General features: G+C 41.6%; 3 protein-coding genes, 1 non-coding gene and 1 pseudogene across 8 annotated transcripts in view; 4 read left to right on the plus strand and 1 right to left on the minus strand.

Moving 5' to 3' along the window:
- The first annotated feature begins 2,765 nt into the window (after positions 1-2,765).
- Positions 2,766-68,422, plus strand: LOC609557 (cryptic protein). 5 transcript variants are annotated; one of them, XM_038564792.1, is made up of 10 exons: positions 2,766-2,827; positions 31,301-31,409; positions 32,538-32,727; positions 58,715-58,804; positions 59,187-59,340; positions 59,667-59,719; positions 59,805-59,954; positions 60,699-60,816; positions 61,064-61,173; positions 68,096-68,422. In XM_038564792.1, exons 3-10 carry the CDS (start codon positions 32,715-32,717, stop codon positions 68,227-68,229), a joined length of 822 nt encoding a protein of 273 aa, XP_038420720.1. In that variant the 5' UTR covers positions 2,766-2,827; positions 31,301-31,409; positions 32,538-32,714; the 3' UTR covers positions 68,230-68,422. The 5 variants fall into 5 exon arrangements, with proteins under 5 accessions (XP_038420720.1, XP_038420719.1, XP_038420721.1 ...); XM_038564791.1 differs by having other exon boundaries at positions 32,552-32,727; XM_038564793.1 differs by having other exon boundaries at positions 32,628-32,727.
- Positions 68,423-101,061: 32,639 nt separating this feature from the next.
- Positions 101,062-120,439, plus strand: GPR148 (G protein-coupled receptor 148). Its single transcript, XM_038565233.1, is given in 5 exon segments — positions 101,062-101,098; positions 119,362-119,402; positions 119,404-119,776; positions 119,779-119,907; positions 119,910-120,439. Coding segments are annotated over 5 exon segments (1,110 nt in total).
- Positions 120,440-123,217: 2,778 nt separating this feature from the next.
- Positions 123,218-124,188, minus strand: LOC119864464 (annotated as a pseudogene).
- An 8,361-nt stretch (positions 124,189-132,549) lies between these two features.
- LOC119864548 lies at positions 132,550-132,653 on the plus strand. The gene has a single exon (XR_005374374.1). It is a non-coding gene; the product is annotated as a U6 spliceosomal RNA (small nuclear RNA).
- Positions 132,654-134,589: 1,936 nt separating this feature from the next.
- The window catches only part of AMER3 (APC membrane recruitment protein 3), an 11,139-nt gene continuing 1,549 nt past the window's right edge, over positions 134,590-144,179 (plus strand). Inside the window, exons 1-2 of the mRNA XM_038564796.1 lie at positions 134,590-134,715; positions 140,121-144,179. The exon at positions 140,121-144,179 is cut by the window's right edge and continues 1,549 nt beyond it. Of these exons, the coding sequence (XP_038420724.1) occupies positions 140,141-142,546 (2,406 nt within the window). The 5' untranslated portion in view covers positions 134,590-134,715; positions 140,121-140,140 and the 3' untranslated portion in view covers positions 142,547-144,179. The remainder of the gene's footprint in view (positions 134,716-140,120) is intronic.

A 144,179-nucleotide genomic window follows, 5' to 3' on the forward strand; every position in this document is an offset into this window, starting at 1 on the left:
TTTGAAGGAATATTCCTATAGTGATATTATGGAGGTCACTGATACATATCCAATTAATTTTGTAAATGTCTTAATTCCACACCAATGCTTCATTGCTATTTGTTGGAACTCCTTCAGTCAAAATTCCTGTAATCTTGCCACATAGATGGAAATGTGACTGGCCCAGGAAAACTGGTTTAAATATTTTATTTTTTTAATTATTTATTTTTAAACATTTTATAACCATTCATGAGACACACACACACGCACAGAGAAAGAGAGAGGCAGAGACACAGGCAGTGGGAGAAGCAGGCTCCATGCAGGGAGCCTGAAGTGGGACTCAACCCAGGTCCAGGATCATGCCCTGGGCTGAAGGCAGGCACCATTCTACTGATCCACCCAGGCATCCAATGTTTAAAAGATGTTAATTTTTTTATTTTTTTTTAAATTTTTATTTATTTATGATAATCACAGTCACACACACACACAGAGAGAGAGAGAGAGAGAGAGAGGCAGAGACACAGGCAGAGGGAGAAGCAGGTTTCATGCATCAACGTGGGATTCGATCCCGGGTTCCAGGATCATGCCCTGGGCCAAAGGCAGGCGCCAAACTGCTGCGCCACCCAGGGATCCCTGTTTAAAAGATTTTAGAAATGCCTTTGTGGGTTTTATTAAAATAACTTGATATTAGTGATATCTGTAAAGAATTTGAGTAAGAAGAATCATTTTCTAAATGTGAAAAGTATAACAGCAATAACTGTATTTTACATGATATGCAATGTAAATATATCATTGCATCTAAATGAATAAATATCATGGTACACATTTGATTTTACTAAAGGTTTATATTATTAAGACTAGCGACAAAATCTATACCTACTTGATGGAAAAGTATTTTTTGTTACAGCACTGGAAGCTGGACTTAGATTTGGGATTAGCATATATTGGGGTATTAAGAAGTCTGGAGTATATGGTACCAATCCTTTAATAATCTACTTTGTAAGCTTAGCATATTTTAATTATAGTACTGTTTATATCCACAAGATCCTTGAAGTGCACTGGAAGTGCTGTCAGAAAGGAATTTACATGAAAATGCGGATGCTCTTCTCTCACTGATGATGATCTGAAGATGCAGTACTTGCTTCTGCTTCTGGAATACCCCTTGTGTGTATGTACATATGCTTCATGCTTTCCACAACTCTCACTCACCCATCAGAACCTGGGGGTGGTGGTGTGCCTGAATCCCTGCCCTTGGTGGCAGTCAAGGACAGGGGAGAAAACTGGTTTGTTCTGGATTATTTCACCCAAAGGTGGAGGGGGTGGGGCTGTGCACAGGGGCACCAGGGAAGGCAGGACAATGGGGAAAGATGGAAGTGACAGTATGATGAGTATCCTGCAGAGCCAGAAACCCAAGGACCTGGAGTCAGGGGGACACAGGCCTAGCTGCGGATGAGTTGCCTGGAGCCTGGAGATGCCCTGGTTGTGTGTTGTATTGAGGCCACTACTTCATTGGTAACGTGATTGTGAAGACTTGGGGGCTGTGGTGGAGGCAGTGTCCTTAGCTGGACACAGCACAGATGGAGCAGAACATGAAGGATGGGCATCTGAGCCCATGGAGCAGGAGACCCAGCTTCAATGAGGCCAGAGAGGAGGGAGAATGTCACTCCTCCATTGGCACTGAGTCCTGGATCCCATCAAGGGGATCATGCCTGACCTCCCATGCACATATGGGTCACTTCCCTGACATCTCTGCCAACATTTGTCCCTGTGTTTAGAACTTTCTATACCAAATGTCCCTGTGACGCTGTCACTTATTCTTTCCTTCCACTAGATGCTGCTCTACAGCCACTGCAACAACCCGCATTTCTGATTCCTCAGTCCCAGTGTGGACAAGGAAGAGAGAAGATCTGGTGAGCCCTCCTCAATCTCCAGAAGGCAAATGGGGATCCGAGTGTTTACCTGGGCCCTTTGACATTGAGGTGACAGTATTAAGCAGCTATAGCTTGTGGAACACTCCGCGTGTGTCAGGCTCCTTTTGCCAAGTAGCTTTTCTCTCTCTTTTAAAAAGATTTTATTTATTTACTTCAGAGAGAAGATTGTGTGCACAAGTGTAGGCTCTGTGGGGAGGTAAAGGCAGAGATGGATGGAGGGGGAGAGGGAAAGAATTTCCAGCTGACTCCTTGGTGACCAGAGAGTCTGACTCAGGGTGCAATTTCAGTACCCTGAGATCCTGACCTAAGCTGAAACCAAGAGTTCAACAATCAACCAGCAGAGGCACCCAGGCACTCCTTCATGAATTAGTCTCTTAACTGACCCCAGGATTCTTGAAGTTTGTTCTCACCCTACATGCTGAGAAATAGAATCTCCGAGAGATGACGTGACCTCTCCAGAGTCACACAGCATATAGGTAGAGAAGCTGTGATTCGAATTGAGGTCCCCAGATTCCAAATGTCACAGGCTTAACAACTCTCCTGACCCACTGCCTAAGGCAGTTGCTAATTATTGTGTTTCTATGATGTGCTGGAGAATACAGAGATAAATAAGACAGACTCACACTCTAAATGGTTTGTGCTGTGTCCACTCTCCTGGGAAACCTGTCCTCATTTCTCTCCAGGATCTAACACACAGCTTGGAACAGAGTAAGGCCTCAGTTACTATGGAAAAAATGATTTGCACTTATGTCAGAGACTTTTTTATTTTTAATAAGATTTTATTTATTTATTCATGCAAGACACACAGAAAGAGACAGAGGGAGAAGCAGTCATCCTGAGGGAAGCCGGATGTGGGACTGGATCCCAAGACTCCCAGGATCATGACCTGAGCTGGAGCTAGATGCTCAACCAGTGAGGTACTCAGACAACCCTATCAGATTTTCTGTGGTTCATACCCGAGATTGTAGAACACAGAGGATGTCCTGGGACCTCATATTTCTCCTATCCAGGCATCTTTTTGAGTCCTTTCTTTTGGGCGGTTGGCTGAACCCCACTGTGCCATCCCAATGGTCCCTTCTGGTCCTGGAGTATTACTCTATATAAAATGGTGGTTTAGGATGATTTTTTCCAGTGGCACATGCTTATTCATTTTCTCCATGTTCCTAGGTTTATTTGGCACCTTAAACCTTGTGCAGAATATGTTAAGTTGTCTAGATGCCTTCCCCTGAAAAATACATTTACACCTACCTTTTGCATCCAGTTTCCAAGCCTTCCTAAACCTGAAATTAAGTGTCTGTGCTGCAGAGGATTCTTGGAGGCTGAAGACCTCTCAAACCAACAGAATCACTTCCTAATGGGAGGGGGAGGGTTATTCAATCAGAAAAGTCATAAATTGCTGCCATGTGCTATGCATCACACCAGGTGCTGGGGACCACAGGGGACAGCTGCAGCATCCAGGTGAGTTAGGAGGCCACTCAGGGAAGTAGGAGTAACCCCTGGGCTCTCAGACCACAGCTTCAGACTGGGCTATGGGGCTTCTGTAGATTCCCACCTCCCTGGGGGTGCCTGGGCTTTTCTCCCTCCTGGCGTCTCAATTAGAGTCTACTGTAACAGGCTTATCCAAGATAAGCAGGATGACTCCTAGTAAGGTTCCTTAGTGCTTCTGCTCCAGAGTATATCCTACAGCCATGCAAACTCAGCTGTTGTCTGTTACAAGTTCAAAGCAACCCTCATCCTAACTCCCTCAGCAGATTGTCAGAAACCTCTTCCTCTCCTTTTTGCTGCTAATAACAATAATAACAGCTAATAATAACAAAAAGTTTAGTCATTCATTGGGCACATATATATGGAGCACTGTGGGTCCCCTGGGCCTGCGGGGTGAACAAGATCACATGTTTGGCTGAGACATGGGGTGGCCCCCCCACGATGAGATAATGCCTGGCTGCCAAGTACCAATCCTCAATTTTTAGGGTCTGAATATTCCCCAATTTTTTAGACTGCTTTAAGGAAAAAATATAAACTTCAAAAACAAGTTTTGCTTCTAAAGTGGCAATCTGCAGAATTAAGAAAACTTTGAAATATTGATGGCATCACAAAACTCAGAAAATAACATTTTTGGTATTGACTTCCATCTGTGTACCACCTCTTCCTGAATTTCTTATTTACTTATTTTGCTGGCATGGTCTTTGATCACTTCTCCATAGGACATAAATGTTTCATTTAACAGAGAACGAGCAGTGTCTGGGAGGTGTTAGGGAGCAGAAGAGGGGGAGGGAGGGGAACAAGCAGACTCCCTCCTAACACAAAGCCTAACATAGGGCTTCAACAATGACCCTGAGATCATGACCTGAGCAGAAATCAAGAGTCAGATGTTTAACCTACCTAAGCACCCCACGGGAGTGCTTTTTCTAATATAATCCTTTTTCAAAAAGAAATATTTATTCATTTATTTATTTATTTATTTGTTTGTTTGTTTGTTTATTTATTTATTTATGAGAGACACACAGAGAGAGAGAGAGGCAGAGACACCGGCAGAGGGAGAAGGAGGCTCCTCGCAGGGCTCCTGATGTTGAATTTGATCCTGGATTTGGGATCATGCCCTTAACCCAAAAGCAGATGCCCAACCTCTGAGCCACCCAGGCATCTCTCTAATATGTTCTATTCAACAAGTAAAATAGACATCAGTCTTCCTTCTAACAGAAAAGAGTGAAATTGGTTCTTTCTTAGCCATAGTTTAGAAAGGGATGTGTCACATGTCCTCAGTGGTGACACTATCTAACTTTTTGAGATTGTTGTCATATGTGGGACAGATACTGAACTTCTGTCAGTAATATCCATAATCTGAATATTTTTAGTTTTCTTTGTGAACTGATTAAATTTTAATACTCTGTAGGAAGGTCAGTCATTAATTAGTTTTTCAATGGAGACAGAACGTAAAGACTGCTAACTCTGGGAAACGAACTAGGGGTGGTAGAAGGGGAGGAGGGCGGGGGGTGGGAGTGAATGGGTGACGGGCACTGGGGGTTATTCTGTATGTTAGTAAATTGAACACCAATAAAAAATAAATTAAAAAAAAAGAGTTTTGTAAAGAGTTTTCCATTGACTTGATTTTGTGTGAAACCAGGTGGAAACTCTTTCTATTGTTCAAGATCTTTAATATTTACTTCCTTTCTTAATTTTATTCATTTACAAATAAAGTTCAGTAAGTTTCAGAATGGATTTTATTTATTTATGTATTTATTTGTTTGTTTATTTATTATCTATTTATTTATTTGAGGGAGAGAATGGAAAGGGATGGAAAGAGAGAGAGAACATAGCTGGGGGGAGAGTTAGAAGGAGAAGTAGACTACCCATGAAGAGGGAGCACAACATGGAGCAAATCCTGAACATGGGATCATGCCCTGTCCCCAAGGAGTTCAATTAAGTGTTTCCACTAGTAACCTACAAATCAAATATGATCATCATTAATAGTACTTATTGTGAATTTATTATTTGGATGTAAACCTACTGTAAAACATCAATAGATGTTTTAATCAATTGATGATATTTTAATCAATAGATTTATTACCTAGAATAAAAGTGATCTTTACTACTATTAATGATTTTAGAAAGCCAGATGGAACATAGTGTTTGAGATAATGTCTCACAAAGTCAGTGAAAGGACATCTGGAGGAAATTGTTTGTCCCTAAGGATGTGTCTCTCCAGTCCACTCAGGATGGTTACTACAACATTCCTCAACAAAGCAGGAGTAAATGTTGTTGAGAGAAAGTACCCCATCACAATCTGTAACAAGCTTCGCTGTCTCCAATGGCAAACATCCTCTTAAATAAGGTTATTCTTGGTAAGAGACAACCACTCAGCACTCTTCCCAAATAGACATTGACTGATTTTCATCAGAATCTGTGTGCAAAGCAACCAAGAAAGCGACATTCATTCCTTGGTCAAAAATACTCAAGCTCACTTTGACAATATTTATCAAATCTTCTTCTGTGATGTTCTTGATAAACACTTTCTTTAAGAATGGATCATGGGAAGAAGCCTGGGTGACTCAGCGGTTGAGCCTCTTCCTTTGAATTGGGGCATGATTCAGGGTCTGGGGATCAAGTCCCATTTCGGGCTCCTTGCAGGGAGCCTGCTTCTCCCTCTCCCTGTGTCTCTGTTTCTCTGTGTGTCTGTTAAATAAATAAATAAATAAATAAATAAATAAATAAATAAGCAAGATGGCGGAAGAGTAGGGTCCCCAAATCACCTGTCTCCACCAAATAAACTAGAAAACTTTCAAATCATCCTGAAAAATCTACAAATTCGACCTGAGATTTAAAGATAGACCAGCTGGAACGCTACAGTGAGAAGAGTTCACGCTTCTATCAAGGTAGGAACACAGGGAAAAAGAAATAAAGAAACAAAAGGCATTCAAGGGGGAGGGGCCCTGCTAGGAGCTGGGCTAAGGCCGGGGTGAGTGTCCCCAGGACAGGAAAGCCCCATCCTGGAGAAGCAGGAGCTGCACCAGCCTTCTGGGGCAGAAAGGCGCCCGCAGGGAGTTAGAGCAGGAACGGGGAGGGCGGGGATGCCCTCGGGCTCCCTGGGACACTAACAGACACCTGTGCGCCCAGGAGGGTGCACCATACCCCAAGGCCGAGCTCCCTAAAAGACTGCAGCATGCACGGTGGGACCCGGGAGCAGCTCAGAGGGGCTCTGGCGGTGGCTCTGCGGAAAGGGGCTGTGAGGCCGGGAGCAGCTCGGAGGCGGCTCCTCCAAAGGAAGAGGCTCCATGCGGTGGGAGCTGCGCAGCTCCAGGAGCAGCTCGGAGGGGCAAGGGCGGCGGCTCTGCGCAGACGGGGCTGTGTGGCCTGGAGCAGCTCGGAGGCGTTCCGGCAGAGGAAGAGGCTCCATGAGGAGGGGCCTGCATCGCTCCAGGAGCAGCTCAGAGGGGCTCGGGTGGCAGTTCCGTGGAGGGGGCTGCATGGCCGGAGCACGAATCCAACAGCACAGGCCGGGGAGCCCAGGGCGCCGGGGACAAAAACTGGGATCCGTCATCCCCACAACAGGCAGAGGCTGGAAGGGCCCAGGACAGCAAGGACGCTTCTGCCCCAAGCTGAGCAGAGCAGAGGCCCCGCTCCCCGGAGCCTCCAGGTGCTGCAGGTGGAGTGCTTCAGAGTTCCTGTGGGGGCTGAATCCAGGTTTCCAGAGCTGCCGCTGCCACCATGGTTGTTTCTCCTGGGGCCTCACAGAGTAAACAACACCTACTGAGCCCTGCACCAGACAGAGGGAAGAGCAGCTCCCCCAAGTGCTGACACCTGAAAATCATCACAACAGGCCCCTACCTCAGAAGACCATCTAGACGGACAAGTTCCAGGGGAAGTCAAGGGACTTAAAGTGTACAGAATTAGAAGATACTCCCCCATGTTTTTTTTTCTCGCTTTTTGATTTCTGTTTGCTTCTCCCATGCTTTTATTCCTTTCATTCTTTTTCTTTCTCTTTTTCTTCTCTTATTTTCTTTTTTCTTTTTCCATTTTTCTTTTCTATCCTTTTTTCTCTTTTTCTCCTTTTCCCAATACAACTTGTTTTTTGGCCATTCTGCATTGAGCAAAATGACTAGAAGGAAAACCTCACCTCAAACGAAAGAATCAGAAACAGTCCTCTCTCACACTCAGTTACAAAATCTGGATTACAATTCAATGTCAGAAAGCCAATTCAGAAGCACTATCATACAGCTACTGGTGGCTCTAGAAAAAAGCATAAAGGACTCAAGACACTTCATGACTGAGGAATTTAGATCCAATCAGGCAGAAATTAAAAATCAATTGAATGAGATGCAATCCAAACTAGAAGTCCTAACGATGAGGGTTAACGAGGTGGAAAAATGAGTGAGTGACATAGAAGACAAGTTGATGGCAAAGAGGGAAACTGAGGGAAAAAGAGACAGACAATTAAAAGACCATAAGGTTAGATTAAGGGAAATAAACAACAGCCTGAGGAAGAAAAACCTACATTTAATTGGGGTTGCCGACAGCGCCAAAAGGGACAGAGGGCCGAAATAAGTATTTAAATAAATCATAGCTGAAAACTTTCCTAATCTGGGAAGGAAAACAGGCATTCAGATGCAGGAAATAGAGAGATCCCCCATAAAATCAATAAAAAACGTTCAACACCTCAACATCTAATAGTGAAGTTTGCAAATGCCAAAGATAAAGAGAAGATCCTTAAAGCAGCAAGACACAAAAAATCCCTCACTTTTATGGGGAGGAGTATTAGGGTAACAGCAGACCTATCCACAGAGACCTGGCAGGCCAGAAAGGGCTGGCAGGATATATTCAGGGTCCTAAATGAGAAGAACATGCAACCAAGAATCCTTTATCCAGCAAGGCTCTCATTCAAAATGGAAGGAGAGATAAAGAGCTTCCAAGACAGGCAGCAACTAAAAGAATATGTGACCTCCAAACCAGCTCTGCAAGAAATTTTAAGGGGGACTCTTAAAATTCCCCTTAAAGAAGAAGTTCAGTGGAACAATCCACAAAAACACGGACTGAATAGATATCATGATGACACTAAACTCATATCTGTCAATAGTAACTCTGAACGTGAATGGGCTTAATGACCCCATCAAAAGGCGCAGGCTTTCAGACTGGATAAAAAAGCAGGACCCATCTATTTGCTGTCTACAAGAGACTCATTTTAGACAGAAGGACACCTACAGCCTGAAAATAAAAGGTTGGAGAACCATTTACCATTCGAATGGTCCTCAAAAGAAAGCAGGGGTAGCCATCCTTATATCAGATAAACTAAAATTTACCCCAAAGACTGTAGTGACAGATGAAGAGGAACAGTATCTCATACTTAAAGGATCTATCCAACAAGAGGACTTATAATTCTCAACATATATGCGCCGAATGTGGGAGCTGCCAAATATTTAAACCAATTAATAACCAAAGTGAAGAAATACTGAGATAATAATACACTTATATTGGTGACTTCAATCTAGCTCTTTCTACCTTCTATAGGTCTTCTAAGCATAACATCTCCAAAGAAACGAGAGCTTTAAATGATACACTGGACCAGATGGATTTCACATATATCTACAGAACTTTACATCCAAACTCAACTGAATACACATTATTCTCCAGTGCACACGGAATATTTTCCAGAATAGAACACATAATGGGGAACAAATTGGGTCTGAACAGATACCAAAACATTGGGATCGTCCCCTGCATATTCTCAGACCATAATGCCTTGAAATTAGAACTAAATCACAACGGGATCCCTGGGTGACGCAGCGGTTTGGCGCCTGCCTTTGGCCCAGGGCGCGATCCTGGAGACCCGGGATCGAATCCCACATCGGCTCCCGGCGCATGGAGCCTGCTTCTCCCTCTGCCTGTGTCTCTGCCTCTCTCTCTCTCTCTCTGTAACTATCATAAATAAATAAAAATTTTAAAAAAAAATTTAAAAAAAAGAACTAAATCACAACAAGAAGTTTGGAAGGACCTCAAACACGTGGAGGTTAAGGACCATCCTGCTAAAAGATGAAATGGTCAACCAGGAAATTAAGGAAGAATTAAAAAGATTCATGGAAACTAATGAGAATGAAGATACAACCGTTCCAAATCTTTGGGATACAACCAAAGCAGTCCTAAGGCGGAAATAATCGCAATAAAAGCATCCATTCAAAAACTGGAAAAAACTCAAATACAAAAGCTAACCTTACACATAAAGGAGCTAGAGAAAAAACAGTAGATGGATCTTACATCCAGTAGAAGAAGAGAGTTAATTAAAATTCAAGCAGAACTCAATGAAATCAAGACCAGGAGAACTGTGGAACAGATCAACAGAACCAGGAGTTCGTTCTTTGAAAGAATTAACAAGACAGATAAACCATTAGCCAACCTTATTAAAAAGAAGAGAGAGAAGACTCATATTAATAAAATCATGAATGAGAAAGGAGAGATCACTACCAACACCAAGGATACAAAGGATTTTAAAAACCTATTATGAACAGCTATACGCCTGTAAATTAGGCAATCTAGAAGAAATGGAGGCATTCCTGGAAAGCCACAAACTACCAAAATTCGAACAGGAAGAAATAGAAAACATGAAGAGGCCAGTAACCAGGGAGGAAATTGAAGCAGTCATCAAAAACCTCCCAAGACACAAGAGTCCAGGGCCAGATGGCTTCCCAGGGGAATTCTATACAGTGTTTAAAGAAGAAATCATACCTATTCTACTAAAGCTGTTTGGAAAGATAGAAAGAGATGGAGTACTTCCAAATTCGTTCTATGAGACTAGCATCACCTTAATTCCAAAACCAGACAAAGACCCCACCAAAAAGGAGAATTACAGACCAATATCCCTGATGAACATGGACGCGAAAATTCTCAACAACATACTAGCCAATAGGATCCAACAGTACATTAAGAAAATTATTCACCAAGACCAGGTAGGATTTATCCCTGGGACACAAGGCTGGTTAAACACTCGTAAAACACTCAATGTGATTCATCATAAAAGCAAGAGAAAAACGAAGAACCATAGGATCCTCTCATTAGATGCAGAGAAAGCATTTGACAAAATACAGCATTCATTCTTGATCAAAGATAGAGGGAACGTTCCTCGACATCTTAAAAGCCATCTACATAAAGCCCACAGCAAATATCATTCTCAATGAGGAAGCACTGGGAGCCTTTCCCCTAAGATCAGGAACAAGACAGGGATGTCCACTCTCACCACTGCTGTTCAACATAGTATTGGAAGTCCTACCCTCAGCAATCAGGCAACAAAAAGATATTAAAAGCATTCAAATTGGCAAAGAAGAAGTCAAACTCACCCTCTTCGCCGATGACATAATACTCTACATAGAAAACCCAAAAGCCTCCACCCCAAGATTGATAGAACTCATAACAGCAATTTGGTAGTGTGGCAGGTTACAAAATCAATGCCCAGAAATCTGTGGCATTTCTGTACATTAACAATGAGAGTGAAGAAAGAGAAATTAAGGAGTCAATCCCATTTACAATTGCAACCAAAAGCATAAAATACCTAGCAATAAACCTAACCAAAGAGGTAAAGGATCTATACCCTAAAAACTATAAAACACTTCAGAAAGAAATTGAGGAAGACACAGAGATGGAAAAATATTCTATGCTCATGGATTGGCAGAATTAATATTGTGAAAATGTCAATGTTATCCAGGGCAATTTACACGGTTAATGCAATCCCTATCAAAATACCATGGACTTTCTTCAGAGAGTTAGAACAAATTATTTTAAGATTTGTGTGGAACCAAAAAAGACCCCGAATAGCTAGGGGAATTTTATTTTTGTATTTTTTTATTTTTTAACATATTATTTTATTTTATTTTTTATTTTTTATTTTTTTAAATTTATTTTTTATTGGTGTTCAATTTACTAACATACAGAATAACCCCCAGTGCCCGTCACCCATTCACTCCCACCCCCGCCCTCCTCCCCTTCTACCACCCCTAGTTCATTTCCCAGAGTTAGCAGTCTTTACGTTCTGTCTCCCTTTCTGATATTTCCCACACATTTCTTCTCCCTTCCCTTATATTCCCTTTCACTATTATTTATATTCCCCAAATGAATGAGAACATATAATGTTTGTCCTTCTCCGACTGACTTACTTCACTCAGCATAATACCCTCCAGTTCCATCCACGTTGAAGCAAATGGTGGGTATTTGTCATTTCTAATGGCTGAGTAATATTCCATTGTATACATAAACCACATCTTCTTTATCCATTCATCTTTCGTTGGACACCGAGGCTCCTTCCACAGTTTGGCTATTGTGGCCATTGCTGCTATAAACATCGGGGTGCAGGTGTCCCGGCGTTTCATTGCATTTGTATCTTTGGGGTAAATCCCCAACAGGGCAATTGCTGGGTCGTAGGGCAGGTATATTTTTAACTGTTTGAGGAACCTCCACACAGTTTTCCAGAGTGGCTGCGCCAGTTCACATTCCCACCAACAGTGTATGAGGGTTCCCTTTTCTCCGCATCCTCTCCAACATTTGTGGTTTCCTGCCTTGTTAATTTTCCCCATTCTCACTGGTGTGAGGTGGGATCTCATTGTGGTTTTGATTTGTATTTCCCTGATGGCAAGTGATGCAGAGCATTTTCTCATGTGCATGTTGGCCATGTCTATGTCTTCCTCTGTGAGATTTCTGTTCATGTCTTTTGCCCATTTCATGATTGGATTGTTTATTTCTTTGGTGTTGAGTTTAATAAGTTCTTTATAGATCTTGGAAACTAGCCCTTTATCTTATATGTCATTTGCAAATATCTTCTCCCATTCTGTAGGTTGTCTTTGAGTTTTGTTGACTGTATCCTTTGCTGTGCAAAAGCTTCTTATCTTGATGAAGTCCCAATAGTTCATTTTTGCTTTTGTTTCTTTTGCCTTCGTGGATGTATCTTGCAAGAAGTTACTGTGGCCGAGTTCAAAAAGGGTGTTGCCTGTGTTCTCCTCTAGGATTTTGATGGAATCTTGTCTCACATTTAGATCTTTCATCCATTTTGAGTTTGTCTTTGTGTATGGTGCAAGAGAGTGGTCTAGTTTCATTCTTCTGCATGTGGATGTCCAATTTTCCCAGCACCATTTATTGAAGAGACTGTCTTTCTTCCAATGGATAGTCTTTCCTCCTTTATCGAATATTAGTTGCCCATAAAGTTCAGGGTCCACTTCTGGATTCTCTATTCTGTTCCACTGATCTATGTGTCTGTTTTTGTGCCAGTACCACACTGTCTTGATGACCACAGCTTTGTAGTACAACCTGAAATCTGGCATCGTGATGCCCCCATCTATGGTTTTCTTTTTTAAAATTCCCCTGGCTATTCGGGGTCTTTTCTGATTCCACACAAATCTTAAAATAATTTGTTCTAACTCTCTAAGAAAGTCCATGGTATTTTGATAGGGATTGCATTAAACGTGTATATTGCCCTGGGTAACATTGACATTTTCACAATATTAATTCTGCCAATCCATGAGCATGGAATATTTTTCCATCTCCTTGTGTCTTCCTCAATTTCTTTCAGAAGTGTTCTATAGTTTTGAGGGTATAGATCCTTTACATCTTTGGTTAGGTTTATTCCTAGGTATCTTATGCTTTTGGGTGCAATTGTAAATGGGATTGACTCCTTAATTTCTATTTCTTCAGTCTCATTGTTAGTGTATAGAAATGCCACTGATTTCTGGGCATTGATTTTGTATCCTGCCACGCTACCGAATTGCTGTATGAGTTCTAGCAATCTTGGGGTGGAGACTTTTGGGTTTTCTATGTAGAGTATCATGTCATCAGCGAAGAGGGAGAGTTTGACTTCTTCTTTGCCAATTTGAATGCCTTTAATGTCTTTTTGTTGTCTGATTGCTGAGGCTAGGACTTCCAGTACTATGTTGAATAGCAGTGGTGAGAGTTGACATCCCTGTCTTGTTCCTGATCTTAGGGGAAAGGCTCCCAGTGCTTCCCCATTGAGAATGATATTTGCTGTGGGCTTTTCATAGATGGCTTTTAAGATGTCGAGGAATGTTCCCTCTATCCCTACACTCTGAAGAGTTTTGATCAGAAATGGATGCTGTATTTTGTCCGATGCTTTCTCTGCATCTAATGAGAGGATCATATGGTTCTTGGTTTTTCTCTTGCTGATATGATGAATCACGTTGATTGTTTTACGGGTGTTGAACCAGCCTTGTGTCCCAGGGATAAATCCTACTTGGTCATGGTGAATAATTTTCTTAATGTACTGTTGGATCCTATTGGCCAGTATCTTGTTGAGAATTTTTGCATCCATGTTCATCAGGGATATTGGTCTCTAATTCTCCTTTTTGGTGGGGTCTTTGTCTGGTTTTGGAATTAAGGTGATGCTGGCCTCATAGAATGAATTTGGAAGTACTCCATCTCTTTCTATCTTTCCAAACAGCTTTAGTAGAATAGGTATGGTTTCTTCTTTAAACGTTTGATAAAATTCCCCTGGGAAGCCATCTGGCCCTGGACTCTTGTGTCTTGGGAGGTTTTTGATGACTGCTTCAATTTCCTCCCTGGTTATTGGCCTGTTCAGGTTTTCTATTTCTTCCTGTTCCAGTTTTGGTAGTTTGTGGCTTTCCAGGAATGCGTCCATTTCTTCTATATTGTCTAATTTATTGGCATATAGCTATTCATAATATGTTTTTAAAATCGTTTGTATTTCCTTGGTGTTGGTAGTGATCTCTCCTTTCTCATTCATGATTTTATTAATTTGAGTCTTCTCTCTCTTCTTTTTAATAAGGCTGGCTAATGGTTTATCTATCTTATTAATTCTTTCAAAGAACCAACTCCTGTTTCTGTTGATCTGTTCCACAGTTCTTCTGGTCTCGATTTCATTGAGTTCTGCTCGAATCTTTATTAACTCCCTTCTTCTCTTGGGTGTAGGATCTATTTGCTGTTTTTTCTCTAGCACCTTTATGTGTAAGGTTAGCTTTTGTATTTGAGTTCTTTCCAGTTTTTGAATGGATGCTTTTATTGCGATGTATTTCCCCCTTAGGACTGCTTTTGCTGCATCCCAAAGATTTTGGATGGTTGTATCTTCATTCTCATTAGTTTCCATGAATCTTTTTAATTCTTCCTTAATTTCCTGGTTGACCCTTTCATCTTTTAGCAGGATGGTCCTTAACCTCCACGTGTTTGAGGTCCTTCCAAACTTCTTGTTGTGATTTAGTTCTAATTTCAAGGCATTATGGTCTGAGAATATGCAGGGGACGATCCCAATCTTTTGGTATGGGTTCAGACCCAATTTGTGACCCAATATGTGGTCTATTCTGGAGAAAGTTCCATGTGCACTTGAGAAGAATGTGTATTCAGTTGAGTTTGGATGTAAAGTTCTGTAGATATCTGTGAAATCCATCTGGTCCAGTGTATCATTTAAAGCTCTCGTTTCTTTGGAGATGTTGTGCTTAGAAGACCTATCGAGTATAGAAAGAGCTAGAAGAAGTCACCAAGTATAAGTGTATTATTATCTAAGTATTTCTTCACTTTGGTTAATAATTGATTGATATATTTGGCAGCTCCCACTTTCGGGGCATATATATTGAGGATTGTTAAGTCCTCTTGCTGAATAGATCCTTTAAGTATGATATAGTGTCCCTCTTCATCTCTCACTACAGTCTTTGGGGTAAATTTTAGTTTATCTGATATAAGGATACCTACCCCTGCTTTCTTTTGAGGACCATTCGAATGGTAAATGGTTCTCCAACCTTTTATTTTCAGGCTGTAGGTGTCCTTCTGTCTAAAATGAGTCTCTTGTAGACAGCAAATAGATGGGTCCTGCTTTTTTATCCAGTCTGAAAGCCTGCGCCTTTTGATGGGGTCATTAAGCCCATTCACGTTCAGAGTTACTATTGACAGATATGAGTTTAGTGTCATCATGATAACTATTCAGTCCTTGTTTTTGTGGAATGTTCCACTGAACTTCTTCTTAAAGGGGAATTTTAAGAGTCCCCCTTAAAATTTCTTGCAGAGCTGGTTTGGAGGTCACATATTCTTTTAGTTGCTGCCTGTCTTGGAAGCTCTTTATCTCTCCTTCTATTCTGAATGAGAGCCTTGCTGGAGAAAGTATTCTTGGTTGCATGTTCTTCTCATTTAGGACCCTGAATATATCCTGCCAGCCCTTTCTGGCCTGCCAGGTCTCTGTGGAGAGGTCTGCTGTTACCCTAATACTCCTCCCCATAAAAGTCAGGGATTTCTTGTCTCTTGCTGCTTTAAGGATCTTCTCTTTATCTTTGGAATTTGCAAGCTTCACTATTAAATGTCGAGGTGTTGAACGGTTTTTATTGATTTTAGGGGGGGATCTCTCTATTTCCTGGATCTGAATGCCTGTTTCCCTTCCCAGATTAGGAAAGTTTTCAGCTAGAATTTGTTCAAATACATATTCTGGCCCTCTGTCCCTTTCGGCACCCTCGGGAACCCCAATTAAACGTAGGTTTTTCTTCCTCAGGCTGTCGTTTATTTCCCTTAATCTATCTTCATGGTCTTTTAATTGTTTGTCTATTTTTTCCTCAGTTTCCCTCTTTGCTATCAACTTGTCTTCTATGTCACTCACTTGTTCTTCCACCTCGTTAACCCTCGTCGTTAGGACTTCTAGTTTGGATTGCATCTCATTCAATTGATTTTTAATTTCTGCCTGATTAGCTCTAAATTCTGCAGTCATGAAGTCTCTTGAGTCCTTTATGCTTTTTTCTAGAGCCACCAGTAGCTGTATAATAGTGCTTCTGAATTGGCTTTCTGACATTGAATTGTAATCCAGATTTTGTAACTCTGTGGGAGAGAGGACTGTTTCTGATTCTTTCTTTTGAGGTGAGGTTTTCCTTCTAGTCATTTTGCTCAGTGCAGAGTGGCCAAAAGCAAGTTGTATTGGGAAAAGGAGAAAAAGATAGGAGAGAAAGAAGGAAAGAAAAGAGAAAGAGAAAAAAAAGGAAGAAAAGAAAAACGAAAAAAAAAAGAAAAAGAGAAAGAAAAAGAAAGAAAGAAAGAAGAAAAAAGGGGGGGGGTGGGGGAAGGAAACAAATCAAAAAGCAAAAAAAAAAAAAAAAAAAAAAAAAAAAGAACCACGGGGGAGTATCTTCTGATTCTGCGTACTTTAAGTCCCTTGGCTTCCCCTGGAAGTTGTCAGTCCGTCTAGCTGGTCTTCTGGGGGAGGGGCCTGCTGTGCTGATTTTCAGGTGTTAGCAGTTGGGGGGGCTGCTGTGCCCCCTGCCTGGTGCAGGGCTCAGTGGGGGTTTTTTACCCCGTGAGGCCCCAGGGGCAACAGCCCTAGTGGCGGGGCCAGCTCTGGAAACCTGGATTCAGCCCCCACAGGAACTCCGGAGCTCTCGGTCTGCAGGGCCTGGAGGCTCCGGGGCGGGGCCGCTGCTCTGCTCAGCTCGGGGCAGGAGCGTCCTCGCTGTCCTGGGCCCTCCCGGCCTCTGCCTGTCCCGGGGGGAGGCCGGATCCTGGGCTGTGTCCGGGCGCCCACGCTGTTGGATTCGCGCTCCCGGCCGCGCAGCCCCCTCCGCGGAGCCGCCGCCCAAGTCCCTCCGAGCTGCTCCTGGAACCGCGCAGCCCCCTCCGCACGGAGCCTCTTCCTCTGTCCGAGCCCCTCCGAGCTGCTCCCGGGACCGCGCAGCCCCCTTTGTGGTGCAGCCGCCCGAGCCCCTCTGAGCTGCTCCCGCCCCGCAGCCCCCTCCGCGGAGCCGCCCCCAAGCCCCCCGAGCTGCTCCCGCCCCGCAGCCCCCTCCGCCGAGCCCCCCCCCCGAGCCCCCCCGAGCTGCTCGGGGTCCCGCCGTGCGTGCTGCAGCCCTTAGGGAGCTCGGCGCACCCTCCCGGGGCGCAGGTGCCTGTTAGTGTCCCCGGGAGCCCGAGGGCATCCCCGCCTCCTGGGTCCTGCTCCAACTCCCTGCGAGCCCCTTTCCGCCCGGGAAGGTTGGTGCAGCTCCTGCTTCTCCGGGACGGGGCTCTCCTGTCCTGGGGACACTCGCCCTGGCCTCAGCCCGGCTCCTCGTGGGGCCCCTCCCCCTTGGAGGCCTTTTGTTTCTTTATTTCTTTTTCCCCGTCTTCTTACCTTGATAGAAGCGCGAACTCTTCTCACTGTAGCATTCCAGGTGTTCTCTCTTTAATTCTCAGGCCGAATTCATAGATTTTTCAGGATAATTTGAAGGTTTTCTAGGTAATTTGGTGGAGACAGGTGATTTGGAGACCCTACTCTTCCGCCCTCTTGCCCCTCCCCCCTCATTCTTTGTTTTAAGCAAGGATTTGTAAGTAGTGGTCTATGAGAAATTATATCTCACAATACACATCCCTAAATCTGCTCCACAAAAAATACAAAAGGTAATTTCTCACACTGAAGGAAAATTTTCTACTTGAAGTACAGTCTGTATGTAGGAAATAAAAGTAAAAATGTTTGTGTGTATATGTGTGTGTAATATACATGCTAACTATTTATGCATTTTTGAATATAGATATATAAATGAATATAAATATATATAAACATTAAAAGGGTAAATGAAAATTGACTTTTAAAAATAAAAATTAGTGTGGTTGCAGACATGTAGAATTAAAACATATGAGGGTAATAATAATAAGGCAGAGTGACAAATCAATCTCGTGAGTCTTAAGACTGAGAGGTTAGAAGTATGAAAACTGCTATCAGCCACACAACTCTAAGTAGAGGGTATATGTATTGAATCTGTAGCTTGACTGCCAATTAAATTGAAAAAAATATGTATAATCTGTGTACACTAACCTAGAAATAGATATAAATTTCTACATATATGTGTAACTATATATGTTAGCACAGGAGAAGTAAAACATTAAAAATATTTCATCAAAAAAAAAGAAATAAAGCTAAATCTAAAAGGTATAGTCATCAAACAATATGATCTAGATATCACTAAAGACAACAGAGAAGAGAATGGAATAATTAAAAATAATTCATGAGAACAAAAGCACAAAGAGTGATAAAGTAACAAATAGAAGAATGCTGACACAAAACAGCAAGAGTTGAATTATGATTATGCACCAATGATTCATGAAATATAAGTAGACTAAAAAAAAAGCAAATTTCAGCAAATAAGGCAGACTGAAATAAAATGAAAGATGGAATTCCATGCTGTTGACAAGTAGCACATGCAGACTGAAAATAAAAAGTTGAAAATAAAAGGTTGGAAAAATGAACACCTTGCAGAGACAAACCAAAGAAAGCAGTGGTGCTCTATTACTATAAGACAAAGCTGACTCCAAGTGAAGAATTACTACCTGAGACAAAGTGGAATATTTATTAATTAAGAGGGTCAGGGCAGCGAGATAATACAAAAATCCTATATTTATATGCACATATAAACATGACCTCAAAATAAAAGGAAGAAACAGACAAATCCCATACTGGAGTTATACACATAACTCTTTAACTGCTAGAATAAGAAGGAAAACCCAGTCGCAATACGGAGACTAGAACAACATGACTACCAAACAGAACAAATATATCCAACAGTACACACAACTCAGAATATACATCCCATGGCATTTCAGACAAAATGATCACCAGAATAGACTGTATGGTGGATGAGGAACCAAGTGTCAACAAATAGTAAAGACTGAACTCACACTGACTGTGCCCTCTGAAAAGTGTGGATTTCAATGTGAAATCAATGACATGGAGAGAACTGAGATTCCCTTTCCTACTTGGACTGAAGCAACACACTTCTACATGAGCCATGGGTCAAAACACACATCACAGAAAATTTCAGAAAGAATTCTGGACTGACTAGTAATAAAAATAGAATTTTGCATGGGATGTAGGTTAGATGGATAAAGAAAGTTTCATGTGTCTATATTAGAAAAGAAGAAATGCTGAAAATCAATTAAGGAAGCTTCTCCTATAAGAAGCCAGAGAAGAATAGTAATTGGGCACCTGGGGGGCTCAGATAGTTGAGCATCTGCCTTTGGCTCAGGTCATGATCCTTGGGTCCTGGGATTGAGTTCTGCATCAGGGTCTCTGCTCAGCAGGGGGGCCTGCTTCTCCCTCTCTCTCTGCCTTTCCCTCAGCTTATGCTCTCTCTCTCTCTGTATCACACACACTCTCCCCCTCTTAAATAAATAAATAAATAAATAGTAAATAGAACAAAAGAAAGTAGAAGCAACTACAGTACAAATATTAAAGCAGAACTTCATTAAAAGAAAGCAGATGCATGCTAGAGAAAATCAGTAAAGCTAAAAGTTGGTGGTCTGATAAACTTAGATTAATGTGATAAAAAAAAATAAGATTCGGCAACAGAAATGGTAAGCACTGGAAATATAATGATAGAGACCTATGAAGTGCTGGGACAGGAAGCTCTGCCCAGATTGTCAGCATCACGTACAACTGCACGGTAGAAAGCAGCTACCTCACTCAGTGTGTCTGGTGTTGCTTCTTAGGGATTCCCCTGGCCTTTCCCTTTTGGCCACCAGATGGCAAAACATATCCAGACGTCACTGCCACTGCCACTCCAGCCTTGAACACTTCTGTCAGGAACCTGTTCTGGCCACTTTGATGCTTCCAAAACCCAGATGCATGCGCCCACTTTTACCAGAAAAGTGAGGAGCTTCCTTCCTTAAGTAGCTTATTCTCCACTGAAATTCCATCAGGCAGATCTGCCTGGTGGAGCTTGTGCCTCTGCTGTAATTCTGTATTCTTTAGAGTTCTCTTTTATCCTTGTGATAGCAAAGCACCTTTCTTTTTCAGGTAATAATTCATCCTAGTAAATTGGCCCTGTCTCTTACAGAAATGGTTCAATATTCACAAATCAAACAATATAATATATTACATTATTAAAAGAAAGGATAAGAAGCATATGACCCTCTCACAAAAAGCATTTAACAGAATATAGTAGCATTACTTGATTAAAAAAAACCTCAACAAAGAGGGATAGATGGAACATACCTCAACTTTAGAAAGGCCATATATAGAAGACCCACAACTAATATTGCCTTCAATGGGGAAAAATCGAGAGTCTTTCTCCTATGGTCAAGAAAAGTCAGGGATGTCCAGTCTCACAATTACTACTGAACACAGTATTGGAAGTCCCAGCCTCAGCAGTCAGACAACACAAAGAAATCAAAGGCATCTAAAATGTCGAGGAAGTAGTCAAAATCTCACTATTCGCAGAGAACTTGGTACTCCATATAAAACCTGAAAGACTCCACCAAAACCAGTTACTACTAATATATGAAACCAGTAAAGTTGCAGGATATAAAATCAATGTATTAAAATCTGTTGCATTTCTATCACCAATAATGAACATCAAAAAAGAAATCAAGGATTTGATCCCATTTGCAATTATATAAAAAAATAGGATTCGTAGGAATAAAACCAACCAAGTTGATAAAAGATCTGTACTCTGAAAACTATAGAACACTTTTGGAAGAGACAAGGAAGACACAAAGAAATGGAAGGATATTGCATGCTCATGGATTGGAAAAACAAACATCATTAAAATGCTTATACTACCCAAAGCAATCTATACATTCAATGCAATCCCTATCAAAATAGCACGGGCATTTTTACAGACCTGGTAAAAATAATCCTAAAATTTTTGTGGAACCAGAAGAGATCCTAAATGATGAACATAATGTTGAAAGAGAAAAGCAAAGCTGGAGGCATCACAATTATGAACTTCAAGCTGGATTACAGAGCTGTGACTATCAAGACAGTATGGTACTGGCACAAAATCAGACATGTAGATCAATGGAACAGAATACAGAACCCAGAAATGAACACTCAATGAAATGGTCAACTAATCTTGATAAAGCAGAAAAGAATATCCAATGGAAAGAAGACAGTCACTTCAACAAATGGTATTATAAAAATTGGACAGCCACATGGAAAAAAATTAACCTGGACTACTTTTTTATACCCTACACAATAATAAACTCAAAATAAATGAAAGACCTAAATTTGAGACAGGAAACCATCAGAATCCTAGAGGAGAACAGAGAAATATCTTTGTGCAAACTGCAGCAACTTCTTACTAGATACATTGTGGGAGGCAAGGTAATCAAAAGCAAAAATGAACTATTGGGACTTCATCAAGATAAAAATCTTCTGCACAGTGAAGGAAACAATCAAGAGAACTAACAGGCAGCATGTGGAATGGGAGAAGATAGTCGTAAATGATATATTGAATAAACATTTAGTATCCAAAATCTATAAAGAACTTAACAAACTCAACACTCAGAAGAACAATCCAGTCAGAAATGGGCAGAAGACATGAATAGATACTTTTGCAAAGACAACATCCAAAAAAGATGTCATGGAAAAAACACTCAACATCACTCATCATCAGGGGAATAAAATCAAAGCCACGAAGAGATACCACCTCGCACCTGTCAGAATGGTTCAAATGAAAAAAAAAAAAGAAAAGAATGGCTCAAATGAATAACACAGAAACAAGAGGTGTTGGAGAGATGTGGAGAAAGCAGAACCTCTTACACAATTGGTGGCAATGCAAACTGGTGCAGCCATTCTGGAAAACAGTATGGAGGTTCCTCAAAACGTTAAAAATAGAAGTACCCTAAGATCCAGCAGTTGCACAACTATGTAATTACACAAAGGATACAGAAATAGATTTAAAGTGGTCCATACACCTCAATATATATAGTAGCATTATCAACTATAGCCCATCTAAAGAGAGAACCCAAATGCCCATTGACTGATGGAGTGAGAAGGTATAATATACACACACATACACACACACAACAGATTACTTACTACTCAGCTATCAAAAAGAAAGAAATAATGCCATTTGCAACTACACGGATGGAGGTAGAGTATATAATGCTAAGTTAAATAAGTCAGAGAATATATAGTCAGAGAACAATACCTACTGATTTTACATATTTTTGGAATTTAAGAATCAAAATATATGAACATATGGGTGGGGGAGAAGGGGAGAGGGAAATAAAACACAAGAGGCTCTTAACCATAAAGAATAGAGGGCTGATGGACAGAGGTGGGTGGGGGGATAGGCTAGATGGGTGAAAGATGTTGAGGTGGACACTTATTGTGATAAACACTGGCTGTTGTATGTAAGTGATGAATCATTGAATTCTACTCCAGAAACCAGTTGTTTACTGTATACTCACTAGGTAAAATGTAAATTAAATAAACAAATAAATTAATCAAAAATAGGCCCTGTTCCAGTCACTGGTGGGGTCTGCATCCTGAGTAGACCCTGACTGATACACTTTGTCAACACATTTCATATTGAACTGCAGTCTGGGATTTGATCTTTCTGTCTTACGTAAAAGTAACAATTATCAATGCTCTACAAAAGTGGGTAAAAGTAATTGATTGTGAAGAAGCAAAAGGGATATTTCTGGAGTGATGGAAATGTTCTATGTCTTGATTAGGGCAGTTGTTACTGAAAAGGGAATTACAAAAGTCTCTAGAATTTTGGAATTTCTTTCCTGACAAAATAAAGAATCTCCATGAAACACACCACATCCCAACTTTAACTTAATGTTGGTCATACATCCAAATAGGAACAGAAAAATTGTAAACTTTTAGGAGGAAATTGGACATCATCTTATAATATATGTTATATACATTTGATATCTATTCTGTTTGCTGTATTCAATATCAAGTATATATTTGATGAATTTGTTTAATACATTACATAAAGGAGATATTATATATACTAGTATCTATTTATAAATCAAGTGTATGGGAATTTTCATATACATCAATAAAATGCATATCAATGTTTCATATTTAAATAATATACATATTTACATATCACTTATAGTATGTATATTTTTGTTAAATCTACTACAAATCAAAAGAGAGAGAGATTTCCTAAACCTCCCTAATTAAAACAAACATCCTGGTGGGACACCTGGCTGGCTTAGTAGAGCATGCCAATCTTGACCTTGGGGTCAAGAGTTCAAGATCCATGTTGGGCATTGAGCTTACTTAAAAATAAAAAAAAGTGGTGCCTAGGGGGCTCAGTCAGTTAGGCATCTGCCTTCAGCTCAGGTCATGATCCCAGTGATGTAAGAATGAGTTAGGGGCAGGTGTGGTTAGACAGGGAAAAATAAGGGAAAGGCCCAGAGTTGGGCTCCCATAAATCCCAAGGACACCAAATGGTCCAGAGTTAGGTTCCTACCCATCCCAAGGAAACAGAGATAAGACAGTAAAAACAGAGAAAGAAGTAAACATAGTTCTCTCACAGTGCTAAACTCCCTAACTTTGAAGTGTTACAGAGTATCTCCCTTTGATGGCTACCAGACAATCCCAGAGATTCACTAATCTCAATCACTGAGACAGCGTAAAGAAATCCCAAGGCCTTGGGCTCTCTGGTTAGGTTTCCAATAAAAGGCCAGCCAAAAAGCCCTCAGTGGCAACCCTGTCAGGACCCCTCTCACTTCTGAGAGCTTTCTCTGTATCCTTGCTTAATAAACTTCTACTGCTTTACTCATTTTCCTGTGTCCACGAGATTCATTCTTCAACTCTGTGAGACAAGAACCAAATTCTCTAGTATCACAAGGGTCCTGGGATTGAGCCCTTCATTGGGCTCCCTGTGCAGCAAGGAGCCTACTTCTCCTTTTGCCTCTGCTGCTCCCCTTCCCCCTACTCCTGCTCTCTCTCTCTCTCTCTCTCTCTCTCTCTCTGAAATAAATAAATAAAATATTTAAAACAACAAAAACAACGTGACATGAAAATGAGCAAGTGAGCCCTGCACTCTGTCTGTGGTCAGCAGGCCCAGCAGCATGGGCAGCTAAGAAGGCAAGACTGCTTATTTGCTCTAGGAGGGGAGGAACCTCCCAGACTCAGGATCAGCCCCCAGTAGTGGTAAAACCAGATGAGGTGCAGCAGTGGCTTGGTGGCTCTTTGGGGATGTGATCCAGTTCTTTGAGAGAAGCAGCTTGAAGCTGGTAAGGATGAAGATTCTGTAGGTGCTCAAAATTATGCTTGCTGCAAATCACCATGATTTGCAGAGGAAGTCCTTCTGCTCAGTCACCACCAGCAAAACAAGCTCCAGCCCCATGGTGGCCATGGCTGGGAAGGTCCCATTGTGGTCTGCACCTCACCAGCCAGGACAGGACATACCTGCTAGGCTGAGGTTATATCTCCAGCACTAGCCAAGGAGACATCAGCAGGAACGTAAGCAGTGCCACTGACTCCATGGAGGCACCTGAGGGAGACCCAGCTGTGGATCCAGAGCAGTGAGCTGGTGGACTGGACAGAGGAGGGACACCAGAACATCCAACCAGGCCAAACTATCTCTGACAGTGAGAACTTTAGCGCAAACACTTGCTCTGCCAATCTGCCCAGACCACCACCCTGTCTACCTTTTGCTCCAGCTCAGTACAAAAGGATTAAGCCACAAAGCTTATGTGCCTTTCAGTCTCCTAAGAAAGCAAGAAATGGCTTTCTATACCAAAGTGACAGACAACAATGGGGGTGTCTCTGAAAGTATGTAATGTGACCTCCTTTCCTAAAGGGCAGGCAGTCACTTAAATTCACCTTGCAGTGCAAAATAAAAAATAAAATAAGCAAAGAATATGCATTGTCCTTCATAGAAGAAAATGTACAAATGGTAGTAAATGGTGTGGGGAACACAAGCAAAAAGGAAATGTAGATAAAATTACATTTTCTTATGACCTACAGGCTATTGACAAATACTTGAGACAGGCTGACTGTAACATTCTTGAGAAAACTCCCAACTGTCTTAATGTTAATGCATTGCTTAAAGGTAGAACAACTTTAGCTTGAAAATAGCAAGGCTTCCAGGATTCTGAGAGTCTTCTTTAGTATATGACAGTCCTTTTGTAAGCTTCCCTTTGTCTTTACCTCCCCCAATTCCAAAGTCTATACCAGCCATTCCTCATAACCCCAGGGAAGTTCTTGCTGCCCAAGGGTCCTGTCCCCCTGCTTTAATAAAACCACCTTTTTGCAACAAAGACAGCTCCTTGGCCATAAGGTCAGAACCCCAGCACTCCAAACCACATCAGTAAACAGAGGCATAGCGCTCAACATGATTAGTTGTCAGGGAAACACAAAGCAAAACTACAATAAGGGGCAGATACACAAACCTAAAGGGCTGAAATTTGAAAAAGACATCCACAATGGGTCAGAAAGGATCTGACACAACCAAAAGACTCATAAGTTACTTGTGGGAGTGTAACATGGTACACTCGCTGACATTATCTCATAAAAGTAAATTAACACTGTCCTTTAAGCCAGTAACTCCACCCCTCAGTACTTACTCAAGAGAAATAAAACAAGTGTCCATAAGCAGAGTTTTATCAAAATGTTTTTAACTACTTTTTCATAGCAGTTTCATACTGGAAACAATTCAGATATCCATCAGGAGGAGAATGGCTAAGCATACACAAGTAGTTATCTTTAAGAAAGGATACTACTCAGCAGCAAAAGAATCAAAGTTTCATCAAAGTGATAAAATTGATAGATCTCAAGAATACCATGTTATTTGGAAAAAATGAGACACTGAATAGTAGCTAAAGTGTAATTTCCCCTCTTGCCGTTGGATTATCTTTGCGTTTGGTCAGGAAAACAGTGGGGTAAATTGTGGATCTATTTCTGGACTCTACTCTGTTCTTTGTATTAATTCTGAAGCCATTTCCACCACGCTACCTTGATTGCTATTGTTTTTTTACAGATCTTGAAATCAAGTTATGTGATTTTCCAACTTTGTTCTTTTAAACAGTGTTTGGACCTTTCTAGGTCATTCAGCAATGCAGTTATTTTTTGTTTTGTTTTGTTTGTTTGTTTTAAGATTTTGTTTATTTATTTGAGAGACATACAGAGCAACAGGCATTGTGAAGTTTGGACTTAGATCTGGCAAGATTTTCCACTAGATCACTGGAGACCTGGCCTCAGGAAAGAGGTGGCTGTTCTCTCTGGAGGCAGGATATAGATAGCCTTAAAGTATCAAAAGCCTTGGCAATCTCCCAGGAAAAATGCCTGTGAGTTCTCAGAATCCCAGACCTGGGCATTTTCTTCTCCCAACACATCCTGCCCTGCTGTTGGAGCAACTGATTATGTACTTTGTGGTTGAGGGAAGTAAAAATAAGGGAAGTTTCAAAAGGATTTTCATATGTTAAAGAAGACTCACAGGATCCTGGAGGCCTTGCTCGTTTCTTTCTTTTTTTTTTTTTTTTTAACTTCTTTTTATTTGCCAACATATAGCTTAACACCCTGTGCTCATCCCATCAAGTGCCCCCCTCAGTGCCTGTCACCCAGTACCCCACCCCCCCACCCACCTCCCTTTCCACCACCCTTGTTCGTTTCCCAGAGTTAGGAGTCTCATGTTCTGTCACCTTCTCTGATATTTCCCACTCATTTTCTCTCCTTTCCCCTTTATTCCCTTTCACTAGTTTCAAACTAAGGTTGTTTTTCCCTCTCTCAAAGCATTAACATTAAGATATTTGTGAGCTTCCTGGGGAAAGGCTATATACTTTGCCTCCCCCAAGTATTTGTCAATGGGCTACACATTATAAGAACATTAAATATTATCTACATTTACTTCTGCCTTTGTATCCCACATCCTTTCCCCTGAACAATTTTTTTTTCAATTTTCCCCTTAAATCTTTAAGGTTACTGAAGGTGGGAGGTCTCACCTTCTGTAACTTCTTCCTGCTGAATAGGGGGGTAGAGATGTCCCTATGTACTGGTCAACATTGGTCAGTTGAGGAATTTATATATATGAGTCACAAAAGGCAGAGGCATCCAATCCAAGGGAAACAACATATATGAATCTCTTTGAGTAAGAAAGGATCATCTATAACTAGAAGTTATGGCAGTGAGGAGTCTTGGTACCAGGTAGGGATGTGGAGGCTGAGAAAATTAAGGCCATTCCACCTCAAGTTCAGCGTTAGCACAAGTACAGCCATCTCAGACCCCTGTGCTTAATGCCCACGGCAGGAAGCCCCATATCAGAATGAGAACAGAGCTTAAGAAATTCCTCCACTCCTTCTGGAAATCCCCTAGACCAGCCCATAAAAACCCAACTGAAACCCACCTGGGGTCCAAGTCCCTGCTCCGCTGTGTCGGGTATACTTGGACCCAAGCTTGAGCTTGTTAATAAACCCTCATGTACTTGCATTGGTGTCAGCTCCTTGGTGGTTTCTCAGATTCACAATCTTGGGCACAACAGGGAGACACAAAAAAGACAACAAAAGAAGGTTAGTATTATGATAAGAAAGAGAAGACTACTTCAATAAATGGTGCTGGGAAAATTGGACATCCACATGCAGAAGAATGAAACTAGACCACTCTCTTGCACCATACACAAAGATAAACTCAAAATGGATGAAAGATCTAAATATGAGACAAGATTCCATCAAAATCCTAGAGGAGAACACAGTCAACACCCTTTTTGAACTCGGCCACAGTAACTTCTTGCAAGATACATCCACGAAGGCAAAAGAAACAAAAGCAAAAATGAACTATTGGGACTTCATCAAGATAAGAAGCTTTTGCACAGCAAAGGATACAGTCAACAAAACTCAAAGACAACCTACAGAATGGGAGAAGATATTTGCAAATGACATATCAGATAAAGGGCTAGTTTCCAAGATCTATAAAGAACTTATTAAACTCAACACCAAAGAGACAAACAATCTAATCATGAAATGGGCAAAAGACATGAACAGAAATCTCACAGAGGAAGACATAGACATGGCCAACATGCCATGAGAAAATGCTCCACATCCCCTGTCATTAGGGAAATACAAATCAAAACCACAATGAGATACCACCTCACACCAGTGAGAATGGGGAAAATTAACAAGGCAGGAAACCACACATGTTGGAGAGGATGCGGAGAAAAGGGAACCCTCTTACACTCTTGGTGGGAATGTGAACTGGTGCAGCCACTCTGGAAAACTGTGTGGAGGTTCCTCAAAGAGTTAAAAATAGACCTGCCCTACGACCCAGCAATTGCACTGTTGGGGATTTACCCCAAAGATTCAGATGCAATGAAACGCCGGGACACCTGCACCCCGATGTTTCTAGCAGCAATGTCCACAATAGCCAAACTGTGGAAGGAGCCTCGGTGTCCATCGAAAGATGAATGGATAAAGAAGATGTGGTCTATGTATACAATGGAATATTACTCAGCCATTAGAAACGACAAATACCCACCATTTGCTTCAACGTGGATGGAACTGGAGGGTATTATGCTGAGTGAAGTAAGTCAATCGGAGAAGGACAGTCTATGTTCTCATTCATTTGGGGAATATAAATAATAGTGAAAGGGAATATAAGGGAAGGGAGAAGAAAAAGACTCCTAACTCTGGGAAACGAACTAGGGGTGGTGGAAGGGGAGGAGGGCGGGGGGTGGGGGTGAATGGGTGATGGGCACTGAGGGGGGCACTTGACGGGATGAGCACTGGGTGTTATTCTGTATGTTGGTAAATTGAACACCAATAAAAAATTAATTTATTTAAAAAAAAAGAGAAGACTAAATAAAAAGATCTTTGATAGTTAACTAAAATTTTCCTTCAGTTCTTTATTGTCCTTTGAGGTGAAAGTTGAGGTCTTCCCACAGGTTCACAGGAATAGAAAGACATGTGAGTTTCCATATTGATTTCCTGTGAAGGAGATAACAGGTTTTCTTCTAGATATAAGAGCCCATGAAGAGTGCCCCTTTATATTTATTGCAGTGGGAGTACATAAAATGACCCGGTAGGGGCTGTTTCTGTTTTGGAGTTAAATTCCCTGGTGCATTAGACTTACCATCTTTTAAATAAACCATGTCTCTGGGGTTCATATAGGGTGGGTTGCTAGAGACCGTCAGATCAGGGTTAGGAGGGATATGGTTTGCATATTCATTTAGAGATTTGTTAATTAATATGGCCTCAAGTGATTAATTTAAAGAGCACTATAAGATGAGAATAAAAAATAAAAAATGAAAAAAATAAAGACCACTATAGTCTCCATCTATTGATAGGTCTACAATTTGAAAAAGGAGTTTAAACTTTTTCCATTTAGTAACTCAAAGGAGCTTAACCTTATTGGTTGTTTTGGGGCAATCCTCATTCTGAGAAGCCCTATTAGCAAAAGAGTAATCCAGTTTTCTTGAGTCTCAATCTCTAGTTTGGGCAGATGCCACTTTAAGGTGTGGTTAACGTTTTCCACCTTTCCAGAGGATTGTGGATACCAGACCTAATGTAAAGGGTAACTTTTAAGGCCCAACCTATTTGGTGAGTTATTTGTGCAATAAAAGAAGGTCTGTTATCATTTTGTAGAAACCAAGAGAGTCCAAATCTAGCGACAATTTCCCTTAGCAATGTTTTTGTCACCTCAGTAGCTTTTACTGTTTTACAAGGGAACCAGTAGAAGTGTTTTCATAAGTATTTACTTACATCCTTTACATGATTGCATTTGCATGAAATCTAATTGCCAGCCCTCCCTAGGATATGTCCCCTGCCTTTGGATTGCCCTTAAAAGAGCAAGAGGGGGGCCAAGAGGGAAGAGTGGGACGAGTAGCACCTTCTAGATTTGGTGTGCTCAATGAATAATAGCGCATGACTGACAGAACTGTTTTATGGTAGTGGTTAAGTTAATCCCATCATAGGTGTTTTTAGCCATTTGTTCCAGGGCCTTTTTAACCCAAATGAGTACCCTGATGTATCCCTGAACTAGTTTCCATTGGTTGACTCTGGGTATAAAGACTTTTCCTCTATCATTTATAAGCTAGTCCTGCACATTTCTTTTTGAAAATCACTGTTCCTGGATTACTCAGGTTTCTTGATCTGAATAAACTGGACATATATCTTTTCTTGGTGACAGGACTGCTATGAGACTCAGTATTTACAGGCTTTGAGCAGCCTCCTTGGCTGTTATTCCCTTTAGATTCCATGGTGTCATCCTTTGGATGTTCCCTGAGGTGAATTATAGCCAACTCTCTGGGTTTGTTAACAGCTTCTAAGAGAGCTATTATTTCAGGTCCATATTTAATGGGAGAGTTATGACTTGATAACAGCCCCCTCTCTTTCCAGATTGCCTCATGCATGTGTGGAACCTGGAAGGCATATGTAGAGTCAGTATAGATATTGATTCTGAAGCCCTCTGCCAACTAAAAAGCATGAATGAGTGTCATTAACTATGCTTTTTGGGTAGATGTATTTCCTGGAAGAACTTTGGCCTCAATAGTCTGAGTTAGACTGATTTGCATACCCAGCTTTTCTTTTTTTTTCTTATTTATTTATTTATGTATTTATTTGGGTGCAGAGAGAGAGGGACAAGCAGATTCCATGCTGAGCACAGAGCTCAATCTAAGGACCCTGAGATCATGACCTGAGCAGAAATCAAGGGTCAGACACTTAACTGAGGCACCCAAGCACCTCATGTACCAAGATTTTCTTATCGCCTTTCCTACAAAACTATTGCCACCAGCAAACCAACTGTTATCTGCATTATCAATAGGAGAATCTTTTCAGTCTGATCAGCTAGAAAAAACAAAACCAATAACCTCTGATCAGCTATGTTCTATTGAAGTACAATAGTCAGGTCCAGGCATATGAGTAGCTGAATTTAAAGTCTGACAGGTCTTAAGGACCACTTTAGGTATGCCTAAAAGCATAGCCTGGTATTTAGTAAGTCAGCCCTCTGTCATTCATTGATAAACTTTAGATGTTTGGTTTTTTTTGTTTTTTTTTTTTTTTAGATTTTATTTATTTATTCATGAAAGACACAGAGAGAGGCAGAGATGCAGGCAGAGGGAGAAGCAGGCTTCATTCAGGGAGCCTGATGTGGGACTTGATCTCAAGACCCTGGGCTCACACCATGAGCTGAAGGCAGATGCTCAACTACTGAGCCACTCAGGCATTCCTAACCTTTAGTTTCTTTTTTTTTTTTTATTTTTAACCTTTAGTTTCTGTAACACTTTGGACCTGGTATGAGGTCATCACAGTTCAGGACTGCTCCATAGTAAGTTTTGAAGCTTCCTCTAGCAGAAGGGCAATCACAGCCACTGATTGCAGGTAAGTGGTCACCGTTGTGCTACACTATCAATTGGCTTAGAAATATAGCCCACTGATCTTGTTTTATTTCCTAATTTTTGGGTAAGAAGTCCCAGCTCTTGGCCGTGTTCCTCTGCTACACATAAAGTAAAAGGTTTTCCAAAATTTGGTAGAGCCACATCTGGAACTGATAGGAACTTATATTTTAATGTTCTGGAGGTCTTCTGGGGGCTTAGTCCTGAGTAAAGGCTCTTCATTAAGAGGTTTAATTGAATCATACAGTAGCTTGGCTAAGAGCCCAATTCCTGGAATTCATAGAGGGCAGAAGCCTGCCATGACTAGGAAAGTGTGGAATTGTTTCTTAGTAGTTGGAGGCTCAAGATAGCCTTTTCCTATCAGTATATAGAGAATGGTGACCTTTTGTTAGTTAATATCCCAAATAGTGTACTTCCTGGTTAGATATTGGTGTCTTTTTAGGGAAGACATGATACCCTCTGTCTGCCAAGAAATTAAGCTAAGGTCTTAGAATTTTTATCAGATGTTTTCTTTGTAGGACTACAAATTAAAATATCATCCCCTTTTTGAATTATAGTTCCTTGAAGCAGTGATATCACAGAGGTCTTTGCTAAAAGCAGCCCCAGTAAGTGAGGACTTGCCCAGTTATTAGTAATGTGGAAAACAAGGCAAAGAAAGAATTAAATTTCCTTACTACTTACAACCCATTGGCAAGTCCTTGAAATAGGCAAGGTGACATTCCTCTAGGAACTAAGCTGCCTCAATGTTAATATGTTAAGGGCAAAAGGCAATCTTAGCTTTTTTTTTTTTTTTTTTTTTTAAGGCAATCTTAGCTTAACATTACCCCAGCCTCCAGGATCGTATAAGTCTTCTTTAACATAAAAATTCCTTTGGAAACTTCCTTTATCTCTACTCCCCACCTAGATATGTGTTAGCAATCACCCTCCAAGCATATGGCCCACTGATAAACATCTGAAAGTCTCATGACTGAGTTTTTACTAAACGGTAATAAATGACCTTTCCCTAAAAATAGCTAGGTCCCCGAGGATCCTGCAAACCTTGTTTCCAAAATACCTTAGAGGCTTGTACTGTTCCTAACTTCCTCCCAACTTGAAAGTCACAACCCCAATTCAGCTTTTTCTGCACAGGTGTCCTGTGCCTGTGCTTTAAAAAAACCAAATTTTTGCAATGAAGATATTTGAAGAATTATTTCCTGACCTTCAGCTCTGAACACCAACAACACCATTCCAAAAACTACATCATTTGGCATCCAGGGTGGAGCTTTAACTCTTTTCTTCTGGACTCTAAGCCATGGTGAAAACTGGTGAGTACTTTCTTACCTCTCCTCATTACTTTCATTCCAGGGGCTTTTCAAAGAGTAGTCTTATTGCATGCCAATTGCTCAGGCTGCCATCCTCTAGCCCATGACTACTCTTTGAGGAGAAAAATGCCTGTCTTCTGACTGGTAGTACTCTGGCTGGAATGGTAATAAGACCCAGAAACCTGAAACCCTCTCTTTATTCCTGTCCTTATACAAAGCTGTCTGTCTTGGGCATAAGACAGCTGCCTAACTACCATGGCTGCCAATCTTGAGACTGCTGTTTGAGATTTCCTCCTCATTTGTCTAATGTGATCCCCTCCACATCTCTGTTCTTGCTGCTTCTGGCCTTGAGACATCCAGTGGGAGCTGGCCAAAACCAGTACTCAGTTGAGTTAAAACCCAACCAGGGAACATTTCCTAAGGAATCTGGGTGTAAAGACCACAGATATTGGAATATCACTTAGATCACGATGGATTTTTATCTTTACTGTTGGTCAATGTCCTCTACTAAGGACATGTCCTCTTAAGTTACAAAATTGGGCACTTTCCTCTTGTAAAACTTTTCAAATGTTTTCCATGAGTTATAAACAGTGGGTTCTTCATGGCCTTCATGGTACAGCCTTCACTAGAAGGCAAGCCAAGGTGCAGTGGGGCCTTCACAGCAGGGTAAACTTGGTCCATATGTCGGCATGCATCATAGTATAGAATGCATTTGGGAAGTGAGAGGAGGGCAGACCTCCCTCCTATAGGGCCTTTACAGAAAGTGGTGATCATAGCAATTTCATTTGAGGGATGCCTCAGAGGTCACTGTGACACCACTCTGACATATCATGCACAAGGGATGGCACCTGGGAGTCAAGGGGTGGGGCTGATTTTCTTGGTAATGCATCAGAGCTTCTTTTTCAATCCCCAAGGATTGAAAGACATTCCCTTGGGATGTCTTTTAACCCATCAGAAACAATTTGCATTGCAAGGTTTACGGAAAAAGAAAATAATCTGTAATACTGCATGGCCTCAGTACTCTAGGAGATGAGAAAAACTGGCCCACTAATGAGACACTCACTTTCAATAGGACTTATAAGATCTCTATTGAAAGAAATAAGGTAATGGACAGAAACCCCATGTTCAGGCTTCTGGGTTCTAGATCCAGACCCTGACCTAAGGGCCTCTTGAGTTTGGCCACTAATCAGACCAACCAACCTCCTCCTGATATATTGGATAATGATCATCTAAACAGGTTTCATCCTAGTGAATCTAAGTTGTCAAAGGAATAACAAGCCTCTTCAAATGAAGAGGACACTTATTCTGTCACTTCTCCTTCTAAGCCTGAAGGCCCTTATATGCCCAGCTCAGCTGGGTACTCTAGGAGCAGGACTCCTTATATCCTTGGAACTCCTCCTATATTAGGATTATATTCTCTTAGAGAGGTGGCTAAGGGAGAAATGGGCACTATTCAAGTCCATGCCCTGTTCTCCATGTCAGACTTGGGTCAAATAAAACAACAATTAGGATTACATTCTGAAAACCCTTCTCAATTTATTGAGAGTTTTCAACAAATATCCATTAAGTTTGATGATGTTTGATCCATTGTGTTTGTTTGATATATATCATACTAACTCACTGCTGCACCTCTGAGGAAAGAAACTGTATCTGGGTCAGTGCCCAAACTCTTGGTGCCCAAGAGTTTGATGATGAATTGTCAACAAGGACATAGAACATTATGTGGAGGGGGGTGCTGTTGTCCCAAATACTGAACCACATTGTAACTATCAGGAGGATAGGGAAGAAAGAAACGAGATCATATGATTACCTGCCTGATACATGGAATGAAATAAGGCTTTACTAAACCTATACATTTTAACAAAATTCAGGAAAGAACTGATGAAAATCCTGCTCTATTTCAAAGTTGCTTTAGTAGAAATTGTCCACAAGTATACAAACCTGGACCCGAGTATGCCTTAGGGAATAACTATTTTTAAATATGCAGCACTGCTCCTAGCCCATAGGAGCATCTCTGAGAGGTATTTCCCATTAAAAACCACAGGTGTCCTCCCCCACCCAAAGGTACTGCCCAACTTCTTATCTTCCCTCTCTGCCAAGAGTAAATGGAGTGAGCACAAAAAGGCAAACAAAAGTGACTATACTTACTATTGGGGAAGGGAGAGGTTAGCAAAGTGGTTGTGACAAATAGGGGTGCCATGATTGCCAAAGGGCCAGGTGTGACCTTGCCCCAGAGGTACCCCATGTTGCCAGGGGGACCCTGCTCTGGGACATTAAAAAAAGGCAGGTCTTCAAGGCTGCTTCCTCCTTTAGAACTGCCCAAGGTTCAGATCAAAAGGGGATGGGGTCCAGGAAGGCTCTACAACCCCAGGAGGCAGTCACATCCACTACCAATGGAAATTTCTTAGTATAAGTAGCATCTGAAATTCAATTTTAACTGGCTGTCCTATATTTCATCTGGCCCCCTTGTCGTTCTTTTGGAGGCCGAGAAAATTAAGGCCATTCCACTTTAAGTTTATTGTTAGCAGAAGTACAGCCATCCCAGGCCTCTGTGAATAAGAGCTGAAATTTACATTACTTCAGTTACAGGAAAAAAAAACCCCAAAAAACAGTTTACAGCTTAATGCCCTAGAAAGCCCCATATTAGAATGAGAACAGAGCCCAAGCCAGTGGCAAGAAGCCCTATATTAGAATGAGAACAGAGCTTAACGCCCATGGCAGAAAGTCCCATATTAGAATGAGAACAGAGCTCAATGCCCTTGAAAGCCCCATATCAGAATCTAAACAGAACTTGAGAAATTCCTCCACCCCTTCTGGAGTTCCCCTAGACCAGCCCTTAAAACTAAGCTGAAACCCACCTCGGGGTCCAAGTCCCTGCTCCGCTGTGTCAGGTATTCTTGGACCCAAGCTCGAGCTTGTAAATAAACCCTTGTGTGTTTGCATCAGTGTCGGTTCCTTGGTGGTTTCTCGGTTACGTAATCTTGGGCACAACAATTCTGTATTCTTTTTCCCTAATTGAAATTGTTGGCAAACAGACAACAAAGAAAAGGTAGGTTCTCTGGCAGCATACTAATGAATTCCAGCTCTCTAATCACCAATACTAAAGTTATCATCAAAAAAACACAAAGGACTACTATACTGCAATCCTATGCATAAAAATTGAACCTTTTGGATCCCTGGGTGGCGCAGCGGTTTGGCGCCTGCCTTTGGCCCAGGGCGCGATCCTGGAGACCCAGGATCGAATCCCACATCGGGCTCCCGGTGCATGGAGCCTGCTTCTCCCTCTGCCTGTGTCTCTGCCTCTCTCTCTCTCTCTGTGACTATCATAAATAAATAAAAATTAAAAAAAAAAAAATTGAACCTTTTGAAAGCTCTCAGATGAATAATTTGTAATGTAAAATTCTTTCTTAAATCAGATTCTTTCATTTTACGCTAAAAATCACACTGTATATTTAATAATATACAATATTACAATATACAAGAGAACAAACAAATTACACTCTACTTAAAAAAGTGATGCAGGATGATTGAGCTAAATGGTTGGGGTTTTTTTTTTTTTTAAGATTTTATTTATTTATTCATTAGAGATACACACACACACACACACACACACAGAGGCAGAGACATAGGCAGAGGGAGAAGAAGGCTCCGTGCAGGGAACCCAATCTGGGACTCTATCCTGGAACTCCAGGATCACACCATGAGCTGAAGCAGACGCTCAAACACTGAGCTACCCAGATATCCCAAGCACAATCGTTAAGAAAGAATTCCTGAGATGTTTCATGGTGCAAAAGGTGCTTTTATTGTAGCAGGGTGGACAGGACCTGTGGACAGACAGACCTGCACTGTGATTGTGAGGTGTGACTGATTATATATTTTTAAGTTGAAGCAAGGTAGAGATAACAGAAGTCTCTAAAGGGGTTTCTGTTTGTCAAAGAAGACTTACAGGATGCTGGAGTTCTGGCTATTGTCAAGATGAGGTTGGTTTTTGTCTCTAGCAAAGCATTGCAACATTAAGGCAGCTGTGAGGTACATGAGGAAGGGTCACATTCTGCAAGTCTCAGGTGGGCTGCCGGTTATAAGGAAATTTAATTTTATCTACAGTTCTCTTGCCTTTGTTCTTTTCATCAGAAGGGAGATTACTCATTGCTAAAATTGTGGGAGTAGAAAGCACCCAGAGGCTATGTTTCAGCCACAAGCCCTAAAACTAATCTAATCTTAGCATTTACTACTAATGGGTGGTGTGAACAGAGCCAAACAATTTTCTTCCTTTGAGTTTCAATTTCATCCTCTCTAAAACAGGGGAACTATCACCTGTTCTGAATTCCTTAGGAGTGCAAGGTGCTGTTTTCAGCAGGGTTTAAAGTCAAGAATACCAAACTGGTAATCAGGAGCTAATTTTAGGTCCAGCTACAAGACTATACAGACATGATTCTGAACCCATTACAACTTCTCTGGAGTTCAAGCTTTTCAGTTGTAAAAAAAAAAAAAAAAAAAAAAAAAAAAAAAAAAAAAAAAGCCAGTTGAATGGATAGATCATCAAGCCCCCACTACTTTCTTCACAGGCCAGGTGATAGCAAATTCACTTAAGATCTGTGAATTCACTTAAGATCTGTTTGCCCCTCAGCTTCCTCTTTTGTTAAATAAGAGAAAGATCTCACTACACAGGACTGATATAAATCAAATTAGAAATTGCATGTGAAAGCATTTGAAAGCTCTAAGATTTTCTGATCTATATCCTTAATTTTCATTCCAACAGAGATGGAGATGTAGGTCTGGGGTAAGGAGCAATGACTTCATTTCTACATACAATTTTACAATGAGGACAGGGCAAGGATAAGGGGGGAAAGGTGCTCCCAGAGTACAAGCCCATAGGCTGATGAGTTAATGGGATCTGGAAAAAGGCTGGATACATGCACCCAGGACTCAAAGGCCTAGGCCAAAGCAGACACTGCAGAATGCTTCATGAAGTCCCCCTGATGCCCACAGGCCAGGTCCAAGGACGCCGAAGGAGTCTTGCAGAACCAGCCAAGAGAGTTATTTCTGGCTTCACACAGGATGGAAATCAAAAGTGAGCCAGCAGGAGGTGAAAGCAGTTTATTGAAAATAGAGAGCAGGTAATAGACAGCTGAATGACCAGGAGACTCAGAAAGGAAAAGACCAAGAGTGTCGTCTTTGTACAGGGTCTGGAGTTTTTATTGAGGACAGTAGTCTGAAATGTGTCTTCTCAGGCAAGCAAGAACCAATTAGAACAAAGGCATAGGCCCATGTGTTATTTCTTGGAGCCAAGGGGCCTTGGCCTCCAGATATCTAGCTCCTCTTTTCTGGAATATGTATATGATAGCTTCCTCTGGTCATTCTCACCTAGTACTTCCTTAGATGTTATTTATTCTACAGAATCATTAACTGCTTGTCCATTATTAGGAAAACACAGGCTACTTGCATTACAAGGCATATGTAAAGTGGGATGGTGGTGCAGGTCCTGGCAAGAACAGAAGCAGGAAAAGAAGCAAAGGCAAAATAATGCTTCTTTTCTCCCAGGGTTCATTTGATTTCCCTGTCTCATCTCCACTCAAAATAAGGGTAATGTCATAACTCTTGCATAAGTTACATCCCAGCCATCTAAGCAAAAGGAAAGAAAGGAACACAAGCTCCACAAAGGTGTTTCATCCTTTGCCACAAGCACAGAACTTAGTAACTGGGCTTTCATGTATAAGCTTGTCCTTGTAACTACTCTGCAATCTTTTTAGCAGCCCCAAGCAGAGCTCTCCTGAAGTCTTTGAGTTGATTTAACTATATAAGGCTGTTGAGAAAGCTAAGAGCTCCTAGACAGCACTTGAAATAAAACTATGGCCAAGAGAAATGCAGTGAAAATTGGTGCCGGCAGCTGCTTGGGTGGCTCAGTGGTTGAGCATCTGCCTTAGCTCAGGTCATGATCCTGGAGTTCTGGGATCCAGACCCACATTGGGCTCCCAGCAGGGAGCCTACTTCTCCCTCTGCCTGTGTCTCTGCCTATCTCCCTGTATCTCTCATGAATAAATAAATAAAATCTTAAAAAAAAGTGGTGCCAAGAATTTATAATGAATGACAAGACCATGATGTTTAACATCCCATCCAAATCGTTCCCTCTCTCCTTAACAAACTCTGTTTTATTATTTTCCAGTCACTGATTTCCTTCTGTATTTTATTACACAAAAAATATCTCACCTCATAAATTACTTGTATTATATACCTTTTTGAGTGGGTAATTTGAATATAATTTGTGCATGTGTATTTTTTTAGCTTTTATAATTTACCTTAAAATTGCTGGAGAAAACCTGGAGGGTTGAAACCAATGTTGGGTGTTATTCCTCTCAGTAAATACAAATGATAATGCCATCTGGGGTTTCAATCTCATATCATAGATGCTGCTCAGGCTCCCCTAAGGAACCTTTTCCCACGCTGAGCAAGCAGAGACCCCAAAAGACTGATATCAGTTAAACAGCAGGAAATAAAGCTAAATGGCAGTTGCCAAAATCTTGCCAGTTTGACATAAACGAGACACCAATATTCTATCTCAAATCATTTAGACAAATGAATTGAATCAGAAGTTTACCCTTTAAAAAAAAGTTTATCCTTTTAATATTCTACCTTAGGGAAGACTCTTGCAGCTCAAACTGATCATGCAATGAAGATTTGCTATAAAAATCAGTGTCGTGAAGAATAATGTTCAGCACATTTTTATTTCACCAGGCTTCTCTAATACCACCTGCACTGCACTCTTCAAAGCAGTGTTACAACATAGGTGGAGCGCTCTACAAATAAATGAGTTCAGGCATGCAAAAGCCCAGGCAGCCAGGTTCCAGCAGTAGATGCAGGAAAAGGCTGAGCTGGACATTTCCAGTGGTGGACATTTTGCATCTTTAGTAATATGCAGAAGGATGAATAGGTTCACTCCTGAATAGTAAAAAGGATAAAAGGAATTCTAAGGAGTAAGAAGCTTAGAAGATGAATTGTCAGTTTTTTTTTTTTACAACTATTGTAACAGAGTTTATTTCATCAAAATGACAAACATAGCAGGATCCTGCGTGCTCATATTCAAGTAAGATGAAGTATATCATTCTTAAAGTGATAGACTGATACATATTAAAATTTTTTAAATGACGGACTGAACCAAGTTAATGATTTAATTTTTTTTTTACAATTTCAAAATACTTTAATGTCTTTTATCCACATAACAGTTTTATGCTGTAGCAGCTATTGTTACCCTTGTTTTACACTTGAAAAGGAAAACACAAGAAGGTTAAGAGACTTGACTTGCATAATTAGCCAGTAACAGGCTCAGCTGAAATGAGGATCCAGACTTTCCTTAGTCTGACAGCTCAATACCTTTCTTTGAGCCTTTTCTTCCTTCTTTTTGAACTTCTTTTCTCAAGGCCAGTTGTTTAAGTAACAGCTGTCTTGATTAATGGTGCCAAGTTAGTAATATCTTTTCTATTGATATTTAAATAGGTTTAGGTTTTTTATATTGGGGGTACTTTATCTTCTACTTTGTAAAAATATCGATTAGTAAGATTGATTGAAAACATGAGATGTCACTGTATGGCACATGCTCTGTTAGAAATTGAAACTTCCACCTTTTCCAATTTCTTATTTGCATTCAAGATTATGATAAACCTGTCACAGGAAAAAATAACTAATTTATAGTCTGTGTTCTACAGATTTTCTACTAATTTAGACAAGTCACACCTTCATCCAAATGCCTACTATCTAGAAGTATTAAAAAGGATATGCAAAATGTATTGACATACAGAGGGATGTAAAAGCTCATATAATCCTTCAAATATGGTTAGTAAAAGACATGCACACACACACACACATGCCTCTGTCATAAGGGCTCCATGCAGCAGTAACTTTATTTTCTAACAGAGTTGAACTACTCAGTCATCAAAATGAATCTTGATAAAGATAGAAATGCCTTAATGTATATATTCAGCATTCCATTGAATATTCAATTTTCAGCTGGGAGTCTGCTTGAAAATTCTCTCCCTCTGCCCCTCTGCTCATGTGCTCTCATGTACTCTCTCTATATAAATAAATATATAAATCTTTTTTTAAAAAGGAAATATACTGGACTTAGGGCATTTGTGTTCTGATACTAAAAGTACAAATGCAATTGTCTAGCATCTAAATTTTCAGCCACTTTTATGTTAAAATGTCATTTGAAAGTTCTCAATTTTTGAACTCTAAAATTATACATGGAAACTAAACCCACGTGTGCACAGTATCTAGGCATATCACTTAGTAATGTGCTTGTACATGAAGAGGCCCTTGAAGGAAATTTCATCTCTTCCTGAGTTAGATTCCACATGACATTAAACCCCAGAACTTTTGCTTTGCTGCATTAATGCTAACACTGAAGTTCAGTAAAGCTTGGTAGATAAGGCTCTAGGTGGGACGGACTTAGGCTTCAACCCCAGAGATACTTCTTTCTAAGAATAAGACCTCAGGTATATTACTTACTTGCTCTATAAAATGGAGGTAAAAAAAAAAAGATAAAAAAAATTAAAATAAATAAAAAAATAAAATGGAGATAATAACATTAAACCTCCCAGGGTTTAAGGAAATAAAGGAAAATACAGATAAAGTGACAGCACAGCATCTATTATAATCAGATTCTAGTATGCCCAGACTCCATGAATAATACATGATAGGCACTGTTTGTAAGTTAGTTGAACATTATTAAATGGAGTATATTTTAAAAAGTGATTTTTTTGGTAAAAATAAAAATACTTGATTCAATGGGATTAAGTCATTAAGCATAACTTAAATGGTAGCTGCAGCTGCTTCTTAAGCTCTTAAATTAAAAGCACTAATTTTCCTATGAAAACACTTGTATAAAAAAAGAGTTGTTTTAATGTTAGCACTTAAATTACAACTGAAGGGATCCCTGGGTGGCGCAGCGGTTTAGCGCCTGCCTTTGGCCCAGGGCACAATCCTGGAGACCTGGGATCGAATCCCACATTGGGCTCCAGGTGCATGGAGCCTGCTTCTCCCTCTACCTATGTCTCTGCCTCTCTCTCTCTCTCTGTGTGACTATCATAAATAAATAAAAATTTAAAAAAAGAGGTCTAGAGTTTATTTTAAAAAAAATAAAAATAAAAAAAATAAATTACAACTGAAAAAACATCGACTCCCAAGACCAATACTACACTTCCGTATGACATCATTTTCTGAATAACATAAAGATTAAGAGCTGATCATTTGAATCAGAATTAAGATGGTGGAGGACTATGGGGTCCCTAATTTTGTCTGGTCCCTGGGTTTCAGCTAAATAGTTATCAAATCATTCTGAATACCTGAAAAATCTATCAGAGATCTGAGAAAAGAATTTCTGAAATTCCACAAGTAGAAAAGTGACCACTGTTTGCAAATTAGGAGGTACGGAGAGGAGAATCCAGGGCAATATATAAAAAAATAAGCTAAAAAGGTGAGGAGCTTCTTTAACCTGACTACAGGAAAGTATTATAAGCGGTGGAGCACAAAATCAAAACTTTTAGAACTTTGCTACAGGGCACCTGAGTGGCTCAGTCAATTAAGTGTCTGCCTTTGACTCAGGTCATGATCCCAGGGTCCTGGGATGAATTCTCACATGGGACTCCTTAATCAGTGGGGAGCCTGCTTCTCCTTCTCCCTCTGCCTGCTGCTCCCCCTGCTTGTGCACATTCTTTCAGTCAAATAAATAAATCTAAAAAAAGAAAAGTAAAAAAGAAGAAGAAGAAGGAGGAGGAGGAGGAGGAGGAGGAGGAGGAGAAGACTTCTACAGTTAGGGACATCCCTGGCATAAAGGTGCTCAGGTGGTGATGTGGGGAGGAATCCCACGTGGGACAACATTGTCTTAGGATCCTAGGGGTCACAGAAAGAACAGTGGTGCCTGAGTGTGGCAGAGTTCCCAAGCATCAGAGAAGAGAAGCTGGCTGAAAACAGTGAGTGTAGATATTAGCTTTCTGCTCAATGTTGCCATAAACCAGAAAACACTGCATGGTCATGCAGTGATTCACCAGGCTCAGCAAAATGCAGAAGTACAGCAAGAGCCACCTCCCTCCCCTAGGAGGAAGGGCTCTGGGCCACTAGGCAAGAGTCCATAAAGTTTGGAACCTTGAAACTAGGTCATGTGCCTGAGATAAAAATGCTTGGTCACAGGCTGGGTAAACACAGAGTTAGGATGGAAACCAAGGAGACAAGAGTGATTGATTGCTTTTCTGTGGCTCACTGAAGAGTAGAGGGTGCAAACTTTCAGCTCTGGGGCTAGAGATCTGGGTACCATCACTTTCATTCCCCTCTTCCCCTGTCACTGGTGTTGAAAGTATTCAGGTAGCAAAATAGCTCCACATAGTGTAAGCTGGAGCCACTGACACTAAGCCCTGGCAAGGGGGTGGGGGTGCAATGATAGCTGGGCAAGGCCTCATGAGAATCAGGGCAACAACCCCCACCCCCACCCCAGGAGACCAGCAGGAACAACCAGCTAGCATCAAGTTCACTGATTATAGAGAATTTAAAATTCCAGCTCTTGGGGAAAACAGTATGTAGTATTCTTTTTTTTTTTTTTTTTTTACTATTATTATTTAGTCTTTCAGGGTTTTTTCCCAGCTATTTTCTTATTTTTCATTCTTTTTTAATTTTAATTTTTATATTTTCATTATATATATTTAAAATTTTTGGTTTCCTTTCATTGTATATTATATATAGAATATGTATATATATAATATAATATAATAAATATATATTATGTGTATATATATAATACATATATGTGTGTGTTTTTCTTCCTTTCTTACTTTGGGATCTAATTTCCTTTAACAAACAGATCAAACTACACACAGGGCAGTAGGGTCAGAGGTGCAGGCAGAGGGGAGAAAACCATTTTTCAGTGTGAGCCACAACAGGATTAAACCTCTGTGAGTGTTCCAAGCAGCTACTTTTCTGGGACTGGCTGAGCCCAGCACAGAGACTCCAGTGTATCGCTGGTAACCTGACCCTGCTTTTTGCTCTGAGCCACAATAGGCTTGAATTCTGTGCATGTGTCAAGCAGTCACTTTTCTCAGCTGGCTAGGTCATTGCAAAGACTAGAGCATATCACTGATATGATTGATAGACACCACTTTTTGCTGTCTGTCACAAGATTCAAGCCTCTGTGATGACTTTTCTGGGACAAAGCAGATTAGGGGACTAAATCAACTGCAGATGGCTGATAGCCTCGCTCCAGCTTTTCAGTGAGCATTACAATAAACTCTAGCTTCTGTGCATGCACTGCAGAAAGGCTTTTTGGGGGATGAGATGGTGCTGGGCACACCTTGAGCCTCCCCGTCTGGGGACAAGAGGGTATGCACATTAGACTGTTCAAAATTAGAGTTTTCAGGGGTACCTAGGTCGCTCAGTCAGTAAAGCATCTGCCTTCCACTTGCATCATGATTTTATGGTCATAGAATCCAGCCCCACATCAGGCTCCCTGCTCAATGGTGAATCTGCTTCTCTTCCTCCCTCTGCCCCTTCTGCCCCTCTCGTAAACGAATGAATAATTTTTTTTGTTTAGAATTTGTTTCTTTTATTTTTGTTATTGGAGTTCAATTTGCCAAAATATAGCATAACACCCAGTGCTCATTCCGCCAAGTGCCCCCGTCAGGCCAATCACCCAGTCACCCCCACCCCACCCCCCCACCCACCTCCCCTACCACTACCCCTTGTTCATTTCCCAGAGTTAGGAGTCTCTCATGTTTTGTCACCCTCAGTGATATTTTCACTCATTATCTCTCCTTTCCCTTATTTCCCTTTCCCTAATTTTTATATTCCCCAAATGAATGAGACCATATAATGTTTGGCCTTTTCCAATTGACTTATTTCTCTCAGCATAATACCCTCCATTTCCATCCACATCGAAGCAAAAGGTGGGTATTTGTCATTTCTTTTTTTTTTTTTTTGTATTTGTCATTTCTAATGGCTGAGTAATATTCCATTGTATACATAGACCACATCTTTAACCATTCATCTTTCTTTCTTTTAGTTTTTAAAATTTTAAAATAAATTTATTTTTTATTGGTGTTCAATTTGCCAACATATAGAATAACACCCAGTACTCATCCCATCAAGTGCCCCCCTCAGTGCCCGTCACCCAGTCACCCACACCCCCTGCCCACATCCCCTTCCACCACCCCTAGTTCGTTTCCCAGAGTTAGGAGTCTCTCATGTTCTGTCTCCCTTTCTGGTATTTCCCACTCATTTTTTCTCCTTTCCCCTTTATTCCCTTTCACTATTTTTTATATCCCCCAAATGAATGAGATCAAATAATGTTTGCCCTTCTCCGATTGACTTATTTCACTCAGCATAATACCCTCCAGTTCCATCCACGTTGAAGCAAATGGTGGGTATTTGTCATTTCTAAAGACTGAGTAATATTCCATTGTATACATAAACCACATCTTCTTTATCCATTCATCTTTCGATGGATACCGAGGCTCCTAAAGTTGAGGGTCCACTTCTGGATTCTCTATTCTCTTCCATTTATCTATGTGTCTGTTTTTGTGCCAGTACCACACTGTCTTGATGACCACAGCTTTGTAGTACAACCTGAAATTTGGCACTGTGATGCCCCCAGCTATTGTTTCCTTTTTTAATATTCCCCTGGCTATTCGGCATCTTTTCTGATTCCACAAAAACCTAAAGATTATTTGTTCCAACTCTCTGAAGAAAGTTCATGGTATTTTGATAGGGATTGCATTAAATGTGTAAATTGCCCTAGGTAGCATTGACATTTTCACAATATTAATTCTTCCAGTCCATTAGCATGGAATATTTTTCCATCTCTTTGTGTCTTCCTCAATTTCTTTCAGAAGTGTTCTATAGTTTTTAGGGTATAGGTCCTTTACCTCTTTGGTTAGGTTTACTCCTAGGTATCTTATGCTTTTGGGTACAATTGTAAATGGGATTGACTCCTTAATTTCTCTTTCTTCAGTCTCATTGTTAATGTATAGAAATGCCACTGATTTCTGGGCATTGATTTTGTAGCCTGACACACTTCCCAATTGCTTTATGAGTTCTAGCAATCTTGGTGTGGAGGCTTTTGGGTTTTCTATGTACAGTGTCATGTCATCTGCAAACAGGGAGAGATTGACTTCTCCTTTGCCAATTTGAATACCTTTTATTTCTCTTTGTTGCCTGATTGCTGAGGCTCGGACTTCTAGTATTATGTTGAATAGCAGTGGTGAGAGTGGATATCCCTGTCTTGTTCCTGATCTTAGGGGAAAGGCTCCCAGTGTTTCCCCACTGAGAATGATATTTACTGTGGGCTTTTCATAGATGGCTTTTAGATGCTGAAGAATGTTCTCTCTGTCCCTACACTCTGAAGAGTTTTGATCAGGAATGGATGCTGTATTTTGTCAAATGCTTCTCTGCATCTATTGAGAGGATCATATGGTTCTTGTTTTTTCTCTTGCTGATATGATCAGTCACATTGATTGCTTTATGAGTGTTGAACCAGCCTTGCATCTCAGGGATAAATCCCACTTGGTCATGGTGAATAATCTTCTTAATGTATTGTTGGATCCTATTGGCTAGTATCTTGTTGAGAATTTTTGCATCTCTGTTCATCAGGAATATTGGTCTATAATTCTCCTTTTTGGTGGGGTCTTTGTCTGGTTTTGGAATCAAGGTGATGCTGGCCTCATAGAATGAGTTTGGAAGTACTCCATCTGTTTCTACCTTTCCAAACAGCTTTAGTAGAATAGGTATGGTTTCTTCTTTAAACGTTTGATAGAATTCCCCTGGGAAGCCATCTGGCCCTGGACTTTTGTGTCTTGGGAGGTTTTTGATGACTGCTTCAATTTCCTCCCTGGTTTTTGGCCTGTTCAGGTTTTCTATTTCATCCTGTTCCAGTTTTGGTAGTTTGTAGTTTTCCAGAAATGCGTCCATTTCTTCTAGATTGCCTAATTTATTGGTGTAAAGCTGCTCATAAGTTTTTAAGATCGTTTTTATTTCCTTGGCATTGGTGGTGATCTCTCCTTTCTCATTCATGATTTTATTAATTTGAGTCTTCTCTCCTTTTTCATAAGGCTGGCTAATGGTTTATCTATCTTATTAATTCTTTCAAAGAATCAACTCCTGGTTTTGTTGATCTGTTCCACAGTTCTTCTGGTCTCGATTTCGTTGAGTTTTGCTCGAATCTTTTACTTTTCTTCTTATTCTTGGTGTAGGATCTGTTTGCTGGTTTTTCTCCAGCTCCTTTAGGTGCAAGGTTAGCTTTTGTATTTGAGTTCTTTCCAGGTTTTGAATGGATGCTTGCATTGTGAAGTATTTCCCCCTCAGGACTGCTTTTGCTGTATCCCAAAGATTTTGAAGGGTTGTATCTTCATTCTCATTAGTTTCCATGAAACTTTTTAATTCTTCCCTAATTTCCTGGTTGACCCTTTCATCTTTTAGCAGGATGGTCCTTAACCTCCACGTGTTTGAGGTCCTTCCAAACTTCTTCTTGTGATTTACTTCTAGTTTCAAAGCATTATGGTCTGAAAATATGCAGGGGGCGATCCCAATCTTTTAGTATGGGCTAAGACCTGATTTGTGACCCAGTATGTGGTCTATTCTGGAGAAAGTTCCACGTGCACTTGAGAAGAATGTGTATTCAGTTGTGTTTGGATGTAAAGTTCTGTAGATATCTGTGAAATCCATCAGGTCCAGTGTATCATTTAAAGCTCTTGTTTATTTGGAGATATTGTGCTTAGAAAATCTGTCAATTGTAGAAAGTGCTACATTCAAGTATCCAAGTATAAGCGTATTATTATCTAAGTATGTCTTAACTTTGGTTATTAATTGATTGATACACTTGGCAGCTCCCACACTCAGGGCATAAATATTCATGATTGTTAGGTCCTCTTGTTGGATAGATCCTTTAAGTATGATATAGTGTCCCTCTTCATCTCTTACTACAGTCTTTGGGATAAACTTTCTGATATAAGGATGTCTACCCCTGCTTTCTTTTGAGGACCATTTGAATAGTAAATGGTTCTCCAACCTTTTATTTTCAGGCTGTAAGTGTCCTTACGTCTGAAATGAGTCTCTTGTAGACAGTAAATAGATGGGTCTTGATTTTTTATCCAGTCTGAAACTCTGCACCTTTTGATGGGGTCATTAAGCCCCTAAAGTTCAGAGTTACTATTGAAAGATATGAATTTAGTGTCATCATACCTATTTAGTCCCTGTTTTTGTAGATTGTTTTCTTGGACTTCCTCTTTCTTTTACAGAGTCTCCCTTAATATTTCTTGCAGAGCTGCCTTGGTGGTCATATATTCTTTCAGTTTCTGCCTATCTTGGAAGCTCTTCCTCTCTCCTTCTATTCTGAATGAGAACTTTGCTGGATATTCTTGGCTGCACGTTCTTCTCATTTAGGACCCTGAAAATATCCTTCCAGCCCTTCGGCCTGCCTGGTCTCATGAGAGGTCTGCTGTTAATTTAATATTTCTCCCCATATAAGTTAGGGATCTCTTGTCTCTTGCTGCTTTAAGGATTTTCTCTTCATCTTTAGAATTTGCAAGTTTCACTATTAAATGTTGAGACGTTGAATGTTTTTTATTGAATTTACGGGGGACTTCTCTGTCTCCTGGATCTGAATGCCTGTTTCCATCTCCAAATTAGGGAAGTTTTCAACTATGATTTCTTCAAATATTCTTTCTGGCCCTCTGTCCATCTTGGCATCCTCTGGAATGCCAATTGTATGTAGATTTTTCCTTCTGAGGCTGTCATTTATTTCCCTTAACCTTTCCTCTTGGTCTTTTCATTGTTTTTCTCTTTTTCCTCAGCTTCCTTCCTTGTCTCCAACTTGTCTTCTATGTCACTCACTCTTTCTTCTACCTCATTAACCCTCGTCGTTAGGACCTCCAGTTGGATTAAATCTCATTTAATTGATTTTTAATTTCAGCCAGAGTAGATCTAAATTCTGCAGTCATGAAGTCTCTTGAATCCTTTATGCTTTTTTTCCAGAGCCACCAGTAGCTTTATAATTGTGCTTCCAAATCTTAGCTTTCTTTTGATGTCCATTAGCATGATACATGGTTCTCCATCCCCACACGTTCAATCTGGAGGTGATTTGGATATAAAATGAGTCTCTTATAGATGAAAAATGGATGGGTCTTGCTTTTTTATCGAATATGATATCCTGTGCATTTTGATTTAGCCCATTTACATTCACAGTAAGTATTGAAATTTATGAATTCAGTGCCATTATATTACCTGTAAAGTAACTGTTTCTGTATATTTTCTTTTCCTTTATGATTTATGTTACTTTTGGGCTCTCTCTTTGCTTAAAGGATCCCTTTAATTTTTCTTGTAGGGCTGGTTGAGTGATCACAAATTCTTTTAGTGTCTGTTTGACCTGGAAGCTTTTTATCTCTTTTCATTTTTACAGTGTTGCTGGATAAAGTATTCTTTGCTGCATAGTTTTCCCTCCTGAGGCATTTGAAATCTTCTTGAACTTTACTCAAAATTTTCTGTTTTGGAATCCCTGTTTTTAATTCTACTAAAATGCATTCCTTTTTAAAAAGATTTATTTATTTAATTTTAAATAGCTAGCACTCATGTGAGAGCAAATGGGAGGCAGATCAGAGTGAGAGAATTCCCAAGTAGATTCCCCACCATGTGAGGAGCATATCTCAGGGCTTCAATCTCACAACACATGAGATCATTACCAGAGCTGAAACAAGTCAGATGTTTAACCAACTGAGTCAGGTGCCTGTAAAATGTATTCTTTTTTAAGATTTTATTTTTATCTAATCTCTACACCCAACATTGGGCTTGAAACAATCAAACCAAGATTAAGAGTTACATGCTTTACCGACTGAGCCAGCCAGACACCCCTAAAATGCATTCTTGGTAGGTCTGGAACCTAGGAAGCCCACTTTCATTAACATCTCATTTGGGGTTACATCTTGGTACCACTTTTAGGGTCTCCAGTCTGGCCTCCAGCAGGTGGAGGTTCCTCCCATGCTTCATTCAAAGCCATACAACATTCTTCTACTGTCAGAAGGACATTTAGTAAGGTTTGGATATCTGCCTGAGTGGGATGGTTAGTAGCAACTATCAAGGAAATAAGCCTTCCATGCTGAGTGGTTCATGAGACTTTTTTCCCATTAAATAGATCTCATGTGGTGAGTCGAGAATGGACTCAAACCATTCCTATAGATTTGCCATTAGCAGTTAATCCTCCAATAACGTATTGGCACAAAGGATATTGCAATATTGGCAAGCAAGGTTGCAAACCCACACCAAAAGGGGGACACTGATGAGTATGCAAAAGGGAGATCATTCCTGAGCTTTCTTCTGAGGGTCCCTGGTTAGAGTCCCTTGTTTCCTATACAGGATGGATTTGTTCCATCTTGGGTGGGGGGAGCAGGTGGAGGAGCTAGCAGTGGAGTATTAGCTTCTGCACTATTTTCTAGTTCCCTGGATGGGGGCGGTTATCATATCAATAATTATTTTTGCATTATCCCCTTTGTCAGAATCAGGGAGGATAGGTCGAATCTTTATGGACTGTTATACTATAAGCTTACATGATTTCTGGGCAGGTTCATTTTACACAAAATCTTGTACATAAAGTATTTCATCTCATTTTCTGTTCTTATAAAACAGGATTATAATTTCATGTTCCATTTGTCAGTCACTTTTCTGTCATTCAATGCATATTGCAGCTGACCCACATTACAAAAATATATCATATTTTTCTTTTTCATAGACTCATAACTAAAAGTAGACCAATTTTGGAGTAAGCAGCCCAACAGGCTACAATCTGGAATCAAATCAGCATTTCTCATGGCACAAACAAGACAAATGCACAGTAACACACAAAGACAATTAGGGCCCTGTGAGAGGAAAGAAATCAAATAAGGATAGTTGTACAACTTTATCCATTTCGTAAAATGTGAGAGTCCCTCTTACAAATAGTCTATCAGGAAAATTCCCTGAAAGGACTAAAAGCAAAATGAGAGGAAAACACAGTTGCTGGTATGCACACTAGAAGCTTACTCTTCAGCTGCAGAATTCCTCGCAGTGGCCAGAGGTTTCTCTGCCTAGTGGTGGCTTGACTTTGAAGGTGGCAAATCCTGGGCAGAGAGACAGCTGAGAGAACTCCCTTGGATTCAATCTGCAGCCCAAACAGCCACAGGGAACCCCCCAAGTCACACCATTGCTCAGGGCCTTTCTGCCATAGAATAAATCTTCCTGGCTGGCTCGCATGATTGCTACCAAACCCTAAAATCAGATTCATGTATGTGCAAGAAGTCAGTCTCTGAATCACTGGGTTTGAAGCAGAGAAAGCTTTATTATCAGAAGGGCAGCCCAATGAGAAGGCAGTGGGTTGGTTCTGAAATCTGCCTTGATTTCATTAGGTCTGACGTTAGGTGAGTTAGCTGTTTTGTTTGGGGGCTTTGATCATAGTAGCTGCCCCCTTGTGTCCTCCACAGGTCTCTGCTTTTGGCCCCAACCATCCCTACATGGTCTAGACTCTACAGTCAGACAGGCTAGCTTTAGTGTACTTTGCTTCCTACCAACCTCCAGCCCTCAGGTTTTCAGAACCTCTAGTCCCTTTGAAATAGGATTTTCCCCAGCTCAGCAGGATGTGTTTCTTTAGCTAGAGGCTACCAGCACTATTCTACTGATGCAGTGATGGGAAGATTATTTCAGTGAGAGCCCTTGCGACCTGGTGCCAGGTAATACTCAAAGCACCTGTAGGAGTGAAGTCCCCTAGGTGTCTCTCATTAGAAATTTCCTGGATGCTTTCAGGTTAGAAAGACTGACAATTTCCTATGAGATCTGGCTTCAGAGGAACAGGCAATTTCCTTTTACAGCGGGTTGCAATTTGGCATCCCTGTGAGATTCATAGAAGTCCTCATTAGAGGCCCTGTCTCCACAAAGCACTGGGAACAGATACTGAGTGATAGCATCTCAAGCATGCTTAGTTGGTTCCTGCCCACTTACCCCCAGGCATCAGGCCTAGTTGGCCTGTTACATAAGACTGGCAATTGCTTGCCACACCACCTTCCTGGGGCAGTGTTTCTCTACATTAATCCAGTGATTAAGAGGTTTGAATGCTATTTACAGTCATACCCTATAGGATGTCTTATCCTTATTGGACTGTTTGTTTAGCAATCAACCCCAAGCTGTCTCCCATCCCAGGAAACATGTTCAGACCCAGAATGGCTATTCAGATCCCATGAGATCTGCACCAGTTATTAACTATACTGTTTTGGGTGTATGGACCTTTGCCCTATGTGTACCCTGCTGGACCCTGTATCTGGCCCAAATTAACATACATGGCATTTACCTGGGGGTTGAGCCTGGAGAGCTTGACATTTCCTTTGGATTAGTCAATGCCTGTGCACTTTGTTACCTAAGTACTTTGGGCCTTTAGATGTTTCAGAATTCTCCATAAAGCAGGTATTCTTCCTGGATCTAGGGGTTCTGTGCACTGTGCTGCAGTGGGAGAATGGAAACTTTTTTTTATTTAGACCACTTGTAGCCTCGTGCCAGTGGGATAATCAGGGATTCTGGGGGAGGTCAGGTCTCACATGTGTCTCTTATGAGTGGTCAATATGGCCATACTTGAGATGGCAAAGCTAAGCAGTTCCATGAGACCTGACTTCAGGGAACAAGGAACTGTGTTTTGGAACAAAGCACACATTGCCACCACTGAGTCCCCCAGAAGTCCCTAATAGGGACTAGTCTCAGACCTGGGGACCCATCCCAGGGTGTCTGAACAAAGAATCAGTAAGGCTTAGGCATTCCCAGTCTGCTCCTGGGAATCTGCCACAAGCATTTTGCACAAATAGCCTATTAGAATAAGCCTGCCCTCATCTACCAGGACATCTTCCTGGTACAGGCTTTCCCTATACTGTGCCATTGATGAAAGAGTTCGAATGATGATTATTCACGTTAAACCCCCAATAGACCTTGCTGTCTTTACCCTGTCTGGGAGCCTATAATCATGATGTCTAGGTGTTTCCAATCCCACTGGGCTCTAGTGACCCTGGAAATTCATCTGAAATCTCAAGAGATCTGGCATCAAGGGAATTAGCTATCCTGTTTTAGAGTAGGATGACCTCTAGCAGCCTCATGTGTCCCCACAAGCTCAGGCTTGTAGGCTGGAATATCCCTACATATTTCTGATGGGGAACTGTATCAGGGAGCCTGGCTGCAGGTGAGAAGGGCCAGTGCATGCTCACTTTGTTCCCTGTGTACTTCCTGTCATCAGATTTCCAGGACCTCTAGTCCCAGAGAAATAGGCTCTATTTCATCTCAACTGGATATCTTCCTGTAGCTGGTGTTACCAGCACTGCACTCCTGATGCAGAAAGTGGAAAGATGTTTGAATGAGATCCCTGGCACTCAAGGGATACTCAAGGTGTCAGAGGATACTTAAGTCACATGAGAGTGAGGTCCCCCAGGTATCTCTCATCAGTGAACTTCCATTTGTCCTGTTAGAAAAGGCCTGGGCTTTCTCACCATGCCATCTTCCCAGGGCAGTGTTTCTCTGCATTGAGGAAGAGACTTGAATGGTGGTTACCCTCATAACCCATAGGGTCCCTTATTGGACTAAGGACTTACTTGTTTGGTTTTCATGATTCCAAGGTGTGTCCATCCCACATAGCCCTGGTCATGCCTGGCTATCAAGATCCCAGAAGATCTGGTTGTGTGATCCCAGGAGACCCTCAGACCTGCTTTGGAGCATGATGGACACTTTGGGCCTTTTTGTATCCCACCAGTCCCCACCCATTGCCCAAATTATGCCTGCATGGCTCTGACCTAGGGGCCAAGACCATGGAGGCTGTCTTCCATTTCTGATGGGCCTATGCATGGGCAAGTCCTGCCCTGTGCAACTTCTGCCCTTAGACTTCCTAGATTCTAGACCTAAGGGCCTTTCTGACAATCATGATTTCAAATTGTCTCCCATCTCTTGTAGCCCTGGTTAGGTGTGGAGTATTAATCAAGATCCCAAGAGATCTGGCATCAGAGGAATTAGCTACTCTGTTTTAGAGCCCTTTTAGATGGGCCCTTTTAGCCCTGTGTGTACCCAGCAGTCCCCACCTGTGGCCCAAATTATGCTTCCATGTCCTGATTCATGGACCAAACCCAGGAGCCTGGCTGCCCCTTCAGATTGCCCAACATATGCACATTGCTATGCATGCACTTCCTACCCTCAGGCACCGTGGACTTCTAAGCTGCTGTTTACAGAGGCTGCCCCAGCTCAGCAGGCATCTTTCTGGAGTGAGGGGTTACTTACTTGCACTGCACTTGTGGTGCAGTGAGGGAAAGTTCATCTACTGCTGTGGAGAGTGGTTTGGCAATTCCTCTAAAAGTTAAAAATAGAATTACCTACCACACATCCCAACAATTTCATTCATAGGTATATTCTTAGAAGAATTAAAAATAAGGACCAAAGTGAGATATTTATATACCAGTGTTCATTACTATAGTATTCACAGTAGCCAAAATCAACCCAAGTGTCCATCAACAGGAGAATGGTTAAGTAAAATGTGGCATATATGCAAACAATATGAAATAACTTTTCAGTTATGAAAAGAAGTGAAGTTCTGATACATGCTACAACATGGATGAACCTGAATATGTTAATTATCCAGAAATAAAGGGTCAAATATTGTGTGATTCTACTCATATGAAATATTTAGAATTTGCAAAATAATAGAGACAAGGTAGATTAGAGGTTATCTGGGGCTAGGTAGGCAATCAGTGGGGAGTTATTGCTTAATGGGTACAGAGTTTCTTCTGGGGTAATGAAAATGCTTTGAAGTAGTAGTGATTCAAAGACAGTATTGTTGCTAAAATTAATACCACTGAATCATACACTTAGGTATGGTAAAATGGCAATTTTTGCTATAGACTGAATTGTGCCCCCTCCATTCATATGTTGGAACTGTAACACCCCATGTGATGGTATTTGGGAGATAGCTTTTGGGAGGTTTAGATCAGAGAATGAGGGCTGGGCCCTCAAGATGGGATTAGTGCCCTAATCAAGGAAGAGACCTTGCTTCCAGACCAAAGAGCTTGCTTCCTGCCCCACTTTTCTGCCATGGGAGGACACGGTGAGATGGCAGCTGCTTGCAAGCCAGGAAGAGAAACATAACCAGGAACCAATTCTGCCAGCACCTTGATATTGGACCTCTCAGCCTCCAGAACTCTGAGAAATAAACGTCTGTTGTTTAAGCCACTCAGTCTGTTGTATTTTGTTATAGCAGCCTGAGCTAAGACATTTCATGTTATACACATTTTACCACAACAAAATCAATTGTATTCCTAAATACAAGCATCAAAGAGAGGAATTAAATAACAAAAAATACCATTTACAATGATATTAAAATATATAAACCACTTAAGATTAATCTTTAAAAATGGCAGTTATCCCATGCTCAGCAATCTTCATATACTGCACATGCACCCTGCAGCCTTCTTCCCATAATACCTGTATATTTTCCAAAGATTGAACTGCCACAAGCTGTAAAGCTCAGTTGCCTCATACATTACATGGGGATAATAAAAGACTTGAATGAAAAAGCTAATAGTCATTATTTCTGAACAATGACAATATGAGTGATTTTAATTTTCTTTCATGTTTTCTTGTAGTTCTTAAATTGACTGACTGAAAGAAATCTATTCGAAGCCACTCCCCCACCCCGACCCCAGCCACACTTAGACAAAACTCACAAGTGTCTGGACTTGGCCCTAACTTTTTTTTCTAGGTCACGGTGCCCTGCATTCTCAGAAAGTAGACCCAAACTACAAAACATATTCTTCTCTAGCCTGACCATAACCCACATCCAGGACAGAGTCCCTTGAAAAACCTGCCACTTCCTGCTCTATCTGGCCAAGAATCAACCCTCTCCCTTCACCCCATGGGTGCAGCTGCAACCCTCTCACATCCTTAAAAATCTCCTAAAAGGCCCAGCCAGACAAAACTCAAGGCTGACATTTCTCCTGATGCCTGGCTCCTCCCCCACCTTGGAGAGTAAATAAACTCTGTCCTGCTTGTAGCTTTACTCTTTGTGCAATTTTTTTGTGCCCATGTCACCCACTTTAACACTAACATCAGAATAGTTTTTTAGAGAGAAATGATATTGGTTGTTTAATATATTTAGAATTTATTCTTTTCTCTTAATTCCCACTTAATCTGTATTCTAGGTCTTCATACTTCCTGCATGAGCATCCAATAGGTTCCACATTGTCTGGCCTTTCTATGTTGTAGTTCCTCCTGCACCCACAGCTCCTCCTCCTGCCCTTCCACCCCTCCTAAAGACTCTGGTGTTCTCTGTTGTCATTCCCATGAGACCTCCCTCACTCTAGCAGTCTGTGCGCTCAACACTGCCCCCCACAAAGCCCATGTCCTGTAGCTGTCCGGTAACTGTCCTGTGTGGGTACTTTCTGCTTTCTAAACCCCTCTGTTACCTGCACAACTAGGGCAGTGATTCTTCACCTAGTTTTTTCCACTGTGCCCAATCAGAAGGCCTCAGGCCCTGTCTGGGGCAGCAGCATTCTGTCATGGCTGCAAGCAGTAGCTTAGCTTTCACAGCCTGGTACAAGTACTCAACTCTTGAAACCTCACTTTTCTCGCCAATAAAATGGAGAAATTAATGTCTATGTCATAAGAATAGATGACAACAAAATAAAACAATCTGCGTAACTCAGTGGGAATAGTATGCTTGGCCTACATTAAACAATAATTTTAAAGCAACTTGAATCAAACAAGAGTTTAGATCAGATGAGCCTGGGTTCAAGCCTCTCCACACAGCTGTTTGTTAGTCACGTACCCCCAAGCCAGTTTCTTAACTTCATAGATCTCAGTTTCCTCACTGAAAATGGGTGTAAGTATGATAATCCATTTATTCGTTTATTCATATGAACAACACCAGATTGTGTGGTAGCTACATTAGGCACTGTGTTGAAAGGTAGGAATGCAGAGACAAGAAAGGAGCACTTCCATCACCGGGGGCACATAGCCACCTAGAAAACAGACAGCAGAATCATAGTCCTGGCTACATATTGAAGTCCCCTGAGAAGATTAAAAAATCCTGATGCTGGGCTCTGCCCAGGAATTCTGAGAGGAGGTCTTGAGGTCTGGCTTTAGCATAGGTTCAGAGCTTCCCCGTCGACCCCAGTAAGTAGTACACATCTACAACTGCTGCTTTAGTCACTCTCAGAGAATTTCTTCACACCTAATTTGCTGCAGGACATTTCTCTCAGAGATTGTTTGATGTACTGAGGACACAGAGGTGGGGTGGTCTCCAATCCTGGGACAGGGTGTCCCAATTCCCACACACTTTATGTCAGCTCAAAGTGAGTCAGAAGTTCCACTGGAGGTCTGCTGGCTGGGTTGGCTCCAATCTCATCAATTTACAACTGATAACAAGAAGGAGTCTTACCCAGAGCTAATGATGTGCTGCCCCTCACTAGGCTTTCAGCTGTTCCCAGGCAGCCTCTTCCAGCTGGGCCTTATTAATCAAGCATCCCGGGCTCCTCTGCCGTGAAATGCAAAACTCATTTTAATAATACCTGTAAGTAAATAAGAGTAAGTGACAGGAAGCTGAGAAATAGCTATCAGCAGCTTTCTACCGGTAGGCCATCAGCCCTTTCCCCCTGGAGCTGACTTTAGGTCCTAAGCAAATATGGGGCATTTCATTCCTAATATGGGCATTTCATTTTTATTTCTAGACAGTAAGTCCCATCTTGCCGGCAAGACATTTCCTTTCCTTTTCCTACAGTTTCCTTATAAAGTGCTTATTTTCAAAATCTTATTTGACATAGAAAATATGATTTCTGAGAGTTGCTTTCAAAAACTCCAGAAAAAAAAATGGGGGTGGGATACAGAATAAATAAGACTGGCAAAGGTTGATGTTTAATCGATGAACCCCAGTTTACTGAATCATTATCCTGGCTTTGGTGTATGTTCAAAAAATGCCCACAATACAAAATTTAATGAAAGAAGCTATGGGGGAAAATTAGATTTTAGATACTACTCTTATAATTTTAATGTTTCAGAAAGGTTTGGATTTGTTATCATATAAACTCATGTTTTAAATCTTCTTATTCAAATATAATCCCTTAGATTATAGTTTTATTTTAGTGTACAAGCTATTTTGCCCAAAAAGTTTCCATTGATTTAAAGTAATAAATTATTCTTACTTTTACATATAACTCAATTATGTAGTTACTAAGTAATAACAATTAAGTTTAAAAGTATATTTGTCATGACTCCAGTTACACATGTTTCCATGAAGGTGTGAGGTGTCTTCTTCCACATAGTTCCCCCAGCCAGGTCTGCTGGTTCTGACGTGGTCCTGGCAGCTCACACAAATAGTCCTTGGGAAGCTCACTAATTTCCTGTTGCTTTATATAATAGCCTTTTTAATAAACCTCACATTTAAAGGTCTAAAAATTAATCAGTATCAAAGACGATTTCATCCTTGGAGGAAGCATGTTATTTTTAGAAAGCCATTTTTATACTAAAATCACAACGATTTACCCCAGAGCTTATTTTTATTTATTTATTTATTTTGCCCCAGAGTTTAAAGTATCCTCTTCAACGATTATAAAAGGGTCCCAGTCCTTATTTTGGCAATCACTCCCTTCTTGGATTTAGAGCTTAACATCAGACCACCAATGGGGCAGTCACCTCTGCATTCAGTGGTCTTCACAAACTAAGCACATTGTAGACTTCTCATAAAATCTGTTCATTACATATTGAAGATGTAACTGCCCCAGAGACTTAGACTAAGCCTCTGTTGCCTCTCGTTTTACATAGGGGATAATAAAACACTTTCCCAGAGGCATGCTGTAGTAAATGGGTAATGTAGATGGTATATTCACCACCGTGCTGGACACAAAGAAAAGGCTTAGTCTGTGGAGGTATCAATACATCCTCAGAAAGCAGGTGTTGAAATGTCTCCCTTTATATTCATGATTCCCAGTCAAGACTTTTGGGACCCATGCCTGCTGGTTATGTTCCACACGATGGCTCCCTCCCTTCTCTATCTGGGCCCTTACCATCAAGCACAAAGGTATGAAATATAAAATTTCCATTTTCCTGTGAACATTTTTTCATGCTGGGATTTTAATTTTGGGTTTTTTTTTTTTTTCCAGTGAGGAAAAGACTTGTTGCCTTAGCCACCAATGTTTGACATCAGGGTTGACCACTCCTGCTGCTTTCAGCACGGTTAACACTACTGAGAGAATCAGGCCTAGTCTCCAGCCCCTCCCCCCCCAGGTCTCATTGAGAGGACAGCCTGGAGGCTCAGCATGGGCCTGCCTGTCACAGCAGGTCACTGCCTAATGGGCTTCCACAGCAGAACCCAGAGATCTCACTGCTATTTCTCACAGCCTAGGGAACAGGTAGGAAATATCTGTATCTTCTTTCCTTATCCATCTTATGTCTTAATACAGTTATTCCAGGACCTGGAGTAAAGATACTTTTAAACACAAAACCCAGTAAGACTGGACTTCCTTGGAAACTGGTCTCAGCTAATGTATTGATTAGAGAAGGAGCTTCTCACACCAGACTTGCCAGTGTGAAAATGACCTGGAGCTACCCTGTCAGGTAAGAACACAGATCATCCAGATCTGAGAGTCAAGAGGGGGCATTTAAAAGCTTCTAGAATAAGCTGCAATGCATGCACAATTGTTCCATCCCATTAAGGGACACAAAGACTTCGTTGGTCTCAAAATCTTTCTAAGTCATGACAACATTGACATGTTAACATTAACATATCTACAAGTTGCAAAATGATGACATAATATTATACATTAAATACTGCATATACTTACATTTATATGATTATATGATTGCTTTACATTTTAAACACGTAATTTTCTACCTATGCTTTTAATATTTTAAACTTCAATAATTTTCTTTAAATATTCTAGGCTTCTGTTTTTTGTCAGTTTGGCATTATGGAACATACACTTGGGAAACAACAGTAAGAAGCATTTTATTTATACTGTCTTTTTATCACATATTTATTTCTTAATCATTAAGTCTCATATTTTCAATGTTTTTAAAAGGTCACAGAGAAGAAATCAACAATGCTACAACCCAGAAGCTCCAGCAGAAAACACTCAACTGGACCCTGAATAATTTGGGGGAGGTGAATGGGAACGGAGATGGCTGGAGGCCCCAGGATACACGTCCCTACTTCCATGCTTTCCAAGATCGTAAGCCGTGATATCGCCCAGAATACCTTTGTGGTCATCTCCATCAGTGGCTTCTCAGTCTAGATCTGAGAAAAACCTGGAGTAAACTAAGGATAAAATGAGAAATCCAACACAGCACATTTTATCATATTCAGATGATGCACTATAAAGTGGAAAATATTTCCTAGTGAGGTGTTCTTTTGCTCTGAAACAGGTTTTACTATTTCATTGGTAAAATGTTGCATTTGCTCATGTCTAGCGAACTGTGATTAGATATATTCAAAACAACTACTCCATCTCAAGATAATAGCAGACTTTTGCTTGGCTTATTGCAGACTCTCAGGCTCCAGACCCCAGTCCCTGGCGCGGGGAGGAGTCCCTCTGGCGGGAAGGAGGGGTTGGGGGTTTTCTATAGCCATCGAACCCGTGGGTGGTCCCCGCCCTGGAGGCCTGTTTTTAATCATTGTCAGGGCAACTCGCAGCTTGACTTTAACATGTGAAGGGAAGGGAAAGAGAAAATCATACTTACAGTCGGGGCAGGGTTTCTCGCCGGGGACCTCGAACTGGTTCCTGACCCTCTGGTACCCCTGGCAGTTTGTTTTTAATCCTTAAATTAAGAAGTAGGGTTTACCTGAGCAAACATACTTGGCAGGGGGTTAAATTTTATTGCCTCTCCGAGGCAATCTCGTGAGGCCCTCCCGGGGATACACTAACGCTGAGGGCCAGACGGTCGGCGGACACTGATGCCCAGGTGTCCCCCCGCAGTAGGTGCCTCCTCGCCGCCGCGCTGCTGCAGGAACGGCGGCACCTGCGTGCTGGGCAGCTTCTGCGTATGCCCCGACCCCTTCACCGGCCGCTACTGCGAGCACGACCAGAGGCACAGGTGGGCGCTTGCACCAGCTGACTGCACGGGCCGGGGGGGGGGGGGGGGGGGGGGGGGGGGGGGGGGGGGGGGGGGGAGGGGGGGGCGCACGGAGCGCACGGAGCGCACGGGGGACAGGAGGGACCGGAGGCGCACGGGCGGGGGAGGGACGGAGCGCACGGGGGACAGGAGGCGCGGGGCGTGGAGCTGAATGGGCGTGGGGAGCGCACGCGCTAGGGCAGCGCTGACGACGCGTCTGTCTCATCAGCGAATGCGGCGCACTAATGCACGGAGCCTGGACATTCCGCGGCTGCCGCCTCTGCAGGTGTGTCTTCGCAGCCCTGCACTGCCTCCCTCGCCAGACACCTGGCAGCTGCGGTAAGGAGACCCACGTCCTGTGCACACAGTCCACGCACGCGGGCTATTGCTCCTTTGTATCTACCAATTTGTAGAGATCTAGCTGTGCCAGGCGACACAGAAATGAGCAAACTTAGAAAAGTCACATTCGTTGTGAATCACATGGCATATTGTCATTATTATTTAAAAATATTCCTAAGTTTACTCTGCCCTAATTGCTTGGTTTAAATCTGATTTCCGAACACTGCCCTTTCAGTAAGCAGAATTTGGGGGAGCACACAAGCTGGTAAGCAGAGCCAAGCCTGCCAGACAGTTTACCCGATGAAATCTCCAGTTGATGTCCCTACACCACACCAACACCATCTCCTTAACTGTGAAATAAGGAGGACACTGGAGCAGGACAGGAACAGGCATGGATGGCCAGGCGCCATTAGAGCCAAACAGACATTGCTCCAGAGAAGGAAGATACCTTGTAACCACAGCCCAGGTCTGCCACGCATATTAAAAGCCAGGAGGGTGTGAGGAATCTACCAGGTAAAACACTCCTTTGTAAGAATTCTGAGCAGTGAGCAAACTCAGTGCAAATGTTTCACTTGTAAAACTCAGTAAGGAATTGCCTGGGTCAGAAAACAGATAAAACACTCTGCTGTTGACCTTGGACAGGCCTAGGGGCACAGGGAAACAAGGCACAGCATTTCAATCCCACTTCCTGCCTCCTCTCACCTCTTCAGCATGCTCCAACCAGACTCCAGTGAGGAGCACACTTAATGAATGCTAAGCTTCCAATCCTCCTCCTGCTCCCTCTTCTGCAGCCTTGGGTAAGATTAGCTATCAAAGGATCCTTAATGAAGGTAAAGCCCATTAACCTCGCTTCCAGCCCCTCCCTCTCATCTAGCTGGGCGTGGTGTGGGCAATGCCAGTAGGGAGAGTGTGATTATAGTACAGTATTGCAAAATGTTGCATCTTTTTGTCTTTCTGCCTACCACATTTCCCAAATCTTTCCCTCTCCTTCCATTTGCTGGGCTTATGCCCCTGATTCACTAGCTGCTCCTTTTGTGCCCCAGAGAAAGGAGGATGCAAATTAGGGAACAGGTATTGGGATTTCAAGTGGGACTTGTGTGGTCCTACAGGTGAAGTCATTTCCTCATGCCATTGGTGCTCCCAGCTGTAATGTGGGGAAAGGGCCATCTGTGATCATGTCCAGTCTCCTATGCAAGTCCAGCTTGGGTTCAGAAGCAGCAGGGCAGAGACTAGATTCCAGACTACCTGCTTATTATTTTTATATCCTTGGAAACATTCAAGTCTGGGAATGCTATCTTCCAAGGACAGTGACAATGGCTCCTAAATGTAGCTTCTGCTCATCACAGTTGAACAAAATAGTCATTTCAGAGTAATTTTTCAGGTGCCAAAAGGACAGTAACACTTTTGTACTGTTTGATCCATTGATCCTTCCTCAGGGCATGACTGCAGTGGCCGTGCTGACAGTGGTTATGATGACATGAGAGATGATGAAGATAATGATGATGGCTCTCAGTATATTTCAGGCACTTTATACACTTTATTCCATTTAATTCTCTTAAGCCCATAAAATAGGTATTATTATACTTTTTATATTTGAGGAAACTGAGGCTTAGAGGAGTTAATTCCTAATAGCTAATAAACAGGGTCTGATATTTTTTCTTTTTTTTTTTAAGATTTTATTTATTTATTCAAGAGAGACACAGAGAGAGGCAGAAACATAGGCAGAGGGAGAAGCAGGCTCCCCATGGGGAATGCAATGTAGGACTCGATCCCAGGACTGTGGGATCATGACCCGAGCCAAAGGCAGATGCTCAACCGCTGAGCCACCCAGGTGTCCCTGATATTTTTTTCTTAAGAGATAATCACAAAAGGCTAATTGTTAATTTAGAAATAATATATTTTGTAACATTAATTATTTAGAAATACTGTAAATAAACATACCATAGCATATTTATATAATTAATATTATTCTATGAATATTAACAATATTAATCTATGAATAAAACTGCTACCGTATTGAGATATAATTTGCAGATAACATTATATTAGTTTCAGGTGTATAACATAGTGATTTGTTACTTGTGTATATTGTGAAATGATCACCACACTAAGTCTAGTTAACATCCATCACCTCACATAGTTGTTATTTTCTTGTGATGAGAACTTTAAGATCTACTCTCTTAACAACTTTCAAATATAATTTTATTAACTATAGTGACTACTATACATTACATCCCCATAAGTAATTTTACAACTGGAAATCTGTACCTTTTGATCTTTGATCCTCACCCACTTTGCCCACCTACCAGCCTAGATTGGCAATCACCAAATTTCTTGTATCTATGAGTTGTTTTTTTTTTAAGATTCCACATAGAAGTAAGAGCATATGGTATTTGTCTTTCTCTGATTTATTTAACATAACACCCTCAAGGTCCATCCATGTTGTCACAAATAGCAAGATTTCCTTCTTTTATATGGCTGAAAAATATTCCATTGTGTGTGTTTGTGTTATCTACATGTCATATATTTTCTTTTATCTACATTTATATCATATTTATATCATCATATTTATACATATTTACATCATATTTTCTCTGTCCATCCATCAGCATACACTTAGATTGCTTCCATATTTTGGCTATTGTAAATATGCAATGAAAACAAAAGTACCTATATATTTTTGAGTTAATATGGTTGTTTCCTTTTGAAAAATCCCCAGAGGTGGAATTGCTGGATCATATGGAGCTCTATTTTTAATTTTTTAAAGAACCTCCATACCGGTTTCCATAATGGCTGTACCAATTTACATTCCCACCCAGCAGTGCAGAGGGTTCATGATGTGAATCTTAACTACTGTGCCATTTCTCTACTCTTCCTATAAGAATAATTATCAATATAAACTAAAGAAGATAATTTTGACAGTGTTATTTAGAATATTGAAAATATAGCCATATTATTTTTTATTAAGATTTTACTTATTTATTCATGAGAGACACAGAGACAGAGAGAGACAGAGACAGAGAGAGACACAGGCAGAGGGAGAAGCAGGCTCCATGCAGGGAACCCGATGCAGGACTTGATCTCGGGACTCCAGGATCCTGCCCTGAGCATGAAGGCAGACGCTCAACTGCTGAGCCACCCAGGTGTCCTAAATATGGCCATATTCTAAATCTAACAGCAAAGTAATAGGTAATTGAATGTTTTAAATCCTTTAATAGGATGTTATGAGGATTTTGAAGAACATATGGAAAATTATGTTTATAATATAATTATAATGATGTAAAACGATACATCTGGATGGAAGAATCACAAATAGATAACAACACATTACAAAATCATGACCCTCTTGGCACCTCCAGGGACCTGAGGGCCAAAAGATCTCCAAGGGCTCTTCTTGCTCTGATGTTCTTTGGGTCCAAGAATGACAGGTTTTCATAATCCCAAATATAATGTCTTTTCAAGGGCCTGTTTTTCCATTCTTACTCAGAAGAACACTGCAAGTTTCCCAGTTTTCTTTTGTAAAATGAGGATAACCTATGCTCTATCCTCACATAGATGTTGAAGGATAAAATAATCTTGTTAGTGTGAGCTATTTTGCCATTTTTCTGCTCCATGACCTAAAATAATGTTTTGTGAATAATAATTCTGAATATTGAATGGATGATTTTTGACCAATTATTTTATTTTATTTTATTTTATTTTATTTTTATTTTATTTTTTGTTATTTTTTTCTTTGACCAATTAATTCCAAATACAGCTCCAAAGAAGAAATTGCTCCATATAAGCAATTATCTGTTATTATATTGCAATTAAAAGAAACCATTTTTAGTATTCTAAAACCAATTTGCTTGAGGCAGGCAACTGTCATTATCTCTACCATTTTCTTCATTTACATTTGTTAATTTTGCATTTAAAGAGACAGTGTAGCATAATGGAAAAATCATGAAGATCCCTCCAAAATACGTGTTCAAATCCCAAAATATACTTTTTATAATATTTATGATCTTTATGAAATGTTGAATAATTTGTGTTTCAGTCTCTGCAACTGCAAAATTAGAGCTGAATATTTACCCCATTGATTTAAGATGAAAAGGCACTGTACCTGTTACATATTATGCACATAATAAATTCTTACTTTATTATTATCACCATCAACAGTATTCAAGTCAATATAATGAGATTTTAAAAATTGTTTTTTGATCTATCATTTATATACTGATGTGTGTTTTTCAGGTTGTGAACAACATTCACTAATTTAGGGGCATTAAGTAAATAAGGGTTTAAAAAAAAAAAAAAACAAGCTTCCATCTAGCAGGGTCTTTGCTTAGTGTTGAGCTGGGCCAAAAACTCATTATATTAAGAGGGTAATTCTTCCCACACATAGCCCCAACGAATTACTTCATTAGCCTCAAGAACCAGTTTGGTGCTCTAAAATTTTAGGTTTAAGTTCTGACACAGTGAAGTAGCAAACTCAAGTACCTTCAGGGGTAAACAGATAATGTGAATGTCAGGTTGGGGTCAGATCAAGCCTCTTCTCATGCTTTGAACTCAGTTTTTAAAAAGTACATTTCTGGCACCAACCAACCCAAACAAGCAAACAAACATTTTAGGGCCAGAACCATCCTGAAGGCCAATGGGAGAGATGGCCCTCCAGGGTCCTGGCCCCGGGTCAGCTCCAAGTGTGCAGTGTTGGAAAGAGAGACCCTTTGTTCTGCCTTCTGGGGACATTCTCCCATTGCCATTTCAATGGGTAAGATTCTCTGGGTGTCATGGCAGGAGAGGAAGCCATCTGGCTCCCAGAGGTATCTGCAAATTGCAAATTTTAGGAGTGCTGGATCTGGACCTCAATTCAAATATGACATTCAGCCTCATTCAGGGTGGTCTCCAGACTTTTTTTTTTAATTTCCCACTCCACTCCAGTAAAAATACTTGAGTATATTTCCCATTCAGTGGTAGTGAGACAGTTGCCATGCTGAGCATGTACAAACTTGAATTTACTTATATCTTCTTTTTCACATATGCACAGGATTAATACACATGATAGAAATCTTTGCTATGTCTAACCAAGTCTAAAAAAGGCCTTTTGATAAGTATATAATAAAAATCCTAGATTATAGTCAGTCATCCACAGATAGCAGAGTTTCCCTCTTGGTATAATGTGAAATAATGGCTATAGAACAGTTGATTCAGTAGATTCTAATAAGTACAGTAAATATTAGTAAAGCTTAGTTTTAAATTTTCCTATAAATATATAGTTCTAGTATTTTCTCTCTAAGCTCAGTGGATGACCTGGGGCCTCGTGAGAGGGACATCACATGGTGCTCACAGCCCCAATTTGGTGAACCCTGCTTGCAGGACTGACTTGGTCTAGCCAAATTCACAAAGCTGACTAAAACAAAGGCCTTTGAATTTCTATACAAGAAATAACTGCCAACAGGGTCTTAATCCTTTCCTGTAGGCAGCCTATTTCCTTCCACTAGGGGAGAGTCAACACAGAAGCTCAGTATGGGCTGATGCCTTTCTCACTTGAATAGCTTCTTATGCTGTGAGCACCTGTTTTATTTAGCATCAGCTTTTCTGGAACATTCTCTGAGCCCAGAAGTTAAATTTCCTGTTTTCTGAGGTTTTGGCACTCTGGAACAACCCTTTCCCAAGGTAAGGTGGTATGTAAAAGTGGTACCCAGGCCTAGAGTAGGCCAGACCTCAGTCTTATCCTGAATCTAGCCTCTTGGATGGTCCCACCATAGCCCACCTGTGAACAGGTATAGAATGGGTACCTGTTGCAGTTGCTTGTCATCATTACTTGTTAACTTCCACTGTTTCATGCTCACCATAGGTTCTCACATTCAGAGGACATCTCCTGAAGGTATTGTAGAGGGCAGGACCAGGCAGTCCAGTCTGGGGTGGGGTCAGGGGGAAGAAGGTGGGAAGTACACCAGGTTGGCCTCTGCCAGGCAGTCCTAGAGAGAAGTTCTCCGTAGTGCCTTTTCTCATCTGCATGCTTACCTGCCAAGCCAACCCCACACATAGGCCCAGATTTGCTTGTGAGAATGCTTTAGTGGAGTTGGCACCCTTGCCCGTGGGGCTTGGCAGCTTCACATAGTCATTATTCAGGAGGGACTTTAGCTGAGAGCCTGGGTTCTGCTACCCCAGGGACTCCCAGCCAACACCTTTGGGGTGGAGTCCCAACCATACAGAAAGCTGGACTCACAGACCCTTAGGACTAGAGTGAGACCCTACTGTTGAGGAACCACACTGTGGCAGCAAAGAAAGTGAGCACCTTGGGGTGCTGCACCAACCCCCAGAATGCTATGAAGCTGTTCATTTTTGTAACTTCCTCTGTAGAAGTAGTAGCCATTGCTTTAGGGATGGGTGCTTTCCTCCTGTTTAATAGGTAGTCCCTAATCAAGGAAATGGTATAAGGACTAATTTGGGGAAAAGTTGGACCTTCTTTGCAACACATAGATGCAAGTTGTTTTATTTTATTGTATTTCAAATCAGATCTATTTGCCCCTGATTGCTAAATGACTTGGTGTGGAATTCTCTGAAAAATCACCTTTGGTCAGCTCACAAGTAAATGAGAGAGCTGAAGGGCTGTTTCTTTCTTAAGCCCTAAAAACAATAAATTCTCTTTCAGTTCTCTAAGTTCCACAAAAATCCCATATAAAAGCTAAAGGAAGGCACAGCTTCCTTGAACAGCCACTCCCACAGTGGAGCTTCCTTCTGCTGCCAGGTGAGCCCACTGTTGGCATGGTGGGGCTGTGCTTTGGAAGGGCTCTGCAGCAGAGCCCCAGCAGCAAAGTCTAATGAGGAGGTTCCAGCAGAATAGGGCCTTTATCAGAGCAGGTGCAGACATCTCTATTTCAGTTTCTTAAAGCCAGTCTGTAACAATGTGTCTTACACACTTGGGATGTTTTTTCAGACCTGGAAGATCTTCTTGCTGCACGCTCTGATGGACTAAGCGCACAACTAAGCTCACAACGCATGCTGAGTGTTCTCTTCCTCCTTCCGTGCTTGCTCTTACAAACTATCCTGAGTGAAGGGGGAGACTGCTAACTAAACCGTAGAGGACTTAATCTGCAGTTCCACACTGGCAGAACCTTGGCGTCACCAGCACAGCTTGAGTAAGCATGGTCCTCTATGGGAAAACCAGGACTTGTGCATCATCTCATTTTCTGTTGTAGGTAATAGATTTCCTACATTTCCTATAAACTGAAGCATGAGATGAATATTTTTATTGTTCAATAAATATCCTCATGAAAGAAATTTTCTTGATTCTCTAAGTCTTATTTCAAGGGTCTGCCACTTAGACGCCTTGTGAGTAAACACTTGTGCTGGGGCCTATTCAACTCTAAATTATCTCTGATTTTGGAGTAAACTGAGCATGTGGCCCCTCCCAAATGACAACTATTCCTTGAGCACCCCTTCATCCTCCACACACATGGATAAACCATGGATAGGGCAATGCTTCACTGTTCGACTCCCCCACTACTCTCTAAGTCCTTGGGAGGCAGACATAGCACCACATGTGGTGTACTCTGGGTCTGGCAAAGAGCTGCAGCCTAAAAAATGCTTCATTGATAAGGAAGACAAGAAAGGGGAGGGAGGGTGAGAAGGTGGGAGCCAAGACTTGAGTCTGACAGCCTGTCAACCCACCTCCTTTTCTGTAGCTTCCTCTACTAACCAGCTCCTTTGTGACATGCTTTCCAGGGCAATTAGCACTTACTGGGATTATCACCAATCTACTTAAAAGGGGAAGATTTTACAGAGCAGAACCCATTCTAAAGGCAAGGCAGAGAGAGAATTTAGCAAAAAGGGTTACATTTGCTCAGGTTCTAGGCTAGCCCTCCTCTCTTGGAGTCCAGTCATCTGACAGCCAGCCAGGCAAGCACAGCTTACCTGCAATAGTCCAGCCACCAAATCTTGTTACTTACTCAAACTTGCACATGCTGTGCCTTTCTTTTTGTCCCCAAATCTGCCTTGCTCTGTTGAGCCTGGGAACAGTTTACATATAGTGATTGCGTAGGGAGATGAACACATGAGAGGAGGGTGATAGGTTTCTTGAAGCCTTGGCTGGGGGAGCTTTGAAACAACCCCAAGGGATGTATTCTTCTGAACAATGAGATGCCATCCAGAATCTGGTATGATGGGATATATCAGTTTAGATCAAGACAGACGTTACCATCTAGTCTCCATTAAGTTTCTATAATCAATGTGTAAACAAGGAATAGAGGGTGGAAAAGGTAGTTAATGATTAATCATACATGGGGCTGAGAGGAGATTAAAACATAAGTAAGGAACATAACAGAAAACGACATAAAGCTAAGTTAATAAGGTAATTCATACAATTATGGTACTGCTTATGCTTTCAAAACAGGTCCAGCAAGCATCCAGCCTCAATCTGAACCCCAATCTGAAATTTGTGAAAAAATAAAGGGACTGAAGGGCCCATCTTGAATCAGTTGCATAGCACTTGGGAGTCAGGCATTACTAAGCTGGATCTGTCCACTACATTAGCTATCTAATAATCACAGCCCTGTTTGAGCAGTTACTTCAACTAGAACTCAGATGAGTGAAAACAAGAATATTACATTATTCAGGTAAATAAACAAGAATAAAATTGAAGCAAGAAAAGGACTCTGGAATAGATAAAACAGTCTGTATTAAAATATTAATTGATCAAGATATTGATACTTTATAAGACTTATGGATTTCATTTAAAATGTTCACACCTGGGGGTGGGGCAAGACGGAGGAGGAGTAGGGCCCCCAAGTCACCTGTCCCCACCAACTTATCTAGATAACTTTCAAATCATCCTGAAAACTTTTGAATTTCACCTAATTTAAAGAGAGAACAGAAAGGGGAGGGGCAAGATGGCTGAAGAGTAGGGTCCCCAAGTCACCTGTCCCCACCAAATTACCTAGATAACCTTCAAATCATCCTGAAAATCTACGAATTCGGCCTGAGATTTAAAGAGAGAACAGCTGGAATGCTACAGTGAGAATAGTTCGCGCTTCTATCGAGTTAGAAAGACGGGGAAAAAGAAATAAAGAAACAAAAGGCCTCCAAGAGGGGGGGCCGCGAGGAGCCGGGCTGAGGCCAGGGCGAGTGTCCCCAGGACAGGAGAGCCCCGCCCGGAGAAGCAGGAGCTGCACCAACCTTCCCGGGCGGAAAGGGGCTCGCAGGGAGTTAGAGCAGGACCCCAAGAGGCCGAGGATGCCCTCAAGCTCCCTGGGACACTAACAGACACCTGCGCCCCAGGGGAGTGCTCTGAGCTCCCTAAGGGCTGCAACGCGTGGTGGTACCCAGAGCAGCTCGGAGGGGCTCGGGCGGATGAAGAGGCTCCGGAGGGGGCTGCGGGGCGGGAGCATGAATCCAACAGCGCAGGCTCCAGAGCACAGGGCGCTGGGACACAGCCCAGGATCCGGGCTCCTCCCTGGACAGGCAGAGGCCAGGAGAGCCCAGGACAGCAAGGACGCTCCTGCCCAAGCTGAGGAGATCAGCGGCCCTGCCCCCAGAGCATCCAGGCCCCTGCAGACTGAGACCTCTGTAGTTACTGCAGGAGCTGACTCCAGGGCTCCAGAGATGGCCCCGCCACTGCGGTTGTTCCTCTTGCGGCCTCACAGGATAAACAACCCCCACTGAACCTCACAGTGGCCTCACCAGATAAGCAGCTTAAACATTACTCACTGAGCCCTGCACCAGGCAGGGGCTGAGCAGCTCCCCCAAGTGCTAACACCTGAAAATCAGCACAACAGGCCGCTCCCCCAGAAGACCACCTAGAGGGACAGGGGAAAAACAAATTATTGACCAAGCAGCACTGGAAAGTACCAGGGGAAGTCAAGGGACTTACATTATACAGAATCAGAGGATACTCCCCCTTGTTTTTTTTTTCTTTTTTTTTTTTTAATTTTTGTTTGCTTCCCCCACCCTTTTTTTCTTTTCTTTTATTCTTTTTTATTTTTTTATTCCTTTTTTCTTTATTTGTTTTTCTTTCCTTCTTTCTCTTCTTTCTTTTTCTCCTTTTCCGAATACAACTTGTTTTTGGCCACTCTGCACTGAGCAAAATGACTAGAAGGAAAACATCACCTCAAAAGAAAGAATCAGAAACAGTGCTCTATCCCACAGAGTTACAAAATTTGGATTACAATTCAATGTCAGAAAGCCAATTCAGAAGCACTATTATAAACCTACTGGTGGCGCTAGAAAAAAGCATAAAGGACTCAAGAGACTTCATGATTGCAGAATTTAGATCTAATCAGGCAGAAATTAAAAATCAATTGAATGAGATGCAATCCAAACTAGAAGTCCTAACGACGAGGGATAATGAGGTGGAAGAACGAGTGACATAGAAGACAAGTTGATGGAAAAGAAGGAAACTGAGGAAAAAAGAGACAGACAATTAAAAGACCATGAGGATAGATTAAGGGAAATAAACGACAGCCTCAGGAAGAAAGAGCTATGTTTAATTGGGGTTCCCAAGGGCGCCAAAATGGACAGAGGTCCAGAATATGTATTTGGACAAATCATAGCTGAAAACTTTCCTAATCTGGGAAGGGAAACAGGCATTCAGATCCAGGAAATACAGAGATACCCCCCTAAAATCATTACAAACTGTTCAACACCTCGACATTTAATAGTTAAGCTTACAAATTCCAAAGATAAAGAGAAGATCCTTAAAGCAGCAAGAGACAAGAAATCCCTGACTTTTATGGGGAGGAGTATTAGGGAAACAGCAGACCTCTCTACAGAGACCTGGCAGGCCAGAAAGGGCTGGCAGGATATATTCAGGATCCAAAATGAGAAAAACATGCAACCAAGAATATTTTATCCAGCAAGGCTCTCATTCAGAATGAAAGGAGAGATAAAGACCTTCCAAGGGAGGCAGGAACTGAAAGAATATGTGACCTCCAAACCAGCTCTGCAAGAAATTTTAAGGGGGAGTCCTAAAATTCCCGTTTAAGAAGAAGTCCAATGGAACAATCCACAAAATAGGGACTGAATAGATATCATGATGATACTAAACTGATATCTTTCAATAGTAACTCTGAATGTGAACGGGCTTAATGACCCCATCAAAAGGTGCAGGGTGTCAGACTGGATAAAAAAGCAGGACCCATCTATTTGCTGTCTACAAGAGACTCATCTAAGACAGAAGGAACCTACAGCCTGAAAATAAAAGGTTGGAGAACCATTTACCATTCAAATGTTCCTCAAAAGAAAGCAGGGGTAGACATCCTTATATCAGATAAACTAAAATTTACCCCAAAGACTGTAGTGAGAGATGAAGAGGGACACTATATCATACTTAAAGGATCTATCCAACAAGAGGACTTAGCAATCCTCAATATATATGTCCCGATGTGGGAGCTGCCAAATATTTAAACAAATTAATAACCAAAATAAAGACATACTTAGATAATGATACACTTATACTTGGGGACTTAAATCTACCGCTTTCTACAGTCGATAAGTTTTCTTTTTTTTTTAATTTTTATTTATTTATGATAGTCACACACAGAGAGAGACAGAGAGGCAGAGACATAGGCAGAGGGAGAAGTAGGCTCCATGCACCAGGAGCCCGATATGGGATTCGATCCCGGGTGTCCAGGATCGTGCCTTGGGCCAAAGGCAGGCGCTAAACTGCTGCGCCACCCAGGGATCCCTCTATAAGTTTTCTAAACACAACATCTCCAAAGAAACAAGAGCTTTAAATGATACACTGGACCAGATGGGTTTCACAGATATCTACAGAACTTTACATCCAAACTCAACTGAATACACATTCTCTCAAGTGCACATGGAACTTTCTCCTGGATAGACCACATACTGGGTCACAAATTGGGTCTGAACCGATACCAAAAGATTGGGATCGTCCCCTGCATATTCTCAGACCATAATGCCTTGAAAGTAGAACTAAATCACAACAAGAAGTTTGGAAGGACCTCAAACACGTGGAGGTTAAGGACCATCCTGCCACAAGATGAAAAGGTCAACCAGGAAATTAAGGAAGAATTAAAAAGATTCATGGAAACTGATGAGAATGAAGATCCAACCCTTCAAAATCTTTGGGATACACCAAAGCAGTCCTGAGGGGGAAACACATCGCAATACAAGCATCCATCCAAAAACTGTAAAGAACTCAAATACAAAGGTAACCTTACACCTAAAGGAGCTACAGAAAAAGCAGCAAATAGATCCTACACCCAGCAGAAGAAGAAAGTTAATAAAGATTTGAGCAAAACTCAACGAAATCGAGACCAGAAGAACTGTGGAACAGATCAACAAAACCAGGAGTTGATTCTTTGAAAGAATTAATAAGATAGATAAACCATTAGCCAACCTGATTAAAAAGAAGAGAGAGAAGACTCAAATTAATAAAATCATGAATGAGAAATGAGAGATCACTACCAACACCAAGGAAATACAAATGAATAAATTACGCAATCTAGAAGAAACGGATGCATTTCTGGAAAAGCACAAACTACCAAAACTGGAACAGGAAGAAATAGGAAACCTGAACAGGCCAATAACCAGGGAGGAAATTGAAGCAGTCATCAAAAACCTCCCAAGACACAAAAGTCCAGGGCCAGATGGCTTCCCTGGGGAATTCTATCAAACGTTTAAAGAAGAAAACATACCTATTTTACTAAAGCTGTTTGGAAAGATAGAAAGAGATGGAGTACTTCCAAATTCATTCTATGAGGCCAGCATCACCTTAATTACAAAACCAGACAAAGACCCCACCAAAAAGAATTATAGACCAATATCCCTGATGAACATGGATGCAAAAATTCTCAACAAGGTACTAGCCAATAGGATCCAACAATACATTAAGAAGCTTATTCACTATGACCAAGTGGGATTCATCCCCGGGATGCAAGGCTGGTTCAACACTCATAAAGCAATCAATGTGACTGATCATATCAGCAAGAGAAAAAAACAAGAACCGTATGATCCTCTCAATAGATGCAGAGAAAGCATTTGACAAAATACAGCATCCATTCCTAATCAAAACTCTTCAGAGTATAGGGACAGAGGGAACATTTCTCAACATGTTAAAAGCCATCTATGAAAATCCCACAGTAAATATCATTCTCAGTGGGGAAACACTGGGAGCCTTTCCCCTAAGATCAGGAACACGACAGGGATATCCACTCTTACCACTGCTATTCAACATAGTACTAGAAGTCCTAGCCTCAGCAATCAGACAACAAAAAGACATCACAGGCATTCAAATTGGCAAAGAAGAAGTCAAACTCTCCCTCTTCACCAATGACATGATACTCTACATAGAAAACCCAAAAGCCTCCACCCCAAGATTGCTAGAACTCCTACAGCAATTTGGCAGCGTGGCAGGATACAAAATCAATGCCCAGAAGTCTGTGGCATTTCTATACACTTAACAATGAGACTGAAGAAAGAGAAATTAAGGAGTCAATCCCATTTACAGTTGCACCCAAAAGCATAAGATACCTAGGAGTAAACCTAACCGAGGAGGTAAAGGGTCAATACCCTAAAAACTATAGAACACTTCTGAAAGAAATTGAGGAAGACACAAAGAGATGGAAAAATATTCCATGCTCATGGATTGGCAGAATTAATATTGTGAAAATGTCAATGTTATCCAGGGCATTTTCACATTTAATGCAATCCCTGTCAAAATAGCATGGACTTTCTTCAGAGAGTTAGAACAGATTATTTTAAGATTTGTGTGGAATCAGAAAAGACCCCGAATAGCCAGGGGAATTTTAAAAAAGAAAACCATATCTGGGGGCATCACAATGCCAGATTTCAGGTTGTACTACAAAGCTGTGGTCATCAAGACAGTGTGGTACTGGCACAAAAACAGACACAGAGATCAATGGAACAGAGTAGAGAACTCAGAAGTGGACCCTGAACTTTATGGTCAACTAATATTCGATAAAGGAGGAAAGACTATCCATTGGAAGAAAGACAGTCTCTTCAATAAATGGTGCTGGGAAAATTGGACATCCATCTGCAGAAGAATGAAACTAGACCACTCTCTTGCACCATACACAAAGATAAACTCAAAATGGATGAAAGATCTAAATGTGAGACAAGATTCCATCAAAATCCTAGAGGAGAACACAGGCAACACCCTTTTTGAACTCGGCCACAGTAACTTCTTGTAAGATACATCCACAAAGGCAAAAGAAACAAAAGCAAAAATGAACTATTGGGACTTCATCAAGATAAGAAGCTTTTGCACAGCAAAGGTTACAGTCAACAAAACTCAAAGTCAACCTACAGAATGGGAGAAGATATTTGCAAATGACGTATCAGATAAAGGGCTAGTATCCAACATCTATAAAGAACTTGTTAAACTCAAGAGGAAAGAAACAAACAATCCAATCATGAAATGGGCAAAAGACATGAACAGAAATCTCACAGAGGAAGACATAGACATGGCCAACAAGCACATGAGAAAATGCTCTGCGTGACTTACCTTCAGGGAAATACAAATCAAAACCACAATGAGATACCACCTTACACCAGTGAGAATGGAGAAAATTAACAAGGTAAGAAACCACAAATGTTGGAGAGGATGAGGAGAAAAGGGAACCCTCTTACACTGTTGGTGGGAATGTGAACTGCTACAGCCACTCTGGAAAACTGTGTGGAGGTTCCTCAAAGAGTTAAATATAGACCTGCCCTACGACCCAGCCATTGCACTGTTGGGGATTTACCCCAAAGATACAGATGCAATGAAACGCTGGGACACCTGTACCCCGATGTTTCTAGCAGCAATGTCCACAATAGCCAAATTGTGGAAGGAGCCTTGGTGTTCACCGAAAGATGAATGGATAAAGAAGATGTGGTTTATGTATAAAATGGAATATTTCTCAGCCATTAGAAATGACAAATACCCAGCATTTGCTTCGACGTGGATGGAACTGGATGGTATTATGCTGAGTGAAATAAGTCAATTGGAGAAGGACAAATATTATATGGTCTCATTCATTTGGGGATTATAGATAATAGTGAAAGGGAATAGAGGGGATGGGAGAAGAAATGGGTAGGAAATATCAGAAAGGGAGACAGAACATGGAAGACTCCTAACTCTGGGAAACGAACTAGGGGTGGTAGAAGGGAGGGGGGCGGGGGTAGGGGTGACTGGGTGTACGGCACTGAGGGGGGCACTTGACAGGATGAGTACTGGGTGTTATTCTTTATGTTGGCAAATTGAACACCCATAAAAATAAATTTATTATTAAAAAAATAAAGAGAGAACATTTGGTACGCTACAGAGAGGAGTTTATGCTTCTAACAAGGTAGGAAGGTTGAAAAAAAAATCAAAATAAAAATGAATCAAGTGGGGGAGGGACCCCAGAAGAGATGGGATAAGGCCGGCCATGCAAGCCTCCTGGACAGGAAAGCCCTGTCCCAGAGAAGCAGGAATTTAAAAAATCGGCACCAGATTCTTCCCAGAGGGAAAGGGGCTTAGCAGGGAACTCAGGCAGAACCACAGGAGGGTGGGTGGAGCCTCCAGTCTCCAGGAGTCACAAACAGAGGAAGCGTGCCCCAGGGGAGAGCTTGGTAAAGGGCTACAGCAGGCACCTGACAGGGCCACAGGAGAAGCTCAGGCGGTGGCTCTGCCGGCCTGAAGGATCTGCCCCTGCTGCCTTTGGGAGCCGAGGCCTCGGGAGCGCAATTCCAGCTGCACAGGGCCCGGATCCCAGGACACAAGGGGACACAGCTTGTGATCCTGTGCTACCTCTGGGACAAGCAGAGGCAGGGAGGGCACAGGACTGTGAAGACCCTCCTGCCACCCGGTGCCCCCAAGCTGTACAGATCAGCACCCCAAGCCCCCGGAGCATCCAGGTCAGTGTGGACTGTGATAGTTACTGCGGGAGCTGACTCCAGAGCTGGAGAGCTGGCCACTGCCAGTGTGGTTGTTCCTACTGGTGTCACCCTGTGCTTGGGATGGAGTGCAGCCGCCAGGGAACAGGGGCCTACAGGATAAATTGCTCCCACTGAGCATGGCACCTGGCGGGGCGGGGCAGCTCCCCCATGTATGCACACCTGAGAATCAGCACAGCAGGCCACTCCCTCAGAAGACCAGCTGGAAAGACCGGGGAAGAGCAAGTTCTTAACCCAGCAGTGCTGGAAAGCTCCAGGGGAAGTCAAGGGATTTACAGTATATAGAACCAGAGGATACACCTCTTTTTTTTTTTTTCTGAACTTTCTTTTTCTTTCTTTTTCTTTTTTTTCCCCCTCCCTTTTCCCAGTACAACTCGTTTTTAGCCACTTTCCCCTGAGGAAAATGACTGGAAAAAAGAACTCACACAAAAGAAAGAATCAGAAACTACTCTCTCCCACAGAGTTACAGAATTTGGATTACAATTCAACCTCAGAAAGCCAATTCAGAAGCACAATTATAAAGCTACTGGTGGATCTGGAAAAAAGCATAAGGGATTCAAGAGACTTCAGACTGCAGAATTTAGATCTAATAAGGCCAAAATTAAAAATCAATTATATGAGAGCAATCCAAACTGAAGGGCCTAAAAACGGGGGTTAATGACGTAGAAGAAAGAGTGAGTGACATAGAAGACAAGTTGGTGGCAAGGAAGGAAGCTGAGGAAAAAAGAGAAAAACAATTAAAAGACCATGAGGAAAGGTTAAGGGAAATAAATGATAACCTCAGAAGGACAAATCTACATACAATTAGGCTTCCAGAGGACCCCAAAAGGGACAGAGGACCAGAAAGCATATTTGAATAAATCATAGCTGAGAACTTCCTTAATTTGGGGATGGAAACAGGCATTCAGATCCAGGAGGTAGAGAGGTCCCCAAATAAAATCAATAAAAAATGTTCAACACCTCGACATTTAATAGTGAAACTTGAAAATTCCAAAGATGAAGAGAAATTCCTTAAAACAGTAAGACACAACAGATTCCTAACCTATATGGGGAGAAATACTAGATTAATAGCAGACCTCTCCATGAGACCAGGTAGGCCAGAAAGGGCTGGCAGGATATACTCAGGGCCCTAAAAGAGAAGACATGCAGTCAAGAATGCTTTATCCAGCAAGGCTCTCATTCAGAATAGAAGGAGAGATAAAGAGCTTCCAAGATAGGCAGAAAGTGAAAGAATATATGACCACCAAACGAGCTCTGCAAGAAATAGTGAAGGGGACTCTGTAAAAGAAAGAGGAAGCCCAAAGAAATAATCCACAAAAACAGGGACTGATTAGGTATTATGATGACACTAAATTCATATCATTCAATAGTAACTCTGAACTTGAATGGGCTTAATGATCCCATAAAAAGACGCAGGGTTTCAGACTGGATAAAAAAGCAAGACCCATCTATTTGCTGTCTACAAGAGACTCATTGTAGATCTAAGGACATCTACAGCCTGAAATTGACAGGTTGGAGAACCATTTACTATTCAAATGGTCCTCAAAAGAAAGCTAGGGTAGCAATCCTCATATAAAATAAATTAAGTTTATCCCAAAGACTGTAGTAAGAGATGAAGAGAGACAATATATCATACTTAAAGGATCTATCCAACAAGAAGACCTAACAATCATGAATATTTATGCCCCTAATGGGGGAACTGCCAAGTATATCAATCAATTAAGAACCAAAGTAAAGATATACTTAGATAATACTGCACTAATACTGGGAGACTACAACATGGCACTTTCTGCAAATGACAGATCTAAGCACAATATCCCAAAAGAAACAAGAGATTTATTTATTATTATTTTTTTAAGTAATAATTTATTTTTTATTGGTGTTCAATTTGCCAACATACAGAATAACACCCAGTGCTCATCCCGTCAAGTGCCCCCCTCAGTGCCCGTCACACATTCACCCCCACCCCCTGCCCTCCTCCCCTTCCACCACCCCTAGTTCATTTCCCCGAGTTAGGAGTCTTTATGTTCTGTCTCCCTTTCTGATATTTCCTACCCATTTCTTCTTCCTTCCCTTCTATTCCTTTTCACTATTATTTATATTCCCCAAATGAATGAGACCATATAATGTTTGTCCTTCTCTGATTGACTTATTTCACTCAGCATAATACCATCCAGTTCCATCCACGTTGAAGCAAATGGTGGGTATTTGTCATTTCTAATGGCTGAGTAATATTCCATTGTATACATAAACCACATTTTCTTTATCCATTCATCTTTGGATGGACACCGAGGCTCCTTCCACAATTTGGCTATTGTGGACATTGCTGCTATAAACATCGGGTGCAGGTGTCCTGGCGACAAACAAGAGATTTAAATGATACAGTGGACTAGATGGATTTTACAGATATTTACAGAACTTTACATCCAAACGCAACTGAATACACATTTTTCTCAAGAGCACATGGAACTTTCTCCAGAATAGACCACATACTGGGTCACAAATCAGGTTTTGATGGATACCAAAAGATTGGGATCGTACTCTGCATATATTCAGACCATAATGCTTTGAAGCTTGAACTCAATCACAAGAAGAAATTTGGAAGAAATAAAACATGCGGAGGTTAAAGACCATCCTCCTAAAAGATGAATAGGTCAACCAGGAAATTAGAGAAGGATTAAAAAGATTCAAGGAAACTAATGAGAATGATGGTACAATCATTCAAATCTTTGGGATACAGCAAAAGCAGTCCTGAGAGGGAAATACTTTGCAATACAAACAATTGGAAAAAACTCAAATACACAAGCTAACCTTGCACCTAAAAGAACTGGAGAAGGAAGAGCAAATAAAACCCACACCCAGCAGAAGAACAGAAGTAATAAAGATTTGAGCAGAAATAAATGAAATAGGGACCAGAAGAACTGTAGAACAAATTAAATAAAGCCAGGAGTTGGTTCTTTAAAGAATTAATAAGATAGATAAACCATTAGCCAGCCTTATTAAAAACAATAGAGAACTACTCAAATTAAGAAAATCATGAATGAAAAAGGAGAGATCACAATCAATACCAAGGAAATACAATGATTTTAAACACATAGTAGGAGCAGCTATACGCCAATAAATTAGGAAATCTAGAAGAAATGGACACATTTCTGGAAAACCACAAATTACCAAAACTGGAACAGGAAAAAATAGAAAACCTTAACAGGCCAATAACCATGGAAGAAAATTAAGCACTCACCAAAAACCTCCCAAGACACAAAATTCCAGGGCCAGATGGCTTCCCAGGGGAATTCTATCAAATGTTTAAAGAAACATACCTATTCTACTAAAGCTGTTCTGAAAGATAGAAAGGGATGGAATACTTCCAAACTCTTCTTATGAGGCCAGCATCACCTTAATTCCCAAACTAGAGAAAGACCCCATGAAAAAGGAGGATTATAGACCAATGTTCCTGATGAACACAGATGAAAAATTCTCAACAAGATACTAGCCATTAGGATCCAACAATACATTAAGAAGATTATTCACCATGACCAAGTGGGATTTATCCCCGAGATGCAAGGCTGGTTCAACACTCATAAAGCAATCAATGTGACTGATCATATCAGCAAGAGAAAAAACAAGAACTGTATGATCCTCTCAATAGATGCAGAGAAAGCATTTGACAAAATACAGCATCCATTCCTAATCAAAACTCTTCAGAGTGTAGGGACAGAGGGAACATTCTTCAGCATCTAAAAGCCATCTATGAAAAAAGCCCACAGTAAATATCATTCTTAGTGGGGAAACACTGGGAGCCTTTCCCCTAAGCTCAGGAACACGACAGGGATGTCCACTCTCACCACTGCTATTCCACATAGTACTAGAAGTCCTACCGTCAGCAATCAGGCAACAAAGAGAAATAAAATCAATCAATGTCCAGAAATCAGTGGCATTTCTATACATTAACAATGAGACTGAAGAAAGAGAAATTAAGGAGTCAATCCCATTTACAATTGTACCCAAAAGCATAAGATACCTAGGAGTAAACCTAACCAAAGAGTTAAAGGACCTATACCCTAAAAACTACAGAAGACTTCTGAAAGAAATTGAGGAAGACACAAAGAGATGGAAAAATATTCCATGCTCATGGATTGGAAGACTTAATATTGTGAAAATGTCAATGTTACCCAGGGCAATTTACACGTTTAATGCAATCCCTATCAAAATACCATGGAGTTTCTTCTTAGAGTTGGAACAAATCATCTTAAGATTTTTTGTGGAATCATAAAAGACCCTGAATACCCAGGGGAATATTGAAAAAGAAAACCACAGCCAGGGGTATCACCATGCCAGATTTCAAGTTGTACTACAAAGCTGTGGTCATCAAGACAGTGTGGTACTGGCACAAAAACAGACACATAGATCAATGGAACAGAGTAGAGAACCCAGAAGTGGACCCTGAACTTTATGGTCAACTAATATTCGATAAAGGAGGAAAGACTATCCAATGGAAGAAAGAGAGTGTCTTCAATAAATGGTGCTGGGAAAATTTGACATCCACATGCAGAAGAATGAAACTAAACCAGTCTCTTGCACCATACAGAAAGATAAACTCAAAATGGATGAAAGATCTAAATGTGAGACAAGATTCCATCAAAATCCTAGAGGAGAACACAGGCAACACCCATTTTGAACTTGGCCACAGTAACTTCTTGCAAGATACCTCCACGAAGGCAAAAGAAACAAAAGGAAAAATGAACTATTGGGACTTCATCAAGATAAGAAGCTTTTGCATAGCAAAGGATACAGTCAACAAACAGAATGGGAGAAGTTAGTTGCAAATGACATATCAGATAAATGGCTAGTTTCCAAGATCTATAAAGAACTTGTTAAACTCAACAGGAAAGAAACAAACAATCCAATCATGAAATGGGCAAAAGACATGAACAGAAATCTCACAGAGGAAGACATAGACATGGCCAACAAGCACATGAGAAAATGCTCTGCGTGACTTACCTTCAGGGAAATACAAATCAAAACCACAATGAGATACCACCTCACACCAGTGAGAATGGGGAAAATTAACAAGGCAGGAAACCACAAATGTTGGAGAGGATGCGGAGAAAAGGGAACCCTCTTACACTGTTGGTGGGAATGTGAACTGTTGCAGCCACTCTGGAAAACTGTGTGGAGGTTCCTCAAAGAGTTAAAAATAGAAAAAATAGACCTGCCCTATGACCCAGCAATTGCACTGTTGGGGATTTACCCCAAAGATTCAGATGCAATGAAACGCTGGGACACCTGCACCCGATGTTTCTAGCAGCAATGTCCACAATAGCCAAACTGTGGAAGGAGCCTCGGTGTCCATTGAAAGATGAATGGATAAAGAAAATGTGGTTTATGTATACAATGGAATATTACTCAGCCAATAGAAACGGCAAATACCCACCATTTGCTTCAACGTGGATGGAACCGGAGGGTATTATGCTGAGTGAAGTAAGTCAATCGGAGAAGGACAAACAGTGTATGTTTTCATTCATTTGGGGAATATAAATAATAGTGAAAGGGAATATAAGGGAAGGGAGAAGAAATGTGTGGCAAGTATCAGAAAGGGAGACAGAACATGGAAGACTCCTAACTCTGGGAAATGAACTAGGGGTGGTGGAAGGGGAGGAGGGCGGGGGTGGGGGTGAATTGGTGGCGGGCACTGAGGGGGACACTTGACGGGATGAGCACTGGGTGTTATTCTGTATTTTGGTAAATTGAACACCAATAAAAAATTAATTTATTAAAAAAGAAGATTTTTTGTGGAATCATAAAAGACCCTGAATAGCCAGGGGAATATTGAAAAAGAAAACCACAACCAGGGGCATCACCATGCCAGGTTTCAAGTTGTACTACAAAGCTGTGGTCATCAAGACAATGTGGTACTGTCCGAGAAACAACCACAGAGATCAATGGAACAGGATAGAGAACCCAGAAATGGGCCCTCATTTCTATGGTCAACTAATGTTTGACAAAGCAGGAACGAGTATCCACTGGAAAAAGGACAGTCTCTTCAATAAATGGTGCTGGGAAAATTGGACAGCTACGTATAGAAGAATGAAACTAGACCACTTTCTTACACCATACACAGAGATAAACTCAAAATGGATGAAAGATCTAAATTTGAGACAAGAATCCATCAAAATCCTAGAGGAGAACACAGGCAACACCCTTTTTGTACCTGGTCACAATAACTTCTTGCAAGGTACATCTATGAAAGCAAGGGAAACAAAAGCAAAAATGAACTTTTGGGATTTCATCAAGATAAAAAGCTTCCACACAGCAAAAGAAACAGTCAACAAAACTAAAAGACAACCTACAGAATGGGAGAAAATATTTGCAAATGACATATCAGGTAAAGGGCTAGTATCCAAGATATATAATGAACTGATTAAACGTAACAGCAGAGAAACAAAAAATCCAATCATGAAATTGGCAAACAACATGAACAGAAATTTCACAGAGGAAGATATAGACATGGACCACCAGCAGGTGAGAAAATGCTCCTCATCACTGGCCATCAGTGAAATACAAATCAAAACCACAATGAGATGCCACCTCACAGCAGTGAGAATGGTGAAAATTAACAATACAGGAAACAACAAATGTTGGCAAGTATGTGGAGAAAGGGGAACCCTCTTGCACTGTTGCTGGGAATGGGAACTGGTGCAGCCACTCTGGAAAACTGTGTGAAGGTTCCTCAAAGAGTTAAAAATAGAACTACTCTACCACCCAGCAATTGCAGTGCTAGGGATATACCCCAAAGATACAGATGCAGTGAAATGGCAGGACACCTGCACCCCAATGTTTATAGCAGCAATGTCCACAATAGCCAAACTGTGGGAGAAGCCTCAGTGTCCATTGAAAGACGAATGGATAAAGAAGATGTGGTATTGTATATAATAGAATATTACTCAGCCATTAGAAATGACAAATACCCACCATTTGTGTTAATGTGGATATAACTGGAGAGTATTATGCTGAGTGAAGTAAGTCAATTGAAGAAGGACAAACATTATATGGTCTCATTCATTCATGGGATATAAAAATAGTGAAACGGAATAAAGGGGAAAGGAAAGAAAATGAGTGGGAAATATCAGTGAGGGTGACAGAACATGACAGACACCTAACTCTGGAAAAGGAACAAGAGGTAGTGGAAAGGGAGGTGAGTGGAGGAATGGGGTGACTGGGTGATGGGCACTGAAGGGGGTACTTGATGGGATGAGCACTGGGTGTTATGCTATATGTTGGTAAATCAAACTCCAATTAAAAAATATACAAAAAAATAAAAAAAATAAAATGTTCATTGCTGAATTCAATGGAAAAGCCATCCTATTACATCATGTGCCCATGTGATGATGTTTATAAAGCTGGATGTACTGGAGTACGTTTGTGGACAGAAAAGTGCTCTGAGACCATTGCCACAGTGCTCAACTGTCAAATGCTCCATGAAGGATGGTTTAGACTCTGCCTAGATAATTGACACAGCACCTCTATGTGAATGGAGAGTTCTTGTTGTGAGCACTGAAATGAGAAGTCATGCTGAATTAAATAGGCTACTACTTTAGTGCTATTCATAGCATACACACAAACACTCAAATGTAACAATTCAAGAAAATCTTTTGAGGTCCACTATAACCTGTTCTCCTTGGCCCAGCCCTTCAAGCAGGAAATGCCAGAGAGAAGTGAAACAATACAAAGTTTCCCAGTAACTACAGAAGTCCATCAGGATGGGGGAAGGGCACACTGGGAACCAGACCATAGAAGCATGTCCGGAAGGTTCACTTTGAAAGCACCCACTTCAAATAGATGGTATTTCTATTGACTTTTTCAGCTTTTTAAATCCACTTTATTTCATAAGCCTATGTAATACAATTAATTCAAAAATTTATAGTATAGTTTATTGGCATTTTCAACCATTGGCTATGAAAATATGAGTTAAACGCAATATTCAAATGAATGTTAAGACAGTAGAGTTCAGAAAAATGTTGATTTGTCCTCCTATCTCGGATCTTTTTATTTTTTAAAAATATAAATTGTTTATATTTAAGGCATACAATGTGATGTATCAAGTTAGTTAACACATCTATCATCCCACATAGTTATCTTTTTTCTAGATAAGAACAGTAAGAGCTCTTAGCAAATTTCAGGTACACAATAAGGTGTTTGTAACTGTGGTCACCATGCTGTACATTTGATCCCAGAACTTCTCATAACTGAAAGTGTAGACCCTTTGACTAACATATTTCCATTTCATATGCCCACCACCCTTGGCTGACAACCACATTTCTACTCTTTTCTTTAAGTTCAACTAATTTAGATTCACCATATAAGTGAAATTATGCAGAGTTTCTGTTCTGTGCCTGGTTTATTTCACTTAGCATAATATCCTCTAGGTTCATCCATATGGTCCAAGATGGCAGCATTTCCTTAATTTTAACACTGAATAATGTTCTGCTGTATATATGTGTACTTATATATGTGCATATGAGATATATAAATATATCTGAGAATATATATTAATACATATTCATATATATCCATACATATTCATATATATATATATCCATTCATTTATTGACAGATACATAGATTGTTTCCACATCCTGTCCATTGTGGATAATGTTACAATGATCAAGGGATTGCTGGTATCTCTTCAAGACACTGTTTTTATTTCCTTCACATGTATACTCAGAAGTAGAATTCCTAGCTCATAAGGTAGTTTCATTTTTTAAAAATTATTTATTTATTTATTCATGAGAGACACACAGAGAGAGGCAGAGACACAAGCAGAGGAAGAGGCAGGCTCCCTGAGGAGAACCCAATATGGGATTCCACCCTGGGACTCCAGGATCACACCTTGAGCTGAAGGCAGGCACTCATCCACTGAGCTACCCAGGCATCCCAGGTAGTTTCATTTTTAATTTTTTGAGGAACTTCCCTAGTGTTTTCCATGATGGTTGTACCAACAGTATACAAGTATTCCCCTTTCTTCAAATCCTCATGAATACTTGTTATCTATCTCTTGTCTTTGGCATAATAGCCATCCTAACAGGTTGGATATGTCATTGTGGTTTTGATTTACATTTCCCTCATGATTAGTAACATTGAGTCCATATTCATATACCTGTGGATCATTTGTACGTCTTCTTTGGGAAAATGTCAGTTTCAGGTCAGTAAAAAGGTTGATTTGCACTATGGTTCACGAAAAAGTAAATACTGAAGTTTTGAGACAGAGGTGCCTGGGTGGCTGTCAGCTAAGCATCTCCTATTGGCCCAGGTCTGATCCCGGGGTTCTGGGACTGAGCCCCCCAATGCATGGGGTTCTCTGCTCAGCAGGGAGTCAGCTCCTCCCTCTCCTTCTGCCCCTCCCTGCCTCCACTAATACTCTCTCTCTCTCTCAAATAAATAAATAAAATCTTAAAAAAAGAATTAGTTTAAAAAAATAAAGTTATGAGAAATAAATATTTCTATGCAATTGTGATTTTTGATAGCAAAGTTGTGTTTAAATAGTTTCAAGTACATTCTGAGCAGTACCTTCTATTTTTTTTTTTAAGATTTTATTTATTTATTCATAGAGACAGAGAGAGGGAGAGGCAGAGACACAGGCAGAGGAAGAAGCAGGCATCATACAGAGAGCCTGACGTGGGACTCGATTCAGGGTCTCCAGGATCACGCTCTGGTCTGCAGGCGGCGCTAAACCGCTGCGCCACTGGGGCTGCCCTGAGCAGTACCTTCTATTGCACCTCAGTTATTACAGAAACAAGTGATGAACTTTGAAAACTTATCCTCAGAACTTGATGAATATGTTTATACTATGTGTAGAATATTTATAAAATGCTTTTTATATTTTTTACCCTTTTACACCAATAGGAAGTATGCTGAAAAACATAGGCAGACAAAAAGACACATTGTCTTATTTTCAATGGCCTCATTTAGGAAATTGAACTGAGAGGACTGTCCCACATTTGAGAGAGTCTAATTGTGGTAAAAAGGAAAAGCAAAATGTGTTCATTATTGGTATGAATATGTAAGATATAAACACTCATTTGCATTTTAAGTAGAAAATTGGATCCTACTAATAGAATGATTCCTGATTATAAATAAGAAAACCAGGGATGCCTGAGTGAGTCAGCAGTTGAGTGTCTGCCTCTAGCTCAGGGCTGGTTCCTGGGATCCAGGATTGAGTCCCACATTAGACTCCTTTCAGGGAGACTGCTTCTTTCTCTGCCTATGTCTCTGCCTCTCTCTTTGCAGCTCTCATGACTAAATAAATAAAAAGTTTAAAATAAATAAATAAATAAACCAAATTAACCATTTTGTCTCCTTCCCTCCCTCCCTCCTTCCCTCCCTCCCTCCCTAAGAAACCTATACCTACCTAACTTTGAAAAGAACATAAATTATCATCCAGTAATTGTGAAAAGTAAGCCACCAACTTTTATAGTGCAACTTTTGTAGTGCAACTTTTGTAGTTGAGAATTTGAGGATAAAAGGTATTTTCCTTGTAAATAGCTCTCCAGGTATCCAGAGAGATCATTAAAAAACAGATACTTCCCAGGACACAAAAGAGGATTCTGGGCTCATGGTTGGAAACTTCACATAAATGTGTCCCATGTCTTATCTGTACCCTGCATTGAGTAAGGCACATAGAGATAGCCTTCCTAGACCAGTATCTCAGAGCTGCCCCATCCCAGGGATGAGCCTTTTCACACTCCTGGTTTTGCTCACCCTACAGCCCATGAGGAGACCTCGTCTTGGAAAAAGCAATAACAAGCTCTCACCACGCTGGATTGTTTATAGAAGATATTCTTTCCTTGCCAGCCTTCCTTCTAACTCAGTGTACCCTGGCATATCCTAGAAAGGTAGGATCTGTTACCACAAGGCCATGTGGACTCTTGCTGAGGGAGCCACTTGAGGATATTGAGAAAAGGAACAGGGAAAGCCACAAGGATTTATACCAGTCATACAGTTTCAATTTCCTGACCTTTCAGAGCTTTTAAGCCATTCCTGCATTAGAGTTTACTTCAGAGCCAAAGTGAATGCCTGCCAGGCCTGAGCCCTCTTGTACCTTTCAGCCACATCATAATCCCTTCACACCAGCCTGGAATCAATTGATTTCTTGGCTGGGAGCATATAAAAGCAGCTCTGAATGTATTTCCAATTTTTGAGGTCTGCAAAAGTCACTCTGGCACAAGTAGCTTTATATCACACAGGCAATATATTTATTGGTCCTGTGACTGGCCTTTCTATTAAATTTATCTTTGAATATTTAAAATTAAATTCTATAAGCTTTATATACACAGACTTTTGTCATTTCACCTGGGCTGTCTACTATTGGAAAGGAAAACAAGGAGCAGTATCTGCTCCACTTAGAACTGCTGGGCACTCCACTGATCTTCTGACCAGCAACTGGACCCCAACTAGATTATGAAAATTTGTAGCCATAGAGATGGCTGAGTCCCAGCAGCTTATATTGCCAAGCTGAATGAGAGTATGCTTGGAAATGTCTGCAGCACTTCCACTGGTATTTATATACTGGCATGCAGGTAAATGTTCAATAACCTGCCCTCCAGAAAGAAATCTATCTACAAATATATACATATATTGCTCTTTATAATATTTATTTTATATTTTTACAAATCTGTTATATATTATAAATGAACATATCTATCAGTTTATCATAAGTAAGATAGATAAGAGTTTGTTATATATAAAATATAGATAACTCAGAATTTATACATAAAAATAATAATACATATAATATTCTCTTGTAAGTTCCATGTAGCCAATTAGCTTTTATTGATTTTTTTACCAAATTTTGCATCTGTATGCAGCATATGGTTGTGATTCAACCATAATTTGACAAATGGTGCTGCATCCTAGTTCACTCTTTCTCCAATAAATTTATTGTCATTATATCTGATTGTGATCTACTGTGAAACTATTTCTTTTTTTTTTAAATTTTTATTTATTTATGATAGTCACAGAGAAAGAGAGGCAGAGACATAGGCAGAGGGAGAAGCAGGCTCCATGCAGGGAGCCTGATGTGGGACTCGATCCTGGGTCTCCAGGATCACGCCCTGGGCCAAAGGCAGGCGCCAAACTGCTGCGCCACCCAGGGATCCCCTGTGAAACTATTTCTAATGCTCATACAAATGATGTTAATTAACTGAAGCCTCTTTGAACTTTGGTACTACATGAGAGCTTCACTTGCTTGTTGACATGAGTGATTTCTTTGCTGTTTTAAAGTGTGGTTGGGATTTGTTTTACTTCAGCATGGTAAGACATACAGACAGACACACAGGACTGTCACAAACAAAGAAGTTTATGTTTGCAGATCCCTAGAAATAGGAGGCATGAAACACCACACAGAGCCACACAGGGAAGCACCAATGTCATTCAGAAGACATCTAGATGGAGCAAGGGAAAAGTGTAGGCAGAAGTCTTAAATGTGGTTTGCAAGGAAAGGAATGAGCAAGGCAAGGTAAGAAGGGTTAGGATTGGCTAGTTTGAATAATTTCAGGAGACTCTTGGGTTTAGAGGCTGTCCTGGTCCAGTTTTCTGGGACATTTTTCCATTGCCTCCTCTGCCTCCTAACTGACCCTGTGTTTTCCCACATAGGCATGGTGTGCCCTGTCCTCTGGAGACTTGTGAGTACAACAAACTATCTTTTCAATGGCCTTGCCATACCTAAATAATAATAGAGCTGCATTTTAAGACACTAGGGAAGAGCTATTCATACATTAGAACTATAATGGACTGAAGAACTGCTTAAGCATTGGCATTGGGTCATCACTGTGAAAGCTCCTACATATGCTGATGTGTTGGCTGAACTTCCACAAAGGCCAGTCCTACAGGTATGGCCCAAAGGTCAAGACAAGGCTGGTTAGGAATGAGCATCCACTTGGACCCCAGGCATTGTCTTTAGGGAAGCCTGGTGCTGCTTGGGACTCTGGAGTTTATTATATACTGAGGGATACTTCAGTGAACCTAGGGGTGGGGGGGCATGTCATCACCACTAAAGAAAATGCATGAAAACCATTATTTTAGAATCTCTGTTACTGAGTCAATAAAAACTTCATCTGATAATAAACCTCACCTTGGCTTCTACATTTCCCTCATGGCATTTGATTAATCCTGATAAAAGAAAAGCCACCCTAACTGTCTCTGTGTGTGACGTGAGGGAACGGAGGCTTGAGGACTCAGCAGGGACACGGCCAGCATATGAGAAACTGGGCACTGAAGTTGTGGTGCTTGATTCCAGAGCCCATGCACTTTCTCTTACATCTCTACTCCCTGGAAGGGATTATAAATTTCTGCTATGAGTTTGGCATCAACTGTGACTTTAGTCCTTGCTCTTGGACTTCCTGTGTGGAGTGCCTGCCAGGCCCAAGGCATCAGTAACCCAGTCCTTGCCCATTCAAGTACTTTTAGCATCAAATGGGTGTTTTTCTCATTGACGCTTCACTCCTTTCCCTTTCCTCACTCCCAAACTCTTTCGATTACAGGCAGTTTCAGAGTTAATCCTCCCACAATCTTAAAAGTTTGGAGTTCTGGAGCAGGGCTCCTTCCTGTTGTAGTCAGGTCCTTGGAACAGCTCTGGTGGGAATCTGAGAAAGGAGGAGACTTCAGATGGAGCTAGGAGAACTTCACTCCAAATTTCACCCATTGGGATCTAATATTTCACTTCAGATAATGTTGTCAAAAATGAAAATGCCATTCCCTTGTGGAAAATCTGTCTTCCTCACTTGTGCCAGCCATGGTTTCTGTGTGATAAGCAAAAGACACTAGAATATTAAAAAGAAGCAAAAGATCTTCTTCAGGGGCAGAGCATTAAGATGGGCACCTGGCTTCCTTCCCAAGAGGGTAAAAGAATAGGCCATGTATTACAAAGTGGAGGAGGAAAAGCTTAGCAATGGGAGAGAGAGAAGGAACCACCTAGGTTCCTGTCGAATTGACCAGTTCAAATAGGCTCTTGCTCTCTTATGTGGACCTTTGGAAAGAAACAAACCTAGGTTGTCATTTTGAATAAATATAAATATAAAATGAGACAAATTATGGTTTGAACTTTCCTTTTAGATCATGTATATGTATGAAATATGTTACATTTGAATGGACTTTGTTCGCCCCATCAGTGCCAATATTTTTTTTCCCACAAAATAAAAAGCTGAGACTGCTTCATTTAAAAATGACACTCACCTCAGAAAGTCCTAGAAATCCATAATTTCCACAGTATAGTTTCCATGACATCAACAGGGAGGACCTCAGGATTAAGAGACAGCTACCTGGTGGGCTCCGTGGGTGAGTGCCCCACTCAGTGCCTAGGGCTGGGCCTTATGAGGAAAAAGATTTCTGAGGGTAGAAGGAAGACGACTAGGCACATCAGACCATGAGATAGATGAAGGGTCCAGCATTTCAAGATCAGAAGAATCAGGAGAGCACCATCTTCTGAACCCAGCTATGACTGATGGACCATCTGTTCACCAATATTTGTGCTCCTCTGAGTAGGGATGAGGCAAGATATGTTTCTGTGGCTGTCATGAGCACCATATGGAGGTCTCCCCACAAGACTTCTGTAGAGCTTCCTTCTGTTCTCTTGTCTTGTCCAACTACCTGTGTGACATGGGACTTTCCTGACTAGCAGTCTCACTGACAGAAGTTGGTGAGAGGCCAAGTGAAGTCAGGTCTACAATGATTGGCCCAGAAACATTTACACTGAAGGGCAATTTAAAGGGCTAGGGCAGGTGCTTATAGCATGTTCTAGTACAGTGGAAGTGGTGAGGGCACTGACTTCAGTGCAGGGTAAGCCCAGCAGAGATGGGAGCACATCCTAGGGCTCAGGTGGTTCTTGCTGCTTCCTTTATGGCCTGCAGGGCATCTGTTGGAGTTTCTCTAAAAGGCCTTTGGAATTCTCAGGCCCAGACTCTCCCTTTGTGTGTCATCCCACTCACAGGGACAGGAACCCTGGCTATGAGCAAGTCCTACAAGGGCAGAAACCATGCCAATCTCATCACCAGTGCTCAGCCCTGGACAAAGTCAGGTGAATACACTCCTGGACTGCGATCCCATTCAGGTGTGAAAAGAATCCCTTCTCAACTTGTTCAGGCCTGTTGGGTTCCAGATGAAGCAGGTGTCTGCCCATACTCTCATCAAGGGTGGGCTTCTGAAGTCAGTGGAGGATTTTTCTGCTTTGATTGTGTCTAGTACAGTCTCTGTAAGACCATGCTCTTCACCTCTGTTTTCAAGTGACCCTCTGCTGGGAACTATTCCAGGACCTGAATATTGATCTAACTCTTTCAGTGTTCCCATGGCACCTGTGTATGTGCCTAAGCCAGTGAACCACTCTACAAGGAAAACCAGGGGATCTTCTTCATCACTGGAACTCTAGAGCTGCACTATTCAGCATGGTAGCCACTTGCCAGATGAGCCTGCTTATATTTCAATGAGCCCTATTTCAAGTATCCATCAATTCTCTGTGCCAGCAGCCACCATGTTGGACAGTGCAGAGGGAATATATCCACCTTCACAGAGGCTATCTTGGGCAGCTGCTTTGAGTCCAGCATAGGGTCACTGGCCTTATACTTCATCCAATCCAAAGTTTCAGAAACAGAGAGTAGCAACTGGCATGTGATTTACTTCTTCTTTCTGTCTCTTTTGAATTCTCTCTTTTAGTCATAAGCTCTTCTTTGTAGTCCTTCCCCATTCCCTCTTTCAAGATTTTCAACCTGAAGGACCTGGGCTCATCTAGTCAGTTGAAGTCATTGGATCTTCTGTGCCTATAAAATCTGCCTGCAGCCCCTAACCCCTGCCCAGTTTCTTAGCACTGCCCTGGTTTCTGAATGCCAAGCTGTGCCCTGATGTGTTGAGCAACCCTGAATGCCAAGGTAGTGGGGCTGTGAGTCAGAAGACCTGGGCCCACCCTGCTGGAGTGGCCACAATAGTGCTGCCTGTTCCCTGGACACTCCCTACACAGGAAATTTTCTGCCTTGGACATGCATGATTGTTTTTCTTTCTTCCAGTTGTCAATTCTGTTCCAGCAGGAGTCTGGTTCCAGAGATTCTCTTGTCATGGACTCAAGAGAAGGGATTGAGGAAGTAAAGGACATGATAAAGTAGGAGAAATGTGCATGTGGAACAGGTGAGATGAAGCAGAGAAAGCAAATAAGTTCACAAACTTTTATGCTTTTGTATGTTTTTATTAGCACTGCATAAGAATTTTTTTTAAATCAAAAGGCACAGGCAAAGTCTGATGGTTGTGCTAGAAAGAAAAAATCCTTATTAGGGCAAAGGGAAGCACTCCAGGAAGCTGCCGACTTTTGAAGTGTAGATCTCATAATGGGACTGTCTTGAGTGGAGGAGGTGGGGAAGAAAAGGTCTGAAAGAAATGGAAACCTTTCCATTCTAGTTCCAGAGAGACCTGAGACAACCGGCTACTTAACTGGCCCAGGTCTGTGGGACTCAGACTTTCATCCCTGGAGATCTATAGCCTTCCCCTTTCCTTTGCATTATTTCACTGCCCAGGGGACCTGACCCTTGAAAACTGCTCTGCCCATCACGTAGGTTAAATGGCTCTGTGCACAGAGCAGCCAACAGACCTCCATTGTGCATCTGACCTCTGGGGATTTTAGGGGTCAAGGTTATGTTCCCAGGGCTTAAAACACACTCATATATCCACACTGGTGAGACCCTCTTCTATCCATCTCTGTGACCCCTGTGGATTCCTGTTTGTGCTATAGAATCTGGAACTGGTGACCAGAGTCCTCAGCCTGAGCTTCAGAGGGGCTGGAGCTTGCCCACTGCTGGGGGGGCTTCCATCAGCCACTCCTTGACTCCTTGAACACTCCTCTCTCCCAAGTCAGCTTATGTATTGCCAGTTATTTAGTTCCTGAATTGTGTGGACTTAGAATTAGTTTTGGCGAATACTCTTTTATATTTTTTATATTAGTTTTAAACTCTTTTATATTTTTTAAAATTTAACATCAATTAATTAACACATAGTGTATATATTAAGCAGTTTTAATTTTTATTCACTTATAAGCAAATAATATTTACTACCAGCTGTTTTAAAAATATGTATACATAAAATAAAAAGCATCCCAAACCAAGAAAGTTAAATTATTATGAGGCAATTACCCTAATGACTGCTACTAAGATCATTCTCCCTCTCATACTCTTAGTCATGCAAAGTCATTATAGATTTGGTGCTTACCATCTGTCCTTACATTCTTTGTAGGCATTTCATTATCCTAAGTTTGGTCATTCCTCTTCAAAGTGTCATGAGAACAACATTCCCTGAGGTCTTGCATGATGACTTGAATGCCAAGATTTTTAATCTATGTAAATCAATTTTTCTAGCTATAAGTATCTGTGGCTCACAGTTTCTTCCCTCAGTGTCTTTAACTACATTACTTAATTTTTTTCTGACACAAAATATGGCACTCAGAAATGTTGATGAAATTCTAATTTCCTTTCCTTTGTCATTTGCTCTTTTTTCTAGATACCCTAGGATCTCCTTTTTCTTTAAATTTTCATTTTTACATTTTAATTTGAATTTAATTTTTCTTTCCAATGATTTTGCTAGACTATGTCTTGCCATTTGTTGTTCTGAATCAGTGCCCAGTATGCTCTGTTAATATACAGTTTGAAAAGCATTTCTTTATTTCCAGGAAAATTTCTCAATTATAACTTTTAACTTTTTTGTGTTTTTGCTTTGGTTTTCTTGTAAGCACTCCAGTTATTTATCTTCTCTGCTTATCCTCACATTTTGATGTTTTCCCTCAAATCTTGTAATCTCTTGCTTAGTTTCTTTTTTAGCATTTTCCTTTTCTTGTCTTCTATTTCTCATACAGCAGTGTCTGCCACCTTGCTCTTACTACTTTACATTTCATTTATGATGTTGATTTTTCAATATGCTTCTTCTTCCCTGAGGTCTGTCCTTTCATTACTGAGTTTTCTAAGTCTAATTTATGATGTCATTTAATATTTGTATCATTTTCTTAATGCCTTTTACTTCATTAAAAAAAACCACATTACAGTTGATGAAGTATGTCAACAAAAAAAAATGTTTTCGTTTTGTGTAGTGGCATTATTCTGAAGTTATTTCCCTTTTCTCCTACAGTCCATGGGATTGTATGGGATTCAACACTGTCACTAAATTTGTTTTCTTGGATATATAGAAAGCAGTATGACTTAAATAGACTTTCCAGCCTCACAAAGCTATTTTTGTTCTCCTATTGTTGCTGTGAAATGCTCAAAACCATGGCAACTTGCTTCTGGAGATTTTCTAGCTGTGTTCCCCTACCCCTTGTTTGTAAGGGTTCTGCTTTCTTGCTACTTCTATTGCAACCGTCCTTCTCTATTTACTGTAGCAAGCAGTTTGTACAACTTAGAAGGGACAACTGCCTTTGTCTTCCTGAAATTTATAGCCACTTCTTTACATAGTTACCTATTTTCAGATTCATTTGACTTTAAAGTTATTTTCAATTATACGCATGTTTTTGAATTATTTCATTTTAGAATTACTTTTAAACTTATTTTTAATAATAAGTATTTTATTCTTATAATTATTATTTTTTAGTTTTTTATTTATTTTAGTCATTGATTTTCTTTTATTTTTGTTATTTATATTTGAGTCTTTTGATAATAAAGTTGTCAATTTTCACTTCATTTCATTTATTTTATTTTAAAAATCAGAATAGATTAACTTATTTAGCAATCTTCTGTGCTAGGTTTTTTTTTGGGTATGGGGGAGGATCCCAGCTCAAAGAAGCTTGCAATCTTAGGCAAACTCTTAAAATGTTAAAAGTATACAAATGGAGTTCTATTAAGATGACACTTCCTGATGAAACTGATGAAGATTTCATGTAAAAGGTAATACTAGACTCTCCAAAAGAGAAGAAAGGGAAGGACATTTGATGCATGTGCAAAGCCTGAGTGTTACCATTTCATTATTTTTTAGTTGTCTATGTTAGAAGGATATGGTTTTTATTTTTATTATGGCAATTTATTTTTAGTGCTTAAGTAGCTAGCTTTTTTTTTTTTTTTTTTTTTTTTTTTAATTCTAGTTCTCTAGATTCCTAGTCATGTAGGTTCAGAATCATGTACTTCATCAGCAAATGGCTTTTTTGAGTATCAGGCACACGTGCCAGGCTCCCCTTTGGATCTTGTGTATGTCACAGAGCCTCCAAGTATTATCTTAAACACTAGTCCATACCACATAAAAAAACATTGTTTTGGGAAAAACCTCTAAAATGAAAGAACTCTTTTAATTTTTACTTATTTTTAACAATGTGAATGCACATAAAAAAGTCAACCACATAATGCCATAAATCTAATTAGTCAGCATCTTGAAAACAGACATGCAAGCTAATTATGTGGGTCACAGACAAAAATGTTAGCCTTCTACATATGAATGAGCTCTTGTTCCAGGAGTTGAGAAATGTACTCACAGACTGCGCAAGGGTGGTTTGCTGCTCACTGTCAGCAGACTATCAGTGCTAGAAGTCCTTGAAGCAGAGCCACAGCTATATTTGAAACACCTTCTTAAGACATCTCTCTTTATTAAAGGATGAGAGCTACATCATACAAGGCCCCTGCAAAACTTGATCTCCACAGAAGCCCTGTCCCAGAATCTTTCAATAAAGGTTGCCTGGATTCATGGATGACAGAGCATGTGACATGTAGCTGAGTGCTGGACCAGGGTGACTATGTCTCATGGGCAACTGTAAGCATATCATTCGCCTTGGTCTAAGTCACTTATAGGCTAATGGGAATTCACATAATTAAGCTCTGGGCTTGTCCTACACTTGCTTTTCAGATGGTGGGCAGAGGGCCTTGATTGCCTCAAGAGTAGGTGTAATCAGAGACAAGGGTATCAAATCCTTGACTTTTCTTTGGAGAGAGAATATAGGAAAAGAGAGAAAAACAGGGGATTTGTAGCCAAGGCATCAGGTAGCATGTGTCAGGGGAGGAGTAATGATGGCCAGATTTTCACCCAGGTAGAGTCTTGCAAAGTAGCAGGAGAAGGACTGTGGTACAGAATTCGCTGTCAAATGTGCAGTCCATTGACTATGGGATTAGTCTTTCCCTGATCATCAAGGAAGACAGCAAGTGGGCAGGCCCAGCTTCATGGGCATGTGGCACAGTAATTTTTATCTTTGAACTTGTGTTTTGTAACACAGTATGTGCACAGGGACAGGAGAAGAGGTGCTCCAGGTGGACACCTGGCAGGCCATGGGAAGTGTGCAAAGGAGTAGTTGGCCTGATCCAATTAGATTCAAGCTCCTTTGGGGGGATGGTTTTTGAAGTCAATGTTTGAGATTTGATCTCACCCAGGAGGGCTTTTCTTAGCTTTTTTTCTTGCCCTGGTTCTCTCCAGTAAACCATCTGGCCTTCAGTTTAACTTTTATCTCTAATAATTCTGCCTGTCTTTGTCTTTGATGAGTCTGTCTTCCAGAGTAGGCTGGATGGTAGAAAGGGCCCAGTCTCTTAGCCACACTTGCCAGGAATTTTACCTCTCCAACAGGTAGCTGAGGTCAGGATGAGAAAGCCTGGTATCCTGCCTCTCCCAAGAGGATGCAGTAACCCTCTAACTGGGGACAGGGAGCTCTGTGTCCTTGGCTGCAGCTATCTGAAGTAGACTTTGTTTCATGCTGAGCTGGGAATGGGAAAGGGAGGAAGTAGGTTGTGATTCAAATGTCACAGACTTTTATTAGTCTTACTAAGTTTTTGCAGGTTTTCTTGAATTTTCTTTCATTTGCTAGATGTCCATAGGACCATTTCTGGACACTTTAATTTTTAAAAAATAATCTTTATCACTTTCACTTTTCAGAATTGGTCTAGAGAGCCATGCTGGAAGTGGTACTTTTAGATGGTAGTTTTGTGGTCATCTGTTGTTCAGGAAATAATAATAGATACAGGGATATGAGTAGAGATATTTAAAAGCTAACAGACACAAGGAAATGAGTAGAGGTATATGTAATGTTTGACATTTACAAAGTCTGAAATCTTAGTCCATTTTTGCTTTCTCTTATATCTTCTGGTTCTTACATAATGAGTTGTGTTTCCTTTCATGGTTGGTTTTGTTTGACCATATGCTGCTTTTTATTCTTGGAAAACTAATTATAGTGATTTTCTTATACCAAGAATGAATGTACCCTCCTTTAGAGCAGCTCAGCATTTGTTTCGGCCAGGAGGCTGGAGCCCTATTGATCACAGACCACCTCAAACCACATTCACAGCTTGATGTGGGTTGACAGACCCCTAGCTAGTCAAACTACAAGGGCACATCTACCCATTCCTTTGCTTTATCCTTTCAACTTAGTGCCAATGTGGCCTTCCCTGCAGGTTTCTGGGCTTGAGGAGACCGGTGTATCTTATCCTGTTAGGACCCAAGTATAATAGGGGGAGCATTTCCCAGAAAAGTCTTGGGATGGATAATTTTATATGTCAAATTGGTTGGCTCACAGTGTCCAGGTATTTGGTCCAACATTATTTTAGATATTTCTGTAAGAGACTTTTTCTTGGATGTGATTAGTACTTAAATCAGGGGACTTTGAGTAAAGCACATGTACTTCCATAATGTAGGTGGGCCTCACCTAATCAGTCAAAAGCCTAACTAGAACAAAAGACTAACTGTCCCAGAAGAAGAAGGCTATTATGCCAGTAGACCACTCCAAACTTGAACTGCAACATTTTCTCTTCTTGCATCTCCAGCCTGACAACCTTTGGACTTTGTGTTAAAATACCTGTGAGGTTTTAACTTATGGAGGTGATTATGTACTGACCCAAAGAGGCAAATGCCATTGGGAAATTTACATTTCCCAAGAAGAGGGGGAATGCTACTTCACACAGGACCACATGATGAAACGTCAATTTGATCAGGAGACAGAAGCAGAGGTGAGGTGAAAGTATAGCCCAGAGCCTTTTCTGTGGTTTCCATGGACAAAGCAAATCAGAGCAGGGGAAACAGTTTAGGACTGACCAGCTTGAATAATGTCAACAGGTTCTAGGCTATAAAGATGGTTTCTAGTTGTCTGGCATCTAGCTTTGCAGTGATTTAGAATGGCGGATATATTGGTTTGGTGTGTGAGAGTGAGGTAAAGGAGGTGTACAGACTTGGGACTGCTTGGTTTGCATATGGTTGGGGGCCCCTTTCATATGCAAAAGGTATGTTCACATTTAGTTATTACCTCCAAGAATGGAACAGCTTCTCCCTGGCCAACCCCCACTAAGATGTCAAGTCACCATAAAATACATAAAGTATTGGTTAATATAGCCTTAAATTGCAATATCAGCTTTTCCTGGGTTTGAGCCTGCCAGCCCACCCTACAGATTTTGTATTGCTACTCTCCATAATCACAAGACAATTCCTTAAAATAAATCTCCCCCCTGCCCCTTCTCTGTAGATATATAGATAGATACAGACATATATATTTACCCACGGATATCCAATTGGTTCTCTGGAGAACTCTAATACAGCTTCCTTCCTGCGGCCTTTGCAGATGTCTGCTGAAGCCCAGTTAATGAGCTCAAAGAACATCCTTGCAGCAAAAACAACTTTGGTTATCAGATATTCTGATTATACTCTGATTGCAGGCTTTCTCTCAGAATTTGGCCTGGCAGATCTTTGCTCTCTTTCTACCTCTTCAATGACTTTATGATGATTTTTAAAAAGATTTTATTTTTTTGTGCATTTTTATTGAAATCTTAGTCAACATACAGTGTAATATTAGTTTCAGGTGTACCATATAGTGTTTCAGCACTTCAACACAACATCCTATGCTCATCACAAATGCCCTCTTTAATCCCCATTATCTATTTAACCCATGACCCACCTCTCCTCTGGTAACTATCTATAATGGTTTGCTTGTTCTCTATAATCTTGTCTTCTATAATTAAAAGTTGGCTTCTAGGTTTGCCTCTCTATATAAGATTTTATTTTTTTAAGTAATCTCTACACCTAATGTGGAGCTCATACTCACAACCCCAAGATCAAGAATTGTATACTCCACCAAACTGAGCCAGCTAGGTGCCCCAAGAAGATTTTTTTTAATGAATTAATGAAAACTTTACATTTCTTTTTCTAAGCATTTGAATGGAATCTAGTAATCTAAACCCCTATAGCAGTTATCTCCTGTCTGTCCCTCCTTGCAAACTCTCCACCCTGTCCCATTCCTTCTGTGGGGAGGAAGTAGAAAGTGGAAAGGCCTGACAGTCTCCTATGCTCTCTTGCTGCATGGATTCAGCCAGTGGGGAGCCTCAGCTGAAGATCTGAGTAAGGGACTAAAGTGATCACAGAGTTTATTTCCCTGAAAATGCTATTTGTGAGGTTTCCTCAGTTAGCTATGTCCTTCAGCTGTAGGTCTCTGCTCCTCATTCTCCCTCCACTGCCCCTTAGGGCTGGCAGTAGTGGGGGTGGTGGGGACACTAAGGAAGGTGGTAAAGAGGATGGGGTAGTGACAAAAGCTCTGTTGCTGCTGCTTATGCCAGGCCTCTTCTTCTTATACCCCAATCATATCTTGGTAATTAGTTCTTTTTAAAGAAACTACACAAATTATCCTACCATAAGTGTGCCAGCTTCAAAGTCCATACTTTCTAATGTCCACACAAAGTAGTGATTGCACATCCCTTTTATCTGTGTTCATCCTATTATTCACCCAATCTATTTTGCCCTCTAATTCAACCATTATATTTTTCATATGCAATATTTTGACTTGGTTCTTTCTTGTGGTTTGTCTTCGGTCTTATTGCTAACAATATTTCCTATATATATAGGGATATTTATTGTGTTTATTAGTTTTTCAGAATCTATCTCTTCTAATAATTCTATTTCAAATAATACATAATATTCAGTCTGTTGTAATTCTTATGTGGCAGTCATATTTCTCAGGTGTATAGTTATTTTTGCATGTGTGCTCATATTCCCCATGGGTTAGCAGCTACTCTGTCACTGTTTGGTAATGTGCACCAGAGAATGACAGAAGTCCTGATGAGTTCAAGGAAAAGTGAAGGTAATCCCAGAGCAGAGGGCCCCAGGCACCAAAAAGCCAGTCTAAGCCTCTCCTCCATACTGCCACTTGCTAGGCAACTCCTACAGCCAGCGCTTCAACTTTAAAGCCCATACAAGAAATCATAGAGGAAGGACCAAGTCTCCTCAGGTAGTTTCTCCCCCTGCACTTGGGGAAAGAAATAGGGGCGTGTAGGGCATGTACTGAAGGTGGCTGTCAGGACCTACATACACACTAGTTGTCATGGCCACCCTCCAATATACTGGCACTTGAGAAAGATTAGGCAGCATTTGTCACAGGATATGGGATGGGAAAAGAATGGAACATGTAAAAAGCATTCTTCAAGCCTATCCTCTCATTGCCCTATCCTCTTCTCCCAGCTACAGATCACTTCAGGATAATCTTTAGTTTTTTCAGGTTTTCTCATTGATTCTACATTTTCCTCTCACCTCCCCTTGCTCATCAAGGGTTGATTTGGGGGTGTGAGCCAGCAGTCCACTGGGGGTTCCTGATGGCAAGTCAAACGTAGCCTGAGAAAGGAAGTCACACAGGGCGTTGAGGTACCTGAGAATGGTTTGCATTAGAAGGAAGACCCTCTGACCTCCTTTAAAAGACCTCCTTTAAAATAGTAGACCTTCTGTTCTACTATTTGCTACCCACATGACCTTAGAGAAGTTACTTAACCATGCTAGGCCTCAGGTCCAGATCTGTAAAAAGAGATCGAACATGGATAATAATACTGAGTATTGAGTCTGGCTGTGGATAACAGGAGAGTAGGCTGTAGTGGAGCTGTGATTTGGCAGATCTGCACAGTGAACTGGAAATGAATTTGCATCTACTGAGTGGGGCCCAAGACACTTCATGGAGGAGTAAATAGTCACACCATTCCATGCTCCACACAGAAATTGATGAACAAAACAAAAGTCACTGTGTGAGAGAAATCCAATACAGTCACCAATCTTGAGGGACAAGATTGGAAAGAGTTTGCACAGAACACCTGATTGGATTTTGGATGCAGTAAACAGCATTTTGGATACAGTAAACCAATGTATACAAATGGTTGCTGCAATGGTTGGGGACTGTTTCCTGATCACCAAGTATTTGGGTTGGGGGCAAGGGTTGTGAAACCTTTCTGAGCATTTTGCTAAATAGTTAAGGTTCTGTGATCCAGACATGTTTAAGTGGAGGAGGTTAGAGCTGTGGGTACTAGGGGAATAGACTAAGAGCTAATCCTAAAGTAGAGCTCTGAGGGCAGCTGACCTGAGACTTTAGACCTTAGCTTTGTGGCCAAGGCCCATCATAGTCTATTTCAAATACAGCCTTTCAAACAGAGGCTCTGTGACCTGTGGACTTGGTATATTCTTATTCATGCCCAACTCATGGCAAATCATCCACCTGTATGAGGACCTGTCCCCATTGCACTGGCCGTTAGTGGTCTGTGGTACCTAGGGCATGTCACTTTCTCCAAGGGGTGAGACTTTGGCCCTTAAGCCATGATAGCTCTCCTGGAAGACTCCCCAAGCTAGTGACTCAGCTCTGGATGGCCAAGAATCCCCTGAGTGTCCCTGTCCTTCCCCACCCCCAGTCCAGGGAGGAAAGAGAGCTTCTTGTGCTGAGGAGCTTGAAGAACAGTGGGGGTGGGAGTGGAAAGCATCTCTGACAGGTCAGAAACAGGAAGTGGGAAGCTTCTTTAATTATTTTTATTTGTCAGGCCTGGAGTAGGCCTCAGATGGATGGGAGAGCTCAGAGATTGACACATTTAAGAAGAAAGTAAGCCAGTTAGCACTAATGCAGAAAAGTTTGTAGAGGGGAGACCATGGGGTCTGTCACAGAGTCCTTAGGGAAATCAGCAGCAGAAGGAAGGTCTGTGAAGACACAAAGCTTATACAGTTCTGGGCTTATACACTGAGCCAAGAGAAGAAAAGTCATTCAAAATAGGAGGTGTGTCCTGAGGAGAGCAAAAGAAGGATCAGGATTGGGTGAGGCACTCCACTTCTCATTGATCCACATGAAGAAGTAGGTGACCCTGGTGAAGATGCTGAAGCTTATAGGGTAGTGTCAGGCCAGGCTCCAGCTAGATAGCCCCATCAGAAACCAAGTACTACTGCTCAGCTTGCAGACCAAGGGGCCCCCAGAATCTCCCTGAGGAAAGAAACAGTAGGAGTAGGGGGACCAAGATAGAAGGGGACACATATGGTTTAGGCAGTGTGAAGACAGTGCCCTTGTCCTTCACGGAGTGGATATTAGGAAACCTCATGTCAAGGTGATGCCGTGAGTTGTTCTCATCAGAATCACCTGAAGGATTTGAAAAGTTCAGACACAGAGTTCCACTGCAGACCTCTTCAGTCAAAATCTCAAGGGTAGGAGGGGGGAAGATGGAGGAAGAATAGGGTCCTCAAGTCACGTGTCCCCACCAAATTACCTAGATAACTTTGAAATCATCCTGAAAACCTACGAATTTGGTCTGAGATTTAAAGAGAGAACAGCTGGAATGCTAGAGTGAGAATAGTTTGCGCTTGTATCAAGTACAACTTGTTTTGGGCCACTCTACACTGAGCAAAATGACTAGAAGGAAAAACTCACCTCAAAAGAAAGAATCAGAAACAGTCCTCTCTCCCACAGAGGTACAAAATTTGGATTACACTTCAAAGTCAGAAAGCCAATTCAGAAGCACAGTTATAAAGCTACTGGTGGCTCTAGAAGAAAGCATAAAGGATCCAAGAGACTTGATGACTGCAGAATCTAATCAGGCAGAAATTAAAAATCAATTAAATGAGATACAATCCAAACTAGAGTCCTAATGACAAGGGCTAATGAGGTAGAAGAATGAGTGAGTGACATAGATGACAAGTAGATGGCAAGAAGGGAAACTGAGGAAAAAAGAGAAAAACAAAGATCATGAGGATAGGTTAAGGGAAATAAATGACAGCCTCAGACGGAAATATCTACGTTTAATTGGGGTTCCCGAGGGCGCCGAAAGAGACAGAGGTCCAGAAAATGTATTTGAACAAAACATAGCTGAGAACTTTCCTTAATCTGGAAAGGGAAACAGGCATTCAGATCCAGGAGATAGAGAGATCCCTCCGTAAATCAATAAAAACTGCTCAACACTTAGACATTTAATAGTGAAACTTGCAAATTCCAAAGATAAAGAGATGATCCTTAAACCAGCAAGAGATAAGAGATCCCTAACTTATATGGGGAGAACTATTAGATTAACAGCAGACGTCTTCACAGAGACCTGGCAGGCCAGAAAGAGCTGGCAGGATATATTCAGGGTCCTAAATGAGAAGAACATGCAGCTAAGAATACTTTATCCAGCAAGGCTTTCATTCAGAATAGAAGGAGAGAGAAAGAGCTTCCAAGATAGGCAGAAACTGAAAGAATATGTGACCACCAAGCCAGCTCTGCAAGAAATACTAAGGGGAATTCTGTAATAGAAAGAGGAAGTCTAAAGGGAACAATCCACAAAAACAGGGACTGAATAGGTATCATGATGACACTAAATTCAAAATTTCAATAGTAACTCTGAACATGAATGGGCTTAATGACCTCATCAAAAGATGCAGGGTTTCAGACTGGATAAAAAAGGAAGACCCATCTATTTGCTGTCTATAAGAGACTCATTTAGGACATAGGACACCTACAGCCTGTAAAAGAAAAGGTTGGAGAACCATTTACCATTCAAATGGTCTTCAAAAGAAAGCAGGGGTAGCCATCCTTATATCCGATAAATTAAAGTTTATCCCAAAGACTGTAGTAAGAGATGAAGAGGGACACTATATCATACTTAAAGGATCTATCCAACATAGGACCTAACAATGATGAATATTTATGCCCTGAATGTGGGAGCTGCCAAGGATATCAATCAATTAATAAACAAAGTTAAGACATACTTAGATAATAATACACTTATACTTGGGGACTTGAATGTAGCACTTCTACAATTGACAGATCTTCTAAGGACAAGATCTACAAAGAAACAAGAGCTTTAAATGATACACTGGACCAGATGGATTTCACAGATATTTACAGAACTTTATATCCAAACACAACTGAATACACAGTCTTCTCAAGTGCACAAGGAACTTCCTCCAGAATAGACCACATACTGGGTCACAAATCAGGTCTCAACTGATACCAAAAGATTGGGATCATCCCCTGTATATTTTCAGACCATAATGCTTTGAAACTAGAATTAAATCACAAGAAGAAGTTGGAAGGATTTCAGACACGTGGAGGTTAAGGACCATCCTGCTAAAAGATGAAAGGATCAACCAGGAAATTAAGGAAGAATTAAAAAGATTCATGGAAACTAATGAGAATGAAGATACAACCCTTCAAAATCTTTGGGAAACAGCAAAAGCAGTCCTGAGGGGGAAACACATTGCAATACAAGCGTCCATCCAAAAACTGGAAAGAATTATAGAATACAAAAGCTAACCTTGCACCTAAAGGAGCTGGAGAAAAACCAGCAAACAGATCCTACACCAAGAAGAAGAAGAGAGTTAATAAAGATTCAAGCAGAACTCAACGAAATCTAGACCAGAAGAACTGTGGAACAGGTCAACAAAACCAGGAGTTGATTCTTTGAAAGAACTAATAAGATAGATAAACCATTAGCCAGCCTTATTAAAAAGAAGAGAGAGAAGACTCAAATTAATAAAATCATGAATGAGAAAGGAGAGATCACCACCAATGCCAAGGAAATAAAAACGATCTTAAAAAATTATTATGAGCAGCTTTACGCCAATAAATTAGGCAATCTGGAAGAAATGGACGCATTTCTGGAAAACCACAAATTACCAAAACTGCAACAGGATGAAATAGAAAACCTGAACAGGCCAAAAACCAGGGAGGAAATTGAAGCAGTCATCAAAAACCTCCCAAGACACAAAAGTTCAGAGTGTAGGGATAGAGGAACATTCCTCAGTATCTTAAAAGCCATCTATGAAAAGCCCACAGCAAATATCATTCTCAATGGGAAAACACTGGGAGCCTTTCCCCTAAGATCAGGAACACAACAGGGATATCCACTCTCACCACTGTTATTCAACATAGTACTAGAAGTCCTAGTCTCAGCAATCAGGCAACAAACAGAGATGAAAGGCATTCAAATTGGCAAAGAAGAAGTCAAACTCTCCCTCTTTGCAGGTGACATGACACTGCACATAGAAAACCCAAAAGACTCCACCACAAGATTGCTAGAACTCATATAACAATTCGGTAGTGTGGCAGGATACAAAATCAATGCCCAGAAATCAGTGGCATTTCTATACATTAATATGAAGACTGAAGAAAGAGAAATTAAGGAGTCAATCCTATTTACAATTTCACCCAAAAGTATAAGATGCCTAGGAATAAACCAAACCAAAGAGGTAAAGTATCTATACCCTAAAAACTACAGAACACTTCTGAAAGAAATTGCGGAAGACACAAAGAAATGGAAAAATATCCCATGCTCATGGGTTGGAAGAATTAATATTGTGAAAATGTCAATGCTACCCAGGGCAATTTACACATTTAATGCAATCCCTATCATTTTACCATGGACTTTCTTCATAGAGTTTGAACAAATCATCTTAAGATTTGTGTGTAATCAAAGAAGATCCCAAATAGCCAGGGGAATATTAAAAAAGAAAACCATAGCTGGAGGAATCGCAATGCCAGATTTCAGGTTGTACTACAAAGCTGTGGTCATCAAGGCAGTGTGGTGCTGGCACAAAAACAGACACATAGATCAGTGGAACAGAATAGAGAATCCAGAAGTGGAACCTTAACTTTATGGGCAACTAATATTCGATAATGGAGGAAAGACTATCCACTGGAAGAAAGACAGTCTCTTCAATAAATGGTGCTGGGAAAATTGGACATCCACCTGCAGAAGAATGAAACTAGACCACTCTCTTTCACCATACACAAAGATAAACTCAAAATGGATGAAAGATCTAAATGTGAGACAAGATTCCATCAAAATCCTAGAGGAGAACACAGGCAAAACCCTTTTTGAAGTTGGCCACAGTAACTTCTTGCAAGATACATCCATGAAGGCAAGAGAAACAAAAGCAAAAAATGAATTATTGGGACTTCATCAAGATAAGAAGCTTTTGCACAGCAAAGGATACAGTCAACAAAACTAAAAGACAACCTAGAGAATGGGAGATGATATATGCAAATGACCTATCAGATAAAGGGCCATTATCCAAGATTTATAAAGAACTTATTAAACTCAACTGCAGAGAAAAAAACAATCCAATCATGAAATAGGCAAAAGACATGAACAGAAATTTCAGAGAGGAAGACATACACATGGCCAACAAGCACACGAGAAAATGCTCTGCATCACTTGCCATCAGGGAAATACAAATCAAAACCACAATGAGATACCACCTCACACCAGTGAGAATGGGGAAAATTAATAAGACAGTAAACAACAAATGTTGGTGAGGATGTGGAGAAAGGGGATCCCTCTTGCTCTGTTGGTGGGAATGTGAACTGGTGCAGCCACTCTGGAAAACTGTGTGGAGGTTCCTCAAAGAGTTAAAAATAGACCTGCCCTATGACCCAGCAATTGCACTATTGGGGATTTACCGCAAAGATTCAGATGCAATGAAACGCCAGGACACCTGCACCCCGATGTTTCTAGCAGCAATGTCCACAATAGCCAAACTGTGGAAGGAGCCTTGGTGTCCATCGAAAGATGAATGGATAAAGAAGATGTGGTTTATGTATACAATGGAATATTCCTCAGCCAATAGAAACGACAAATACCCACCATTTGCTTTACGTGGATGGAACTGGAGGGTATTATGCTGAGTGAAATAAGTCAATCGGAGAAGGACAAACATTGTATGCTCTCATTCATTTGGGGAATATAAATAATAGTGAAAGGGAATAAAGGGGAAAGGAGAAAAAAAAATGAGTGGGAAATACCAGAAAGGGAGACAGAACATAAAGACTCCTAACTCTGGGAAACGAACAAGGGGTGGTGGAAAGGGAGGTGGGTGGGGGGTGGGGGTGACTGTGTGATGGGCACTGAGGGGGGCACCTGATGGGATGAGCACTGGGTGTTATTCTATATGTTTGCACATTGAACACCAATAAAAAATAAATAAAAAATAAATAAAATAAATAAACTGCCCGTTTAGAGATCCACTCATTCTGTGGCCCACCAAAACAAGCCTCATGCTTACATTCCCTTGCAAATTAAATCTGCCACCTACCAATCTGCAGCAGCCTCTTTCTCTAGTCTCTCCTTGCCATCCATGCTGGGGCCAGTTTGTAAGCCAACCTTATCTAAATGAAAACATCAGTATCTCATCAGCCCAAAGTCCAGAATCTCATTATTGAAGTACTCTAAATTAAGTGATGATGAGGCTTCTAGCTTTAATCCATTAGGCATAGTTCTTAAGCACAATTCTTCCTCCATTTGTGGACCCATAAAACTAAAGAAACCACCAACCCAACATTCCCAACTTACAATAGTGGGACAGGCCTAGGATGACAATCTCAGACATTGCCATTCGAAGGGAAGAAGAGGGGAGATGAAAAGTTAAAAGGAGTTACTTGTTTATATATTCTACTGGGCAAGGTCTCAAGGCCTTAGAAAAAATTCTGTGACTCTTGGCTCTGCCCTTTGGACTCTTGGCCATCTTTCCTTTTTTTTTTATATATTTAATTTTGCTCCTTTTATACTCTCTGAACTGTTTTGTTTTGCTTTCCCTCTTCCATACTTTTTCTTGCCCTTTAATATTTCCTTAAACTTAACAGGAAATCTTCAAAATCTATAAAACAGCATTTATAGTATTTTAGAGATTTTTATGAATGAAGTTCTAAATTTTTCTGTATGCATTCTGTAGTCATTAATTGATATTTTCACAAATTATAGCCCTAATCTCAATGACTATATTTTAAAGAACTTTAAAATATTTCTCTAAATTCATTTAAAATAATGGGCACTCACTGTAAAAATCACAAAGAAAATAATAATTGCAAACACCATGCCCTTTTTTGGGGGGGAAGTAGCACATGGTTGCACAAAATTGCACCTGAATAGGTGCAATGGCACCTATTGCAAGATCTGCCAGCTTGCTTCCCCCTGGTTGAGATCTGAGGGCCCAAACTTTCATTTTGTACTTTTTCTTTTCCTGTCAGTACCAGACCACAGTACTACTTGTGACGTAAACTCAGGAACCTTGTGGTCTTTACGTGGATTTCATTGTTTTCACTCTCTTAGGCAAATCCACATCCACACATATTTTTGAGATAATTCCCTCTCTAAATTGGCTTTCTCTTGAGAAGTTATGTATATACCCTCCACCCCCTACCACACACAAAAGCTGAAGAATAAAAAGTACTATACCTCTCCCTAATATATTCAGAGACATAGAGGACAAGACTGAGAGTTTTGAAGGGAAACTGGAAGAAATGAACAGAGTGAGGAGAGTGGGGAAGCATGATGACCAGGCCTCAAAGGAAGCAACAGGAGTGGGGAGGATGGAGGCATTTCAGAAGGTAGGAGTGACAACTGGGCAGGAGCCAGGGCACACCAGGCAAGTGGATGTGAGGACAAAGGCAGCCTCCCAATAAGAAGCCACTGGAAAACTGTTTTCAGGGAATGTGGGGGATGAAGGGGAATTTGGAGAGGATGACGTACTGGAGATTTGCTGCTCACCATCTGGGCTGCCTCTGGAGTGCTCAGCGGGAGGGAAGGACATGTCTGGCATTGCAACATATGCCTTCCATGCCTCCCACATGTCATCTCCACAACTATGTACATTGGCAATTTGCAGGTGAGGAAACTGAATCCAAAGAAAACCAACCATTACACAAGGAACAGAAGGCCAGGACTCAACCCCAGGTCTGCTGATGCCCTCCTATGTCCTGTTTATAGTCAGTCAGAGCCCTAACGTGTTCCTCGTTTGCCCAACTCTATGCTATTTCCAAGGGAATGCAGAGATAGGCTTAGAGCAGGCCTGCCACCATCAGGCGCTGGGTGGGTCTGGAGAAGTGAAGGGCACGCTATGAGCAGTGGCAGGGCACTGGACAAGCATCTGCAGAGGAGCAACACTGTGAGGTCACACAGTCACCTGGGGGGATGGACTGTCCTAATTCCTACCTCACATGTAGGAAGGGAAAGTGGCATACAGGCATGGTCAGTACCAGGACTGGGCCCCACTAGTAGGCTCTAGAACCCATGATGGTAGCCACTGTTCCATACAGCCTCTCTACAGTCTGCACTGCAGCGACCACCTACAAATGATGGGACAGGACAGCATCTTTCCCCTCTAGCATTTTCATGCCCAGTTGGGTTTTTCCACTTTCTCCTTCCTTCAGTAATAGGTTGCTCTGAGGCTTGCCACCAGGTGGCAGCATTAAACTGTTTGAGATTGCTTTAACCAGCTTGTATCCCCAGACGTAGGACCTAAAATCATGGCATTCATCTTCAGGTACACTGGTTCTCTGGTAGCTACTCTTTCCACCATCCCTAGTTCAGTGTACCCTTATCCCTCTAACCTTCCCACCATCTGCACCATACCTGACCCCCTAATGGCTCCCCCTCTATTCTCCCCCACCAAATGGAAGCTCACTGCCTCTGGAAATCCCCTTAGTATGTTGTGGGGAGTTTTATTTATTTATTTATTTTTATTATTAAATTTATTGTTAAAATACCACATGCCATCAAATATAGAATAAATTTTTAACATTTCACTGTATATTGTTAATGTATTTTTCTTATATATTTATTTTTTATATAAATTTATTTTTTATTGGTGTTCAATTTGCCAACATATAGAACAACACCCAGTGCTCATCCCATCAAGCGTGTGGGGAGTTTTAAAAACATTATCTTCCTCTGTTCCGTCCTGTGGGTGCACTGCCCCCCTTTCCCACCCTCCTGCTGCAGCACAAGCTCCTTTGAGGCAGAGGCTGCTTTCTTTTGTGTGTGACACAGCCTCTTTGTGGAGTGATGATATGCAGCTGGGGTACCTGAAGCCCCAGGAGAGCAGGGCCAGGAAGAGCCTGTTCCACCAGCATCCTGGGTGCATTTTCCCTTCCAGAGGTCTCTGGATGTCTTCAGTTCATCACAGGTGCTCAGGCCTTAGACATGACTGTGCACAGTGGGACTATCCATTTCCTAAATGAAGGGTACTCCATCCTACCTGCATGTTGCTTACAGGAGGAAAATTCTGATGAATGTGTGATTCCTAGTGGTCAAGCAAAAGTACTTCTAGAGAAACATCATATATGTACTTCAAAGACTTGATCTAGCATTTTCATCACCGCTCTGCTTGTAATACATTACATAGCATACATGTCAGCAATAGGTGAAGGATAAAGAGCGATGGTATGTTTAGAGAATGAAATGCTGTAGGACATTTTTGTAGAATAGACTAGACTTGTGTGGGGAAAACACTGGCCTACAAGGTATAATACTGAGTAAAAAATGCAATAGCATAATTAAATCACAGTGCAATACCAAACATGAACATCAATACCATATATGCTTTGGGAATCATATATTTACAGTGAAAGTTCAAACACATGGGCAGAAGAAATATAGATCAAATTCTATGAGTGGATGTAATCTCTGGGTAGGAAGGAAAGAGAAAGGCCAGAGGATAGTGACAAAAGGGGCTATAAATTATATGTGAAATATTTTGTTATATTTATATGTGATATGTATCACATATAAAACATACAATATTTTATACATTTATTTGCATATAAAATAAAATAAAATGATATATAAAATTATTGGAAGCAAATATGGCAAAAAATGAACATTTGTTAATTCTGGATAGTAGGTCCATGAGCATTTGTAAATTCTTCTCTGTATTTTTCAATATATTTAAAATAGTTTACAATGATTGTAAAAGAACAGGGTGTCATATATATTAACTTTTAGAATTAAATAAGTAGGCAAAATAAATCCCAAGTGTGATCTAGGTAGTACCGGAAGCAGCGGGGTGATGTAATGGAGAGGAACTGAGTCTACAGAAGATGGGAAGGAGCAGCCTCCAGATTAAAGGAACAACTGAAGAGAATGGCTGAGGAGCGTGCCAGGCAGAGGACTTAGTGGGAACAGACTGGGCAGAGAGAGTTATGGGTAGCTGCCATGTAGGGAGGGATAGTCATAGGGTTTCTTCAGCTGGGACAGAACAAGAATGACTTTCCAGGCTTTATGGGGACTTTTGGGGCCTTTAACTATAGGCAGAATTAAAGAGGCTTTTCAAAGATATCCCCGGTATGCTAAAATCCAATAAAATAAACTTTAAGGCCTCAGGGAAGGTATGAATAAAAAAGTTCCTCTGACTACCATGCAGAGAAAGGGTGATAGACACCTTGGTGTGTGCAGAAGGTGAATTGTGGGTTGGCCCTGAGGAGCATGAGGCACTCAAGTTTGCATACAGACAATGAGGGCCAAACATTACGGTCTGCCTGTCCCAGAAACCCTGCACAGGATCCCAGTGCTACCATCCATTTATTTATTATCCCAGAAATTAGCAGGTAGGAGGGCTGAGCTGTCAATACCACCTGAAGGGAGAAGGTGCATGGGTATACACAAGCTCCAGTCCTGCACTCAAGGAGCTCAGTGTGGTAGAGAGCCATGTCACCAACTAAACACAGGAGATAGGGAGAGTAGTAAGGGCTATGAGAGCTATCAGGATTTTAATTTATCTTTCACTAATATGTATTATTTAATTATTTAAAAAATCTGGGTTTTTGAAATTTTATTTATTTATTTGTAATTTGTTTATATATGTTTATTTATTTATTTATTTATTTATTTATTTATTTATTTTAATTCAATTTGCCAACATATAGTAAAACACCCAGTGCTCATCCCATCAAGTGCCCCACACAGTGCTCATCACCCAGTCACCCAATTCCCCCGCCCACCTCCCCTTCCACTATCCCTTGTTCATTTCCCAGTTAGGAGTCTCTCATGGTGTGTCACCCTCTCTAATTTTTCTCAATCATCATCCCTCCATTCCCCTATAATCCCTTTCACTATTTTTTACATTCCCCGTATGAATGAAACCATATAATGATTGTGCTTCTCCGACTGACTTACTTCACTTAGCATAATACCCTCCAGTTCCATCCACGTTGAAGCAAATGGTAGGTATTCGTCATTTGTAATGGCTGAGCAATATTTCATTGTATATATAGACCACATCTTCTTTATTGATTCATCTTTCAATGGACAACGAGGCTCTTTCCACAGTTGGCTATTGTACATTGCTGCTCTAAACATTGTGGTGCGGGGATCCCTGGGTGGCGCAGCGGTTTGGCGCCTGCCTTTGGCCCAGGGCGTGATCCTGGAGACCCGGGATCGAATCCCACATCGGGCTCCCGGTGCATGGAGCCTGCTTCTCCCTCTGCCTGTGTCTCTGCCTCTCTCTATTTCTCTCTCTGTGACTATCATAAATAAATAAAAATTTAAAAAAAAATTTAAACATTGTGGCGCACGTGTCTCAGTCGTTCACTGCATCTGTATCTTTGGGGTAAATCCCCAGTAGTGAAATTGCTGGGTCATAAGGTGGCTCAATTTTTAACTCTTTGAGGAACTTCCAAACAGTTTTCCAGAATGACTGTACCAGTTCACATTCCCACCAACAGTGCAAAAGTGTTCCCCTTTCTCCACACAGTGCAAGAGGGTTCTCCTTTCTCCACATCCTCTCCAACATTTGTTGTTTCCTGTCTTGTTAATTTTCACTATTCTCACTGGTGTGAGGTGGTATCTCATTGTGGTTTTGATTTGTATTTTCCTGATGGCAAGTGATGCGGAGCATTTTCTTATATGCTTATTGGCTATGTGTATGCCTCCCTCGGTGAAATTTCTGTTCATGTCTTTTGCCCATTTCATGATTGGATTGCTTGTTTCTTTGCTGTTGAGTTTAGTCAGTTCTTTATACATCTTGGATATTAGCCCTTTACCTGATATATCGTTTGCAAAATCTTCTCCCATTCTGTAGGTTGTCTTTTAGTTTTGTTGACTGTTTATTTTGCTGTGCAAAAGCTTCTTATCTTGATGAAGTCTCAATAATTCATTTTTGCTTTTGTTTCCCTTGCAAGAAGTTACTGTGGCCAAGTTCAAAAAAGGTGTTGCCTGTGTTCTCCTCTAGGATTTTGATGGAATCTTGTCTCACATTTAGATATTTCATCCATTTTGAGTTTATCTTTGTGTATGGTGTAAGAGAATGGTCTAGTTTCATTCTTCTGCATGTGGATGTCCAATTTTCATAGCATCAATTATTGAAGAGACTGTCCTTTAACCAGAGGATAGTCTTTCCTGCTTTGTCAAATATTAGTTGACCATAGAATTGAGAGCTCATTTCTGGATTTTCTATTCTGTTCCATTGATCTATGTGTCTGTTTTTGTGCCAGGACCACACTGTCTTGATGACCACAGCTTTGTAGTACAACTTGAAATCTGGCATTGTGATGCCCCCAGCTATGGTTTTCTTTTTCAAAATGCCCCTGCCTATTCAAGGTCTTTTCTGATTCCAAAAAAGTCTTCGGATGATTTGTTCCAACTCTCTGAAGAAAGTCCATGGTATTCTGATAGGGATTGCATTGAACATGTAAATTGTCCTGGGTAGCATAGACATTTTCACAATATTCTTCGATTCCATGAGCATGGAATATTTTTCTTTTTTTTTTCTTTTTTTCTTTTTTTAATTTATTTATTTATGATAGTCAGAGAGAGAGAGAGAGAGAGGCAGAGACACAGTCAGAGGGAGAAGCAGGCTCCATGCACCGGGAGCCTGACGTGGGATTCGATCCCGGATCTCCAGGATCGCGCCCTGGGCCAAAGGCAGGTGCCAAACCACTGCACCACCCAGGGATCCTGCATGGAATATTTTTCCATCTCTTTCTGTCTTCCTCAGTTTCTTTCAGAAGTCTTCTGTAGTTTTTAGGGTATAGATTCTTTACCTCTTTGGTTAGATTTATTCTTAGGTATCTTATGCTTTTGGGTGCAATTGTAAATGGGATTTACTCCTTAATTTCTCTTTCTTCGGTCTCATTTTTAGTGTATAGAAATGCCACTGATTTCTGGGCATTGATTTGTATCCTGCCACACTACCGAATTGCTGTATGAGTTCTAGCAATCTTGGTGTGGAGTCTTTTGGGTTTTCTATGTGCAGTGTCATGTCATCTGCAAAGAGGGAGAGTTTGACTTCTTCTTTGCCAATTTGAATGCCTTTCATTTCTGTTTGTTGCCTGATTGCTGAGACTAGGACTTCTAATACTATGTTGAATAGCAGTGGTGAGAGTGGATATCCCTGTTGTGTTCCTGATCTTAGGGGAAAGGCTCCAAGTGTTTACCCATTGAGAATGATATTGCTGTGGGCTTTCGTAGATGGTTTTTAAGATGCTGAGGAATGTTCCCTCTATCCTTACACTCTCAAGAGTTTTTATCAGGAATGGGTGCTGTATTTTTTCAAATGCTTTCTCTGCATCTAGTGAGAGGATCATACGGTTCTTGTTTTTTCTCTTGTTGATATGATCTATCATGTTGATTGCTTTATGAGTGTTGAACCAGCCTTGCATCCTGGGGATGAATCCCACTTGGTCATTGTGAATAATCTTGTTAATGTATTGTTAGATCCTATTGGCTAGTATCTTGTTGAGAATTTTTTAATAAAATTATTTTTTATTGGTGTTCAATGTACCAACATACAGAATAACACCCAGTGCTCCAGTGCTCATCCCGTCAAGTGCCCCCCTCAGTGCCCGTCACCCATTCACCCCCACCCCCCACCCTCCTCCCCTTCCACCACCCCTGGTTTGTTTTTTTTTTTTTTTTCACCCCTGGTTTGTTTCCCAGAGTTAGGAGTCTTTATGTTCTGTCTCCCTTTCAGTATTTCCCACTCATTTCTTCTCCCTTCCCTTCTATTCCCTTTCACTATTATTTATATTCCCCAAATGAATGAGAACATATAATGTTTGTCCTTCTCCGATTGACTTATTTCACTTAGCATAATACCCTCCAGTTCCATCCACGTTGAAGCAAATGGTGGGTATTTGTCATTTCTAATGGCTGAGTAATATTCCATTGTATACATAAACCACATCTTCTTTATCCATTCATCTTTCGATGACACCGAGGCTCCTTCCATAGTTTGGCTATTGTGGACATTGCTGCTATAAACATCGGGGTGCAGGTGTCTCGGCGTTTCATTGCATCTGAATATTTGGGGTAAATCCTCAACAGTGCAATTGCTGGGTCATAGGGCAGGTCTATTTTTAACTCTTTGAGGAACCTCCACACAGTTTTCCAGAGTGGCTGCACCAGTTCACATTCCCACCAACAGTGTAAGAGGGTTCCCTTTTCTCCGCATCCTCTCCAACATTTGTGGCTTCCTGCCTTGTTTATTTTCCCCATTCTCACTGGAGTGAGGTGGGATCTCATTGTGGTTTTGATTTGTATTTCCCTGATGGCAAGTGATGCAGATCATTTTCTCATGTGCATGTTGGCCATGTCTATGTCTTCCTCTATGAGATTTCTGTTCATGTCTTTTGCCCATTTCATGATTGGATTGTTTGTCTCTTTGGTGTTGAGTTTAATAAGTTCTTTATAGATCTTGGAAACTAGCCCTTTAACTGATACGTCATTTGCAAATATCTTCTCCCATTCTGTAGGTTGTCTTTGAGTTTTGTTGACTGTATCCTTTGCTGTGCAAAAGCTTCTTATCTTGATGAAGTCCCAGTAGTTCATTTTTCCTTTTGTTTCTTTTGCCTTCGTGGATGTATCTTGCAAGAAGTTACTGTGGCTGAGTTCAAAAAGGGTATTGCCTGTGTTCTCCTCTAGGATTTTGATGGAATCCTGTCTCACATTTAGATATTTCATCCATTTTGAGTTTATCTTCGTGTATGGTGAAAGAGAGTGGTCTAGTTTCATTCTTCTGCAGGTGGATGTCCAATTTTCCCAGCACCATTTATTGAAGAGACTGTCTTTCTTCCAATGGATAGTCTTTCCTCCTTTATCGAATATTAGTTGACCATAAAGTTAAGGGTCCACTTCTGGATTCTCTATTCTGTTCCATTGATCTATGTGTCTGTTTTTGTGCCAGTACCACACTGTCTTGATGACCACAGCTTTGTAGTACAACCTGAAATCTGGCATTGTGATGCCCCCAGCTATGGTTTTCTTTTTTAAAATTCCCCTGGCTATTCGGGGTCTTTTCTGATTCCACACAAATCTTAAAATAATTTGTTCTAACTCTCTGAAGAAAGTCCATGGTATTTTGATAGGGATTGCATTAAACATGTAAATTGCCCTGGGTAACAGTGACATTTTCACAATATTAATTCTGCCAATCCATGAGCATGGAATATTTTTCCATCTCTTTGGGTCTTCCTCAATTTCTTTCAGAAGTGTTCTATCGTTTTTAGGGTATAGATCCTTTACCTCTTTGGTTAGGTTTATTCCTAGGTAAATGGGATTGACTCCTTAATTTCTCTTTCTTCAGTCTCATTGTTAGTGTATAGAAATGCCACTGACTTCTGGGCATTGATTTTGTATCCTGCCGCACTACCAAATTGCTGTATGAGTTTAGCAATCCTGGGGTGGAGTCTTTTGGGTTTTCTATGTAGAGTATCATGTCATTGGCAAAGAGGGAGAGTTTGACTTCTTCTTTGCCAATTTGAATGCCTTTAATGTCTTTTTGTTGTCTCATTGCTGAGGCTGGGACTTCCAGTACTGTGTTGAATAGCAGTCGTGAGAGTGGACATCCGTGTCTTGTTCTTGATCTTAGGGGAAAGGCTCCCAGTGCTTCCCCATTGAGAATGATATTTGCTGTGGGCTTTTCGTAGATGGCTTTTAAGATGTTGAGGAATGTTCCCTCTATCCTCACATTCTGAAGAGTTTTTATCAGGAATGGGTGCTGTATTTTGTCAAATGCTTTCTCTGCATCTAATGAGAGGATCATATGGTTCTTGGTTTTTCTCTTGCTGATATGATGAATCACATTGATTGTTTTACAAGTGTTGAACCAGCCTTGTGTCCCGGGGATAAATCCTACTCGGTCATGGTGAATAATTTTCTTTGTTGTATTGTATTGTATTGTTGGATGTATTGTTGGATCCTGTTGGCTAGTATCTTGTTGAGAATTTTTGCATCCATGTTCATCAGGGATATTGGTCTGTAATTCTCCTTTTTGGTGGGGTCTTTGTCTGGTTTTGGAATTAAGGTGATGCTGGCCTCATAGAACGAATTTGGAAGTACTCCATCTCTTTCTATATTTCCAAACAGCTTTAGTAGAATAGGTATTGATGTTTCTTTAAACATTTGATAAAATTCCCCTGGGAAGCCATCTGGCCCTGGACTTTTGTGTCTTGGGAGGTTTTTGATGACTGCTTCAATATCCTCCCTGGTTATTGGACTGTTCAGGTTTTCTATTACATCCCGTTCCAGTTTTGGTAAGTTGTGGTTTTCCAGAAATGCATCCATTTCTTCCAGATTGCCTAATTTGTTGATATAGCTGTTCATAATACATTTTTAAAATTGTATTTCCTTGGTATTGGTTGTGATCTCTCCTCTTTCATTCATGGTTTTATTAATTTGAGCCTGTTCTCTCTTCTTTTTAAAAAGTCTGGCTAATGGTTTATTTATCTATCTATCTATATCCCAGAGGGCATGAAGCACCTAGCACACTCCTTCTGTAGCGTGGACAAGAGAGTCTATGGAGCAGAGAGCACCCTAACCTCTGGAGAGTGTGATAAGGTAAAACATAACATGTATTGAGCATTTACCCAAGGCTATGTATTGCACTAAGTATGTTACCTCTGGATTTTTTTCCCATGAGGTCTGCATGGGCAGCATTGACATTTCACATATTAGGAAATAAATGTGGAGAGATGAACAAAGCTTCCCAAAGTCTCAGAGCCAGGATCTCAAAGGCATAAAGCCTGCTCACCTAAACCAGATGGGGGACACTTCTTGAGAGATCAGTGACCAATGAATCATGGCAATTGACTGTCCCATTTAGGTGTGCCCATATATATAAAGTCAGGATAGCTGGCAGATGTGCATGAATGTAGGAAGCCGTGTGTGAATAGAATTTTGCTTTGTTGTTTTATTTTTGTTAAATAGTTATTCCTATGACCTGCTCAAGCATAGTATTTCTTTTTTTTTTTTTTAAGCATAGCATTTCTGTAGAGGAGTAGCACCATCAGGATCCTTGCAGGGGAGATCCATACCTTGGGTGGGTACAGAACCAACCACCTGTGAGAAAACCTGCCATTCCTATCAGGAAGCATAGGGGATCAGTTGACACCTTTCCCCCTGGACACAAACAGCCTGGCCAGCCTCTGACCAGCTCATACGTGAGCCTTCCTGCATGCCTCAGTTATCCAACAACACCTCTCTGAGCTTTGGAGACCTCAAGGTGGCTGTTTCCCTGCTGCACTGGCTATTCTTCCCCTGAAATATGCTGGCTGTAGCTATACTGACTTTGAGCCCTCTGCTGCTGGTAACCATCCTGCAGGGGCAGAGACTGTGGCAAGAGTCCCACTATCTACTACTGGCTAACATCCTGCTCTCGGATCTGGCCTATCTTGTCTTCCACATGCTTATTTCCCCTAGCAACCTGGGCAGCTGGTCCCTGGGCCTCATTGCTTGTGGTATTCTCACAGATGCCATCTTCACTGCCTATATCAGCACCATCTTGCCTTCATGGCCACTGTGCTACACACCTACCTGGCAGTTGCTTATCCTCTGTGCTATTTCTCCTTCATGTCCTATGAGGCTGCCCAGAAAGTGGTGGCCCTCATCTGGCTGGTGGCCTGCTTCTTCTCAGATGTCTCATTTGGCTTAGCAAGCAGCAAAATGCCAGGTTAGAGGAGCAAGGGGCCTAATGTATCCTGCAGCTAATTCTGGGCACTGAGTCAGGTTGTGGCCCACTGGTCACTGTCACCCACACCTGAATTTTATGCATTCTCTTTCTATGCACACCTCTCAACACCTACTGCTTCTGGAGGATCTATGCAGAGACCAGGACTTCAGGTATCTGGGTACAAGGCTGTTCCTGATCCAGGGGTATCCTGCTTATCCACACAGTGCTAATCATACTGTATGTTAGCTCAGTTGTGGTATTTTCCCTGGACATCATGCTAATCAAGTACCACCACACTGATGCCAGAACTCATGTGTGGCTCATGGCAGTGAAGAACGAGGTGTTCATGATGCCTCCTTGTGCCCAACTTCCATATCTGTACACACTTCATTACTGGAAGCTACTGGAGATGGTCTGGGGCCACTTCTCATCCAAGAGGCACAGTGACATCTTCACTATTTCTCAGAGCTACAGTCTTCACAGTCTGGCAAGCTGAGGTTAAAAATTATACATCAGATGCTTCAACATCCAATTATTGCCAATTCCAGAGAAATTGCCATATACTTGTACAACAGAACCTCTAAGATTATCTCAACTGATGGTTTTCAACATTTCAAAAGGTTTTTTTTTTTTTTACATTTCAAAAGTTTTTAAGTAGAGAAAGCTCACTGAAGTGAAGATTTTCTACTTGAAAATGGAAGCAAATAAAAGTGATTCAGCAGAACTCTGATCAAAGTGGGGTGAGGCCCTGAGCTGTGTTTTTCCAATGGCTTCCACCATACCCTCTATCACCACTGGCAAAGCACTGTTGCTGACAAACACACAGAAACCAAAATGTTACTGAAAGCTTGAACCTGGAAAGTGAGCAAGCAGATCTGCTGAATCTGGAACCATGAGCCTCCATTTTGGAAGCTCCTCAGTATATGGGAAGGAGGAGAACAATGTAGGACCCATGTATACTGAGGGGTGTTGTGAAGACATTTATGAAGCTGGAACCCCAAAAGATTATAGTTTCAGAACAAAGATAAATGACAACCAACAGAATAGCAGGGCGACTTTTCTTCCTTGATATTGGTGCTGTGCAGAAAAGGAAGAAAATTCCTCAATTACTCTTGGGGAGAAGCCACCCTGTAGACAGGATTAGAACTAGGTTTTAAACTATTTTTGTGGTTAATAGACCTCATTCTGTGGTTGGTGTGGCTCTTCTGGAAGATTAGAGCATTAGCTCAGGTTTCAAAGAATTTCTGTGGTAAAAGAATCTCAAAGAAAATGAGTTGCACATAGTCAAAATTCACAAAACACACACACACATACACACACACGACACCATGAATGAAAATAAGAAGAAACAAGATAGCATCAGTATACTCCATCCGCCTCCTTAAATTGTCAGACACTTGGCTAATACAAAAATGTTCAATGTTTTAAGACATGAAAAATGAGATGGAAATAGGAATGAGAAGGAATACATTTTTAAAATAACTATTCAAATTAGGAAAAGAATTAAATAAAACTCCTAGAAATAAAAAATGTAAAATAACCAGAATTGCAAAAGATGGGTTATATTTAATATGGGGTAAAAAGTATATTAGAGATAACTGAAGAGGGATTTGGTAAACTGGAAGATAGGTTTAAATAAATGATCTAAAGTGTCTAGAGTGATAAAAAGGCAAAAAATATAAAAGAGATATTAAGAAATATTGATTTTAGAATAGAAAGACTGACGTCCAATTAGAGAATACAATAGAGAAAATGTGGAAAGGAAAACACTTAAAGGGATAATAGCTGACAATTTTTCAGGTTTATTGAAAGATATCAAACCTCAGACTCAAGAATTCTAACCAATTGAAAATAAGATGAGTGACAAATAATCCACCTTAAGTGGATGTGAAACTGCAGGAAACCAAATACAAAGACAAGATATTTAAAGCAGGCAGAGATAAGAGATAAAAGAACAATTTAACTGACTTCTGATTTCTAAAAGAAAAAAAAGGGGATCCCTGGGTGGCGCAGCGGTTTGGCGCCTGCCTTTGGCCCAGGGCGCGATCCTGGAGACCCGGAATCGAATCCCACATCAGGCTCCCGGTGCATGGAGCCTGCTTCTCCCTCTGCCTGTGTCTCTGCCTCTCTCTCTCTGTGACTATCATAAATAAATAAAAATTTTTAAAAAATTAAAAAAAAAGAAAAAGAAAAAAAAGTATAAGTCTGATGTAACTGAAATAATATTGTTAATGTGATGAGAGAAAATAACTTTTGACCTGGAATTCTACCTATGGGAAAACAATCTTCACAAAGCAAAAATAGAAATCATTAACACAAAACACAAGAGACAATATTCCTAATAAGATACAGTAAAGAAATTTTAAAGGATATATTTCTGGCAGAAGGAAAATTATTCCAGATACAAGATTTGAAGTGCATGGGGAAAAATAGTGAGAAATAAATATTGAAAACCATGTGCATAGGGGATAGAGTTAAGATGGCAGAGTAGTAGGGGGACCCTGACCTTGCTTTGTATTCGAATACAGCTAGATCAACATTCAACAATTTGGGTTTTTATTTTTTTAATATTAAATCGTTTATTGATTACACATGATAAGGACGATACACAAGCTTTAATCCCATCTATAATTTTATCTGATACCATAATTCAATTTAGATATATTGCATAGGATGTGCCAACAATCATAATAACCAAATAAACTCCAGGACTTTGCTTGGATGACCCTTTTAACGGTGAACTCAAGGTCACAACACATTAACTGTCAGTTCAACCACACCAAGGTTTGTGGAAACAATGGTTTCTGTGCCCAAGCAGGTTGCAAATAAATTTCAATTGGAACCTGGCATCACCCTGATGGAATTCTAACTTCACACTGTTGGGGTAGTTTACCAAGATGGCTTCAGAGTAGACTAACTTTACACAGCACATTTAAAAAAAAAGACATATTTATTCAGCATCATGATCAGACTATTACATTTAGCAATCAATAGCATGGGTGCAAAAGAAAAAATCTACATTAAAACCCTTTGTTGGAATGCTTTACACTTTCCACAGAACAGACACTAAAATAACCTGTTATACAATTAATCACAAATACAGTCCTTGAGTTTTTTGCCCATACACGAGTATTGTCTAAAACATGTCTTCTTTGTAGCAGCTAGGCCCTGCCACCACTGTGCTTGGCTGAGTTCACAAATCTGTTGTAACCTGTAGCTTCCCTGTCACTTCTCTGGCTCTCCTCTCCTGCTAAGCTTTGTTTCCTGGCAGTAATTAAAACCTTCTGCCACTGCCATAGCTGCTGCTGGAGCCACCATAGCCACCTTGGTTTTGTGGTTTGGCAAAGTATTGGCCTCTACCACCATAGGGGGCCAGAGCTTCTGCCTCCAAAATTTCCTCCTTTCATGGGTCCAAAATTTGAGGATTGATTGTTGTAATTGCCAGAATTGTTATAGCTTCCGCCACCTCCAAAGTTCTTCCGTCATTACCAAATCCGTTTTAGCCATCCCCACTGCCACTGTATCCACCACCACCTCGACTGCCACCGAAGCCACCTCGACCACTGAAGTTCCCTCCACGACCAAAGTTGTAATTCCCACCAAAACCACCTCCACGAACACCACCAAAGTTTCCAGAACCACTTTGGCCTCTTTGGCTGGACGAAGCACTAACCATCTCTTGCTTCGATAGGGCTTTCCTTACTTCACAGTTGTGGCCATTCACAGGATGGTATTTTTGAATGACAATCTTGTCTACAGGGTCATGGTCATCAAAGGTCACAAAAGCAAAACCTCTCTTTTTGCCACTGCCTCTGTCAGTCATGATCTCAATCACTTCAATTTTCCCATACTGTTCAAAATAATCTCTTAGATGATGTTCTTCAGTGTCTTCTTTAATGCCACCAACAAAAATCTTTTTCACAGTTAAGTGGGCACCAGGTTTTTGAGAATCTTCTTGGGAGACAGCCCTCTTTGGGTCCACAACTCTTCCATCCACCTTGTGCGGCCAAGCGTTCATGGCTGCGTCCACCTCTTCCATGGTGGCGTAGGTGACTAACCCAAAGCCTCTGGAGCGCTTGGTGTTGGGGTCTCTTATTACCACACAGTCCATAAGCGTCCCCCATTGCTCAAAATGGCTCCTCAGACTTCATTGGTTGTTTCGAAGCTCAAACCTCCGATGAAGAGCTTCCACAGCTGCTCAGGCTCTTTGGGAGACTCTGACATAGACATGACAGTGGTGGGAGGGGAGAGACTTTAACGATGCTTACTTGGCAGTGTCCAGGGGCAGAAAGGACAACATTCAACTATTTTGAACAACTAGGAAGATGATCTGAGGATTAAGGAATCTGCGCAGTTGGAGGGAGAGAACATGGCAGATGTGAAATTGGAAGCCTTGAACTGGGGGAGAAGAAAGCTGCACAGCCATGAAGGGGAGGGAATCCTTTTCATGGAGCAAAATCTGGGAGAGGGAGAAAGTGGAAGAGAGTCCAGCAGTTAGGGACAGTACAATAAGCCATGGTAAGAAGATACTCTGGGTTGTACAGGGAGAAATAGCTCCCCTTCTGGGAGGGCATCTGGAAGAGTATATTTTCCATCTCCAAGGACAAAGGCCAACTGGGAGCCTTTGAGTGGTGTTCAACAGCAGGGTCAGAGGGTACACACAGGGGGCAGAAAACCTCTTAAACTACTTCTTACTGTGAGCCACAATAGGCTTAAACCTCTGTATGCCAGCCAAGCAGATATTTTTTTGTGGCAATACTGAGCAGAGAACAGAGAGAAGCAAATTGCAGATAACCCAGCCACTGCTTTTTGCTGTCTGCTGCAATAGATTTAAGCCTCTGATAGCTTTTCTGGGGCAGAAAGAAGTAGAGGACTGAGTTGAGTGCAAACTGCCAATAACCAAGTTACAACTTTCCACTGAGCATTACAATAAATTCTAGCCTCTGAAAGTGCACTGAGTGACTGATTTTTGGGTGTAAGACAGTGCTAGACATGTCTCGAGCCTCTCCTCTGGGGAACAGGAGTGGGCCAACACCTTGCCACACCCTTTAAAATTTGGAGTTTTGGGATGCTTCAGTGGCTCAGTGGTTGAGCACCTGCCTTTGGCTCAGAGCATGATCCCTGGGTCCCAGAATCGAGCCCCAAATATAGCTCCACATGGGGAGCTGCTTCTCCCTCTGCCTATGTCTCTGCATCTCTCCATGTCTCTCATGAATAATTAACATCTTTAAAACCCACAAACAAACAAACAAAAACCTTGGAGTTTTGAGTCAGAAGTGCTAGCAAAGATAAAATACAGGAGATCTGTGGCTCCAGGCATGCCCATGGCCTGGGCACAGGCAGGTTAAAGGCAAGGAACTAATGAAAGCACGGGACCCAGATTGTTTCTCTAAGATGGCCTCTGGAACTGCAATGGCTGTGAGGCCCAACCCCCAGAGATGAGGGCAGGGCCAGTGGGGAAGGGGAGTGCCATATTCTTCCTCCTCCTCCACCATCCCTACCTCTTGCCCATGCCCACCAGCACAATCATATTTCAGAGAGAAACATAGCGCTTCCAGTAGAGGCTTGGAGTCCTCTACAATATACCCCACCCCCCTATGCCTGGCAGGGGCATCTTTACAAGGGCAAGTTAGCTTGTGAGCCAGCCCAGCAGGTCTTTCCTTCAGAAGTTTAACAAAGGCCCCCTACATCTACCAAGTCTACTGATTAAAGAGAGATCCAAAACACCAACATCCAGTGGAAATAAGACCAGGCTTGTTTCTCTGCTTTTTTCTTACCCTTTTCTTAATTTTTATCTATTTTTTATTTTTCTATCTCTTATTTTCTATTCTCTATCCTTTAATTTATATACATTTTTTCTTTTCTATCTTTTTTTTGGTATCAGGCTAATACTTCTGTTAATTTGTTGGTCATTTGTTTCCTTCTCATATTTTTCAGATAAGCCTTCTATTTTTTTCTCTTTTCTTCTTTCCTCACTCTTTTTTCCTTTCACCTTTCTTATTTTTTAGAATCGGACTTATAATTTATTGCTTCTCTGTTTGTTTCCATTTTATTCCATTTCCATTCTCTTGTCTTGGATTAAGTTTTTTGGGTTTTGTTAATTTTTCTTTTTTTTTTCTTTTACAGACTTCTTGGCAAACAAATCAAAGCACACCTACATAAAGTTCCAAACACTCTCCACTGCAAGTAATGAGGAAGCTCTGTAGGGGAAGGATCACTGGAAAAGAGCTGCCAAAACACAAAGCAGAGTGTACACAGCACACACCAGAAACTTTCTGAAGTTGTTGTTGTTGTCATTGTTACTGCTGTGTTGTTTTTGCTATTTTTTATTAGCTCCTTTTCTTTTTTTTAAAAAAAGATTTTATTTATTTATGAGAGACACACACAGAGAGAGAGGCAGAGACACAGGCAGAAGGAGAAGCAGGCTCCATGTAGGGAACCCGATGTGGGACTCTATCCCGGGTCTCCAGGATCAGGCCCTGGGCTGAAGGTGGCGCTAAACTGCTGAGCCACCTGGGCTGCCCTGAACTTGAATTTTTAAAAATGATTATAAAGATACTAACTGGGATTGAAAAAAATATAGAAGACACTAAGGAATCACTGTAAATATAAAAGAACTGATACCTAACCAGGCCAAACTTAAAAATGCAATTACTGATGTGTAGTAACAAATGGATGCTTTAACAGAGAGAAAAATCAGGCAGGAGATTCAGTGACATATAAGACAGAATGATGGGGATCCCTGGGTGGTGCAGCGGTTTAGCACCTGCCTTTGGCCCAGGGCGCGATCCTGGAGACCGGGATCGAATCCCACGTTGGGCTCCCGGTGCATGGAGCCTGCTTCTCCCTCTCCCTATGTCTCTGCCTCTCTCTCTCTCTCTGTGACTATCATAAATAAATAAAAATTAAAAAAAAAAAGACAGAATGATGGAGAATAAGGAAGCTGAAAAGAAGAAAGACAACTCCTGAATCCTGAAGGGAGACTTCGAGAACTTATCAACTCCATACAGTGAAATAATATCTGGATGGTAGGAGTCTCAGACCATAAAGAGCAAGAGAGAGGGACAGAAGTTTTATTTCATCAAATTATAGTGAAAACTTCCCTAATCTGGGAGAAGAAACAGGCATTCAAGTCCAGGAGACACAGAGAAATCAATAAAAATAGATCAACACTGTGACATAATAGTGAAACTGGCAACTTTCAAAGATAAAGATAAAATCCTAAAAGCAGCTGGGGCCAAGAGCTATAAGGACAGACACATAAGGCTGGCAGCATATCTGCCCACAGAGACCTAGCAGCCAGAAAGGACTGATATGATATATTCAATGTGCTAAATGGAATAATACACAGCCAAGAATATTTTATTCAGGAAGACAGTCATTCAGAACAGAAGATGTACAAATAGTTTCAAGACAAACAAAAATTAAAGGAATTTATGAACACTAAAAGAGCCCTGCAAGAAGTATTAACGGGGCTCCTGTGAGTGAAGAGACAGCCCAAAAGTAACAAAGGCCAGAAAGGAACAGAGAAATCTACAGAAACAGTGACTTTATAGGTAATACAATGGCATTAAATCCATATCTTTCAATACTCACTCTGAATGTAAATGGAATAAATCCTCCAATCAAAAGATACAGGATATTAGACTGGATTAAAAAAAATAAGACTCAGGCAGCCCGGGTGGCTCAGCAGTTCAGTGCCTGCCTTCGGACAAAGGCGTGATCCTGGAGACCTGGGATCGAGTCCCATGTCGGCCTCCATGCATGGAGCCTACTTCTCCCTCTGCCTGCGTCTCTGCCTCTCTCTCTCTCTGTCTCTCATGAATAAATAAATAAAATCTTTAAAAAACCAAAAAACAGGACTCATTGATATCTGTCCAGAAGAGACTAATTTTAGCCCCAAAGACACCTCCAAATTGAAAGTGTGGGGGTAGAGAACCATATATCATTCTAATAGGCATCAAAAGAAAAATGGAGTAGTGATTTTTACATCAGACAAACTAGATTTTAAGCCAAAAAAATGTAATAAGAGATGAAGAAAGACACTATATTATAATAAAAGTGTCTATCCAACAAGAAGATCTAATGATTGCAAATATTTATGCCTCTAACTTGGGGGCATCCAATTATATAACCCAATTAATAATAACATTAAAGAAACACGTTGATAATACTACAATAATAGTAGGGGACTTTAACACCCCACTCCAAGCAATGGGCAGATCAACTAAGCAGAAGATCAACAAGGAAACAAGGTCGTTGAATGGCACACTGGACCAGATGGACTTCACGGATATATTCAGAGCATTTCATCCTAAAGCAACAGAATACACAGTCTTCTCAAGTGCACATGGATTATTTTCCAGAATATATTATATACAAATCAGGGGCACCTGGGTAGCTCAGTGGTTGAGTGTCTGCCTTTGACTAGGTCAGGATCCCAGGGTCCTCCCATAGGGAGCCTGCTTCTCCCTCTATGTCCATGCCTCTCTCTGTGTGTCTCTCATGAATAAGTAAATAAAATCTTAAAAACAGCTTCCAACAAACAAGAGTCCAGGGTCAGATGGCCTTCCAGTGGAATTCTACCAAACATTTAAGAAGAATTAATACCTATTCTTCTGAAACTGTTTTTTTTTTAAAAAAAACCTGGTTTGTGTGGAATCAGAAAAGACCCCAAGTAGCCAGGGGAATATTAAAAAAGAAAACCATAGCTGGGGGCATCACAATGCCAGATCTCAGGTTGTACTACAAAGCTGTGGTCATCAAGACAGTGTGGTACTGGCACAAAAACAGACACAGATCAATGGAACAGAATAGAGAATCCAGAAGTGGACCCTCAACTTTATGGTCAAATAATATTTGACAAAGCAGGAAAGACTATTCACTGGAAAAAGGACAGTCTCTTCAATAAAAGATGCTGGGAAAATTGGACATCCACATGCAGAAGAATGAAACTAGACCATTCTCTTACACCATACACAAAGATAAACTCAAAATGAATGAAAGATCTAAATGTGAGACAGGATTCCATCAAAATCCTAGGGGAAAACACAGGCAACACGCTTTTTGAACTTGGCCACAGTAACTTCTTGCAAGATACATCCATGAAGGCAAGAGAAACAAAAGCAAAAATGAATTATTGGGACTTAATCAAGATAAAAAGCTTCCACACAGCAAAAGAAACAGTTAACAAAACTAAAGACAACCTACAGAATGGGAGAAGATATTTGCAAATGACGTATCAGATAAAGGACTAGTATCCAAGATCCATAAAGAACTGATTAAACTCAATAGCAAAGAAACAAACAATCCAATCATGAAATGGGCAAAAGACATGAACAGAAATTTCAAAGAGGAAGACATAGACATGGCCAACAAGCACATGAGAAAATGCTCCTCATCACTGGCCATCAGGGAAATACAAATCACAACAGTGAGATACCACCTCACACCAGTGAGAATGGGGAAAATTAATAAGAAAGGAAACAACAAATGTTGGAGAGGATGCAGAGAAAGGGGAACCCTCCTGCACTGTTGGTGGGAATGTGAACTGGTGCAGCTACTCTGGAAAACTGTGTGGGGGTTCTTCAAATAGTTAAAAATAGAATTGCTCCTGAGGGGGACACTTGACGGGATGAGCACTGGGTGTTATTCTGTATGTTGGTAAATTGAACACCAATAAAAATTATTTTATTAAAAAAAATAGATCTGCCCTACGACCCAGCAATTGCACTGCTGGGGATTTACCCCAAAGATACAGATGCAGTGAAATACCGGGACACCTGCACCCCGATGTTTCTAGCAGCAATGTCCACAATAGCCAAACTGTGGAAGGAGCCTCGGTGTCCATCGAAAGATGAATGGATAAAGAAGATGTGGTTTATGTATACAATGGAATATTACTCAGCCATTAGAATGACAAATACCCGCCATTTGCTTCAATGTGGATGGAACTGGAAGGTATTATGCTGAGTGAAATAAGTCAATAGGAGAAGGGCAAACATTATATGTTCTCATTCATTTGGGGAATATAAATAATAGTGAAAGGGAATAGAAGGGAAGGGAGAAGAAATGAGTAGGAAATATCAGAAAGGGAGACAGAACATAAAGACTCCTAACTCTGGGAAACAAACTAGGGGTGGTGGAAGGGGAGGAGGGCGGGGGGTCAGGGTGAATGGGTGACGGGCACTGAGGGGGGCACTTGACGGGATGAGCACTGGGTGTTATTCTGTATGTTGGCAAATTGAACACCAATAAAAAATAAATTTATTATTAAAAAAAGATAGATGAATGGATAAAGAAGATGTGGTATATTTATACAATGGAATATTACTCAGCCATTAGAAATGACAAATACCCACCATTTGCGTTGACGTGGATGGAACTGGAGGGTATTTTGCTGAGTGAAATTAGTCAATCAGAGAAGGACAAACATTATATGGTCTCATTCATTGGGGGAATATAAAAAGTAGTGAAAGGGAATAAAGGGGAAAGGAGAAAAATGAGTGGGAGATATCAGAAAGGGAGACAGAACATAAGAGACTCCTAACTCTGGGAAACGAACAAGGGGTGGTAGAAAGGGAGGTGGGCAGAGGGATGGGGTGACTGGGTGACGGGCACTGAGTGGGGCTCTTGACGGGATAAGCACTGGGTGTTTTACTATATGTTGGCAAATCGAACTCCAATAAAAAAATAAAAAATTCAGCATCAGATATTTAAAAAAAATAGAGGGAGGCAAATCATAAGAGACTCTCAACTCTAGGGAACAAACTGAGGGTTGCTGGAGGGAAGGTGGTTTGGGGGGTAAGGGATAATTGGGTGATGGGCATTAAGAAGGGCAATTGATGAGATGAGTACTGGGTGTTATATGCAACTGTTATGCAACTAATTTCTACCCCTGGAACTAATACTATACTATATGTTAACTAATTTGAATTTAAATAACATTTTGTTTTGTTTTGTTTTTAAGGTAGTTTTTTTTAAAGATTTTATTTATTTATTCATGAGAGACACACACAGAGAGACAGGCAGAGACACAGGCAGAGGGAGGAGCAGGCTCCATGCAGGGAGCCTCACGTGGGACTCTATCCCAGGACTCCAGGATCATGCCCGGGCTGAAGGCGGTGCTAAACTGCTGAGCCACTGGGACTGCCCTAAATAAAATTTTGAAAGACGAAAAAGAAAGTTGTTAAGAGAGTAAACCTTAAATTGTTACTCTCACACCCTCATATTGTGGGGGGATGTTTTACCATATATACATGTATCAAATAATCAGATTATATACCCTAAACTTCCATATGGATATGTCAATAATATGGGGATCCCTGGGTGGCGCAGCGGTTTGGCGCCTGCCTTTGGCCCGGGGCGCGATCCTGGAGACCCGGGATCGAATCCCACGTCGGGCTCCCGGTGCGTGGAGCCTGCTTCTCCCTCTGCCTGTGTCTCTGCCTCTCTCTTTCTCTCTATGTGACTATCATAAATAAATAAAATTAAAAAAAAAATAATATCTCAATACAGCTATGAAGAAATATGGTACAATTTTAAAATCTAAAGGACTTTAAAAGACATATCTCCAAAAATATATATAAATATCACTTCTAGTTACATGAAAAATTCCTTAATATCACTAGTTCCATAGGGAAATGCAAATCAAAACCATAATGAGATACCACTTCATGCTCATTAGGATGACTATTGTTAAAAAAAGCAGAAAGTATTGATAAGGATGTAAAGAAATTGGAGTTCTTTGGCATTGCTGGTAGGAACATAAAGTGTTGTAGAAAAAAGTACAATGTTCTCTCAAAGAATTACTATTATGATTTAACCATTCCACCTCCAGGCCTATACTCAAAAGATATGAAAGTTGAAACTTGAACAGATATTTATTCACCATTGTTTATTGCAGCATTATTCTCAACAGACAAAAGGTGGAAACAACTAAAATGTCTATCAACGGAAAAATGGATAAAGAAATGTAGTATATACATACAGTGTAGTATTATTCAGCCTTAAAAAAGAGTCAAATTTTGATACATAATACAACATAGATGAACCTTGAAAACCTTGTGCTTTGGAGCGCCTGGGTGGCTTAGTGGTTGAGTGTCTGTCTTTGGCTCAGGTTGTGATCCTGGGGTCCTGGGATCAAGTCTCAAATCAGGCTCCCTGCAGGGAGCCAGCTTCTCCCTCTGCCTATGTCTCTGCCTCTCTCTATCTCTCATGAATAAATATAATATTAAAAAAAAAAGCTTATGGTAAGGGAAATAAACCAGATAGAAAAGGACAAGTATAGTATTATTCCATCTATATGAACAGTCAAATTCATATAGAAATAAAGTAGAATAGAGGTTACCAGCATCTAGAGGGAGAGACAAATGAGGAATTTTTGTTTAATTGGTAGAGTTTTGTTGGGGTGATAAAAATATCTGGAAATAGATCAAGATAACGATATACAACTATGTGACTGTACCCAATGATACTGAATCATACACTTAAAAAGTATTGGAATGGGAAATTCAATGTTATATATATTTTATGAGACTTTTTTTAAAAAAAGAAACAAGCTGTGTTCATTTTTTTAAGTTTAAACTTTTAAAATATAGGTAATTTGTGCTCACTTCTGCAAGACATATACTACAATTGGAATGATACAAAGATTAGCATTGTCCCTATGCAAGGATGACATGCAAATTCATAAAGTGTTCCATATTTTTAAAACTAAATTTTTAAAAATAAAACAAAATACAGATACTTTTGAAAGAATAAGCAAACACCCAGTCATCACAGTAGGCCACATCATGTGAATGTATTCCCTAATGTTAGTTTGTTTGAAATTGTGAAGGACATCTCTCTTCAGGGGAACTAGCATGAGTACTAGGGTGCCTCTTGCCATGCCCATCCTTCGAGCCATCATCCCTCTTCCCCATGCAGCCATCTACTCCAAATTGTGGCTCTTGACCTTTTTTTTCTCCAAGTTGACAGTCCCAGCCCTCTTATCCTTCCTTGGAGGCATAGGATCCCACTGCCTTATGTCCCAGTCTTCTCTGATGTGGGACCCACAAGACTGTACTGAGTCTAATCTTCAAATCTGGAATTTTTGCACTCTGACTAACGCAGTTAACAGGCTACTGTCATATTTGTGCTCATAGTCAGGTGAGATCCTTTTTTTTTTTTAAAGATTTTTATTTATTTATTCATAGAGACAGAGGGAGAGAGAGAGAGAGAGAGAGAGAAAGAGGCACAGACACAGGTAGGGGGAGAAGCAGGCTCCAAGCAGGGAGTACGACGCAGGACTCGATCTCGGGTCTCCAGGATCACACCCCGGGTTGCAGGCGGCGCTAAACCGCTGAGCCACCAGGGCTGCCCAGGTGAGATCCTTTGAATCTGTCAGAAAGCAAAAGTTATGGCCAGAAGGTCTGAGACCCACTGGTCAATCAAATAACCAGGGAGCAAGGCCAGACAAGAGAAAAGAAAAGCATTAGAGCTACAGTCCAGAAATGTGAGTCCTGATGAGAAAACGAAGTGTATTATAAAAATAACAGAAAGCAAGTTTACAACAGAACACTGTTAAAAATGATTCAGGAATACCTGAACTGGAAATATTGGTGAAAGATCTTTCCAGGGGTCCGTGGAGAAGACCTGATCCCATATCTTGGGGGAAGATAAAAAAATTATATATTATAAATTATATATTTAATTTGTTTTGTTACCTAAAAGTTATGTATGTTTTAAAACTCTCTGAAAGGACGAAAGTGGATGGCTTAGAATAGCTCTCATTGGCCAAAGGGTGACAAGTTGGAATGGAAAAGAGCAATTATTACTCATTGGATGAAGTTAAACCCATAATTGTCCTCAAAAAAGGAAAAGCTGAAAAAAAATATAAAGTCCTTGTAATGCAGAAGAGCTAAGGCCAGAATAGAAGAAACTAATGTTTATTAACTTCAACCAGGAAGGACTATGGAATCTGTGGGAATTCTATTTTTCTTTCAGGGTATAGGTGGAAATGAAATATAGATCCACCTTTGTTTCTACCTAATAGGGGAAGAATTGACTAAGCGAGCTCCAATGGCCAGAAACTGCCAGGGAAGGTCAGGATCACACCACCAACGCCGGGAGAGGGGACATCTGTTGTCATGCTGCATGCCCCTTTCTTCCAAGCCAGCTCCGAATCCTGCGTAGGAATCGCCACTGGGCCCCGTGTGACGGAGCCCTTCCGCGACAGGCAGGGTTCAATCCGCCTGGATGCTGTGGGTTGCGGAGACCAGGGCACCCACAGCTGTGCGCTCTAGCGTTTCGGACCACTTCGCAGGCATGCGGTCGGGAGTCAGAGGAGACCACTGAGCTGCGGTACGTGCCGGCAGCAGCCGCAGCTGGGCTGAGAGATGCAAACCACAGCCTTGCGGGGACACAGAGAAGCTAACAAAGCGAGACAGACCGAGGCCCGGGCGGCGGCGGCTCACCGAGGCCACACTTCTCCGGGAACAGCCCCACCCCGGCCGGGCGCACTCAGCTCGCCCCCAGCTGGCCCCGCCCCCGGCTGCCCTACCGCCGCGTCAGAAGCGCCAGCCCGCGCCGGCTGCCCGGCCGCCCCCGCCGCCCCCGCCGCCCCCGCCGCCCCATCCGCGGCAGCCGGCGCGGGCCCTGCTCTTTCCCCACCCGCGGGGACGCGCGGCGCCGGGAGCTGACCGTGGTGCTGAGCTGGGCGCGCGGCCGGGGCTCGGGCGCGGCTCCCGGCCCTGCCAAGGCCTCGTACTGCGACACTCTCGGCAACCAAAGGTAAGTCGCTAAAGGCCCTAGGATTTAGGCTTGGGGAGAAAGAGGATGATTTGGGAATTTTTATGGGTTCTTTCGCGTGATGGGAGGGCTGAGTGGAGGAACCAGGGGTTCTCTGGCTCTCTCTCCACCCCACAGTGTCCCGCGTAGATGATGCGGAATCTGGGACCTGGGCGGGGGGACGGCGAGGACCCTTTTAGGCCCGGGCTAAGGAAGGGGAGACAATCCCTGTGCACGGATGCAGAGGCTGGGAAAGTACAGATAAAACTGGAGACCCATTTTCTTTCAGCCAGGAAACCCGGGAACACCTAGAGACTGGTGGGCCGGAACCTTCACTCCCCAAAAGGCCTTTTGTCTCTCCAACGTGGGGGGTGGGTGAATTGGTAATGTTCTCACTGCAGATTCTATTTCTGCTTCATTCTCCACCCCCCACCCACCCCATAACAGAGGCTTTCTCTCTCCACAATAGCCTTCACTCCATCCATCCTGAAGGTTTTGGCTTAGACAAGGCACCCTCTGCACAGATAAACTATTGCCCCATACATAGCCTGCCACTCTGACGCCAATGTCCAGGAAGTCCCTCAGGGCTGGTCTCCCCTCTGAGGCCTCTGCTTTCTTATCACCATTCACCTGTTTGTATTTCAAGGCTTGTGATTTTACTGGATGTTGGGGGTGGAGCAGGGAAAAGCATGGCAAATGCCAAAACTATTAAGAAAAAATTTTGTCTCCAAACCATTTTTATTACATATGTGTACCTGCGAGGTTTTTATATTGCTCCATGATATACCCAATCACTTTCATGTTAAAAAGGGAATTGTCTACAGCCATACCACCCTGAGTGTGCCTGATCTCGTCGAAAATGGGGAATTGAGGGGGGCACTTGATGGGATGAGCACTGGGTGTTGTGCTATATGTTGGCAAATTGAACTCCAATAAAAAAAAGAAAAAAGGGAATGAAGCTCACAGAATTACCTTCTCAAAGGGAAAAGAAAATCCCTAGGTGGGTGAACTAAAGTTATCCATCTTGTAGAAAAACAGACAGTAGAATTACTTCATTTTCTCAATTTGCAATAAATCCATATCCAAGTGTATACTCTGTGTAAGACACTGAGAGGAAAGGTTTCATAGAAGGAAAGTCTCTCACTACTTACTCTCCATTAGGCCCTGCTCTGGCTCCTAATCAGCCTTCTTGCCTCCACTCCTTGAGCCTACTTTTCATTCTCATTTACAACTAATATGTTAAAACTGAAAATTGACCCCTGATACCCTTGATGGCTGGCTCTCCATGGGGTATAGAATAAAAGCCAAGATCCTCTCGTGACCTCAGGCCTGGTACAGTTTTCCCTGCTCATCTCCCAGCCCCATCCCACTGGCTTGCTGCTCTGGCCACCTGGGCCTGTTTTCAGAGCTTTTAAATCATCCTTTGCTCCACAAGGCTTTTCTGAGGGATGTGCTCTCTGCCTGGAATATGCTTCCCACATCTTTTACCTGGTTGTCTTTGGCTGTCTTTTAGATCTTGGTTTAAATACCACATCTGTGAATCAGAGTTGATTAAATAAGTACACGGTGTGGTCCCTGTACTCATGGAATTTGCAAGTTCATTTTAGAGATGCAAGACTTGGTCCAGGGTCTTGGTGTCACTGAGACCCATCTTAGAGAGTGAGCACAAACTGTAGAATTAAAAACTCCAGACTCAGCATCCTTTCTAGGAAACTTAGATGTAAATATATGGCTAAAATGTCTCCAAAACATAAATACTTCACTTAAATAAGTAGTAGCTCACTTTCAACCACAGTTGGAGTCCTGAATCTTTGAGAATTTTTCAACCTCACTGGGGAGTATAAAGACCAAATAAGCACCAGAATAAGCAGCCAGTGATCACTGAGTGCTACAATAAGAAAGGGCCAAACCAGGAAGGGACAGGGCTACTTTGTCCTTTGGAGAAGGATGTGGCACATGGTAAAGGATTCCCTCTCAGGGGCTCAGTGAAGGGGCCTTTAGCTAAAAAGTTACAAAGCAGAATGTGCATTTTTGCAGCTGAGAACCTATATCTCTTTGGCCTCAGGCAACATCAGTGCCAGCATCTGGCTGTCCAGATAAATTCCACTCTGTCCCTGAGAACTGTCACAGAAGGTAACTGCTCTTTCTCCCATTAGGCAATGGGCTTTCTGACCCCTCAGAGTTCCCACCCATGTCACATATGGGCTCCACATTTCTAAAGAGTCAGGCTCTGATGCAATATTTTAAAGTGGAAGCTGGACTGAATATACACTGGATTTCACATGATTGCTCCAGTATTTTGTAAGTCTCTCATTCATTATTCTGAATCTTAGTGCTCATTGCCCTATCAATGCGCCAAAGTGTTAAACGAACTCAGGAAACAGAGTTGGCAACATTAGTGACACTGAGTCCATCCATCTGTAGCAATGACTGCTATTTTGGGAGGTCATTTTCCAAGTTCAGAATGTGGTGAAATTTCCAGTTTTGGAGGATTTTAAATCAGTTAACTGAATTAAGAATTAAGAAATCAGTAGTTTTATTTATAGAGGTCAATATCAGATAAACCATCTTAGTTCTTGTAGTTGCAACTTCTGCACATAGTGAAATGATCTTTATCGTGCTTACTTGAAGTTATTTCCAAGACTATGGTAATAAAAAGACTTTTCTAAAACATAGAATAGAGATCTCATAATAAATATCTCTAAAATTTCTTGTCATAGAAATTATACTATCTTCAGTTACAATTTTTCTAAATTTGTGTGAGCTGTACTTTTTATTTGAATTGTCATTTTTGTTGTGATTTCCAAAACTCTTCATAAAAACACATTTGTTATTTGATTCTTAAATTTCTTATGAAGAGGAGTTTGGACTGTTGGTTCATAGAATGTCTGTTGTGGTTAAGAGCACACGATCAGAATCAAACAGGCTCGATTTCAAATCTTACTTCTGTCACTTACCACATGTGTGACCTGGACCAATCTATTGACTTTACTGGACCTTAATTTCTCCTTTATAAAATGAAGGTTACTATAGTATGTCTCTTATAAGGTTATAGGCCAAGCACTCACCTGGTTAGATAGATGCAAATCTGTGTTCTCCAACTCCAGAGTCCAGATAGTAACCACTATGCTGTGTATAATAAAACCCAACAGAGCTAGGGAATGACTTATCTAGGCCACAAAGGGTGAGGGGTGAAAATAGGATCTGTAGGTATAGGGTAGGAAAGGTATGGGCACATGCAACCTCACAGGAGGCAGAAAGGTGGCTAGAAGCACTGTTGCATTGTCCAGGGTGCTTCCATCAAGAGATGAACTGCCACCAGAACCAAGTTGAGGTTCTGTGGGTTTCTCTGGCACGGTGCCTGCTCTGTCTCCTGTCCTCCAGCCTAAAGTCCCAGGTGTCCTCTGCAGGGGAGGAAGCACTGCCAATGGGTGGAGGCTGATCAGCTTGCCTCTGTGAACCTCTGCAATGGTAGCCTTGTAACCCCTTCTCATCTTCTTCAGCTTTAATGTCAACTGGGCTGTGAGGCAGCCACTCTGCTCACCTCCAGGTCCTCATGGCTAAGCATTTGAGAGACTCTGGAGCTGACCCTGAATAGCTCATAGCTATCAAGCAGCTTTCTGAAGTTAGCTGCAAAGCTCTGTGGGCAGTGGATCTGAGTGACATGTAGGCTGACAGAGCCACTTGCCTTTACACCTGCTGCATCCCTTCCTCGCAGACTGCAAACTGTGGGGGAGTGAATTCAAGTGCTCCCTATGAAGCAAGTTCTTATGGAGAATCAAAGAAACCCCATACTCTCTCCCCAAATCTTTCCCTGGCCAAACTGACAGGACTGATTGGTAGGTTGCTCACCACCAAAAGAGAGGAGGACCTGCTGGAACAGGCTGAGCTGTGAGCTGGGTGCCTGTGAAGAGACAATAAGGGAGTCCAGGGAAGTTCTCAAATGGTGCTCTTAGGCATCACCTTCTTTCTTCCTCTCTTATGGGTCTTTAAACTTACTTCAAAGGCAACATTTTAAAAACTATAGAGTCTTGTTTGTCTCTCTCAAATAAGCTCTTAGCATAGGCTCCTTCCTCACCTTTACTCAGCTTCCACTTCCTTATGTTTTCCCACTTGTGGGTCAATATTTACTGCTTCCTGAGTGTTGATAACTTCTTTCTCTTTATTCAGTTGCTGGATCCTAGTGTTTCTGCCTTTGAAGGCCCTATAATTTCTCCTCTCTTTTCTGTGACTTATGACTGCAGCTTCTATCTGGAGCTTATCCCCAAATACTCAGCCCACTTTAGTTGCCTTTTATGAATCTTTTCTGCTCAAAGCTTCTCTCCTAATTTATTCTGTCCTCCACTCAGATGTCAGAGAAATGGTCTTAGACCACCAACTTTATTATGCCACTGTTTCTACCCACCCACTCACTCAGAAGATTTTATAGTTCTTCATTGGCCTCAGAGAAAGGCCACACTCACCAGCTATGCAAAAATGGTCAAGATAACACTCTTACGGGCTTCTCCATCCCACAACCAGGACAGACATCAGTAATCAATCCCAACATCCCTTCCTATTGGACTAAGACTGGGCATCCGTCTGGGTGGCACTCTGGATGGCACTCTAGGCATCGATACCTCTCAGGAATTACACAGAAGGTGATACCTGCTTGCTCTCCAGCCCATCATGTGTTGTGTCTATCCAACCTGCCTGGCCCTGGCATTATGCCTGACTCCTCACTTTTCCTTTACCACGGTGCCATCTCTCTTCTCAGTGCTCAAACTCAGCATGCACCATTAGATGCTTGGCTGTGCTTGCCCTGATGACCTTTGTGTAGACTGAGTCTTGCCTTCTCAGATGGATGCAATATCCCTGGAAGGCAGAATATATATCTTCTTTTCCAGCTGATAAGCACCTGTGTCCATCCCAGAAGGCAGGCTTGGGTTTCCCTTTGAGCTTTGTCTCTTAAATAAAAGCAGAAATTTATTTATTGAATTCTCTACTCCACCACTTAGAAAGTCTGTGACACTTCCCTTGTAAGGATGCTATTTGTAGAGTGCCTGGGCCTGGAAATGGGAATCTGACTTGGACAGATAAGCTCTGAGAGGATGCTGAGTTGAGTTGAGAGATCAGACTACAAGAGCACCAGACCCCCAACCTACTCTAATTTGGCTCCTACTATGTGACTTTAAGCAGGTGACTTAACTTCTCTGGTATCAGCTTTCTATGGAGCAACGAACAGCCCTGGAGCAGTGAGCATGGATGGGGCCATTCTTATCTCCCTATCCCTATCTCCATGGAGGATCCAAGTTTAGATGTCAGAACTTGACTCCAAAGCCACTGTATAAGCAGAGGTAGGCAGAGGTCATTTAGAGCCATATAGGCCTTCATCTTGGATACTAAGTGCCTCCTGCTTTCCTTCACAGCAGCTTGGAGCACTGGCAGCATGGAACTGAAGAGAGGAAAGACCTTTATTAAATCCAGCCTGCAGATTTCCCACGAGAAACCCTCAGACCCAGCAGCTACTGCTCTGACCATGGAGGATGCAGGTCCCCGGTCAGTCTCACCAGGAGGGCAACAGCAGCCCCAGAGTGAGAGGGCCCCACAGGTTAGTCCCAGCACCCAAGGGTATGACAGATACCCCAGTAAGGGAGCAGAACCAGAACCTGAGGTGGGGGCTGCAGCCTTCTGTGGGGCCACCTTCAAACTGGTGCGAAAGAGCAAGACTCATGAGAGTGTGCCTGGGGCTGGCAGGGCGAGCACGGCTACAGGGCAGCTGGTGGGCAGCACAAGCTTCCCAGGGCCCTCCAGCAGCCAGCGCATGATTGATTACCGCCACTTTGTGCCCCAGATGCCCTTTGTGCCAGCCGTGGCCAAGAGCATCCCAAGGAAGAGGATCTCCCTGAAACGACCTAAGAAGTGCTTTCGGAACCTATTCCACATTCGCAGAAACAAGACTGAGAACTTGGCCTCACTGGTGACCAAGGGGGAGAGCCTGTCCTCCTCTAGGGGCCCATCAGAGAATGGGGGGCAGCCAGGCAAAGCCTTCTTCCCCTTAGGTGAGGGGCTGGGGTCAGACAGCCTGTGTCAGGACCTATCTGACAGTGAGCTCCTCCTGCCTGATTCTTCCTTTGACCTCTGCAGGGCCCTGTGTGAGGATGTGGCCTCTCTCAAGAGCTTTGACTCTCTCACAGGCTGTGGGGAGATCTTTGCAGATGAAAGCTCAGTACCATCCCTGGAGCTGAATGAGGGCCTGGAGAGCCCAGCCCAAGTATCACAGGCCCTTGAAAACAAGGTTCTGAGGGGTCCCTTCCAGGGCAGCGTGGAACAGCTGGCATCACCTGCCCAAAATGAGATGTCTGACTTTGCCAAGTTCTGGGACAGTGTGAATCACTCTGTGAGGCAGCAGCACCATGCCCTACTGGGCCCACGGCTGGGGACAGACACAGATCGGCCCAGGCTAGATGCTGCTGGGCTTGCTGAGCTCCCCCTGTGTCCCTGCAGAGACCCCTACAGTGGCTCAAAAGCCAGCTCCATAGACACAGGCACCCCTAAGAGTGAACAGCCGGAATCTGTGTCCACAAGTGATGAGGGCTACTATGACTCCTTCTCACCTGGCCTTGAGGAAGACAAGAAGGAGGCTTTGAGCCCAGGCACACGTTCAGCTGTCTTCCCCCGGGACAGCTACAGCGGAGACGCCCTCTATGAACTCTTCTATGACCCCAGTGAGGGCCCTGTTGGCCCAAGCCTGGATGATGACCTATGTGTGTCTGAGAGTCTGTCAGGGCCAGCACTAGGAGCACCACTGTCCATGTGCAGCTTCCATGTGGGGGCGGAGGAGAACTTGGCCCCAGCACCAGGCCCAGACGTGCTCAGCCAGAGCTTTTTGCAAAGTTCCTGGAAGGGCAAGGAGTGTCTGCTAAAGCTCTGTGACACTGAGCTTGCCATCACCATGGGCATTATCAACTGGCTTCGCCGTGGCCCTGAGCTCCGTACCCCACCTGCCTCAGCCCCTGGGGAAACTGCAGAGAAGCTAGGAGCTGGCTCTGAGAAAAAGGGCTCAGATCCAGGGAAGCAGGAGAGCAGGGGGGTTGGGGTTTCAGATGCAAATAGAACCACTGTGGGTTTAGCACCCAGCAGGCAGGAGCTGTGGGCACATTCGGGTACCAAGGGCCCACTTGCTAGAGAGAGCAAGGGCCTAGCAGGACCCAAACAAGGAACCAGCAGTCTGTCCAGGGACCCATCTCTGGAATGTGTACAGGTCTCTGGGGAAGGAGGGACACAAGGCTGCCATGAAAGCTTGTTCTCTGTGGGGTCTGCAGCCTCTGCAGCAACAGACACTTACCGCAAAAACAAGCTCCCAAACCCTTGGCCTGGCTTCCAGGAGTCCAGGCCACCTGGGAATCTGGAGTGTTTCCAAGGTCCTTGGAGGTCAGGTCCTGGAGGAAGCACCTTTAATGTAGAGCCTTCCCTGACAGGCTGTGTGGCCCAGGTTGCAGCCCTGCAGATCCACTCAGACTGCCAGTCCCCTACTACACAGCCCCCAAGGCAGGACACAAGCAGTGGGCTCTGTAGGCAGCCTCAGGCCAGGAGCCCTGAAATTCTCCAGCAGAAACAACCTAACAGCTTCCCTAACATGTCAGTTGTGTGTGGCCTGCCCTCCCTGGCTAGTCCACTCCATAGTTCACAGGACCAGAGGTGCCTAGGCCACATCCTAGAACTTAGCCGGCTCAGGGTTGAGCCCACAAGGATGGATACCCAGGCTCATCGTGCCTCTACGGAGGATCAGCCCCTGCAGCTCAGTTCAAGGGCTGTGAATCAGGTGGCACATAGGAATCAGCTGGACTCATAGCCCTGCTTGGCCTTGCTACACAGCTGAGCCCTAGGGGCCAACTGCCAGGAATTTTGGACCTCACTTCCAACAGCCAGTGCAAGTGATCCCCCCTCTGCAAGTGCCCCAGAAAGTTAGTACAGTTTCCTGGCCCATGAGGGCCTCCTTTGCAACCAGCCAGAAGCAGGGGCCCCTAGGCCAGCCATGGCTGAGCCTCATCTGTAGCATGGGCCCTCACTCACCAAAAACTGTGTCTTTGTGGCCACGTTCAACAAAACCTAACACCCAAATCTCCATCCTTTGTCCCTGATGTAAGGACTGTTGGGGGGTTGAGGTAGCAGGACACAGGCAAGTGGAGCAGAGCATTTTAATGTGGAGGCATCCATGCCTCAACCAGCTCAGCCAGGCCAGCCCAAGGCCAAGGACAGCTGCACAACTGCCATTGCTTTCAAAGTGTGCTTCACTGATTTCTCCACAAAGAAATGAAGACTCCAATCCCAACCGGCTGTGAAGTGGCCAAACCTGGCTTTTCCTTATACAGCATGTTAGAGAGAAGAGCTCAGGCTTGAACCTGGTGGGAAGATAGCAGTACATCTTATAAATGGGAAGTAGAGGGAGCCAAGAAATCTACATAGGAGTTGAAAAAAAATAAGTGTATGGTCGAAGGCTTAGAGGTGGGATGTAGAATGGGAGATAGGCAAGTTGGGGGGCTGTGGATGAGCTCAGTAATGCCCACCAGCCCCACACCAGCCTGTTCTCTACCCCCAGAACAGGCAGCCATAGTGCACTAGAGCCCTGAAGGACTTCTTGTGGAATAAGAAGCAGGACCAGCCTCATCTCACTAAGAGCCTTGAATCAGCAGACTGTGCAACCTTGCCAAGGCTAGACCCTATAGACCCTAGTCGGGTGTTGGTGAATTCTCTATTAAAAATCAGACCAATAAAAAAAAAAAAAATCAGACCAATAATTTTCCCCAACCCCTCTAAATGAAGCCAAGTATGGCAATGTTCTTAGGAAAGGAGCTGCTTGATTGTCCATAACTCTACCATTCTCATCATTCCACACTCTCAGCATCTTTGCCTCCCCATTCAGGAAAACTTACCTTGGAATGCAGCGGTAACTCTCATCTTCCTGAAAGTCACAACATGCACAGCACCAGATGTTCAGAATCATGGAGGGAAAAGATGGCCCACATCCTCAGAAAAGGCAGGTGCCAGAACATCAGGTACAGTGATAGACCCTGTATCAAGGCCCTCCTATCTCACCTGACATGCTGCAATGAGATGCAAAGAATGGGATGCCACAGACATGCAACTGTTTCTAGAGGAAAGGTCATCATAGAAAGAGGTAGGTCAGGTGGTGGGGGAGAAATTCCAGCCAAAGGGATGCAGTCTGACAGCTGACCACAGGCTGCTGCCTCTCCTGATTGCCTGAGGCTTCACTTCAGACTAGAAAATGTTCTGTGGCCCTCATTAACAAGGGCTTACTGGGGCCTACTGTGAACTTTTGTAGGCTCCTGACCAGGCCCATCCCTGTGACACTGAGGAAGATCAGACCAGACTTCCTAGAAAACCACAGGTGATCCTCCTCCCAGGACCTCCACAAATGATTAGCATTATTGAGCTGTGCTGGGAGCAGGTTACACATGGAATAG

Source organism: Canis lupus, chromosome 19 (assembly GCF_011100685.1).
Source record: "Canis lupus familiaris isolate Mischka breed German Shepherd chromosome 19, alternate assembly UU_Cfam_GSD_1.0, whole genome shotgun sequence".
Taxonomy (NCBI): domain Eukaryota; kingdom Metazoa; phylum Chordata; class Mammalia; order Carnivora; family Canidae; genus Canis; species Canis lupus.

Coding starts and splice junctions, on each gene's coding strand:
- LOC609557 (XM_038564792.1), top strand. Junction 58,805..59,186: donor CCTTACCATCAAGCACAAAG/GTATGAAATATA, acceptor GTCTTAATACAG/TTATTCCAGGACCTGGAGTA. Junction 61,174..68,095: donor CCAGACACCTGGCAGCTGCG/GTAAGGAGACCC, acceptor ATGTTTTTTCAG/ACCTGGAAGATCTTCTTGCT.